The sequence below is a fragment of the Meles meles genome, chromosome 19, assembly GCF_922984935.1.
Source record: "Meles meles chromosome 19, mMelMel3.1 paternal haplotype, whole genome shotgun sequence".
NCBI lineage: Eukaryota > Metazoa > Chordata > Mammalia > Carnivora > Mustelidae > Meles > Meles meles.
Genome location: NC_060084.1, coordinates 53,975,445 through 54,119,623, shown reverse-complemented (window position 1 = coordinate 54,119,623; position 144,179 = coordinate 53,975,445). Strand labels below are relative to the sequence as shown.

Sequence of the window (144,179 nt, the reverse complement as noted above, 5' to 3'; positions counted from 1 at the left end):
ATAACTTAGATGTTCTCAACAAAAATTAACTAAAAATTAAAAATCTTAACCATACAAGTGATGGACATATTAATTAGCTAGGTTATTATCATGTCATAAAGTATACATATATACTTTATAACTTGAGCAACAGCTCAATCTGCAGGAATGGAAAACAGGATTATGGGTAAATGCCCCTGAAACTCAAGATTTAATGGCAAAAAGAAAAATTAAGGAGCTAATATATATATAATAATATATATAAATATGTAATCCTTTTTCCACATTCATCTGATTCTGGGTTTCAGGAGTTGTGAATACCAGCCCTGGAGAGGTCAAAGCAGCAGCCACTCAGAATCTGATCTCCTTTAATCTGTTCTGGTAAGGGAGGAGATCCCAGAGCCCCACCATACCTGGATACAGGCTCAGAAGGGGATTTCATCTGGTCTGGGCTATGGGAGAGCTCGTCATAGGCTCTGATCTCCTGGCCTCTGGGATAACTCCAGCTCTGTTATTCCTAAGCCTGCCCAACAGAAATTTAACTCCCAGAGTTCATATTATCTTCATCTGTTTAGTCACTTTCCTGTCTACTTCATAAACTAAAATAAAAACCAACTTAACACTATCATTTAGAATTTCTGGGACAATTATGTTAGAAACCTTTTATTTCTTTAAGCTTGATTTATTTGAGAGAAAGAGAGAGAGAGAATGAGTGTGCACAAGTGAGGGGAGGGGGAAAGGTAAAGGGAGAGGGAGAGAGAATCTCCAGCAGACTCCACACTGAACATAGGGCCCAACACGGGGCTCAATCTCATGACTCTGAGATCATGACCTGAGCTGAAACCAAGAGTCAGATGCCCAACCAACTGAGCCACCCGACATCCCAGAAAACTTTTATTCTTAACAAGAATGTAAAATAAATGCTACTACTACTGCTAAAAAAATGCTTTGGTTCATGGATGATCCATCAGGGGTGAAGTGGAAACTCACACAACACAGAAAGGGAACTGTCCCAACTGAAGCAAAGTCCCCTGTATACTGCTTCTTCCTTGCACTGACCCTACAATTCTGAATTCAACAATGTATCCATTTGCTGTAGATTAAAGGTTCCCAGATGTAGGGATCGTGACTCTTCATGTTTTTTCTAATGACCAGACGCCATGGAAACAATCAGTTTCTGTTTGCATCTCCACACTTGCTCAGTGTTCTTTACCACAGCATGAAGAACCTGCAGAAACTCCCATCTGGGTACCTAAGTCATGAACAAAGAATGTATGGGTAATAGTTATAGAAACAAATGCACACATAATTTTATTGGTAATTGATACTTAGCTGATTCCTATTTGAATGAAACCTGACTGTCTTCAAATGTACTGAATTGAAAATTGTTATCCAAAAACATAAAACATATAAAAGAAACCAAAAACACAGTAAATTAGTATTATGGTAACTATCATACAAAGGGAAGCATTGTTATGGAATTGCAAAACAAGCATAGGAAAAAAATTAACCCCCCCCAAATCCCGAATAAAACGTACACCTTTATAATGATGTTTCTACATCACCAAAAGCAAGCAAAGCAAGGGCAAAAATGAACTATTGGTACTTCATCAACATCAAAAGCTTTTGGACAGCAAAGGAAACAGTTAACAAAACCAAAAGACAACTGACTGAATGGGAGAAGACAGTCGCAAATGACATATCAGATAAAGGCCTAGTATCCAAAATCTATAAAGAACTTCTCAGACTCAACACCCAAAGAACAAATAATCCAATCAAGAAGTGGGTGGAAGACATGAACAGACATTTCTGCAAAGAAGATATCCAAATGGCCAACAGGCACATGAAAAAGTGCTCCAACATCACTCAGCATCAGAGAAATACAAATGAAAACCACAGTGAGATACCACCTCACACCAGTCAGTATGGCTAAAATTAACAAGTCAGGAAATGACAGAGGTTGGTGAGGATGCAGAGAAAAGGGGAACCCTCTTACACTGTTGGTGGGCATGCAAGCTGGTGCAACCACTCTGGAAAACAGTATGGCGTTTCCTCAAAAAGTTGAAGATAGAGCTACCCTACAACCCAGCAATTGCACAATTGGGTATTTACCCTAAAAATACAAATGTAATGATCTGAAGGGGCATGTGCACCCAAATGTTTATAGCAACAATGTCCACAACAACCAAACTACGGAGAGAACCTAGATGTTCATCAACAGATGAATGGATAAAGAAGATGTGGTTCATATATACAATGGAATACTATACAGCCATCAAAACCCACAAAATCTTGCCATTTGTAAAATGTGGATAGAACTAGGGGGTAATTAAGCTAAGCAAAATAAGTTAATCAGAGAAAAACAATTATCATATGATCCCTCTGATATGAGGAATTTGAGAGGCAGGGCAGGGGGTCATGTGGGATAAGAGGGAGAAAATGAAACAAGATGGGACCAGGGAGAGAGACAAACTATAAGAGACTCTTAATCTCAGGAAACAAACTGAGGGTTGCTGGAAGACCGGGGGGTGGGAGGTATGGGGAGGCTGGATGATGGACACTGGGGAGGGTATGTGCTATGGTGAGTGCTGTGAAATATGTAAGACTAATGATTCACAGACCTGTACCCCTGAAGCAAATAATACATTATATGTTAATAAAAAAAAAAAAAAAAGAAAAACCAAAAAAAAAGAAAGAAAGAAAAGAAAAACCAGAAGAATTTAAAATGGAAGAAAAAAAGTGATGTTTCTATAGAGCTACAATTTTAAACTGGGATTGTGCATCCATGAAAAGCAAGTATTTGAAGCACCAGTATGTGTTATATGGCAGTAAAATTGCTCAGAAAATTCATTACAATCAAAAAATGCCCAAATAAAAATTTTACGAATAAAATTTTATGAGGAATTTGTTATTAACAGAATATTCCCAGTTTTACACAGAATGCAAAGGCTGCAATTCATCCTTTAAAAGCAACAAAAGAAAACAAAAAACACCATGAGTTGTAAAATATGCTGCTCGTCACAAGTATCTAATAAACATTTAGGTATTAATTATACATTTCAAGATACATCTTGAGGAAAGTGGATGAAAATACTGATGATTACATTTATATTTATGAATAAAACATTTTAATAAATATGGGGATTTTTACTAATTATCTAACTTACTTTTTATAAAACACATGTACATTGAAGCATTTTCTATCAGAAATTTAGAATCTAGGGGCGCCTGGGTGGCTCAGTGGATTAAGCCGCTGCCTTCGGCTCAGGTCATGATCTCAGGGTCCTGGGATCGAGCCCCACATCTGCTCCGCAGGGGGCCCGCTTCCTCCTCTCTCTGCCTGCCTCTCTGCCTACTTGTGATCTCTCTCTCTGTCAAATAAATAAATAAAATCTTAAAAAAAAAAAAGAAATTTAGAATCTAAAATCGCAGCTGAATTTCAGAGGAAACTAATCAAAAACTGAAAACATATAGGACACAGTCACAAGAAATTCATATAAGTAAGACAAAACTAGAAAAATCATAGTTTTTAAGAAATATGGTAACTACTGATGTCTGTTGTGATGCAAAAATAGAACTTAAAAAATGCTTACCATAGAGTTCCTCAGAAAGATGTACAGATTTCTCTAGGCACCCAAAAGTCATAGAAAAGCATCCAGATCACACAGGTCCTCATTGGCTATGGAAGAGTCTTTGGCCCTCTCTGTGAATATGATGGAAGACCAGAGGGGCAGAAGCAGAATCTTAGAGGTATAGGAGTATGGTGAGTGTTAGACAGTATTGTCCCTCTGCGATAGCAAGGGAAATGAGTTGAAGATTCTGGGAAATTATTTCCATTCAACCAGAGCTTTCCAAACCACATTTTAAGTTTTGGCTTCCTCCTTGACCTTTGGACCTCACCTGAGGTCCATCTGCTTCATTCATTTCCACCTACCTGGTTGTACAACTACTGTCTTCCTCTACTTCACATCCCAGGACTTTTTCTTCTGCTCCAAAAAGATAAGTAGGTCTGGCTTAGATATAACAAGACCTGTTTATTTAAAAAAAAAAAAAAAAAAGGAATATGAGTTTTGCTGGAGATTCTCTAATTTGGAGTCTGGTACTGTCCTCAGTAAAAAAAGAGAGGATATTGTAGAATTCTAGAAAATGATTTCCCAAAATACTGTTATTTGCTGAGATTGAATGGAACAACTGAATGGACTAATTTTTATGGGAATTACAGGTTCTGTTAGAACACTAAGAATGACAAACGATAATAATTTTAAACATTTACTAGTCACTAGATAGCATTACAATAGTTTTTCATAAGTTAATGTGAAAAACACACACACTCAAAAATAATTTATGAGACCAAACATATTATTCTTCCTCTTTTATGAGTGTCTTTTGTCAAACATCCAGTAAATGGAAAAAACTAGGTTTTGGGGCACCTGGGTGGCTCAGTGGGTTAAAGTCTCTGCCTTCGGCTCAGGTCATGATCCCAGGGTCCTGGAATCGAGCCCCAGTCGGGCTCTCTGCTCAGCAGGGAGCCTGCTTCCTCCTCTCTCTCTGCCTGCCTCTCTGCCTACTTGAGATCTCTGTCTGTCAAATAAATAAATAAAATCTTAAAAAAAAAAAAAACAAACTAGGTTTTAACTAAGGTCATCTGACCTAGAGTTTATGTGACATGACACACGGGTCTATATACAGAGACTACCTTAAAGCAATGTTCCCTAGGGGCCAAGGGCAGGCTGTCTCAAGATGTGACACTTTGGCATGAAGTGTTTTTTGGGTTAAAGGTGACTGACATCCTGTAAACCCAAGAGAAATTTTGCTCCTCCTTTAACTATGCAGAATCTACACTGGGGGTCTTTCCCAGAATAAGGGTTGTTATCAGAGATGAATTTTATCTGGGTCACCCATCTGTGTGCCAGGCCAAATATCTAATTACCAAACATCTGTTCTTCTTATTGCTTTGCCAGAACATTCCTTTCTTCAAAGTACCAGACCATTCTTAGTCCAGGATGCCATAAATACTTTTGCCTGACTGACTTTGGGATTTCTGTGTCTGTAGGGTTCCTTTCACTTATGATATTAAATTTGATTTTTCTCCCCTTCATCTGTCTCATGTCAGTTTTGTTCTTAGTCCAGCTAGAAGGACCTTGAAGGCGACAGAAATTCTTGCTCCTTGAACGTATCAACATAAAATATATCTAATGAAACCAGCACTGACCTTGTCAGTTCAGATGAGAGGATGTCCCCTGGCACAGATAGGAACATAGAGTCTAGGCTCAAGAGATGGGAATGGAAGCCACTAGATAACAAGCAGTTAATCAACTCTATCCTCCAGATTTAAGTACCAGATGCACCTACTAAAACCTCTAAGATAAAGAAGAAAGATTATTTTTTCTGATTCAAGGTTTTTTGAGATAGAATATACCCTCTAGGGTACCAGGTGAAGTGGCACCAGAACTTATCAAGGAGCATCAGCTAACATGGTCTCATGGGTCTCCAAGCAATAGCATCCACCTTCTCCGTGATAATGAGCCAAATGGTGCCCTTGGTCTCTCCGAACAACAGAGTTTGACAAGAGGCCAAACAGGAGTTTCAGGCAAGGCTTTGCTGGAGCTTATGCTCCAGCACAGACAAAACAGTGTCTTCAGGCTGACTCCCAGAGGAGAGGTCAGGGAGGATTTTTTAAAAGAAACTTAGGTGGAAAAAGAGTGCTAAGCATATAGCGGCAGAAATGTATTAAGACCTGCATGCTTAAATATCATACTTTTTCACTTACTGCTTGTCTAATTAACATATTAAATCTCTACCCCTGGACATGATTTTGGGTATTAGAATGAGGGAAGGAATCTGAGAAATTTCAGCACTGTGGTCCATCTTGGCACAATCTGGTTTGGTCCAACCTTCTTAGTGTTCATAGTTAGCATACTTCCTCTAAATTCCTTCAACATAACCTGCTTAGGAGGCATAAAGCTTTGGCTTCCCACCAAGCCACACACCCTCCCCTTATGGAGGCAGAATGCAGCCTGCTTCCCTTTTCCAGCCTGCTTCCCTTTTCCGTTGTCTCTCCTTTCTCCTCCCCAAAAGCACCTGTTGTTAGTTAGATGAGTCCTCCGAATGTGCTTGTTTAACTATAAACTTTACCCTCCTTCTTGTTTGTCCACAAAACATGTGACTAACAGGGTGCCTGGGTGGCTCAGTGGGTTAAAGCCTCTGCCTTCGGCTGTGGTCATGATCCCAGAGTCTTGGGATTGAGCCCCGCATCAGGCTCTCTGCTCAGCAGGGAGCCTGCTTCCCTTCCTCTCTTTCTGGCTGCCTCTCTGCCTGCCTGTGATCTCTGTCTGTCAAATAAATAAATAAAATCTTTAAAAAACAAACAAACAACAACAACAAAAAACAACAAAAAAAGACATATGACTAATGTTTGACCTTCATCAACTCTTCTGTTGGTTACTGTTTCTATCTAATAAAAGTGAGACTGTGGAGTTGCTTGGGGCAGCAGTCTTTTTGACTGTTGTCCCCTGTTCCCTTTTCTCTTGCAGCTGACTTGTTCCTGCTGAATTCTCCGGTTTGCCGACTGGAAGCGGCAAGCCATGACTCGAGATCAAGAATCACATGCTCTACCAGCTTAGCCAGCCAGGCACTCCTATGAGCCAAATATTCAATGAATATGCATGTCAACTATTATCTAGCTTCTTATAAAACGTGTGCATTCAAGTTATGTTATATTTGAACTTTTGAATCTAAAGGCACACACAAATTTCACATCGATCCAACCAGAAAATAAGGACATTCAGGACAGTCCCAGGAATTTTTGTACAAAACAATTATAAATAACATAAGTTATACAGATATAAGGTAACAGACTGTACCATATGGTGGGCAATGTTCTAACTTCCTCTATAACACTCATTCAAGAATTCTATGAGGCTGGGGTGCGTGGCTGCTACATCAGTAGAGCATGCAACTCGATCTCAGGGCTGTAAGTTTGAGACCCATATTCAGTGTAGAAATTACTTAAAGAAAATCTTTTTAAAAATTCTAAGAGGTAAATAGATACATTAACTATTTTATCATCATGGATCGGAGCATACAAGTGAAATTTCAAATGATAGTGCATAACAAAAAAAAGGCATTTTGAGCTAAAATAGAGAATTACATTTTCTCATTTTAGGGAAGTTCTTAGTGCTATGATGAAATTGCTGAGTCTGCATTTTGTGGGATCATGTTGGAAACTGCGATAGGTTTGGAAATAATAAAGCTGACCACACACCACTTCTTTCCCCAGTGTTTCTGGGATTTCTGCACCAAATCTCGTTATCTGCACCACTCTTCTCATGCACTTCCAACAAATAAAACTTAAAAGATGGTTTAATATAGAGTTCTCCTATGTGCACAGATTTTCCCAGATACTCAGAAGCAGTGAAGAACAAACAGATCACTGAGGCCCTCACAGTCCAAGAGAAGTTGATTTTTTTGTTTGCTTGTATGTTTGTTGTTATGCACTCAGGATGTGATAGAAATCACTGGTGTTGAAGGAGAATTCTTAGAGGATGTAAGAGCACAACAGTATTGGACAGATGACCTTCTGAGATGAAGAGAAATGAACTTAGGCTTCTCACAATCATTTCTGAAGAGGCAGAGCTCCCCAAATCACATTTTCAGATCTCACTCCTTCCTAGGCCTTTGGGTCTCACCTCCATCATCTGCTTCATTCATCCCCACCTACCTGGGTGGATGGATGTGTTCTCCTTTCTCTTCATAACCCAGAGCTCCTTTTCTTACTCCAAAAAGATGACCAGGTCTGGCTTTGACACACGAGATCTGTTTATCAGAAAAAAAAGAAAATGAATATTGCTGGAGAATATAACTTTCAACAGACAATTTTGCTCAGTAGAGAGGACATTACAGAATTCTAGAAAATGATTTTCCAAAAGTTGTTGCCCAACAGGCCCTTTAGAACACGGGGGAATTTCCAATGTTCTCATCCTGACCTCCACTTCCAAGTACTACTGATACAATAATAAAGAATAGAAAAGGGGAGTTTAAGATGTGGGCAGTATCATTTTATGCCACTCAATGTTTAGAATTGCCACTAATCTATAGAAGTGATAGTGTTACCCCTTAAGGCAGGGGAAGCTAAAGCTGAAAAACAAACATCATGAAGATATTTCTGTACATTTACAAACTCCTTATTTCCCTTGCTGCCTGGATCTGAATTCCAGTCATGCAAAGAGGATCTTCCAAAAGACAGTCTTCAATGGAAGGAACAAAACCTTGAGTGTGGTTTGAGAAATCTGAAAGGAGTTATTCTCACCAAGGAAGCGTAGGTGTCTGTAGTTCTCTAACATCACATCCCCATACAATTTCTGCTGAGTGTGGGTCAGGCATCCCCACTCCTCCTGAGAGAATTCTATGGCCACATCCCTGAATGTCAACAGTCCCTTCCATAAATACCACAGTTACCAAGTGACTAGCCACAGTTCACAACTGTCCCTAAGATGAAAGATGTTAATATCACCAACTAGACCCCAAGACATGACCTTCACTGCTTACCCGCTTGTACCCACCAACCCATGTCCCACATTGTGCTTAACCTCTTCTTTCCCACCTTATCTTTTACTTCAGGCAAAAGAGGCCTTGTATATAGTCTCCTGTGACAGAAACAGAAACTACCCCACAAGTAGTAACAACTGCCATAATAAGCTCATGCTGGTCCCGACCACTCAGCACAGTTTGAGCTTAACCCCTGACTCACACCCGCACAGAGGGACCATAGGGTGACCCACAGAGTGACTGACACTTTTACCTCACTACAATACTAAAATCTCTGCTCACACCTCATTTACATAATGTATAAAGTATGTAAAGAACTATTTACATAAGGCACTTGTGCAACCTATGCCCACCTCTACATATGATGACAAAGGCTCCCATTTCCAAATATTCATCTTAACCCCACAGAAAAGAAACCCATTCATTCACTCTTGCTTGGGGAGTCAGGGCTTAGGAAGTTATTCCCTGTGATCTCCTCAAAGTCAAATCAGAGGTAACAGAGAAAAATAATTTGGATAATGCAACCACAAAAAGGATACCCCAAGTCTGGGAAGAACTGGAAGTGTTTGTATTGTAAGTAATTATATTTGCCAGTAGCTCCCTCTTTACCATTGTATCAGTGCACTCTATCCTACATCCATGATGAGATAAAAGAGGCTGTAAAATTGGGCTACCAATGATCCCCGACAGCCAGAGGATGTATGCTTTTTTTTCTTTGAAGATTTTATTTATTTATTTGACAGAGACAGAGATCACAAGTAGGCAGAGAGGCAGGCAGAGAGAGAGGGGGAAGTGGGCTCCCCGCTGAGCAGAGAGCCCAATGTGGGGCTCGACCCCAGGACCCTGAGATCATGACCTGAGCTGAAGGCAAAGGCTTAACCCACTGAGCCACCTAAGCATCCCAGGATGGATGCTTAATAACAACCTGAGAATGTGGGTGCCAAGGTGATAGCTTGTAGACTCCTTTTTTTTTTTTAAGATTTTATTTACTTGAGAGAGCGAGAGCAAGCAAGAGAGCGCAGGAGCCAGGGGAAGGGCACAGAAGTGACTTCCCACTGAGTGGGGAGCCTGACAGAACTGGATCCCAGGACTCTGGGATCATGGCCTGAGCCAAAGGCAGATGCTTAACTCTCTGAGCCACCCAGGTGCCCAATCTGTAGACTCCTGGAGAATGAATCTTGCTCATCCCATTGGGATAAGGAAGCCTTACACCTATGGCTATTAAAGATTATGAGCACCCCAGTGGTGAAGAAATTATTGAGAAAATAACAAGCCAATGTGTCTACTATAGACTAGTAATGTAGAAACCAGACCTCTGTTACTCTCTAGTTAGAGCAACTCAAATTCAGGAGGCAATGCCAGGGGAAGGTTGATGAACAGACTTTACTGTAATGCCAATGGCCCCTGGAAGGTCTAATACCTTTTGGTATTTGTAGATACATTCACTAGACGGACTGAGGCCTTTCCCTAAAGGACAGAAAAAACTTGTAAAGGCCTATTCAGCCAGAGCAGCCCCACCCTGGTTGAACTGCCATTTTGTTGTAAAACTTAAATTGACCTTGCCCCCTCCAGAGGAACTTACTTAAAAGCAAGTCCTGGAAACCAGTCCTAGGTAACAAAGTCCAAGTACAAGGGTGGGTCAGGCCAGGTGGAGACATTCAATCAGTGGGGGCGCATACTGTCTCCTGGCTACCAAGGTGATGGGCTAGTTTCCATGGCTAACTGTGGGGTGAATCGTAATCCAATTAGCCACCTGTGTGTGGCCATGCCCAACCACATGGCCTTTGCTCCAAAAAAGTTAGTCTGGAAAGCAGGGAGGTCGTCGTCCTCTCTGTGGGGTAGCCCCGACTGGTCTCTTTGACGGTTGGTCTGATTCTTGATGCTTGGCGCAAAATAAAGCTTTGCTTGACCTTCGCTTTCTATCAGTCTCGCTCCTTTAATCACAGACCCATTATTGGGGTACCCATTTTTGGGGGGACCTAACAGACTAACAAAGTAACAAGGGCCTCGGTAAAGGAGAAAATTCCTCAGTTTCAGTTGCCAAGGTCAATCCAGAATGACAATGGACCAGCCTTTATATCCAAAATCATTTTTGAGTTATCAAGTGGAGGTTCTACTCTGCCTGGAGCCTCAGTCTTCTGAGAAGACAGAATGGGTAAGCAGAACCCTAAAATAGACTCTGGCAAAGCTGTGCCAGGAAACAGAACACTGGTTAAAGTTACTACCAATGTCTCTCACCAGAGCTGCCCCGAAGGGCAAATTAAAATCTCAACCCATGGGATGACTTATCGGAGAGCTTAACCCCCTTGCTCAGCCTGCACAGATGGACCAAGCAGTAAGTGGCACTCATATTTACCTCATTATAATACTCCATCTTCACCAGAGGAGGAGCAGAGACCACATGTATGTAACATAAAAAGTATGTAGAGACCGGTTTCCTTAAGACACATACATGCCCTTATGCCCATTGTGACATAAGGTGACATGGCTCCCCATTCTAAACATTCATCCTAACCCTAAATGAAAGGAAGCCACTCACCTTTCCTTGGGGAGTCAAGGCTTTGGAAGTTATTCCCTATGACCTCCTTATTTGATACAAAATGTCCTTCGTGTGACAACCCTACCTGGTGTAGTTTCTAACTGAGACTCAGCAGGGAGTGAACTCACGTTCCTTCAGTTGTATTAGGAGAACTGGTTCTGGCTTAAGGGAGTTTTTTGCTTTATGCAGTAAGATGATTTTCAGCACGGTAATATGCTTGAATATATTCTCTAACTCTGAGGTAAGAGGATGGCATATGATCCACAAAACCGATATAAATACTGTGTATTTCTCCAAGATAAATTGTAAAATGAAGGCATAGACACAGGCATACACATTGTTGAGTACTGTTTTATATCATATTATATCATACATTGTTGAGTACTTTTTATATCAAACATAAATTTTGTCTATTTCTTAGATGGAGTATTTTGGTGGGTTACAATTTTACCTATCAAATTCTAATGAAAATTTCACAACAGTGCATTGGAGATCTTACTAAAATGCAGATTCTGTTCAAGAGTTCTGGGGTGGCATCCTTGTCTGCATTTCTAACAAGGCAGTAACTTATGGGCCAAGGGATAGAGTTTTGAGTTAGGAAGAGGTAGAACTCAAAGGCAAGAATTTTTGGAGGACTTGGAACTGAAGGAGTTTTATAGCAGTTACAGGTTTCATTAGTATAGCAAGAACGGCAACAATATTTTTTGAGCATTTCTAGTTACTAGATAGCATTCTAACACTTTTTCATAAGTTAATGCAAAATAATAATCTAAGAGAGAAAACATTATTATTATTTTTTAAAGATTTTATTTATTTATTTATTTGACATTGGGACACACAGCAAGTGAGGGAACACAAGCACGGAGAGTGGGAGAGGGAGAAGCAGGCTTCCTAAGGAGCAAGGAGCCCAACCCAGGCCTCTATCCCAGGACCCTGGGGTCATGACCTGAGCCAAAGGCAGATGCTTAACAACTGAGCCACCCAAGTGCCCCTATTCTTTTACTTTTATGCAAATATTTTGTCAAACATCCAGTACATAGAAGGAGTGATTGCTAACCCAACTAGAGTTGATCTCCAATGACACACAGGTTAATGTACAGAGAAGATTCTAAAGCAGTGTTCACAGCAGGTGTCAAACCTGAGAAGAGTGATTGAAACAAGAAGGGATCCACATAAAATTCATCTCCCCTGGGGCGCCTGGGTGGCTCAGTCAATTAAGCATCTGCCTTTGGCTCAGGTCATGATCCAAGGGTCCTGGGATCGAGCCCCGAATTGGGCTCCCTGCTTGATGGGAGGCCTGCTTCTCCTTCTCCCCGTCCCCACCCCCCTGCTTGTATTCCCTCTCTTGCTGTCTCTATCAAAAAAAAACCAAATAGATGGAGCACCTGGGTGGCTCAGTGGGTTAAAGCCTCTGCCTTTGGCTTAGGTCATGATCCCAGGGTCTCTGCCCGGCATCGGGCTCTCTGCCCCACAGGGAGCCTGCTTCCTCCTCTCTCTCTGCCTGCCTCTCTGCCTAGTTGTGATTTCTGTCTGTCAAATAAATAAAATATTAAAAAAACAAGGGTGGCTCAGTGGTTTAGGCCACTGCCTTCGGCTCAGGTCATGATCTCAGGGTCCTGGGATCGAGTCCCGCATCGGGCTCTCTGCTCGGCAGGGAGCCTGCTTCCCTCTCACTCTCTCTGCCTGCCTCTCTGCCTACTTGTGATCTCTGTCAAATAAATAAATAAAATCTTTAAAAATAAATAAATAAATAAAATCTTTAAAAAAATCAGTCACCCTTTTACATTTTATGCACACATCCATACATTTAAAAAGTAATTATATGACCTCAGGGTCCTGGATTCAAGCCCCACGCTGGGTGGGGAAACTGTCATGGCAATTTAAATTAAGTATTTTCAATGACATAAAATTTATGTATCTACTTGTGGAAGATGATGCTTCTTTTAGTCGTGCTATAAAGACAAATGCACAGAATGATATAGAGAAAATAGCCAGTTTCAGAGTCTAGTATTTCGCTGACAGTTTTTGTTTCATTTGTGCTATGTTATGTTTCAGAATTTTAAGACACTTGAACATGTTAATTATGTGATCCTTATTTTCTTTTTCTGAGAATACAAAAAGAGCACGTCTGTGATGTGGGTGGAGTAAAATGGAAATTTACAGGCTCAGAACCACAGTTCCCAGGAGTCAGTATCTCCAGTGCACAAAAGTGAAGCCTTCATTATCCAGCGGAACTCAGATAAGAAAGGAATTTCCAATTTAATTGTGAAGGCTTCTTCACATTTCTCAGAAAATCCACCTCACACCCGCATGAATGATAAAAGGGAAAATATTAACATTATAGAAGAGCAAGGGCAGAGAGCACCAAGCCAAGTAAACAAAATTATCAACTGTAAGGAAGCAAAGTGGTATCAGCACCTGAGACACACCGGACACATTATCACTGCTGTGTTCTTGTGGCCCCCCAAAGTAAATCAGAAGATTAATCTAATTATGAGAAAACAGTAGATTTATGCGAATTTCAAGCCACGTACAGCTCCCATATCCTGTAATGTCTAGCGTATTTTATTTATTTTTAAAGATTTTATTTGTCGGAGGGAGAGCACAGCACGGGAAGCAGCCAGGCGGGCGGCAGGCAGAGGGAGAGGCAGAGTCCCCACTGAGCAAGGAGCCAGATGTGGGATTCAATCCCAGGACCCTGGGATCATGACCTGAGCTGAAGGCAGTCGCCTAACCGAGCCACCCACGCATCCCTGTCTAGCATATTTTATTTTATTGTTATTATTATTAGCATATTTTAAATAGAGCATCTTTTTTCGAATTCTAAAGAGCAAGAGTTTGTTTCTTTTCCAAAACTTGTGAAGTCATTCTGGGCCTCATATCCAACCATTCTGTTTATTTGTGCATTTAATTAATCCCATCTACACAGAGCTCACAAGGCATCCAGATAGAATCTAAATGTGAAATGCTCTCCTTGACCGATATCCCAGATCTGACCCCTATCCAGAAGAGAAATCATGGAACCAATGCTTTCTCCTGTGAATCTGTCACAAAGGGACTATTTTCAATGTTTCTGTTAGAGAAACCGAACTGGATCCTGACGGAAGAACCAAGCGGCACTCAGAGACTTTGGAGAATCAGAGGTTTATTTAACACCAGTAGGCTCAGAGGAGGCTGTTCTCCAAAGGTCTGAGCCCCAAACACAAGCAGGGAGCATAATTTACGCCCTTCTACTGCATTCTTGGTACTTTTGGCGCGCGCACGGGAAATGGGGTAGGGAAGTAGAACCTGGAAGGACTTTGAGACAGGGGTTAGAATTCCCTTGCTGGCTTGGTCGGCCATCTTAGAGCACAGTTTTTCCCTTATCAGTTCCAGGACAGTAATCCAAAGTGACAATTGTCATCACCCTATTGAAAGCCAGATTGGAGAGAAGGGAGAAAAGCCTCTGAAATATAGGAGAGAAGTGTTCTAAAGACCTAAACTTGAGTATTACTTTTTAAAAGGTTTCGGCTCGGGTCCTGGGATCGAGTCCCACATCCGTCTCTCTGCTCAGCGGTGAGCCTGCTTCCCTCTCTCTCTCTCTGCCTGCCTCTCTGTCTACTTGTGATCTCTCTCTGTCAAATAAATAAATAAAATCTTTAAAAAAAAAAAAGGTTTTAAAATATAGGTGAAGGGGCATCTGGCTTGCTCAGTCAGTGGAGTGTGTGATTTTTAATCTTGGGGTTGAGTTCCAGCCCGACACTGGGTATGGAGATTACTTAAAAATCTTAGAAAGTATGTGAAAACACTCATGAGGCAGATATATCAGAACCAGAGGAATCAGTATTTACAATTTCTAAATGCACGTAAATCCAGGAGGAAAAGATAACATGGCTTCTGACCTGGGAAGCAAGGCTTACCTGAGAACTGGCCATTTCTTCTTTTTACCTCTTCTGGTCCTTTAGATTTCTTTCTCACAAGGCATTTGTGGAGAAATCACAGCTGCATCAGGAGAAAATGTCTTTAAAGTCACTAACAGACTTCCTGCAGACTGCTAGGCAGTGGGCTGGATTTGCAGATGTAGAAAAGGCCCAATTTCCTAATCTGTGTTAGGAGCTATTCAGAAACTATGAGCTCCTACTTAGAGACCAATCTCTGACTTTTTCTTCTGTCTTCACGGACTTCCAACCCACAGACACCCACAAATTCGTTTCCGCATAGGAACCGTGTGCTGCATGGACCTGAGCCTCCCAGACTCACATAGCAGAGACCCTGTTACCTCCCCGTGAACCAAAGCCTGCTCTCCACTCTCGTAAAACCACCTGAAGCCCGCGTGTTTAATCCTGGCCTGAGAATCACCTGGAGCCATTAATTAACACAACGCTATTGTTTTCACCCAAACCACCTGACAGAATTGGACGGGGGGTGGTAGGCACCAGCTATGATTGTTTTTGAAACTCCACACATGACCCAGATTGATATCCATGTCTTCTCCACTGGTCAGAGTTTCTGGAGACTGACACCTTCTCCCTCTTTCTACTACGCAGAGGGAGACACCCTTACAAATGGAGCATTTCCCTTATAAATGCAAATGTCTCTTTCAAAAGGAAACTTTTACTGGGTTTCAAAGTTTTTCCTTTGCTCTTTCTTTAAAATAACCAACTGAAATAATTCTTACACCAGACAGACCTATTTAGAGATGACCAATTCTGCTCTCCTTCCAGTAGGTAAATATGAGCAATATATGAGATTTTTAGTTCTCCAACATTTTCAGGGAAATTTGGTGTTACCCTTTTTTCTTTGTTTTAGCCATTCTAGAAAATATTATGTTGTTTCTCACTGGAAAATATGAAGTGGTCTTGCTATATTTGTCTTGGTGACTGGGATGAATGTGTAGGAAAGAAACTTTGTTCTTTGCATCTAGATTCTCTGGCTGGTCTAATGATCAAACTAACAAAAGATAGATTCACAGGACAAAAACAAATTTAATTTTTTATTACAGGAATCCCAAAGATATGGGGCTCAAATATAGGCAACTGATGCTTATATGCCATTCTGACCCAAGGAAGAGGAGGTAGGGATTTACAATTTCAAAAGGAGGGGAGTACATTCACAGGAGAAGGGAAATAACAGATGTTTGGAAAACAAATGTTTGCCACACCAGGCAGGTAACTCTTCCTGATATAAAAAATTATCTCTGGTATTATCTTCCTGGCAGAGGTCTCCCATCTAATTTCTTCTTGGTGTATAGATATAGATATATACACATATCTATATCTATATATATATCAGCCTCAGAAAAGACGAAAATCCTTCTGCTTGCAGCAACAGAATAAAACTGGAGGAGACATTTGTTAAAAAAGCCAAACAGAAAAAAACAAACAAACAAACAAACAGATACTGTATGAAATCACACATATGCACTGATAAGGTTTGCAGTGGTGGGGTCTGGAGCCAATGGCCAAGAAAGAATTCTTGAGAAGTCTTTGGTGCAAAAGGGTGGTTTCATTAAAGCATGGGGACAAGAGCGAGCTGCACTGGGGTTGTTAGGAGTGACTGATTACATAAGATTTTCTATCCTATGGAAGGGCCTGTGATGTTAGAGCTCCAGGAAATTGAGTCTATGGTTTCTAAAAGTTTTGCTATTGATAAAATTGCCTTTTTATTTTTTTCTTGTAAATAATTAAGACAGTTGCAAACTGATGGATACTCCAGTCCTTCATGACAGTGATCTTTATCAGTTAACCACTTGTTTTTCCATTCTTTATTCTAGGCCAGCCAGTGCCCTGAATGTGGCAATCATTTCCATTTTGTAGCTGGGGCACAGGGGGTTCCCAAATGGACCAGGTTTGGCTGCTGGCCCCTGACAAAATCCAAAGGCAGAGAAACAAGTGGTGGTGAGACAAGAAACGGATTTACTTTGGTGAGGCCAAAGGGGATATATGCAGGTGGGCAAAACTCTAATTTCCAAACATTTGCTTTTCTTATCATCCTGTGAGGTGCATTCCCTCCCTCTGAAACCGTAGATCCCTACCCCCTTCTCCTCACTCCAGAATGACTTATACATCTCATTCTGCCAAATTTCCACGTCTATGTGGTATTCCCCATAGGTATGCCATTACATTTGATTTTCTCATGTTAATCTGTCTCACATCAATTTGATCCCCCCCCGCCCCCCGCCATTTGATTCGTAGTCCAGCTAGAAGGACTCTTGAAGGAGACACAAATTCTTGCTTTCCAACATTGGTAATTAAATGTTTGTCCTGCCAACAGATGGGTCACTCAGATAAAATTTATCTCCTATAATAACTCTTTTATTTTAGAAAGAGCCCCCAACTTAGATTCCTCTATGTGGTTAAGGAACAAAAGTTTCTCTTGAGCCCACAGGATCTCAACTGCCTTCAGGTCCAAATAATCCACATGCCAAAGTGGCACATTCCGGGGCGGGGGGCCTGTCCCAACCCTTTCCAAGGCACCAAATTCAATGAGAAAGACAGAAATCAAGGCACCAAACCATACAATCTTTGCTCCCATATATCTGCTTTTGGACTTCAACAAAATATTAGCATCTACCATTAAGACACAGGAGGCACCCCAAACCTGCTCTAATCTGCTCAGAGGGAAAAGCCCAGAGTGCAGCCAGACACAGAAAATCTTCAGTAAGAGCAGATTCTGGATGGAGCTGGGAGGCAAAGGCTCCAGGCTTCCCTGCCTATGGGATGAATTATTTCCAGTTCTGTCTTCCTAAATTTGCCTTGCAGAAGCTTTGTATGATTGTATTCTACTTAAGCCAATTCCCTGCCCATTTTCTAAAATAAAATAAGCAATTTAATATAAACACTTAAGAGTTTTCTTGGGCGCCCGGGTGGCTCAGTGGGTTAAGGCTCGGCTTTTGGCTCAGGTCATGATTTCAGAGTCCTGGATCGAGGCCTGTGTCGGGCTCTCTGCTCGGCAGGGAGCCTGCTTCCCCCTCTCTCTCTGCCTGCCTCTCTGCCTACTTGTGATCTCTCTCTCTCTCTCTGTGTCAAATAAATAAATAAAATCTTTTAAAAAAATAAAAGATTTTATTTATTTATTTGACAGAGAGAGGTCACAAGTAGGCAGAGAGGCAGGCAGAGAGAGAGGGGGAAGCAGACTCCCTGCTGAGCAGAGCGCCCAATGCGGGGCTCGATCCCAGGACCCTGGGATCACGACCTGAGCTGAAGGCAGAGGATTTAACCCACTGAGCCACCCAGGCGCCCCTAAATAAAATCTTTAAAAAAAAAAAAAAGAGTTTTCTGAGATAAGTGTATTAGAAACTACTGTTGACCCTTGAAAAACATGTTTGAATTGCACCAGACCACATAAACATAGATGTTTTATAATAAATACAGTAGAGTACTCTAAATGTATTTTCCTTTTGATTTCCTTAACATTCTCTCTTACTTTAAGACTATAGTATATTTTATATACATATATACATAAAAATGTTATTAATCAATTGTTTATGTCATTGGTTAATACTTTCAGTCAATAGTAGCCTGTTAAGTTTTTGGGTGTTTGCTTCCACAGCACATATGCTGGGATTGGAAACATGCAGAGAAGATTAGCATGGCCTCCGCAGAAGGACAACATGCAAATTTGTGAAGCATTCCATATTAAAAAGAAGTTAAGTTTTTGGGGACTCAAAAGTGAGACGGATTTTTAACTACACAGTGGGGTGGGTGCCCCAAACCTCCACATCTTTAAGGGTCAACTATATCTTACTCTTAAGGTAAACAATATAAGTACTACCACTAATAATAAAAACTTTTCTTTGTAGATGGTTTTTAGGCACCTCATCAGTACTCACCAAACCACATAGAAATGAAGCCATAGTCCCCTGTAAACCATCTCTTCCTTATAGTGACCCCACAATCTTAACCACTTAACCATTTGTTGTAGACTGAAAGTCTCTGGACGGTAGGGATCATGGCTCTTCATCTCTGTTCTTCCAATGATCATATTAAATAGAAACCATCACTTTAACAGTTTGCATTTCTAAGCCTGCTCAGTGTTCATCACAGTATAAGGAATCTGACTCCTACTTCGGTGCCATGAAGGAGATTCCCTCTATCCGGAAAGAAGAGGACCCCGGATGACTCACTCCAGCTCCTCTGAGATGGAAGCAAATTCCAAATTCTGTTGTCATCCTGCCCCAGTCACCTCAGGACATTCCCCCAAATCCTAAGTCCCTGGTGCTGGAGGGAGTGTCCCCAGTAAGACCAACCAGATGCCCCCAAAGTGATATAAAGGAGAGATGCAGGCTGGGTCTGTGGCATCTTCTTCGTTGAGAACACCCTTGGACAGTTGTGATATTACCTTTCCCTGAGCAAGACACTCTTATGTAAGATGTCTCTACTCCACTAACAGTTTACACTGAGGTGTATTTTCTGAGTCCTGACCTCCCATGGCTAGGGATCTTCCCCTTTCTTGCTATGACTCAGGGCAGGGAATGTGTCCCTGAGAAGTGCTGCTTTTGATGCCTATGCTTGTTGGCATTGAACTGACCGACAGGAGCACCTCAGACAGTTGCATCGAGTCACTGGAAGAAACCTGGATGACACTGTGGTCCCATTCCAGTGTAGGCCTTTGGTTTTTTGTCTTCGTTCATCCCTCAAGCTCAAGAAAAAATTATCTCTCTTGAATTATCTGCATATCCTCAGACAGAAGTCTTGCCTTCTTTCATGAATCCCAAGTGGAGAACAGGCTGTGTGTGCAGATTCCAGGGGGGGGATCGTACCTCTGTCTTTGTGGTTGTTAGAGTGATAGGAGGGAACCCAGAGGGGAGATGATGCTCTAGTGTATCTTGACAATCCCCAAGCGGTGGATTCAGAATTTGGAGCTGCAGTACTAGTTCTCTGCAGGGGTAGGGGAGCAGCAGGCACCCTCTGCACATGGGTGGGCATTTGGGCCAGAGATGGAGGCAACTCAGATTCTCACACCAATTTGGTGCACACGCTTGTCTCCTTGGGATTCCCAGGCCCCACTGTCTGAATCAGTTAAAGGTCTGTACATTAGAAGAGCTGGAACTGCTGATTGCCATCCTGTGATGTATCCATGGGAATCTGGTCTAATTTTGCTCTAGCAGAGACAGAAAGACTCATATAGATGAGACTCCTTCCTGCATGAAGACTTTGGGGCATCCAAACTCTGTGCTGCACAGCTATGGATTAGAGATCGAAGCCCAAGAGGGAACTGGGTGGTGGTGGGGGACGGGGGGGGGGGGGAGATAATCTGTCAAATGACCTTCCAGAGAGTTGTTTTTATTTTTTTTAATATTTTATTTATTTGACAGACAGAGATCACAAGTAGGCAGAGAGGCAGGCAGAGAGGTGGGGGGTGGGGGGGGGTGGGGAGGGAAGCAGGCTCTCCACTGAGCAGAGAGCCTGATATGGGGCTCAATCCCAGCACCCTGGGATCATGACCTAAGCCGAAGGCAGAGGCTTTAACCCACTGAGCCACCCAGGCGCTCCTCCAGAGGGGTTTTGATGGACACCTTTATGTGTGTTTATGCAGGGACTGGTAATTCTGGCCAGTGTTGGGGGAAATAGAATTAACAGCAAAATCTCCCAAACCAGAGAACCTCCAGACAAACACAGAAGAGAAAGAAAACACTTAAAAAAAAAAAGATTTTATTTATTTATTTGAGGAGAGAGAGGGAAAAGCAAGTCCCCCCACCAAACAGGGAGCCCAATGCAGGGCTTGATCCCAGGACCCGAGACCATGACCCAAGCCGAAGGCAGGCACACAACCCACTGGGCCACCCAGGAGCCCCAAGAAAACACTTTTATTACAGAATAAGCATTAAACTATATTACAGTGCCTATTATAGGCAATCCACCAAATGATTTAAGACCGAAAGAAATCTCACCCTTTCATAGAGCCAAGCAGATATAACTTATGATATTCACATGCTCAAGGAAAATAAAAATTAGGCCTCAAGTAAGAGGATTTGACAGCACTTGAAATTTGGGGTGATCATCTGTGTGTTAACTGGCCTTCTACCAAGTTGAAGTAAACTCACATCTTTAGGACGGGAGTATTTCTGCACCATGGAACTTGCTCCTACTGGAGTTAGGCTCCTACCATCACGCAGAAAATCAGAGTTGGACATGCTATTCCCCTTGATCCTCACATCAAAGAGGTTGATCCCATGCAGTTGACAAAGACATTCTTAGAAGGCACCTAGCCATTGGCTAGGGTCATGATCCCAGGGTCCTGGGACCAAGCCCCGTGTCAGGCTCCCTGCTCAGTGGAGTCTGCTTCTCCCTCTCCCTCTGCACCTCCCCCTCCACTCGTGTTCTCTCAAATAAGTAAAATCTTTAAAAAAAAAAAAAAAGACATTCCTAGACCTGAAAGCTGAAAAAAGCTTTCTCAGCTTTAAAGGATTTACATACATTTCAAAGCTGTGGAGAAGGAAATTGTAAGACTGCTAAACTGAACATTCTAAGAAAAGGGAGGTGAAGGAAATCTTTTCCCTTATATTGAGCTCAGAGTATTATACTTCCTGTGCTGTACGCGTATTTGTCCCTACCACAACCAGGGCTAAGGCCCTGATCACCTAGGGCTGGTGAGCACCTAAATTCCCACAGGCACAGAATTTGCGTAGCTGGGGTGGCCTTGAGTGCACTGTGCTCCTGTGCAAGGGTCTGAGCAGAAAGGAGGGGGTAGGACTGGACAAGGCTCACCAAGGACACAGCAGGGAGACCGCTCAAGCTTGGCCGAAGGACTGTGCTGTAGACACAGACTTAGGCTGGGGCTGTGCTCTGCCTTATTCCTGTGTACCTGTAGGCAGATGGCATCATGGGGGGCTTGTCAAAGCCTAGGTTGATAGAGGACCAAGGCTGCTGTAGGAGACTCAGAGCCAGGTTTTCCGTGGCCACTTGGGAGGGTTTGTGTGCAATCTTAGCACAGGCTTTGTGGCCCCACTTCCTGAGAGGGGAGCTCTGTGTGTGTGTGTGTGTGTGTGTGTGTGTGTGTGTGTGTGCATGTATGTATGTATACATGCCTGGGTCCAGGGAACAGATATTGACTTAATTCCCCCCAGTTTTTTAAAGACTGCATTTATTTATATGACAGAGAGCAAGAGAGCACAAGTAGGCAGAGAAGCAGCCAGAGGAAGGAGCTCCCTGGCACAGGGAGCCATATAGGAAATCCATCCCAGTACCCTGGGATCATGACCAATCAACAAGCAAATTTAAAGTTAAATACATTATGGAGCCCCATGTCCCATTAACCACCACTCATCCAGATCTCGGTTGCCCTTCCTTCTCCCTCCCAAGGATTTGTGTCTATTAATCTGTTCCAGTCTTTCTCTTTCCTGATTCTCTCCACTGTTTCTCTTTTCCTGTGATTCCCGTCTCCTCCCTGTTTTCTCCCCTTTTCTCTCTTTCACTACACCTACACCTTCCAGGAACTCTTGAAACCTACTTCACCTTCCCTTACTCTTTCGCCCCAACCTTTCGGACTGTCCCCATCTCATAGATTTCGGCCTCTCTCTCCCCCACCCTCGTCCTCTCTGCTCCCCAGTTCCGTTCCCTCTGTCACACCCTCTGGCTAAGTTCTCGCACTGCTGTTTCTCTCTGGCGGTCATCCCTACCGCCTTTCCGTCCCAGCATCGTCTACCCAAAACCACCTTCTCCTTCCCACGGTCTGCGTGAAGTGCGTCGCCCTTGTCACCCCACTTCTGTTAACCGAGGGCCCTACTATTCGGCTCCCCTTCTTCCGGAGCGTCTCCCTACCCTCCACATTTCGCTCGTTTCTTTTCTCCGCTGGCGACTTGCCCTTCCGCTCTTCGGGCCTCGCTTCAAGTCCCTCCCGCATCCTCCTCATCTCGCCATCTCTTACGGACCCTCTCACTGCTCTTTCCTCCGCCATTCTCTCTCTCCGGCTCCCCCCCCCCCCCGCCCATCCCTCGTCTGGTCCGCCGCAGTCACAGCCTCCACAAGCCCCCCCCCCCCCCATCCTCGCGTGCGGGAGGGAACCTGCTCCGTCACTCCTCGCGATCTTCCGTCCTAAATCCCGCTCCTGAAAGCCCGCACCGAAGAGGTGCCCTTCCTGGGCCTCGGTCGCCTCACTACACACAGGGCTGCAGGGGAGGCGTCTCAGGAGGGCGGTGGGGTCGGCGCGAAACCAGGGCCAGGGAGAGACTCCGCGCGTCTGTGGGCCGAGCCCGGCCAGGCTGCGGCGCGAGGCGCCCACGCCCATCTCCCTGGACTCCCACGGCGCGGGTGGGAGCGGTGCCCAGGATGGCGTGAAGCATAGAGACAGCGCGGCAGGAGGCGTCTGAAGGCCCGAGGACCGGAGACCACAGGCGGAGACCGACTCCCACGGACGGAAACCGAAAGGTCCCGGGACCCCCGGGCCGGCAGCGCCGCCCGCAAGATTCTGTGTGTCTCCGCGACACGCTACTTACCGCGGTGGGAGGCGCGGGTGAAGGGACTCGAATGTGCGTGGAGACCCCAGGGGTGCAGGCCTGGGGACCGAGATTCTGACGCAGGAAACTGAAAGAACCGAAAACAGTGGAAGCGGTCCTGAGCTTTTAAGCGACCCAGTCGCGTCGGGGCCCACAGGGCTGTAAAAAACTGCGCGTGCGCGCTGGTGGAAGGGCAGGGCTGCGGCACGGCCGCAGTTGAGCGCTTCCGGCAAAGGGAAGGGTAAGCTAAGTTTCCGCCCAGTGGGAGAACTCCGCAGACCCGGACGCAGCGAACCCCGCGGAGCGCACCCCGCTATGAAAAGTGGCCAGGCCCGGCAGTTCACCGTCTGAGGGCGGGGCTTGGGTGGAGCGCTTCCGGGAACGACCCGGACACACACACAGGCCAGAACGGGGCTGCGTGGATAGGATGGGGCGGAGCTTGGAGGGGGCGCTTCCGGTAATGGGAGGAAAAAGGTTAAGATCCCTCCACAAAGAATCAAAGGAGGGCGGGGCTGAGCGGAAGCTGGGCTGAGAGCTTCCGGCACTGGGCGCAGCCCAACAAACTCCCCTGGCTGCATCTTCAGGGGTGAGGCCAGGATCCTTGGACGGCCTGTGGGTGGGGCCTGGTTTCCTCGCGCCGGCTCCCAGGACGTGTCTTTCTTTGGGGTTTCCAACCTTTTGATTTTCTGTCGCTTCCTGTGGGACAGGCATGCTGCCTAATTTAAGTGATGTCTCCAACAGTGTGAGGTCGAGCTATAGTCGTTTCGGCCACTTAGGTTGAAAGCTAACATATTTATGGTTTCTCAAGCTGAGACGGTTTTCGTTAAAAACGGTTTTGTCTTAGAGGTAGAGACGCTGCTCCTTGGAGAGGCCAACCAGACTCCGTGGTCTGGGAACCGTTCTTCGGTAGTGAGTGGATGTGGTTCTTCAGCTGGATCCAGGAACTTAGGCTGGATCCAAAATGGGCCAGGGCTTAATTTAAGCAATTTAGCTAAGTACGGAACATACCTGTCTGTAAAAGGGATGTAAACTGGAGTGTGAAATGGGAAAACCTACCAATACGAAATACTGCCATTTTTTAATCAAAATTTTCCAGCCACAGTGCTATGAAACTAGAAATCACTCATAGGGAAAATTCTGGAAAGAGCACCAATACAGGTGAAGTGATACAATCAATAAGTCAAACAAGAAATCAAGAGATCAAAATTTACACAGAAACAAATCTTTTAAAAAATCCAAAATATTTGGGATGCAGCAAAAGCACTTCTAACAGGAAAGCAATACAAGCCTACCTCAAGAAGCAAGAAAATCTCAAACAACTTACATTTGAGGGAGCTAAAAAAAAAGAACAGAGAAACCTAAAACCGACAGAAGAAAATAATAAAGATTAGAACAGAAATAAATGAAATAAAAACTAAGGAAACAATAGAACAAAATAATGAAACCAGGAGCTTGTTCTTTGAAAAGATCAACAAAACCAATAAGCCTCTAGCTGGATGTTGGGGTCTGTTATCAAAGGAACGAGACTGAGACAAAGTGAAAGTTATGCAAAGCTTTATTTTATGCCAAGCATTAGAAGTTAGACTGACCGGCCAGGAGAATGAGACTGAGACAAAGTTAAAGTTATGTGAAGCTTTATTCTATGCCAAGCATTAGAAGTCAGACTGACAGGCTAGGGCCGCCTCAGAGAGTGACCCCCTCCTGATCTCACAGGTTGCTTTTATAGGGCATAACCGCAGACCCAAGGTATGTGACTAATATTGTTAAGGCATTTACTCTCGGAATCGATACCCGGAACCATACCAGGAACTACTGGGGCGTTTATTCCCGGAATGAAGTCCATGGATGTAAACAACAATATGGCTACCAAGGCAATATGGAGTTGCTCTGGCTAAGCAGTCACTAATAGTTAAACAGGTTTTAACATTAAATTGGCCCTAACACTGGACTAATTTAAAAAAACCCTGAAACAAAAACAAAACAGTGGACTCTGGGAATGTCAGAAATGAAAGAGGAGAAATAACAACTGACACCAAAGAAATACAAACAATTTTAAGAGAATATTATGAGGGGCGCCTGGGTGGCTCAATGGGTTAAAGCCTCTGCCTTCAGCTCAGGTCATGATCTCAGGGTCCTGGGATGGAGCCTCGCATGGGGTTCTTGCTCAGCAGAGGGCCTGTTTTCCCTTCCCTCTCTGCCTGCCGCTCTTCCTACTTGTGATCTCTCTCTCTGTCAAATAAATAAAATCTTTTAAAAAAATTATGAGAAACTATGCCAACAAATTAGGCAACCTAGAAGATATGGATAGGTTCCCAGAAACATAAAATACCAAAACTGAAGCAGGAAGGAACAGAAAATTTGAATGACTAACTACTGGCAAGGAAATTAAATTAGTAATCAAACACTCCCAACAAACAAAAGTCCAAGACCAAATGGCTTCACAGGCAATATTCTGATACCAAGACACCATGGGTGGGGGTTGGGAGAAGAACTACAAGCCAATATCCTTGATGAACATAGATGCAAAAATTCTCAACAAAATACTAGCAAACCAAATCCAACAATACGTTAAAAAAATCATTCACCATGATCAAGCAGTATTCCTGGACTGCAAGCATGGTTCAATATTCACAAATCAATGTGATACATCACATTAGTAAGAGAAAGTATTAAAAACATGATTATTTCAACAGATGGAGAAAAGCATTTGACAAAGTACAATGTCTAATCATCATGAAAAACATTCAATAAAGTAGGTTTAAGGGGAACATACCTCAACATAGTAAAAGGCCTTATATGGAAAACCTATAGCTAACTCAATGGGGAAAACGGCTTTTCACCTAATGTGAGGAAAATGACAAGGATGTCCACTCTCACCACCACAGTACCAGAATTCCTAGCCAAGCAATCAGACAACAACAACCACAAAAAGTTATCCAAGTGCTAAGGAAGAAGTAAAACTTTTACTATTTGCAGATAACTTGATACTATACATAGAAAAACTGTTAAGACTCCATCAAAAAACTACCAGTACTTATAAATTCAATGAAGTTGAAGGAAATAAAATCAATATACAGAAATGTTACACTCTGATAATGAAGCAGCAGAAAGAGAAATTAAGAAAACAATCCCATTTATAATTGCACCCAAAATAATAAAATACCCAAGCATAAACTTAACAGAAGAGATGAAAGACTTCTCTGGAAACTATAAAACACTGATGAAAGAAACTAAGGACAACATTGATAGAGCAAGAAACTATAATGCTAAATGAAATAAGCTAAATGAAATAGTCAAGGAAAGACAAATGGTGTATGATTTCACTTGTATGTGGAATTTAAGAAACAAAACAAACAACCGAAGGGGAAAAAAGAAAGAGACACAAACTAGGAAAGAGACTCTTAACTATTGAGACCAAACTGATGGTTATCATAGGAGATTTGGGGGCGGGTAGGCTACACAGTGATGGAGATTAAGGAATGCACTTGTCCAGGTGAACACTGGGTGAGGTATGAAAGTGCTGAATCACTATATTGTACATCTAAAACTAATATTACACCGTATATAGCTGGAATTTAAATTTTAAAACCTTAATAGCAAAACACCACCACCAACACCTAGCACCAAACAATTTCAATTCTGTCTTTACAGGGAGAAGGGAGAAAAGAAGAAAGGAAAATTGATGCCAATCTATAAGGCAAGTAACTTTTTTTCTTTCAGCTCTTAAAATTCTGCCTGAAGGGGTGCCTGGGTGGCTCAGTGGGTTAAGCCTCTGCCTTTGGCTCAGGTCATGGTTTCAGTGTCCTGGGATTGGGCCCTACATCAGGCTCTCTGCTCAGCCGGGAGCCTGTTCCCCTCCACATCCCACCCCCCCCCCCCCGCCTCTCTGCTTACTTGTGATCTGTCAAATAAAATCTTAAAAAAAAAAAAAAATTCTCCCTGAAGACAACCAAAGAACACTGCCACATACTTAAGAAATGAGCCTGGTTCTCCTGCCCACTCTCCACTCTTCGCACTACAATTCAATAAGGGCAGAAGGATGGAAGTGTGCAAGGGTAAGAGCAAACTGGGGACAGATGGCCTCAGGGTGCCAGGTAACCTCTGAAACCTGACAGCCCACAGCAGTTGATCACTGCGCACCTACACGACCTTAGTGCCTCACCCCAAACTCTTGCTATTGAAAAGAAATCACTTTCCTTTCAGGGTTTATCCTCTGGTTGCTCCAGACTTAAGATTTCAAAGGAAGGTGAAAGGGGGGAAGAGGCTATTGAAAAGAGTGGCTATTGAAAAGAAATCACTTTCCTTTCAGGGTTTATCCTCTGGTTGCTCCAGACTTAAGATTTCAAAGGAAGGTGAAAGGGGGGAAGAGGACTTAAAAAGGAGGGTGGTGTAATTAAAAAGATGATTTTTTCCCGAAGCTATAGCCTCTACCCTAAAAGTGATCAAATCCATACTAACTTGGGAGAAAGTGTTAAAAAGAGCTCCATCTAAGACCCCAAAGGAAAACACCTACAAGAAAGTACAGGAAGGATGCCTGGGTAGTGAGTTAAAGCCTCTGCCTTCGGCTCAGGTCATGATCCCAGGGTCTTGAGATCGAGTCCCACATCGGACTCTCTGCTCCGCAGGGATCCTGCTTCCTCCTCTCTCTCTCTGCCTACTTGTGATCTCTATCAAATAAATAAATAAAATCTTAAAAAAAAAACAAGTACAGGAAGACAAAAATGTCAACTTGATTTCAAGAAGCATCTTTCCACTGGTGTGACCCAGACGCCACCACCCAGTACCTGGCCCCTGCCGTGCCCCCAGTGAAAGTTCGCAAAGGAACTATGTGGGAAGTTCCAAGTGCAGACTGTGAGGCTTCCAGCACCCAGGACTCCCAGCAGGCACTGGGTGAGATCACCACATGCCAGTGAAGGTCTGGAACTGGAAGGCTCTACAGAAGCTCCTCTGGTGGCAGAGCTGCAGTTTTCCATCCCAGCATGCTCCCTCCCTCAAGGGGCTCCCTTACCCCCCACCCCCGCCCCCGCCCCCAGCTTTTTCCCAAACATCCAGCTTCCCGCTAAACTGTTCAGGAAAGAGGCCAGCTTTCTCAGTGCCAGGCCTCAGTCCTCAGGGCTCCCACAGGTGTTGGATGTGGGCCAGCATAGCACCCTCATGTCCTCCCTGTGGTCCAGCCAACACTGGCTATCATATCACTCAAGTCCCTAATTCCCAGGGGCTTTGGTGGCTACTGGCAAGCTCTCTGAGATCCAAGTGGCTACATCCAGAATGCGTTCAATGTAGCCACCACTGGGGTGGGTGATGTGCCTTCCTGGCTCCAAGGGAGTATGAAAAGGGGACTGTGGATGGGCCCCCAAAGAGTCTCACTGTGAGAAAGGGAGAGTCCCAATATGTGGACCCGTCCCAGGTGCTGAAAAGTGGGAGCTAGCAAAGTTCCACCTGAAAGTGAGAAGTGCTGCTACCTGTGGGAGTTTTCCTCAGGATAAAAGTATAAAAAACTTAGACTAGTAACATTAACAATAAACATGTCCAGGAACTTATATGTCTTTGAATGGCACCAAAGGACCCTGCATTTTGATATGGCTGTTGTCTGTTCCTCTTATGCACAAACACATCACTAAGGCGAAAGCTGCTGCTAAAATTATAGGACTATGATCATTTCTAATGGGGAACCAATGGTAAGTGGAGAGTATTAAATTGCAGTCGACATGATAAATGTAGCCCATACATTATATTTCCATGCAGGATCCTCTGACTCTGAAGACAAAATAATTATCAGCCATTGCAAGCTGGAAGAATGGCTTCAGGAATGTGACCATCAGAACAATTTTACCACAATCAGTATTCAGAATCATTGGAAATTTCTCTCTGCTCTACCATTATCTCCTCCTTTACTTTACTGGGCGCAGGGTGAGGTCCACAGATTCATTCTCAAGCACCTGACTCTAGCCAACTTTTTAGCCCTGCTTCCTAAAGGAATCCTCCAGAGAGTGGCAGCTCTTGATTTGAAAGATTTCCTGGGTGATGTCAGATGCACACTTGTTTCCTATCTTCAGAGTGGGAAGGGGTGTGCCCATCAGCAGCACCTGTCTCTTGAGTATCTTCCAGAGTATCACAGTCATCCCCAGAAATTCCACCATGGGCAGAACTTAAAAGTGAAAGCTTCTAGGCAATTGGCTCCTTTGTTTCCTGGTGCTGGATCCTGCTGCTAATACTGGTAAATCTCTCTTTTCATGTGTATGTGACTGGCAAATGGAACAATGCAAACATCACAATGAAAAATTATTTGGGATACTGTTCTGGGGTAGGTAATAAAACCACATTATCACTACAGGTAACACCGTTATCAATTCTCTGATATTTGCTACTTGGGGGTCATGCTCTGGGCTAGTGGCTCCATGGTTTCCATCATGCATAAGCGTTAAGCAGTGGGTCAGACACATCCATACCAACAATCTCTCCCCAAGATGCTCTCCTGGGTCCAGAGTCACCCAAAGAATCCTTCTATCATTTTATACCATTTTCCACCTTCCAAGTCTGCATTGTTATTAATAATTCCAGTTGGTTGCTCTGCCTTAAGCAACAGATTTTTCCCAACTGTAGGCCTCCATTCTATGAGCCACGGCTCCAGTGTCTCCAGGCTCTGTTTTGTGTGGACAAGGAACAAAATCTCCTGATGTCATCAGAAATGTAAAGTGGGGCACCTGGCCAGCTCATTCACTAGAACGTGAGATGTTTGACTGCATGGGTTGTAAGTTCAAGTCCCACATTGGGGCTTGAGTATAACATAAAAAAAGAAATGAAACATATAAAGTTATGTTTATGCACAACATCCATTGTTTATTCACTCCTCTTCACAGAGATTTACAGTGATGACACAGTCACCTTACAAAAGATGCTGGACTGAAGTTGTGTCCAATAATAAACCATAAATACAACAATTGTAAATGGAGTTGGGATGCATGATTACTATGTAAATCCTTACATAACTGTTATTATAGTGGAGTAGTTTGAATCTATGAAATAATAAAACGTGGATCCTGACACAACCTGGATATTATGGGGATGTCTTTGAGCACAGAACTTCCAGTATGACATAAAACATTTATCCAGAAATTAACCATGGAATGTCTGGTAAAGTTCCATGGAAAAGGAACAGTATGTAAGATGGCCATTCAAGAAACTGAAGAAAATGTTCTCTGGGAAAAATGAAATAAAATGGGGTAAGTGGAAAAGGAAATCTGGTTCAGGTAATATGTGTTTGGGGCCAAGGTATGAAATTAGTACATTACAACTTTATAGAGATGACGGTTGTTGAAAGGATATTATATGGAGGGAGAGAAGCACATTTTTTTTCCTGTAAAAATATCCAGATTAAACTGTAGTGGGAAAAATGAAAGCACGAAGAGGTATGGCCAATTGCTTAAAAGACATCAGGTGAGTGAGAAACAAAAAGGCAAAAGGTCTATGATAAGGTGGCATGGGTTTTGGCAACTCTAGAGACTTTTCTGTATCACATGAAGATGACAATTCTCATGTTGGAAAGAAAGAGACCTGGAGGCACTCAGGTCCATTATGAGGAGGTAAGTGGAGTTTTTGACTAAACCTGTAGCAGCTGAGGAAGAGTCAATTAGAGGGAAAGTCAAGGAATCCTATTTATGTGCAGTTTGTGGCAGGAGGATTTCCACAAGGACAAAACAGTTGTTACTCAAGTACGGGAAAAATGATAATATAGCTATCTCTGTATTTACCTAATGAAGATGTAGTAAAATATTACGTATTCAATAATTTGAAGAGAATTAGCTTGACATAATCAATCTTGTTATACTGAGCCCTGTGGCACAAAAATAGAGCAACACTATTTTTAAGATGATAAGAGACACTCAAATTAGTTGCCACACATTAGACCACAAATCAAGATGTAATACACACACACACACTTGTACGAATGTCTGTGCAGCATGTGTATATGTGGTTAGTTGTTAGACTGTTTTTCAATTAGTTATATTACTGGAAAACTGCATATTAATAAATATAAGAACAGTACCACTTACAATGTCTATAAGGACAACCTACATTAAACTCTATTATACAGTCCGGTTGGCAATTTACTAGGTTAAAATGTCAGGAGATTATATTTCATTATTTTACTTTAATCCTAATGTTTTAACTTATGAAAAGAATTCGCTGAATAGAGTCAAACAATGTTAGACTGTAACAAGAGCAATTACCAATGTATGTTCAATGTAATAGTGATAAATTGGGATTAGATTTACCAACACGCAATAGCATGTTCTGCATTACCCACGGTCTATTTTATCTTTCTATCGTCTGTGTAAATTTTCAGTAATTCTCTACTTTACCTTTATTTAGAAGGTTTTACACTCAATATCTTCATGTTTCACCTAGGAATTAGAGCACATCTTTTAAAAACAAATTACAGTACTATTTAATGTCTTTACAATAACAAAAGGACATGAAAACAGCAATCTACTTACCTTTAGTGGAATTTTAAAAAATTGGTGATAGGTATTTAAAAACAATTTTTCAAGATACACATATAGGTCTTAAGTACAAAGCACAATAAAATAGCACGAAGTAAACACATCTATTTTGTAGTTCAAAAAAAAAGCAGATTTTCTGTCCAAAAAACCTCTTTGTTAAGCCTTCCAGTTACCACGCACCACAGTAAACAATAATGTAACATTTAACAGCATAGATCACTTTTCAAAGTGCCTCTTTGGCACTTTATAGAAATGGACCCACACAGAATAGAATATTTGACTTCACATTCCAAATGACTTCATGAACTCATTAACGTATGTTATAGGTCATTTACTAACATTAGTTCCATTGTGTGGACTCAACATTTAATAGACTTTCTTTGTGTAAAATTATCTAACATTACTTTGACCTTTCACTCCTGATGCACATGTGGGTGTTTGAGTCTCAGTTTGGGGCTATTATGAATAGCTCTGCTATATAAATGCTAGAATTCGTGCTTTGGTGACACATGCACAAATTTCTGTTGGTTACATATCGAAAGGTAAATTTCATGGTCATAGGCTTACATCTGTTCAGCTTTTATTCATACTTCCAATACTTTTCAAAATATTTTACCAATTCTCACAACCATCACCATTTGTATGAGATTCCTTATTTATGGACATTCTTCAAGATGGGCTCAAGGTAGAACAGTGTTAGTGAAGAAAACTCCCCAGGCATTTGTCATCGGTGTGTGGGTGAGAATATAGCACATCTGTCTCAACCCTCTGCTGTGAGGGTTTCACTGAGTGGGTGAATTGTTTGTTGGAAAGTTAGAGACATTAGTCTCAATAGCCCTGTATAGGACATTCCTTCTCTGCCAGTAGGTAAGGCTGATTAAATGTGATAAATTCAAAATCCTTTTCTAATCACAGTTTATTAGAATTATGTAGGCAATGTGCAATGCTCATTCTAGCAGTAAAGACGTAATAAACTTCTGGAATATCGGAGAAAATGCAAAACTGTGTCAGATTCTGCCATCTGGAGTCTCTGACAAAAGGCTGGAAGTCTCCATCTGGAAGACTCCCTTGGGGTTTGGACTCAGGTTTGTTTGTTTTTTAAGATTTATTTGAGAGAAAGAGAGAAAGACAAAGCACAAGCAGGGAGTGGGGAGGAGCAAAGGGAGAGGGAGAAGCAGACTCCTGCTGAGCAGGGAGTCCAATGCAATGCGGAGCTTGATCCCAGGACCCTGAGATCATGAACTGAGCCAAAGGCAGATGCTTAATTGACTGAGCCACCCCAGTACCCCTGGACTCAGGTTTCACATAACACAGATAAATTGCTTTTGGAAAGCAGCCACTAGCTTACTACTGAACATATGTCAAAAGTGAAGCATGACCCATTCAGGACTTGTGACTATGTGGTGTAACATTCCCATGTTGATGAGGCAACTTGAACCCTACAACCAACAAGGCAGCTGGTCAAATGGAGAAAGTATACTCAAGAATGAATCCTGACTGACACTGACATCTCAGCTCTACAGGAATGAGTCATATCTATAGCCTGATGCAGAGCCCCTGGCACCATGAGGATCTCAGTGATCCCAGGTTCCCCTCATTGTCTGACACTGGTCCACTGACAGCTCACCAAAGCTGAAACCTCACGGATTCGCTGGGCTGGATGTTTAGCCTCTATGTCAGACATACAGAAATGAGAGCAGATATGGTTGTTTTACTCAGTGGTCAGAATCCAGGATCTTAGGCTACTGCTCATGTTGGAGTCATCTGACCTGCCACTTAAAAAGCTACAGACTGAGATTAAGGGCACTAATCTTTGTGCAATACGCAGAAACAAATTACTGGCGCTACCATAATTATCTGCATTCATTCATTCAGGAGCCATGGTGGGCAAACACCTGTTCACTGAAGAAACGGACTATAATCAGGCTGTTGACCAAGCCTAGAATTTTTTTTAAACTTACTTTTTTTTATAAGTAGACTCCACAGTCAATGTGGGACTCAAACTCACAACCCCAAGATCAAGACTCACGTGCTCTACTGAGCCAGCCAGGTACACCAAACCCGTTTTGTAACTACCACTGCATCGTACCGTTGTGGGTCTTCTGTTTGGCTGACAGAAGGCTGTCATGTTTGAGAGGCCCTCATCTGTTCAAAAATTCCTTTTATTCTCTATCCTAAAGCTTGCTTGCTTCTTACATTTCCTATGAATTCTCTCTCCCATGACAACACTAAGCTCTACTGCTGTCCTGGGACTGCATCAGTCATGTGAAGAAAAGGGATACAGGAAAAGAGATTAATCAGCTGCATCTAAGAAACAGCAGGTGCCATGTTACCTCACTTTTCTCTTCAGGTAACCCTTCCAGGTTACAACAGGAGACAAGGTTACCGGGGTGAAGGCAGAATGCAGAGCGATGATGCAGGAGGCTGAGAATAGCTTTTGGGGTGGTATGCTCACAAGATGAAACTGAGAAGCACTGGAATTAGGATACTAAATCTCATGATCTGTAACTAGGATAGGAAGGCACGTGCATGCGCAATGCCCTCCCTCAACCACATTTCACAGAAAGGTCCCACACGATGTGCAACTGAGCCTTGCATGGAAGGCGCCACCACAAAGGAGCAATCTGAGACTGGCAAAGGTCAAACTTCTCCAAAGTTAGGACCCAGAAGTTCCGCCACCAAACCCAAGTAATAATCCTCACGCTACGCCAGAACCCATCCTTATACTTCTATTCTTAGCTCATACTGTGTGAAAACAAAATAATCTTCCCACTGCCACTTTAGGAAATGCATGTCTGGGTGCATGTATTTCATTTCAGGGACTGTGACACCAATAATACATAGTATTCTCTTAGAATCACAGGGACTGCACAGACCCTGCCCACAGACCTTACGTGTACAGTCAGGATATTAGAAACCTAAAGAAAACTGGTTGTCTTGTGTGAGGATAGCTTCCCTCCTTAAGGCAGGACCTCTCCTCAGGTACCTCTGCTCTTCTCGTGTGTCTTGAGAACTTTGTCCAGAATGAGGAGTTTCTGACCCTGTTCTGAAGGGAAAGATGGAAGCTTCATTCATTCAGACATTAAGAGAATTTCAATGGTGCTTCTGGAATCGTCTTCCCCTTTCCTCTGACCATCTGCCCACTTCATGCAGGATTAGAGGTGGTTCCAGAACAAAATAACCCACCAATGCATAATAAAGCAGACACTTGAACCATCCAATCCTGTGGTTCTACTCCTGTGCTTCTGATTCAGTTCTAAGAAGTTCTAAGTAAGCCACACATTATGTGGGGTGGAAGCACATGTCATTTCCAGTGTTCTGGAAAATTACCAAGGTGGTGACAAGTTTTAAGACTTTAAGTTTTAAGAATGATTTTTGGATGTACCTATAATGTCCTTTATTCCCATTTGATCATACAGCTGCCCCTGAAATTTCTAAAACTCACAGCATATCATGCTGCCTTTCTTTACTTTTTAAAGTAATTAGATACACAAAATGTGCAAATACCGTATGAAAAAGTCCTTATAAACTTCACCCCTTCACCCAGATTCCTCAGATACTTACATAATATAGCACAGTATCACGCTATGACCCAGTAAACAAATCTACATCCAAGATCAGGGAGAAAATATTCCTACCCAAAAGCTGTCACTGTGCTGGAGATTCTTGTAAAGATGATGACTAAGGAGTTGGCTACAAAACAGGTGCTTGACACTCCAATCTGTAGACCTCAACCTTCACATATGAGAAAAAGGAAGATATGCAGGTAAAGGAAGAAGAAAGAAACTCCCCAGGATTGTAATGAGCATCCGTGATACGAAGACGACTCCTCCCATCAAAAATCTGGAGGTCACCTGATGGCTCGCAATGAGTGATACTCTTCCTTTGGGGGATCCTGCATGGGAACCTGAAGTTTCACCTACACTTACCATTTCAACTGAAAACTAGTGTTCTTCACTTATGCTTACTTCCCATTAAGACACATTTGCTTCAGGGGCACCTGGGTGGTTCAGTGAGTTAAGCATCTGCCTTCAGCTAAGGTTATGATCCTGGAGTCCCAGAATTGAGCCCCACATCAGGCTCCCTGGCCAGCAGGGAGTCTGCTTCTTCCTCTCCTTCTGCTCCTCCCCCTCTTCGTGCTCGCTCCCTCTTTCTCTCTTGCAAATAAATAAAATCTTTAAGAAAAAAATATTTAATTTTAGCTTCATTAAGAGCCTTCTGAGAGCTGAATGGGGAATTCTAAAAAACACTCACAATGTAAGAATCTCTGCTGTCAAGGCACTTAAAGTCTTCATTCATCAAAAATCAGGGATGGGACTACTACCACTTTCATTCCTTCATTCTAAGGAGACCTTAGGCACACAGGGTTGAGTGATTTCACTAACTTCACTCCTTGTTTAGCAGCAGTCTGGGGACTTAAGCTTACTGGGGAGGTACCAAAGCACATGATTTAACCATTATGATATACCAAAAAGCTGGATGGCTATGTTCTTACAATAATCTAGATCTAAAAAAATAATAATAATCTAGATTGACACTTAGGTGTTTTCCTAACTTGTACTCATGTATTAGATTACTGGTATATTTACAATTTTGGCTAGAACCAGTTTCCATTTATGTGCAAAGATTTCTTTTATATGCCAATACCAGTAATGCATAAAGCTTCTGAGACCTTAACAAACTGGATACTCGGATTACCAACACAATACATCCAGAAGGTGCACCATGACCAAGCTGGACTTAAATGACTACAAGATTCAATCGGTACTAGTATGGTAACAGAGAGTCCTGTGTCTTGATGCCAGAAACAAGACAGAGTGGCACCTGTCACCAGAACTTCTGAACCACCTCATGCAATGCACAAAAGTATGGTAGATAAAATACTAATGTGCAATAACACCAAGGCTGTGGGATACAAGGTCACAGTATAAAAGTTAACTATCTTCCTAGATACCAACAAGGAACAAATGACTTGAAAATTAAAAATAAGCCATCATTCACATTAGGACCAAAACAAGAAGTTCCACCACAGACACCACTGTGGCAACACATGGAAGATCTATGATGAAGACATAACATCATTAACAGATTTTCTACCATAGGTCCAAATTCAGTAATAAAGTAAACCTCACCACGACATCTAAATGAGTAAAATGACCATATAAACTGAAGATAAATGGGCATTTCGATAGATGCCCCTGCTCCTTCGTTACCCATTGTCTCAGGAATTTTTAAATCACTTTGACTTTTAATTTTCCTGCAGAGTTTGACATGTGATTTGATTAATCTTCAAGAACTAGACTTAGTTCTCACTAGTAAGAATTCTCTCAAGTACAGTACATTGTACTACTTAAACAATTTACCACAAGTTGTATTTCTAGGGTTTTCTCCAACATGAAATCTTTGGTGATTCCTGAGGTCAAGTCATGGCACGAAGGCCATGCCATTCTTTTGTAAAGTTTCTTTGCAATATATATTCCCTTATGACTCCAAATATGAGATCATTTAATAAAAGCCTTACTACAGGCTCTACATCTATATCTTCATTCTGTGTATATTCTGGTGTCTACTCAGGCTTGAGTACTGCTTAAAGGCTTTACCACATTCATGACATGTGTAAGGTTTCTCCCCAGTATGAATTCTCTGATGAACTGTAAGGCTTGAATTCTGACTAAAGGCCTTGTCACACACGTTACATTTATATGGTTTCTCTCCAGCATGAATTCTCTTATGTTGAGTAAGATTTGAACTCCCGGAGAAGGCCTTTCCACACTCATTACATTTGTAAGGTTTTTCTCCAGTGTGAGTTCTCTCATGACCCCAAAGATGTGAACGGGTGATAAATTCCTTACCACACTGATTACATTTGTAAGGTTTCTCTCCAGAATGGATTCTTTTATGCTGAACAAGATTTGAACACTCAGAAAAGGCTTTTCCACACTCATCACATTTGTAAGGCTTCTCTCCTGTATGAATTCGCTCATGTCCCCAAAGGTGTGAACGTATCATAAAATCCTTACCACATACGTTACATTTATATGGTTTCTCTCCAGTATGGATTCTCTGATGCCTCGTGAGGTTTGAGAACCTGTTAAAGACTTTGCCACAATCATTACATTTGTAAGGTTTCTGCTCAGAATGAATTCTTTGATGAGTAGCTAAGGTTGAACAATGGCTAAAAGTCTTCCCACACTCTTTACATTTGTAAGGTTTTTCTCTTTTGGGTGTTTTCTGATGTTGTGTCTGTAATGAAGAATGTGTAAGAACCTTCCCATACTTGTTAGAAATGTTGGTTTTGACATTAGAAGGAATTTTTGGAAGGGGTGAAACTGAGGACTTTTTGGTAGACTTCTCAACTTGGTTACTTTCATGAATTTCCTCTTGGGTTTCAAATCTCTGCAGTTCAGCCAGATGTGAATGAAAGTTTACTTCAAGCCTATTGTCCAAACAGTTCCTATACTTATTTCCTGAAGAGCCTGCCTTGTTTTTTAGTGCCTTATTTGTCGTATCGTGTTTATAGTATTGAGATTTACTATTTCTTACAGAAACACTATGCTTTACAGGGAAATTATTACAGAATTTGTGATGTTGTTGGTCTTCTCTACAAGTGAGATTTTTATAATGGGATGTAGTCATTCCTTTGTAATTTTTTTCTTCACATAGCCACTGAGTCTCAAATTTGTTCCCATCTTGCTGAACTCTCAAAACGAAGTCATCAAAGTCATGACTTACGTGTCTTTTCAAAATCAACGTTTGGAATAATTCTCCATTATTAATGTTGTCTTTTGGTGGTAATTCTTTGTTCATACGTCTAGTAGAGATATCTGTAATATATAAATAGTGACAGGCTTCATATTAACTAGAGTACGAAGACAGTTTTTTTTTTTTTTTTTTTAAGATTTTACTTGTTTATTTATTTGAGAGATCACAAGTAGGCAGAGAGGCAGGCAGAGAGAGAGAGAGGAGGAAGCAGGCTCCCTGCTGAGCAGAGAGCCTGATGTGGGGCTCAATCCCAGAAATCTGGGATCATGACCTGAGCCGAAGGCAGAGGTTTTAACCCACTGAGCCACCCAGGCGCCCCGAAGATAGATATTTTATATGGAGAAGTATTACACCGGGATACCCAGGTAGCTCAGTCGGTTAGGTGTCTGCCTTCAACTCAGATTATAATCCCAGCATCCTGGGATCGAGCCCTGACTCAGGCTCCCTGCTCACTGTGGGGGCCTGCTTTTCCCTCTCCCTCTCTCTCAAATAAATAAATAAAATCACACAAAAAAGTATTACACCAAAAGCAGAATTCGTAATTACGAGACTTATCAAGTTTCTCACCATGGTGTGCAAATGTTTAGAAACACAAAAAACACAAGATTTCTCAGTAATGAAAGAGTGATTACGACGTAGTTCAAATCATTTTCAGGGAAGCCTATTTAAATGCTCTGTGATCAAAAGTTCCAGTGCCCTGAAATACAGGAATTTTCCATAGCCACCCCAAAGTCTAAAAACCTCACAGGAGGGATAGAAGTGAATCATACTTGAAAAAAAATATTAAAAAGTCAATTCTTGAGGAGCACCTGAGTGGCTCACTTGATTAAGTGGCTTGATTAAGTGGCTCCCAGGGTCCTAGGATCAAGCCCTGAATGGGGTTCCCTGCTTAGCGGAGAGCCTGCTTCTCCCTCTGCTTATGCACACTCTCCCTCTCACGCACTCTGCAAACTCTCTTTCTCTCTCAAATAAATAAAATCTTTTAGGGGTGCCTGGGTGGCTCAGTGGGTTGAAGCCTCTGCTTTCGGCTTGGGTCATGAACCCAGGGTCCTGGGATTGAGCCCCGCATCGGGCTCTCTGCTCGGCGGGGAGCCTGCTTCCCCTCCTCTCTCTGCCTACTTGTGAGTTCTGTCTGTCAAATAAATAAATAAAAAATATTAAAAAAAATTAAAAAATAAAATAAAATCTTTTAAAAAAGGGCAAATTCTTTAATACTTATTGTCTACAATATTAAAATAACATTCAAAGATATTAAAATATTCTGAATACTTCTTCCAAAAATATAACCACACCAAACAGGCATAATGCAATGTAATAATCAGTGAAATGTGATTATATACCATAATATATGTAGAAATTATGTGTTAATCATGATAAAAATGATAAACATGTTAATAACCCAAAGTGAATCCAGAAGTAATTAATAAATATGTTCATTTATAAAAACTACACAAGGTATACAAGCTTCAGAATTCTAAAGCGTTCACCCAAAAGAGAAAAATGCGCTGAATTTCAGGAGAAGCACACAATATCATACATAGAAAATATGTTGAAATCACCTATTTTGAAACATAGTTCTGACAAATATGTAATATCATAGAGATTAACAACAGGGAATTGTGATGTCAAAATGGCAAAGAAGGGAACATCAGGAGAATGCTGCAAGAGATGAACTACCAAAAATGATACAAATAAACTTTATAAGAACCCCGGAAATTAAACACAGGATTCCAGCAACAAGGTACTCTCTTAATCAAGAAAAAGGTAGCTGTTTCAACTTGCCCTGAATCTGTGCCCTGCACCTGAGTTAGGAAGTGGCCGTGAAGATGGGAGTCTGCAAGGGGTACAGGCTTCCCAAACACAGGGAATAGATGGGATCTTCAAAGAATTGTGACTGGTTATTTGCTTCTTTAATCTGCCTGCTGGCTCCCTGAAGGACTGGCTCAAAATGCTTGCCTTTCTTTGGTGTACCTCAGATCTCTACCTAGGTGGAGGTAATAACCAGGGGCCATTTGTCACAAACAAAAAAACACACATACATACATACACACATTCATTCATTCAAAGACTTCATTTATTTATTTGACAGAGAGAGACACAGCGAGAGAGGGAACACAAGCAAGGGGAGTGGAAGAGGGAGAAACAGGCTTCCCACCAAGTAGGGACCTGATGAGGGACTGGATCCCAAGACCCTGGGATCACGATCTGAGCTGAAGGCAGAAGCTTAACGACTGAGGCACAGGGACCCCGTCACAAACATTTAAAGATTAAGTCTAGTAGCCACTGTCATCTACGGCAGGGATAACAATTGGGGCAAACAATGGGCAAGTGAAAACCCCAAGGAAAACACTAGGGAGCAAGGTACACTGGGAAATAAGGCTTTGAAAATCCCCCACATATTCCAGGGACCCAAGAAGGTTGCAGGCATGTCTAGGACCAGACACATGAAAAAAGACCTGAGAAACCCCCAAGACTATACCCTCCTGCTGACCAGCAGATTCTGAGCAAGGAGAAGTGAAGGATACGGCATTGTTGTCTTAAACGTCTACCCTGTGTGCTTCATGAACTCCCCAACACACATACACACACACAAAGGTGGAAAGCTGGTATGTTTTGTGTTTGGTTCCAGCAGTTTCAGGAAGTCTGCTGAATCTCTAGCTGACCAAGAAGTGAACCAAAGGCATCAATGGCTACACGTAACAAAGAAAATACACCACACAAAATTTGTAACAACAATCATGAGACATTAAAAAAAAAACCTCGAAAGGGAGAATATTATGATTTCCAAAGTTTCAACATATTCAAAATGTCCCGTTTTTAACAAGTTACACAGCAGCCAACACAACAATAAAGCAGCACCCATACAGAAAAAGAAATATTAAATAAGTAACAAAACCTGGCCCTAAGGAAGCCCAAGTTTTGGACTTACTAAACACATATCTTAAATCAACTATTTAAGCTAAAAGGAATGATGGACAAAGAATTGAAAAGCAATCAGGAAAATACCGTATAAACGGAGAATATCAAGAAAGAGAAAGAGTAGAAAAAGAACCTAACCACATTCCGAAGCTGAAATGTAAAATAGCTGACTTGAAAAATTTCTTGAAAAGGTTCAATATCAGGTCTAGTAAGGTAGCATAAGACTCAGCAAACTGGTAGGGAGGTCAGTTGAAATTACTGTGTCTGAGGAGCACAAAGGAAAAGACCGAGTGTAAATGAAGAGAAGTCTAACAGTCCTGGAGGACATCATGTGGGCCAACATATGAACCACGGGAGCCCCAAAAAGAAAGGAGAGAAGGAGGCAGAAGGAATATTGGAAGAAATATGGTAGACAATTTCTTAAGTGTTAAGACAAGATTCTTCAAATCTAAGAACTCGGTGAACATGCAATTTAAGAAAAAATCCGAGATGCACATGCAACAAATTATGATCAATAAATGAAAGAGAAAGATATAGAGAATGTTGACAGCAAGAAGGGAGAAGCATCATGTATAATAGGACACACAATAGCTTTCAGAGCTGACTTTTCAGCCAAACCATGAAGTCCAGAGACAATGGGATAAGATATTTAAAGTGTTGACAAAGGAAAACAACAAGGGACAGCCTGCTCCTGCCCAGAGTCCCACAGGCAAAAGAGCAGCCGACGTTCCCACCATGACAGGTCACTCAGCACGTGAAATGGGATGCGAGCCGGACAGGGCCTGCAGTCAGGAGGGCGGGGAGCCCTACATCATATCTGTGTGGACTGAGCAGGGAAGGAGAGGCTAGTGAAGGAAGAAAGCCCCTTACAAAGAGCCCTTCCTGTGCTCCCCAAAGCCGAACCAGTAAGGGGCTCTAAGGGACAGAGAACAGCATGTCTGGGTCATGTTAAAGACTCTGCCCTTGTTGCTGACCAGAGCAGCAGAACCACCAACAGCGGAAACATACACAAAGAAGAGAGTGAAGGAGAGGGAGAACAAGCTCCTTTGACAGCCCAAGAGAGATCGACTATCCTTTCCCACCCCCTCTCCCACGTGGGGACAATGTCTCAGATGACATTTCAGGAAGTCACTTCCTCTCTGCCATCTGCCCCTTACTTGTTCACATCGCTGACTCCTTCCCTCTCACCTGGGTTTTGGGGCTAGTTTCACCTGTTCCTGGCATTCCAGGGCTCTCCCCTGCTCCACAGGGAGGTAACTTTCAGCTCAGAAAGAGATTCCTGCTGACATGAAAACTGGGAGATGATGTCCTGGGGTTTTCCAGCCCTTTGTCACCTGAGACCAAGGACATTCAATACAGGCGGGTCTAGAAGAACATTTCACAACTTTGTTCACGGACAACCTTATTCCTAATGCTTAAATGTTTGACATGCAAATATCCAGCTCTCTTCCCTCAACGACTAAATCAAGATTACAGGCGTAAAGCCAGGCAATGTGATAGTTTAAAAACTTTTTGACGTAAGGTCTTGTTCTTCCTCAAGTTCTAGCACCACCACGAACCTGCACGATCATCTGGGTTTAAAATACAGACACCACACTGTGAACCTTTTCAATTCTGAATCAGCAGGGCTTCAATCTCAGCCAAGCGGGGAAGGGGCGCCCAAGAAACCCCCAAGAGAAACACAAAGACATACTAGGGCAGTTCCCAACCTCTGTAGGGAAAGTAAGCCTCACCCAGGGAGACCAGGTTCCGGTAGTTCTCCACCATCACGTCCCTGTACAAGGTCCTCTGGGCAGGGTCCAGGCACTCCCACTCCTCCTGAGAGAATTCGATGGCCACATCCCTGAAGGTCAAGCGTTCCTGAATGAAAGCACATTTCACCAAGAGGCCATTAGGAAACTACTTATTTCCTAAAAATAAGAGGAGGAGAGAGGTATAAGGGTCCATTAGAAATGACTGCTTCAAGCTTTGTGCAGTGGCAGTATCATAGCCAATGAGGTTTATTTGAGGCGCGATTATTGCTAATTGAAAAATGACTGCTTCAACAGGTCCACAAAAGATCATTTTAAGCAAGTCATATATCCCTGGTTTTGATTTGTTACACTTTCCCATCACAGGATTTCCTTCAGCTAAACCCAGGATTTTAAAATATTGTGGAAGATAAAACACACAAATGCAGAAATATCAAAAAACGGTAAATTATATGCAAGTTCTAGGTAGTATGTTCTACACACAAAATGACAGCTGATTTCTATATAAGCAATAGCCTGAATAGAGTGTTCAGGGTCAACAAAGTCTACAGTAGTGTCAGTGAAAGGTATAAACTGCAAAATGGGAATCTCGTAACAATAAAAGCATCTGAAGTTCTGAACACTTCCCGTATGGTACGCATTACTCTAATGCTTTACAAGCATTAACTTGTGTAAGGACACCGCATCCCGTTAAATTAGTATTTGTTCCCATCTTACATAGGACCCAATTCTGGTACAAGTACTCTAACGAACACACTCTGGTCAAACGGAGATAGTAAGCAGCAGGGTCTGCACTTGAACCAACAGGTCAGGCTTCAGGATGGAACACATAGCACCACGCAGTGAATGAAGTAATGCATACGACAGTAAAAATCCACTGACAGAAGGTTTGCTAATAGAGAAAACTTGAAACAAGTTCAAGGCTGAAACATAAACCTGGATAAAAAGGCAATATATATAGGCGCCTGGGTGGCTCAGTTGATTGAACGACTGCCTTCGGCTCAGGTCATGATCCTGGACTTCCAGGATCGAGTCCCATATCCGGCTCCCAGCTCCTCGGGGAGTCTGCTTCTCCTTCTGACCTTCTCTTCTCTCATGCTCTCTCTCACTCATTCTCTCTCAAATAAATAAATAAAATCTTAAAAAAAAAAAAAAGTCAATATATATGCACGCACACACATGCACACACACCGTATTCCTACAGCTATTATCTCACATCCATGTTGGTGCAGAAATAAATTTAAGGCCATGGAAAACATGTCAGACATGAAATGATGTCTTTTTTACACACCATGGGCTAGTATTCACACACAGGTGTGGACACAAAATGGACACATTGAAAATAACTGAAATAAAAATACTAGTCTCTAAATGACATCTTTTTTGCATAAATTGTCATTATCATTTTTTACTCATGTGCATTTCTGATACAATAAACATGTGAAAATTGTATTAAATGTAAATGAAATTATCAATGTCATTCTATCTGGTTTGCTTACAAAAACAACCCTATAAAAACATGTTTGTTTTTTTTTAAGGTAATCTCTACTCCCAACATGGGCTCAAACTCACAATTTCTAGATCAAGGGTCCCATGATCTACCCACTGAGCCAGTCATGCACCCCCTTGCAAGGTTTTTTTTTTTTAAAAACAGTAACAAGTACTTTTGACCTTCATTAAATATATATAGAGAAATATAACAGCTGGAATCTGCATGCAGACAGAGGGGCCCAGGGAAGGCCCTGCGGTGAGCATGAGCCAACACAGCAGGAGGGACCCATCCGAGTGTGATGAGCTTGGCCACATGGAGGTGAGAATACAGAGCACTGAACAAGGAACGGAGACAGGACTTTACCTGAGAAAGAGTCATTCCTGACTCCTGGGCTTTCTTCTTCTCCCTCCTCTGGGCTTCTCTCCCAGGAAAGATGGGTCTTGAGACGTCAATCCTGAGCGTCAAATATATGCTGTTTAGAACTGAGTCAACATTCACCTGCCTATGCCACACCCCCACACATGGGAAGATCCCCCATGTGGGACACAGCCCTCTGCTGCCCATGGCCACAGTGTGGATTCAGGGACAGTAAACTGCTACATGGAGACCAGCACATGAATGTTCTGACCTCTTCCTGCAGAACTCGCTCCCCTCCTGGTGAAGCACACACAGGAGCTGCAGCACAGGGGATCGGGGCTGCACTAAGCCTCCCTTCAAGGTCACAGACCTGCCCTGATAACCCCCTTTGCAGAGAACAGCCCCCTCACCTCTCTCCAGATTAGGGGCTGCTTTCAGTCCTCATCAATGGAGGAGCTGGCCTGGGGCTCAATGCTGGATGTAGACCAGAATCACCTGGGGCCCTTTCACCACCACTGAGGCTGAGCCCCATTACACAAGAAATCTCTGGGGACTGCGCTCATGAGGAATCCACAAAATGCCTCAGCAATCCCATGGGCAGTCAGGGTGGACTACCACTCAGAGACCAGCCCAGCAGCCCACCCACCTGTGGCTCTGCTCTCTTCTGGGACCATCCCCCGTAACCAGACGCTGGAAGAGGAAGTAGCAGAGATCCACGCAGAGAGGCATGACAGGCCAGAATGTGGGTGGGGGGAGGCTGGAATGGGACACAGCAGTGTCGGAGATGGCTCCACGAGAAGGTGATATGGCAACAAACACCTGGGGAAGGAAGTCCACCCCCAGCATTTGAAGAGTCATTGAATTCTGGACAGGGACCACCCTTGGAAAGCCCTGAGGCAGTGCTGACCCTGGCCCCAAGAACAGCAAAGAAATCTGTGGGCCTCAGTCCTAGTGGGAGGAGGGGATAAGTAGGGGATCAAGTCACAGAAGTAGATTAGGAATGTCTGGCGTGGTCTTCAGACACTGTTCTCCTTCATTTCAAGTGAATTTTGGAAAACACTTAGTCTTTCACCCAGATCAGTGTTTTGTTTTGAATTCTATCATAAATGAAAACACACACAAAGAATATGCTGTGTATTTTGAAAACATGCCAGGATGGTCACCTAAACCCCAGGAAGGATGGCACTTCTCTTAACTGGGAGGTGGAGGACTGTAGGGAACACAACTGGGGAAGTTTAGGAAGTCATGTTTGGACACTGTAAGGAAACCTCGGGGTGTTTAAACCCTGAGATGCAGTGACATGAAAAGTTCCTGGGTGTAAACAGAGAAAAGAAGAGGTCCAAGACTAGCCAATGGGGTACTCCTCCAATCAGAAACAGAGAGTTGAGCAAAAATCAGCAGAGGAAACTGAAGTTAACAAATGGAGAGAAGAAAACTGAAACACATACACAGATAATAGATTTGTCAACTCTGTAATGTCTAGAAAGCCATGAAAAAAAAGTCTTCAAAAGAAAAAGGGGTGGTCACTGTTCAACTTGCTGCTTTCAGGCAGATGAAGAGAGTCAATTACCCAGAAGATTTAGAGAACTGGAGGTCATTACTGCCTCTGACAAGGGGATGGAATGGTAGATGAGAAAGTCTGTCTGAAGGTCAAGTGTCAAATGGAAGCAAGACTGCAGAGTACAGACAAGTTTTCAGTGTTCTGCATAGAAGAGTTCTACGCATCTTCTCACTATTGTGAGTAATGCTATGAACACAGATTACGAACACTTGTTCTGGTCCCTGTTTTCAACTTCTTTTTGTATATACACAAAAGTAAGTTTGGTGGATCATATGGTAATTGTTTAATATTTTAAAACTATCTTATGATGCTAAAAAATATAAAATGCACCAGCCTTATAAACAGTAATTCTTTCTCATCTGTTCAAACAAGAAAATTTAACGTTAAGTACATTGTGGAGACACAGGTCACTGTATCACAACTGAATCACCCATATCCCATTAAGCACCACTCATCCAGATCTCAGTTCCCCTTCTTTCTCCCTCCCAAGGATTTCTGTCTATTAATCTGTTCGTGTCTTTCTCTTTCTGATTCTTTCCGCTGTTTCTCCTTTCCTGTGATTCCCCTTCTCTGCCCTGTTTTCTCCCCTTTTCTCTTTCACTACACCTACACTTTCCGGGGAACTCCTGAAACCTACTTCACCTTCCCTTACTCTTTCCGCCCAACCTTTCGCACTGTTCCCATCTCCAGATTTCGGCCTCTCTCTCCCCCACCCTCGTCCTCTCTGCTCCCCAGTTCCGTTCCCTCTTTCCTGTCACACCCTCTGGCTAAGATCTCGCACTGTTGTTTCTCTCTGGCGGTCATCCCTACGGCCTCTCTGTCCCAGCATCGTCTACCCAAAACCACCTTCTCCTTCCCACGGTCTGCGTGAAGTGGGTCGCCCTTCTGTTAACCGAGGGCCCTACTATTCGGCTCCCTTCTTCCGGAGCGTCTCCCTTTCCTCCACATTTCGCTCGTTTCTTTTCTCCGCTGGCGACTTGCTCTTCCGCTCTTAGGGCCTCGCTTCAAGTCCCTCCCGCATCCTCCTCATCTCGCCATCTCTTACGGACCCTCTCACTGCTCTTTTCTCCGCCATTCTCTCTCTCCGGCTCCTCCCGCCCCCACGCCCTCGTCTGCCGCAGTCACGGCCTCCACAAGGCCCCCCCAACCTCGCGTGAGGGACCTGCTCCGTCACTCCTCGCGATCTTCCGTTCTAAATCCCGCTCCTGAGAGCCCGCACCGAAGAGGTGCCCTTCCTGGGCCTCGGTCCCTCACTGCACGCGGGGCTACAGGGGAGGCGTCTCAGGAGGGCGGTGGGGTCGGCGCGGAACCAGGGCCAGGGAGAGACTCCGCGCGTCTGTGGGCCGAGCCGGGCTAGGCTGCGGCGCGAGGCGCACACGCCCATCTCTCTGGACTCCCACGGCACGGGTGGGAGCGGTGCCCGGGACGGCGTGAAACACGGAGACAGCGCGGCAGGCGGCGTGGGGGGCGACAGGCGGGGACCGACTCCGAGGGTGGGAACCGAAAGGCCCCGGGATTCCCGGGCCGGCAGCGCCGCCCTCTGGATTCTGTGTGTCTCTCTGCGACACGCTACTTACCGCGGTGGGAGGCGCGTGTGAAGGGGCTCGAATGTGCGTGGAGACCCCAGACCTCAGGGTGTATGTCTGGGGACTGAGGTTCTGACGCAGAAATGAGCAAGTTAAAATACCTCAGGAGCCAGTTTGACCTTCTCTTCGGTCAGCCGCTTCCGGGTCGGCAAACAGCTGCGCGTGCGCGCCGGTGGACCGGCGAGACTGTTAGGGGCGCTTCTGGTAATGAGCAGGATGCAAAGTGCTGGCCGGCCGGGGTGCTCACCGCCTATGGGAGGGCTTGGGTGGGGCTTCTCCGGCTGCCTAGGGAAGGCTGTACTGGCCAGGCCTTCGCCCTGAATTCGGCGGGCGGGATGGGGTTTAGTTTTGGAGAAGCATTTCCGGCAATAAAAGGGAAACGGATATGATCTTTGGGTCCAGGGCGGGGGCAGGGCCGAATGGATCGGAAACAGCGTAGAGCTTCCGGCGACGGGCGCGCGGGAAGGGTCGCCATGTCTACGCCGTCGGAGTCGAGGCCACGACCGTTGGGCGGGGCCTGGCTAGGGCGTGGACCGAGAGATTCCGGCGTTCAGGGAGCCCAAAAGACCAGGGTCTGGAGCCTGGGAACGCAACCAGGACCTCCTGCGGGATCTGGATGGAGCCTGGTCTCCTCTGCCCTTGCTTCCACTACGTGGTTTTGGAATTTTCATCCCTGCCAATTTCTGTCGCGTCCTGTGGCGCAGGACTGCTGCCTGCCCATTTAAGCTGATGTTTTCAAAAGTTTGAGGTAAAGGTTGGAATTTTGTGGGCCCTTTGTGTTGAACGCTCACGTGGTTACATTCTATTAAAGTGAAAGTGGCGTTCCTGAAAAACCATTTTTACGACAAGGAGCAAATCTTGGCAAGGATGTGGAGAAAAAGGAATCCTCCTGCACTGTGTGCAGGAATTCAAACTGGTGCGAATGTTGTGGAAGACCGTATGGAGGTTCCTCAAGTAAAAGAACTACCTTCCAACCAGTAATGGAACTACTTCGTATTTACCCAAAGGATATAAAAAACACTAATTCAAGAGGATATATGCACCCCTATGTTTACTGTAGCGTTATTTATAATAACCAAATTATGAAGCAGTGAAGTATCAGTTGATAGAGGAATGGATAAAGAAGATATGTGTGTATACATATATATACACAACCACAATGGAGTGTTTCTCAGCCATTAAACAGTGAAATCTTGCCATGTGTAACAACAATGTTGGATCCAGAGGGTATCATGCTAATCGATGTAAGACAAATACCGTAAGATTCAGTCATATGTGGCATCTAAGAAACAAAGGAAAAAGGAACGATAAACCAATTTAGGACTTTAAACTATAGTACACACTGAAGGTTGTGAGAGGGGAGGTCCATGGGGGAGGGGAGATGGGAGAAATAGATGATGGGGATTAAGAGCACACTTATGACGAGCACTGTGTACTGTATACAATTGATGAATCATTATATGGTATTAGTATAACACTGAATGTTCACTATATTGGTATTAAAATAAAAAACTTGAGGCGCCTGGGTCGCTTAGTGGGTTCAGTGCCTGCATTTGGCTCAGGTGGTGATCCTGGAGTCCTGGGATCCAGCCCCATGTCAGGCTCCTGGCTCAGTGGGGAGTCTGCTTCCCCTTCTCCTTCTGCCTCCCCACCCCCGCAGTGTGTGTTCTTCCTCTCTCTCAAATAAATAAAAAGCAATGCAAAAAACAAACGAACAAAAATCCTCATTTAGAGATAGACATGCACATCCTGCGACAGGTGTAAAGTACTGAGTGGTCTGGGACCAGGTCCTCTGTGGGGAGGGATGTGAGGCCATGGCTGGATCCAGGGATATCTCCTGCATTAGAATGTAAGCAATTGGAGGGCGCCTGGGTGGCTCAGTGGGTTAAACCGCTGCCTTCGGCTCAGGTCATGATCTCGGGGTCCTGGGATCGAGTCCCGCATCGGGCTCTCTGCTCAGCAGGGAGCCTGCTTCCCTCTCTCTCTGCCTGCCTATCTACTTGTGATCTCTCTCTGTCAAATAAATAAATTTAAGAAAAAAAAAAAGAATGTAAGCAATTGAAGAAAGGAGTGCACCTGTCTTTGTAGGGGATGCAAACTGAAATATGAAATGCAGTACTCTACCGGTGTGAAATATGCTATTATTGGCCAGCATTTTTCAGAATGTCATTTCTATTTCTAGCCCCATTTATCATGTACTCAATCCTATGCTCATTTTTAGAGCCATTCATAGGCACAAGACCTGGTGTGTGGGAGATGGGGTTTGAGACGTGATATTTAGGTCATCGTTAACTGCTGAAAATTGTATTTTTAAATACAGATCTAACTTGAATTGTTCTTTATGTTTGTCGACGTATTCCACACTTGAGGTGACTGATAAACTCAACTTGAGGTAAACCTTTGTGACACCATAATTAATTTCTCAGTAATTTCTAAATATAACAAATTCACTTTAGCTTATTTTTTTATTTATTTTATTTATCAGAGAGAGAGGTCACAAGTAGGCAGAGAGGCAGGCAGAGAGAGAGGGAGAAACAGGCTCCTCACTAAGCAGAGAGCCTGATGCGGGGCTCGATCCCAGGACCCTGAGATCATGACCTGAGCCGAAGGCAGAGGCTTAAACCACTGAGCCACCCAGGCGCCCCTCACTTTAGTTTTTTTATGGAGATTTTTTTCTGTATTGAGAAAGTTAAGACTTGGGTACATAAAATAAAACCCGGGGCACCTGGGTGGCTCAGATGGTTAAACCTTTACCTTCGGCTTGGGTCAGGATCCCAGTGTCCTCAGATCAAGCCCCACATCAGGCTCCTGGCTTAGTGGGGAGCCTGCTTCTCCCTCTGCCTCTCCCTCTGCTCAATCTCTGTGTATCTCTCTCAAAAGAATAAAATCTTAAGGAAACATTAAAAAAAAAAAACCATTTTGGGGCAGGGGCATGAAAACGCACAATAGAAAAAGCATCTACTGTTTGGACTGTAGCACAACCCAGAGAACACATTGTTTAAAATGAAAAATTCCAGACACTTCCTAAATTCTTTTGGTACTAAGTTACCTATTAAAATTTACTTTTATCCAAAGTAATTAACATTTTCATAAAAAATTGTTAGCATTTTTGTCTTTTTAAAAAAGATTTTATTCACTTTTTTGACAGAGATCATAAATAAGTAGGCAGAGGGAGAGAGAGGAGGAAGCAGGCTCCCCAAGGAGCAGGGAGCCCAATGGGGGGCTCAATCCCAGGACCCTGGGATCATGACCTGAGCTGAAGGCAGAGGCTTTAATCCATTGAGCCACCCAAGCACCCAGCCATTTTTGTTTTTCTATTTCTAAATGTTCTGCCAGGTGTAGATTACAATCGTGCTCAAGTATATATTCTTGATTATAGACTGACGGATATTGCCTTAAAGATTATTGAAGATATAAATCAGACCTTTGGAAAATTGAGTTAATATCCACATATGTTTCTCTAAAATCTATATATGTTAAAGATGAATTCTATAGTAAGAATTGGTGAGATAAAGGCATTTTGGATAAAAAAGCTTTTAATAGACTAAATTTGTAAGGTTTCACTTCTGTATACATTATGTGGTGTTTCATAAGTTTTAAGCACTGCTTATAGCTTCTGATGTTTATAATATTTGAATTACTTAACATTTACTAAGGTTTGAGTATCATTACTTGTAAAATTCTTAAATTTATTCCAAAATTAATATTGTGGTGATCTCATAAGGATTGAATTTTGGGTGAAAATGTTGCCACATATATTTTAAGATTTCTCTAAGGTATTTATTTATGGATGTTTAATAACATTTGATTTGGTTAAATACAGTGCTCCACTATGTATAACTTTAAGATCTCCTCAGTATGAATCTCTGATTATTGAAGATTCATCCTGTCTAAAGACTTTCCAAGTTCATTACTTTTGCAGTTTCTTTGTAATACGTAGAACTATATTTTGTTATCAACAAAGAAGGGACCAAAACTTTCCTACCTTTATGCAAATGTTGGTTTTGACACTAGGCAGGATTCTTTCAGGTTGTGACACTAAGAAGTCATTTGGATAGATTTCTTTGCTTGATTACATTTACAATGTGTATCCTGTTTTAAATGTCTGCACATAACCTAGATATTACTGAAAGAGAATCCAATCCTATTACCAAATCATTCTATGCATTTGTTTCCTGCATATTAAAAAAAACATACAGTGCTGGGGATAGATGAGGACCTTCAGAAGGTAATTATGTCGATTATGCTCTATCATGTAATATTGCCTACTAGCCACGTTGCATGAAAGGGGTTTCACACATGGACTCCCATGGTTGCAAGTGACTTGTAGAACTTTCATTAAACTCTCAACAGTTGGGGAGAAGGCAATTATATCTGAAAGTCATGGATCCATTTTGTTTATGGGGAATTTTGCTCCCTGTGAAATTTATATTATCCTACATTGCAAAGCTTTCCATCATGTTATGTTCACTATGAATTAATTCTCTCTCCCATGACAACCCCAGGCTGTACAGCAGTTGTAGAACTACATCAGCCATGTGAGGAAGGATACAGGAAAAATTAATCAGGTTTGTCTAAGAAATAGCAGGTACCATGTTACCTTCTGCTCCCCACCCCCACCCCGGGCAAACCCTTCCAGAAAGGACAAACACCTACAATACTAAGAATCGGTGCTGCAAGGACAGTTAACTCCATTCCTTACAAATCTGGGGGTAGACACTACTACTTCCATTCTAAAGAGGACTGTGAAGCACAGTTTTGAGTGATTTCAGTAACTATGCATCCTGTTTAGCAGCAGACTGGGGACTTAAACCTACTGGGGGCGGTAACAAATCATATCATGTAATCAACACAATATACGGAAAAAGGTGGTTGATGAAGTTCTTTCCATAATCGAGAGCTACATTTAGCTGTTTTCATAAGCTGTCCTTGTAGTTTAGATTCTGGTAGGCTATTTATAATTCTGTCTGTGACCAGGTTCCATTTATGTGTAAAGATTTATTCTATATGGCAATACCAATTATGCATAAATCTTCTGTTTTTTTTTTTTTAAGACTTATTTAGAGGGAAAAAGAGACTGCAATGGGGAGAAGCAGAGGGAGAAGAGAGCCTTAAGCTGACTCCACACTGAGTGCAGAGCCAGATGCAGGGCTTGATCTCATAACCCTGAGACCATGACCTGAGCTGAAACCAAGAGTCAGATGCTTAACTGACTGTCCCACCAGGGCGCCCCAGCTTCTGAGATCTTAATAAACTGCAGATACTCTGATTGCTGCAAAGTACAATAGGAACCTGCCCCATGACCAAGTTGGACTTACTAACTGCAGGATTTGCTTGATATTAGTACCATAACAGAGAGTCCTTTCTTTTTATTCCAGGAACAAGACAGAGTGGCACCTGTCACTACAGCATTGAACAATTTTATGATGCCCCAAAGTATGGTAGATAAAAAAATATGATAGCAAGGCAGCAGAATACAAGGTTAATGATCACAAGTTAACTGCCTTCCTAGGTACCAGAAATAAACAAGCAAAGTAAAAATTAAAGACAAAATACTATTTACATTAGGACCAAAACAAAAGGAACCATCATAGACACTTGTGGCAATTCATGAAAGGTCTGTAATGAAGACATATCATTAACAGATTTTCAATCATGAGTCCAAAGTCCATAATCAAATAATTTCATCAAGAAACAGAAAATTAAAAGATCATATAGACTGAATAACCTGAAACAGGTTGTTTCACAGATATCCCTGCTCCTTTGACACCCTTCATCTCATGAATTTTAAAACATTTTGACTTAATTTTCCTGCAGAGTGTAACACTTGATTTAATCTTCAAAAATTAGACTTAGTTCATACTACTAGAAGTCTCTGATTGTACATTGTGAAACCTGCATAAACAGGTTAACATTGCTTAAGCAATGTACCAGCACTCATTGTATTAGTAGGGTTTTCTCGTGAAATCTTTGGTGAATCCTGAAGACAGGCCATGGCATGAAATCTGTGCTACATTCTTTGGTGAGGTTTCTTTGCAGTATGAAATCCCTTATGACTCCAAGGTGGGAATATGTAACAAAAGCCTTACCACAGGCTTTACATCTATATCTTCACTCTATGTATATTCTGGTATCTACTCAAGCTCGAACAGCGCTTAAAGGATCTGCCATATTCGTGATATTTGTAAGGTTCCTCTCTGGTATGAATTCTCTCATGACTCCAAAGGTATAAATATTTAATAAAGGTCTTACCACACACTTTATATTTGTATCTTCTCTCTATGTGTATTATGGTGTTTATTGATGCTTGAGTAGTGCTTAAAGGCTTTGCCACATTCGTGACATTTATAAGGTTTCTCCCCAGTATGAATTCTTTGGTGAACAGTGAGGCTTGCATTCTGACTAAAGGCCTTGTCACATACATTACATTTATAGGGTTTCTCCCCATCATGCACTCTCTTATGTTGAGTAAGATTTGAACTCCTGATAAAGGCTTTGCCACACTCATTACATTTGTAAGGTTTCTCTCCAGTATGAATTCTCTCATGACTCCAAAGGTATGACCGTGTGGTAAAATCCTTACCACAGTGATTACATTTGTAAGGTTTCTCTCCAGAATGGATTCTCTTATGTTGAGCAAGATTTGAACCACTAGAAAAGGCTTTGCCACACTCACTACACTTATAAGGCTTCTCTCCAGTATGAATCCGCTCATGACCCCAAAGCTGTGAAGGTATCATAAAATTCTTACCACATACATTACACCTAAATGGTTTCTCTCTAGTATGAATTCTCTTATGAATACAAAGGTGTGAACGTGTGGCAAAATCCTTGCCACACTGATTACATTTGTAAGGTTTCTGTCCAGAATGGAAATTCTTATGTTGAGCAAGATATGAACCATCAGAAAAGGCTTTGCCACACTCATTACACTTGTAAGGCTTCTCTCCTGTATGAATTCGCTTATGACCCCAGAGATGTGACCGTGTGGCAAAATCTTTACCACAGATATTACATTTGTATGTTATCTCTCTGGTATGGATTCTCTGATGCCTTGTATGGTTTGAGAACCTCTTAAAGGCTTTGCCACACTCATTACTTTTGTAAGGTTTCTGCTCAGAATGAATTCTTTGATGAGTAGCTAAGGTTGAACAATGGCTAAAAGCCTTCCCACACTCATTACATTTGTAAGGATTTTCTCTATTGAGTACTCTCTGGTGGTGTGTCCGTAATGAAGGATGCATAAGAACCTTCCCATATTTATTAAAAATTTTGGTTTTGACACTAGAAGGAATTTTCTGAAGCGAAACTGAAGTCTTTCTGGTAGACTTCCCAGCTTGATTACTTTCATGAATTTCCTCTTGGGTTTGAAATCTCTGTAGCTCAGCCAGATGTGAATGAAAGCTTAATCCAAGCCTATTGTCCAAACAGCCTCTGTACCTGCTTCCTGAAGAGCCTGCCTTGTTTTTCAGTGCCTTATTTGTCATATCATGTTTATAATATTCAGAGGTACTTCTTCCTATGGAAACATTGTGCTTTACAGGAACATGATTACAGAATTTATGGTGTTGTTGATGTTTTCTATAGGTGAGATTTTTGTAATGGGTTGCAGTGTCTTCATAACTTTTTCCTTCATAAAGCCACCGAGTCTCAAATTTGTTCACACCTTGGACCCTCCTCAAATCAAAATCATTAAACTTATGACTTATGTGTCTTTCCAAAATTAATGTTTGGAATAATTCTCCATTATTAATGTCTTCTTTTGGTGGTAATTCTTTGCTCATACATCTAGTAGAAATCTCTGTAAGATATAAAGAATCATAGGCTTCCTATTAACCAGAGTTTGAAGATAGATTTTTTTTTTTGGTGTTTCTTTTTTTTTTTAATAATTTATTTTTTTCAGCATAACAGTATTCATTGTTTTTGCACAACACCCAGTGCTCCATGCAATATGTACCCTCCCTATTACCCACCACCTGGTTCCCCCAACCTCCCACCCCCGCCCCTTCAAAACCCTCAGGTTGTTTTTCAGAGTCCATAGTCTCTTATGGTTCGCCTCCCCTTCCAATTTTTTTTTATAAACATATAATGTATTTTTATCCCCAGGGGTACAGGTCTGTGAATCGCCAGGTTTACATACTTCACAGAGCTCATGATAGCACATACCCTCCCCAATGTCCATAACCCCCTGCCCCTCTCCCAACCCCACCTCCCCCCAGCAACCCCCAGTCTGTTTTGTGAGATTAAGAATCATTTATGGTTTGTCTCCCTCCCAATCCCATCTTGTTTCATTTATTCTTCTCCTATCCCCCTAAACCCCCATGTTGCATCTCCATGTCCTCATATCAGGGAGATCATATGATAGTTGTCTTTCTCCGACTGACTTATTTCACTAAGCATGATACCCTCTAGTTCCATCCACGTTGTCACAAATGGCAAGATTTCATTTCTTTTGATGGCTGCATAGTATTCCATTGTGTATATATACACAGAAGATAGATTATTTTTTAATAAAAAATATTACACACCAAAAAACCCTCATAATTACAGAGCTATTACATTTGTCAAGCATGGTATGCAAATTAACAGAAATGCAAAGGACATAAAATTTCTCACTAAAGAAAGACTGATTACATGCAGTTCAAATTATTTTCAGGGACGCCTACTTATAAATGTTCTGTGATCAAAAATTATGACAGCCCTGAAAACTTAGGAATTCTCTACAGGTACCCCAAAGATCATAGCACCCTAGGGGAGGCAGAAAGGTAGCTCTTATTTAAAAGAAAAAATACACATCAAATTCAATTATAGAATACTTATTGTATACAACATTAAAATAAAGCTTTAAGAATAACAAAATATTTTTTTGAATACTTGCTATAAAACTGCATCCATACAGAACAGGTATACTGCAATGGTAATAATCTGTGTCCTCTACTTCTATTCCATAATATATGCTACAATTATCTATTAACAATGAAAAAACAAACATTTTAGTAACCCCAAATTCAGCAATTAAAGAATATGTACATTTGTAAGAAATATATAGACATTAGAATTTTTAAAAATTCACCCATAAGAAAAAAAGAAAGAGGTTGTATTTCAGAAGTACACAATATCATAAATGGAAAATATGCTGAAATCACCCATTTTGAAATAGAAGTTCTGATAAATATGTAATATAGAGAGTAACAATGGGGCTCTGTGACATGGAAATGGCAAAGATGTAAGTTCAAATGTACATCCTTTTATAAAGGTGAAGATGAACTACCAAAAAACTGTCAGAATATAAGAGCCCTGGAAATTAAACACAGGATTCCAGCAACAAGGTATACCCTTAATCAAGAAAAAGTAGCTGTTTTAATTTGCCCTGACTCTGTGCCCTGCACCCCAGCTAGGAAGTAGCCTTAAAGATTGGAGTCTGTAAGGGATACAGGCTTCCCAAACACAGGGAAGAGATGGGATCTTCAAGGAATTGTGACCCGTTGTTGGTTTCTTTAATCTTTCTGCTGGCTCCCTGAAGGACTGGTTCAAAACACTTGCCTTTCTTTGGCGTACCTCATGTCTCTACCTAGGTGGATGTAATAACCAGGGGCCATTTGTCACAAACATTTAAAGGTTAAGTCTAGTAGCCACTGCCACCTAGGGCAGAGATAACAACTGTGCAGCAACAATGGGCAAACAGAAAATCCTGAGAAAAACACTGGGGAGTGAGGTACACTGGGAAATAAGGCTTTGAAAATCCCCCACATATTCCAGGGACCCAAGAAGGTTGCAGGCATGCCCAGGACCAGACACATGAAAAAAGACCTGAGAAGCCCCCAAGACTATACTTCCTGCTGACCAGCAGATTCTGAACAAGCAGAAGTGAAGGATACGACATTGTTGTCTTAAACGTCTACCCTGTGTGCTTCATGAACTCCCCAACACACATACACACACACAAAGGTGGAAAGCTGTTATGTTTTGTGTTTGGTTCCAGCAGTTTCAGGAAGTCTGCTGAATCTCTAGCTGACCAAGAAGTGAACCAAAGGCATCAATGGCTACACATAACAAAGAAAATATACCACACAAAATTTGTAACAGCAATCACAAGAGACATTAAAAAGAAAAAAAAAAAACCAAAACCCTTTGATGGGAGAATATTAGGATTTCCAAAGTCTCAGCATATTCAAAATGTCCCATTTTAACAAGAAGTTACATAGGAGCCAACACAACAATAAAGCAGGACCCATACAGAAAAAGAAATATTAAATACGTAACAAAACCTGGCCCTAAGGAAGCTCAAGTTTTGGACTTACTAAACACATACCTTAAATCAACTATTTAAGCTAAAAGGAATGATGGACAAAAAACTGAAAAGCAATCAAGAAAATACTGTATAAATAAACAGAGAATATCAATAAAGAGAAAGAAAGTGGAAAAAGAACCTAACCACATTCTGAAGCTGAAATGTAAAATAGCTGACTTGAAAAATTTCACAGAAAGGTTCAATATCAGGTCTAATAAGGTGGCATAGGACTCAGCAAACTGGTAGGGAGGTCAGTTGAAATTACCGTGTCTGAGGAGCACAAAGGAAAAGACCGAGTGTAAATGAAGAGAAGTCTAACAGTCCTGGAGGACATCATGTGGGCCAACATATGAACCACACCACGGGAGCCCCAAAAAGAAAGGAGAGAAGGAGGCAGAAGGAATATTGGAAGAAATATGGTAGACAATTTCTTTTTTTTTTTCTTTAAAGATTTTTATTCATTTATTTGACAGAGATCACAAGTAGGCAGAGAGGCAGGCAGAGAGAGGAAGGGGAGCAGGCTCCCTGCTGAGCAGAGAGCCCGATGCGGGGCTCAATCCCAGGACCCGGGAATCATGACCTGAGTCGAAGGCAGAGGCTTTAACCCACTGAGTCACCAAGGTGCCCCAGTAGACAACTTCTTAAATGTTAAGAGACAAGACTACAAATCCAAGAACTCAGTGAACATGCAATTAAGAAAAACTGCAACAGAGATGCACGTGCAACAAATCATGATTAATACATGGAAAGGCAAAGGTAAAAAAGACTTTTGAAAGCAGGGAGAAGTATCACGTATAAAGGACACACAATAACTTTCAGAGCTGATTTTTCAGCCAAACCATGAAGTCCAGAGACAATGGGATAAGATGTTTAAAATGTCGACAGAGGGGCACCTGGGTGGCTCAGTCGTTAAGCGTCTGCCTTCGGCTCAGGTCATGATCCTAGGGTCGTGGGATGGGGCCCTGCATTCGGCTCCCTGCTCACCGGGAAGCCTACTTCTCCCTCTCCCACTTCCCCTGCTTGTGTTTCCTCTCTCGCTGTCTCTTTGTCAAATAAATAAATAAAATCTTTAAAAAAATAAAAAATAAAATGTTGACAGATGGGGGGTGAGGGGGGGCTCAACCAATTACAACTTCCAAGATAAACAAAAGGTGAGGAAGTTCCTTACAACCAAACCACCACAACAAGAAATAAGAAGGAAGGCTTTCCCCCCCTCCCGTTCCCCCCAAGAACAGACATTTCTTCATTCATTCTCTGAGGCCAGCATTATTCTGATACGAAATCAAAGACATCACATGAAAAGAAATGATAGATCAGTATCACTAATATAGATACAAATATCTTCAATAAAATAGTGCCAATTACATACACAGCATATTAAAATGACACAACATAAATTAGTGGGACTTAATTCCAAGAATTCAAGGGTTGACAATTAAACAAGTAAACATCAATATAATAACCCAGATTAAGAATAAAAAGAAAAAAAGAAAAACCTGCATAATCATCTCATTGTTTACAAAGTATTTGAAAACATCCAGAACTCTCATGTTAAAAACACCAGCATACTGGAGGAGGAGTCAAGATGGCGGAGAAGTAGCAGCCTGAGACTACATCAGGTAGTAGGAGATCAGCTCGATAGCTTATCTAAACATTGCAAACACCTACAAATCCAACGGGAGAGCGAAGTGAAGAAGAACAGCAACTCTAGAAACAGAAAATCAACCACTTTCTGAAAGGTAGGACTGGCGGAGAAGTGAATCTAAAACGACGGGAAGATAGACCGCAGGGGGAGGGGCCGGCTCCCAGCAAGCGGCGGAGGAACGGAGCACAAAATCAGGACTTTTAAAAGTCTGTTCCACTGAGGGACATTGCTCCAGAGGCTAAACCAGGGTGAAGCCCATGCGGGGTCAGTGTGGCCCGAGGTCCCGCAGGGTCACAGAAGGATCGGGGGTGTTGGAGTGTCGCAGAGCTCGCAGGTATTAGAACGGAGAAGCCGGCTGCAGAGACAGAGCCGAGGACTGAACTCTCAGCTCGGGGTTACCTTGAACTGGTCGCGGCTGGGTGAGTTCGGAGCGCGGCTAGAGGCTGGGGATACGGGAGTGATTGGGTGCTGTCCTCTGGGGGCGCACTGAGGAGTGGGGCCCCAGGCTCTCGGCTCCTCTGGGCCGGAGACTAGGAGGCCGCCGATTTCATTCCCGTCCTCCGGAACTCTACGGAAAGCGTTCAGGGAACAGAAGCTCCCAAAAGCGAACCCGAGCCGATTACTTAGTCCAGCCACCAGTAAGGGCTGTGCAATCCCGCCTCGGGCAAAGACACTTGAGAGTCACTACAACAGGCCCCTCCCCCAGAAGATCAACAAAATATCCAGCCAGGACGAAGTTCATCTATCAAAGAAAGTAGATTCAATTCCTAAGTCAGCAGAGCAATTCCAGAGGAGGAGAAAGCAAAGCACGGAACTCATGGCTTTCTCCCCATGATTCTTTAGTCTTGCGGCTACTTCAATTTTTTTTTTCTTTTTTCAATTTTTTTTTCTTTTTTCTTTTTTCTTCTTCTGCTAAATTTTTTAAAACTTTTACCCTTTTCTTTTTCAACGTTTTTTGACTAGTTTATCTAAATATATATATTTTTTCTTTCTTTTTTATATTTTTTCTTTATTTGTTTTATTTTTAAAATTTTTTTCTTTTTTTTTTTTCCAGAACCTGTTTTTATCCCCTTTCTCCCCCCCACAATTAGGGGTCTCTTCTGATTTGGTTACAGCGCATTTTTCTGGGGTCTTTGCCACCCTTTTAGTAGTTTATTTGCTCCTTCATATCCTCTTGTCTGGACAAAATGACAAGGCGGAAAAAATCACCACAAACAAAAGAACGAGACAGTACCGAAGGCTAGGGACCTAACCAACACAGACATTGGTAATATGTCAGATCAAGAGTTCAGAATGACGATTCTGAACATTCTAGCCGGGCTCGAAAAAGGCATGGAAGATATTAGAGAAACCCTCTCTGGAGATATTAAAGCCCTTTCTGGAGAAATTAAAGAACTAAAATCTAACCAAGTTGAAATCAAAAAAGCTATTAATGAGGTGCAATCAAAAATGAAGGCTCTCACTGCTAGGATAAATGAGGCAGAAGAAAGAATTAGTGATATAGAAGACCAAATGACAGAGAATAAAGAAGCCGAACAAAAGAGGGACAAACAGCTACTGGACCATGAGGGGAGAATTCGAGATATAAGTGACACCATAAGACGAAACAACATTAGAATAATTGGGATTCCAGAAGAAGAAGAAACAGAGGGGAGCAGAAGGTCTATTGGAGAGAATCATTGGAGAGAATTTCCCTAATATGGCAAAGGGAACAAGCATCAAAATCCAGGAGATGCAGAGAACCCCCCTCAAAGTCAACAAGAATAGGTCCACACCCCGTCACCTAATAGTAAAATTTACAAGTCTTAGTGACAAAGAGAAAATCCTGAAAGCAGCCCGAGAAAAGAAGTCTGTAACATACAATGGTAAAAATATTAGATTGGCAGCAGACTTATCCACAGAGACCTGGCAGGCCAGGAAGAGCTGGTATGATATATTCAGAGCACTCAACGAGAAAAACATGCAGCCAAGAATACTCTATCCAGCTAGGCTATCATTGAAAATAGAAGGAGAGATAAAAAGCTTCCAGGACAAACAAAAACGGAAAGAATTTGCAAACACCAAACCAGCTCTACAGGAAATATTGAAAGGGGTCCTCTAAGCAAAGAGAGAGCCTAAAAGTAGTAGATCAGAAAGGTACAGAGACAATATACAGTAACAGTCACCTTACAGGCTAATAATGGCACTAAATTCATATCTCTCAATAGTTACCCTGAATGTTAATGGGCTAAATGCCCCAATCAAAAGACACAGGGTATCAGAATGGATAAAAAAACAAAACCTATCAGTATGTTGCCTACAGGAAACTCATTTTAGACGTGAAGACACCTCCAGATTTAAAGTGAGGGGGTGGAAAACAATTTACCATGCTAATGGGCATCAGAAGAGAGCTGGGGTGGCAATCTTTATATCAGATCAATTAGATTTCAAGCCAAAGACTATAATAAGAGATGAGGAAGGACACTATATCCTACTCAAAGGGTCTGTCCAACAAGAAGATCTAACAATTTTAAATATCTATGCCCCTAACGTGGGAGCAGCCAACTATATCAACCAATTAATAACAAATCAAAGAAACACATCAATAATAATACAATAATAGTAGGGGACTTGAACACTCCCCTCACTGAAATGGACAGATCATCCAAGCAAAAGATCAACAAGGAAATAAAGGCCTGAAATGACACACTGGACCAGATGGACATCACAGATATATTCAGAACATTTCATCCCAAAGCAACAGAATACACATTCTTCTCTAGTGCAAATGGAACCTTCTCCAGAATAGATCACATCCTGGGTCACAAATCAGGTCTCAATCGGTATCAAAAGATTAGGATTATTCCCTGCATATTTTCAGACCACAATGCTCTGAAGCTAGAACTCAATCGCAAGAGGAAAGCTGGAAAGAACCCAAATACATGGAGACTAAACAGCATCCTTCTAAAGAATGAATGGGTTAACCAGGAAATTAAAGAAGAATTGAAAAAATTCATGGAAACAAATGATAATGAAAACACAACAGTTCAAAATCTGTGGGACACAGCAAAGGCAGTCCTGAGAGGAAAATATATAGCGGTACAAGCCTTTCTCAAGAAACAAGAAAGGTCTCAAGTACACAACCTAACCCTACGCGTAAAGGAGCTGGAGAAAGAACAAGAAAGAAACCCTAAACCCAGCAGGAGAAGAGAAATCATAAAGATCAGAGCAGAAATCAATGAAATAGAAACCAAAAAGACAATAGAAAAAATCAATGAAACTAGGAGCTGGTTCTTTGAAAGAATCAATAAGATTGATAAACCCCTGGCCAGACTCATCAAAAAGAAAAGAGAAAGGACCCAAATAAATAAAATCATGAGTGAAAGAGGAGAGATCACAACTAACACCAAAGAAATACAGACAATTATAAGAACATACTATGAGCAACTCTACGCCAACAAATTGGACAATCTGGAAGAAATGGATGCATTCCTAGAGACATATAAACTACCACAACTGAACCAGGAAGAAATAGAAAACCTGAACAGGCCCATAAGCAGTAAGGAGATTGAAACAGTCATCAAAAATCTCCAAACAAACAAAAGCCCAGGGCCAGACGGCTTCCCAGGGGAATTCTACCAAACATTTAAAGAAGAACTCATTCCTATTCTCCTGAAACTGTTCCAAAAAATAGAAATGGAAGGAAAACTTCCAAACTCATTTTATGAGGCCAGCATCACCTTGATCCCAAAACCAGACAAGGATCCCACCAAAAAAGAGAACTACAGACCAATATCCTTGATGAACACAGACGCAAAAATTCTCGCCAAAATACTAGCCAATAGGATTCAACAGTACATTAAAAGGATTATTCACCACGATCAAGTGGGATTTATTCCAGGGCTGCAGGGTTGGTTCAACATCCGCAAATCAATCAATGTGATACAACACATTAATAAAAGAAAGAACAAGAACCATATGATACTCTCAATAGATGCTGGAAAAGCATTTGACAAAGTACAGCATCCCTTCCTGATCAAAACTCTTCAAAGTGTAGGGATAGAGGGCACATACCTCAATATTATCAAAGCCATCTATGAAAAACCCACCGCAAATATCATTCTCAATGGAGAAAACCTGAAAGCTTTTCCGCTAAGGTCAGGAACACGGCAGGGATGTCCATTATCACCACTGCTATTCAACATAGTACTAGAAGTCCTAGCCTCAGCAATCAGACAACAAAAAGAAATTAAAGGCATCCAAATTGGTAAAGAAGAAGTCAAACTATCACTCTTCGCAGATGATATGATACTATATGTGGAAAACCCAAAAGACTCCACTCCAAAACTGCTAGAACTTGTACAAGAATTCAGTAAAGTGTCAGGATATAAAATCAATGCCCAGAAATCAGTTGCATTTCTGTACACCAACAACAAGACAGAAGAAAGAAAAATTAAGGAGTCAATTTCCCATTTACAATTGTACCCAAAACTATAAGATACCTAGGAATAAACCTAACCAAAGAGGCTAAGAATCTATACACAGAAAATTATAAAGTACTCATGAAAGAAATTGAGGAAGACACAAAGAAATGGAAAAACGTTCCATGCTCCTGGATTGGAAGAATAAATATTGTGAAAATGTCTATGCTACCTAAAGCAATCTACACATTTAATGCAATCCCTATCAAAATACCATCCATTTTTTTCAAAGAAATGGAACAAATAATCCTAAAATTTATATGGAACCAGAAAAGACCTCGAATAGCCAAAGGAATATTGAAAAAGAAAGCCAAAGTTGGTGGCATCACAATTCCGGACTTCAAGCTCTATTACAAAGCTGTCATCATCAAGACAGCATGGTACTGGCACAAAAACAGACACATAGATCAGTGGAACAGAATAGAGAGCCCAGAAATCGACCCTCAACTCTATGGTCAACTCATCTTCGACAAAGCAGGAAAGAATGTCCAATGGAAAAAAGACAGCCTCTTCAATAAATGGTGCTGGGAAAATTGGACAGCCACATGCAGAAAAATGAAATTGGACCACTTCCTTACACCACACACGAAAATAGACTCCAAATGGATGAAGGACCTCAATGTGAGAAAGGAATCCATCAAAATCCTTGAGGAGAACGCAGGCAGCAACCTCTTCGACCTCAGCCGTAGCAACATCTTCCTAGGAACAACGGCAAAGGCAAGGGAAGCAAGGGCAAAAATGAACTATTGGGATTTCATCAAGATCAAAAGCTTTTGCACAGCAAAGGAAACAGTTAACAAAACCAAAAGACAACTGACAGAATGGGAGAAGATATTTGCAAACGACATATCAGATAAAGGGCTAGTATCCAAAATCTATAAGGAACTTAGCAAACTCAACACCCAAAGAACAAACAATCCAATCAAGAAATGGGCAGAGGACATGAACAGACATTTCTGCAAAGAAGACATCCAGATGGCCAACAGACACATGAAAAAGTGCTCCACGTCACTCGGCATCAGGGAAATACAAATCAAAACCACAATGAGATATCACCTCACACCAGTCAGAATGGCTAAAATTAACAAGTCAGGAAATGACAGATGCTGGAGAGGATGTGGAGAAAGGGGAACCCTCCTCCACTGTTGGTGGGAATGCAAGCTGGTACAACCACTCTGGAAAACAGCATGGAGGTTCCTCAAAATGTTGAAAATAGAACTACCCTATGACCCAGCAATTGCACTACTGGGTATTTACCCTAAAGACACAAACATAGTGATCCGAAGGGGCACGTGTACCCGAATGTTTATAGCAGCAATGTCTACAATAGCCAAACTATGGAAAGAACCTAGATGTCCATCAACAGATGAATGGATAAAGAAGAGGTGGTATATATACACAATGGAATACTATGCAGCCATCAAAAGAAATGAAATCTTGCCATTTGCGACGACGTGGATGGAACAAGAGGGTATCATGCTTAGTGAAATAAGTCAATCGGAGAAAGACAACTATCATATGATCTCCCTGATATGAGGACATGGAGAAGCCACATGGGGGGTTGGGGTATAGGAGAAGAATAAATGAAACAAGATGGGATTGGGAGGGAGACAAACCATAAATGACTCTTAATCTCACAAAACAAACTGGAGGTTGCTGGGGGGAGGTGGGATTGGGAGAGGGGGAAGGGGCTATGGACATTGGGGAGGGTATGTGCTATCATGAGTGCTGTGAAGTGTGTAAACCTGGCGATTCACAGACCTGTACCCCTGGGGATAAAAATACATTATATGTTTATTAAAAAAAAAAAAAATTTGGAAGGGGAGGCGAATCACAAGAGACTATGGACTCTGAAAAACAACCTGAGGGTTTTGAAGGGTCAGGGGTGGGAGGTTGGGGAAACAGGTGGTGGGTAATGGGGAGGGCACGTTTTGCATGGAGCACTGGGTGTTGTGCAAAAACAATGAATACTGTTACATTGAAAAAATAAATAAAATGGAGAAAAAAAAAACAAAAACACCAGTATACTTAAAACAGAAGTGAACTTCCTCAACTTCTTAAAGGTTTATCATAGGGAAGCTCTATTTTTAAAAGAGCTTCCCTATGACCCTGCAATTGCACTACTGGGTATTTACCCCAAAGATTCAGATGTAGTGAAAAGAAGGGCCATCTGTACCCCAATGTTTATAGCAGCAATGGCCACAGTCGCCAAACTGTGGAAAGAACCAAGATGCCCTTCAACGGATGAATGGATAAGGAAGATGTGGTCCATACACACTATGGAGTATTATGCCTCCATCAGAAAGGATGAATACTCAACTTTTGTAGCAACATGGACGGGACTGGAAGAGATTATGCTGAGTGAAATAAGTCAAGCAGAGAGAGTCAATTATCATATGGTTTCACTTATTTGGGGAGCATAACAAATAACATGGAGGACATAGGGAGATGGAGAGGAGATGGGAGTTGAGGGAAATTGGAAGGGGAGGTGAATATGAGAGACTATGGACTCTGAAAAACAACCTGAGGGTTTTGAAGGGGCGGTGGGTGGGAGATTGGGGGAGCCAGGTGGTGGGTATTAAGGAGGGCACATATTGCATGGAGCATTGGGTGTGGTGCAAAAACAATGAATTCTGTTATGCTGAAAATAAATTAAAAAAAAAGTTATCACTGAAAAGAAATTTTTAAAAAAAGGTTATCATAAAAAACCCATAGCTAATAACATAGTCAACAGTTACAGAGTAATACTTTCCCCCTAAGATAAGGAGTAAGTGACGGATACTGACTTTTATCAAAGCTATCCAACACTGTACTTCAAATTTTACCAGGACCAATAAGATAATAAAGAAAAGAAATTTTAAAAATACATACTGGGGAAGAAAAGGGACAATAATCTCTATGTGCCGATGACATAATCCTATGTATAAAAAATTCCATAACATACACAGACACAGGGAACCTCAGTGGCTCAGTCAGTTAAGCCTCTGCCTTCAGCTCAGGTCATGATCCCATGGTCCTGGAATCCAGCCTTACACTGGGCTCCCTGCTCAGAGGAGAGCCTGCTTCTCCCTCTCCCTTCCTGTTCCCCTGCTTGTGCGCTCTCTCTGTCAAATGAATAAATAAAATCTTAAAAAAAAAAAATACACACACACAACCTACTCTAACAATGTGCCCTAATGATGTCAGGAAGGTGGCAGGACAGAGCATCAACACATGAAAGCAGTTGTGCTTTATACACTATAATGAACAATCTGGGAAGGGAATGTTAAAAATATTCCTTATATAATGAAACATCCAAGAAATAAAATACCTAGAAAAAATCTTAACCCAGGAGGTCCAAGACCTGTAGACTGAAGCTTATAAAATGCTGAAAGAAAGTAAACACTGAAATAAATAGAAAAGACATTCCATATTCATGGGTTGGAAGATTTCATATTTTTAAGGATGGTAACATTCACCAAAGTGGTCTAGATATTCTATAGACGCACTATGAAAATTCTAGAAACCGGGGTGCCTGGGTGGCTCAGTGGGTTAAAACCTCTGTCTTCCACTCAGGTCATGATCCCAGGTCCTGGGATCGAGCCCCGCATTGGGCTCTCTGCTCAGCAGGGAGCCCGCTTCCTCCTCTCTCTCTGCCTGCCTCTCTGCCTACTTGTGACTGCAAAGGGCTCTGAAGAGTCCAGACAATACTGAAAAAGAAGAAATCTGAAGAATAAACAGAGGCAGATTGCAGACTGGTAGTTTCAGGGACTGGAGACGAGGAAAATGTGGAGAAACTGATGAATGGGTAATGGACAGTAATGTGGAGTGATGGGAATGTTGTGCAATTAGGCAGAGGTGGTAGTTGGACAACTGGTACTGCTCACTTCAAAATGGTTAATTTTATGTCATGTGAATTCCAGTTTGATTAAAACTTCGTTTTTAAATAACGAAAACTGCGAGCAATTAATTTTACAATAGATTTAAAAAATAGATATTTTCTGATTTTAGTATGTTAAGAATTTGAAGCTAAGTCTGTTTCTATTATGTAGAAATACTAGTTTCTCTTAGACTGGCTTTCTCTAATTACCTGAAATTCTATCACTGAATCTCTCAACGTAGTTTCACACACGAAACAGGCAGGAGGTGATGGTGTTACTGCCACATGTACTTGTAAACATAGAGTTATTATGAATAAATAAAAATTAACGTCCAGTTGCCCAAAATTAATAAATCCCGACTTCACAAAGATTATCAAGAGACTATATGTTATATATAACCTTAGAGCAAGGAATAACTTCTAAGGCAGCATTATCAGTAGCATTTAACGGCAGAAAGTCTATTTGCTAGTACCAAAAGATGCGTGTGCTGAGGTGATCACCGTAAGAAAAATAACAGCCAGAGAACTACAGAACACCTGAAAACATAAACTTAGATTTTAGCTATTAGTGTAGCATACCAAGAGTTACACGGTAATCTAGACACAGAAATGATTTAACTGATTTGAAATTATTTAAATTTGAAATGATTTAAATCCGAATTGAACTTTAAAACATCTGTATAAAATTCATATAAAACCTAGCAAATTATACTTAGAAAACTTAAGATATACTATAGAAAACCCAAAATATCTTACAAAACAAATTACGAATGAATTTCTCTGTATTTCTGAGGTAAACACAGACACTTCATAACAAAAGCATAGTCTCAAGATATCCATATGCCCAATTTTAAAAACCCAAATTCATTCAAATTAGAAAGGTTATTTGTCAATCAGCAGGTACTAACTCAAGCAAAACAGTTATAGAGAGGATAACTATGATCACATTTTCACCAAATTCCAGAGGTTATATAGATTTTTAGACAAAGCCTCTTCCTCCATATCACTCAGCACTCAGGAAGGAAATCTTGTAAAATACACGAAAAAACATTCATTCCCTGATCAAACAATTTCCTAATAAGACAAAGAACACTGAATGAGTGTCATCAAAAACACACAGCCAGGGGCGCCTGGGTGGCTCAGGTGGTTAGGCAACTGCCTCCAGCTGGGGTCATGATCCTGGAAAGCCAGCACTGAGTTCCCATTGGGCTCCCCGCTGAGCAGGGAGTTGCCTTCTCCCTCTGACCCTCCCCACTCTCAGGCTCTCTCTTTCGCTCTTTTTCAAATAAGTAAATAAAATCTTTAAAAATAACAAAATTAAAAAATTTGTTCATGCCAAATCAGGGGGGATAATCCTTCGTGTACTCCAACAACACTGCCACCATGTCCTCGAGAGACACTTCTGTGACACACCAAGAACTGGAAGGACAACTGGAGCCACAAGCCAGGCTCTCACGCTACACTCCACATCAGCATTCTGGAACATGCTGACCACTCTACTCAGGTGCTTCAGGGCCCATGTCTCTACTTAGCAGGATGACTCTGTGACATGTAAATAACTGATCTCCATCCAGATTGTTCGTTCACCCAGTAAAACTCCTCGTGGGAGAGTTCACAAGTTGTCCAGCACCTAAAGGCTGGGTTATCACAGCAGAAAATGAGGATAAAATTCCAGACACTGAGGAACTATATTTCAAAGCCAAGAAAATTTCGGAGGCAAAAACCAAACAAATGCAGGAGACCAGGAAATCAGCCACAGTCAAGGGCTTCCCACATGCCCAGACTAAGGAGATGTTTCACGAGGGAGACACACAAAAGAAGGAAATTAAGGAAGGGGGTCTGATTTTGCGGAATGCTCAAACATGTCCTGGGGTCTGCCTACAGACTCTGGACTGAGGGCCCAGAGCCTGAGATACAGTCCCTTTGAAGGACTGGGAATCAAAGGTTTTCCCTGTCCTCTCTCTACGCAGCACTGCCGAACAGCAATGTCAAAACACCCCCCTCTATTACCGGTACACGTGTCCCTGCAGGGTGAAAGTGGAAAGGAGGATATGGAGGACATGTTGGAGGCACGAACAGCCAGAGGGCTTTGGACAGCCCATGCTCCTGCCCAGAGTCCCACAGGCAAAAGAGCAACTGACGTTCCCACCATGACGGGTCACTCAGCATGTGAAACAGGATGCGAGCCGGACAGGGCCCGCAGTCAGGATGGGGAGGGAGCCCTACATCATATCTGTGTGGACTGAGCAGGGAAGAAGAGGCTAAGGAAGGAAGAAAGCCCCTTACAAAGAGCCCTTCCTGTGCTCCCCAAGGTTGAACCAGTAAGGAGCTCTAAGGGACAGAGAACAGCATGTCTGGGTCATATTAAAGACTCTGCCCTTGTCGCTGACCAGAGCAGCAGAACCACCAACAGCAGAAACATACACATACGAAGAAGAGAGTGAAGGAGAGGGAGAACAAGCTCCTTTGACCCCCCCAAGAGAGATCAAGTCTCCTTTTCCACCCCCTCTCCCACGTGGGGACAATGTCCCAAATGACATTTCAGGAAGTCGTCTCCTCTTTGCCATCTGCCCCTTACTTGTGTTCACATCGCTGACTCCTTCCCTCTCACCTGGGTTTTGGGGCTAGTTTCACCTGTTTCTGGTATTCCAGGGCTCTCCCCTGCTCCACAGGGAAGTAACTTTCAGCTCAGAGAGAGATTCCTGCTGACATGAAAACTGGGAGAAGATGTCCTGGGGTTTTCCAGCCCTTTGTCACCTGAGACCAAGGACATTCATTATAGGTGGGTCTAGAAGAACATTTCACAACTTTGTTCACGGACAACCTTATTCCTAATGCTTAAATGTTTGACATGCAAATATCCAGCTCTCTTCCCTCAACGACTGAATCAAGATTACAGGCATAAAGCCAGGCAATGTGATAGTTTAAAAAATTTTTGACGTAAGGTCTTGTTCTTCCTCAAGTTCTAGCACCACCACGAACCTGCACGATCATCTGGGTTTAAAATACAGACACCACACTGTGAACCTTTTCAATTCTGAATCAGCAGGGCTTCAATCTCAGCCAAGCGGGGAAGAGGCGCCCAAGAAACCCCCAAGAGAAACACAAAGACATACTAGGGCTGTTCCCAACCTCTGTAGGGAAAGTAAGCCTCACCCAGGGAGACCAGGTTCCGGTAGTTCTCCACCATCACGTCCCTGTACAAGGTCCTCTGGGCAGGGTCCAGGCACTCCCACTCCTCCTGAGAGAATTCGATGGCCACATCCCTGAAGGTCAACCGTTCCTGAAGTGAAAGTACATTTCACCAAGAGGCCATCAGAAGAGTACTTATCTCACGAAAATCAAAGAGGCAGAACAGTCAGTGAGAATTGAATAATCAGATAAATACATTAAAGATCATTTTGAGGGGCGCCTGGGTGGCTCAGTGGGTTGAAGCCTCTGCCTTCGGCTCAGGTCATGATCCCAGGGTCCTGGGATCCAGCCCCGCATCGGGCTCTCTGCTCAGCAGGGAGCCTGTTTCCCTTCCTCTCTCTCTGGCTGCCTCTCTGCCTACATGTGATCTCTGTCTGTCAAATAAATAAATAAAAAATCTTAAAAAAAAAAAAAAAAGATCATTTTGAGCAAGTCCTATATTCCCAGTATTGATTTGTTACACTTTTCCACCAGGGAATTTCTATCAGCTAAACTACCGAATTTTATAATATTACGCCAGATAAAATACACAAATGAAAAAAATCAACAAATGGTAGACTATATGTAAGTTCTAAATAGAGTGTTGTATACACCGCTGTATGACAGCTAATTTCTGCATGAGCTAGACTATGCACAATGTCTTCCAGGATGACCAAATGCACAGGAGTGTCAGTGAAAGGTGAAAACTGGAAAAATGGAAAGCTGATGATAACCGAACCAACTAAAAGTTTTGAACACTCCCCATATGGCTGGTATTACCCTCATGCTTTACAAGTGTTAACGTGTTTAAAAACATAGCACCCCACTAAGTTAGTACTTGTTTCCCTCTTACACAGGACCCAACTCCGTCACACTCTAAGTAATGTGCCTCTGGTCAGACAGGTACTACTCAGCACAGCCTGCACCTGAACCAAGTGGTCAGACTTTGGGACAGACCCCGTAACAACCAGACAGTAAAGTAATGGATACAAGAGTAAAAGTCTGCTGACAGAGGGTTTGCTAATGGAGGAAACCTGTAACAAGTTTAAGGCTGAAACATAAGCCTGGATAAAAGGTAAATATGGAAGCATGCACACACACATGCATAAACATACAATTAGTGTTCTTACTGCTCTTAGCGTATTCGTGTAGTGGTGTAGAAAAAACTTAAGGCCATGAAAAATTTCAAACATACTTTCAAAGTTAAAATAAAAGGTTTTTATGAAATGACATCTTTTTTATACACTACAGACTCCTGCCCATAAACATGTGTGCACATGTGAACACACACACTGAAAGTAACTGAAATCAAGGTTGGAGTCTCTAAATGACATGTTTTTAGAATAAATCTTTGTTATCTCTCAGTTTTTGCTCATGTGCATTTCAGTGCATTTCAGTAAATAAAATCGTCAATGCTACTCTATTTAGCCTGCTTACAAAAAACAACCCTGCAAGAAATTTTTTCTGAAATAACATTTAACTTCGATCTCCATTAAATACATACACGAAAGTGTCTGAGCTGGAATCTGCATGCAGACCGAGGGGCTGAGGGAAGGCCCTGCGGTGAGCATGAGCCAACACAGCAGGAGGGACCCATCCGAGTGTGATGAGCTTGGCCACATGGAGGTGAGGACACAGAGCACTGAACAATGAATGGAGACCGGACTTTACCTGAGAAAGAGTCATTCCTGACTCCTGGGCTTTCTTCTTCTCCCTCCTCTGGGCTTCTCTCCCAGGAAAGATGGGTCTTGAGACATCAATCCTGAGCGTCAAATATATGCTGTTTAGAACTGAGTCAACATTCACCTGCCTATGCCACACCCCCACACATGGGAAGATCCCCCATGTGGGACACAGCCCTCTGCTGTCCACGGCCACAGTGTGGATTCAGGGACAGTAAACTGCTACATGGAGACCAGCATGTGAGTGTTCTGTGTCGCGGCCAGCGCGACAAATCAACCAGGAACATGAGGGTAAGAGGATGGTGAAAACAAGAAGTCCAGAGACAAAGAGATGGGGGCAGGAGGGACACTGAAGAGGATGTCCAACAGTGCCAAGTTTATTAGGGGCATTATGGCCATATATATAGTAGTTCTACAATAAGAGAAGCAATACATCCGTGTCTAGTTAAGCAACCAGAAGTACCCGTAACCAGTTCCCATAATCAATCTCATAAATGATTACACACAGACTTCAGGACACCAAAAGGCTGGAGCTAAGACATTGTTTCAATATTGATTCAAGAAGTAACAACAATCCTGAGAGTAATTTACAAGTTTGTGCTGGGACAGCAAGGACCAGTTAAGGATTTACAACCCCGTCTGAATTGTGTTCAAAGCTAACTGCATGTGGGAAGTCATGTAGGCGAGCGCACAACACATAGCACAGACCCTTTCTCAGTGCAACTCAACTCCATTATCTTCTGTCTTTGATCAGCCAGTTAGACAATAGAGGAGACACAAGTCAGGGCCTGGTTTGGTTCTCTGGACCCTTATCACGGCCTCCCACAGTTCTGACCTCTTCCTGCAGAACTCGCTCCCCTCCTGGTGAAGCACACACAGGAGCTGCAGCACAGGGGATCGGGGCTGCACTAAGCCTCCCTTCAAGGTCACAGACCTGCCCTGATAACCCCCTTTGCAGAGAACAGCCCCCTCACCTCTCTCCAGATTAGGGGCTGCTTTCAGTCCTCATCAATGGAGGAGCCGGCCTGGGGCTCAATGCTGGATGTAGACCAGAATCACCTGGGGCCCTTTCACCACCACTGAGGCTGAGCCCCATTACACAAGAAATCTCTGGGGACTGCGCTCATGAGGAATCCACAAAATGCCTCAGCAATCCCATGGGCAGTCAGGGTGGAACACCACTCAGAGACCTGCCCAGAAGCTCACCCACCTATGGCTCTGCTCTCTTCTGGGACCATCCCCGGTAACCAGACGGTGGAAGAGGAAGTAGCAGAGATCCACGCAGAGAGGCATGACAGGCCAGAGTGCAGGTGGGGGGAGGCTGGAATGGGACACGGCAGTGTTGGAGATGGCCCCACGAGAAGGTGATATGGCAACAAACACCTGGGGAAGGAAGTCCACCCCCAGCATTTGAAGAGTCAGAGAATTCTAGACAGAGGGACCACCCTTGGAAAGCCCTGAAGCAGTGCTGACCCTGGCCCCAAGAACAGCAGGATATCTGTGAGCCTCAATCCCAGTGAGGAAGGAGGGGACAAGCAGGGGATCAGGTCACAGAAGCAGATCAGGAATGTTTGGCCGTCGTCTTCAGACACTGTTCTCCTTCATCTCAAGTGAGTTTTGGAAACCATGTAATCTCTCACCCATACGGTCTTTGGTTTTTGCTTTTTTTTTTTTTTTTTCACTCTTTGAGAGAAAACACACACGAATAGCAGGATATGCTGTGTATTTTGAAAGCAGTATGGTCACCTAAGCTCCAGGAAGAAGGCACTGCTCTTAACTGGGAGGTGGAGGACTTCAGGGAACACAATTGGGGGAGTTCAGGAGGTTATGTTTGGGCACTGTATGGTGGAGAGGTCTCAGCAGAAATGTCAAGGAGACAGGCAGTGAAGAAAATCTACAGTCAGGGCAGAAGTCTGAGATGGAGTGTGAATCTGGGATACTGCTGTTTTTTTGTTTGTTTGTTTTAAGATTTTATTCATTCATTTGTCAAAGAGAGAGAGCGCACAAGCAGGGAGAGTGCCAGGCAGAGCACACAGAGGGAGAAGCAGGCTCACTGCTGAACTAAGAGCCGGAAGAAGGATGTGATCCCCTGGACCCTAGGATCATGACCTGAGCCAAAGGCAGCCTGCTTAACCAACTGAGCCACCCAGGTGTCCCACCCCTGGGTATTTAAAGCCACGAGACATGGTGACATGGAAAGTCACTGGGTGTAGAGAAAAGGTCCATGACTGTCTTGTGGGGTGCTCATCCAATCAGAGAGCAGGGAGCTGAGGAAGACTTAGAGAGGAAGTGAATCAGCTGAAAAGTGGAAAGGGCTGAGAGAAGAAAATTGAAACACACAGAGGAGAGATAAGATTTGTCAACAGCAAGATGTCCTGAAAGCATGAAAAAACATGTTTAAAGGAGTGTTCACTGTTTAACATGATGCTGATGAGACAGATAAAGACAGATAAAGTGAATTAACTTAGGAAATGTAAATAGGAATGTACTTAGGAAATGTAAAAATACCTGATCACTTTCCTGTTTACAATTTCTCTGGGTATGTACCCACCAGTGGATTTGTGGATTATCTGATAATTTTATATTTACTTTTTAAAAGAAATCACTAACTTTTCTTTTGATAGGGAATACAATGTTTACAGTCCTTGGGGCAGGGCATAAAACTTTCAGTTTCACCACCTTCTTTCCAGGCCTTGTTCTTTTCTGAGCCGTACACTTTTTTTTTTTTTTTTTTTGAGTATAGTCACACAAGTGGGTATGCAGTAGTATCACTCTGTGGTTCTGATGTGCAAGTTCCCTAACGATTAGGATCACTGAGCATGTCTGCATGAGCTTAGTGGCCATCCATCTGTGTATCTTCTCCGAAGAAATGTCTATTATGGTCTTTTGCCTACTTTTTAGCATTTACCTATTTTTCTTTTGTTGTCTTGCTTTCCACTGTCATATCCAGGAGTCTGGATTTTTTTCATGAAGGTGATGGGAAGCCAGTGGAGAATTTAATGCCAGGGACTGACATGATAGGACTTCAGATTTACTCTCTGTAAAATTTATTCTCTGGCTAAGCCTAGGCCTTGCCTCTTTCCTCACAGTAATTTTCACTGTTGTTGGGCTAAGACCAACTTAATCTTCTAATTACAACTGGTAAAACCCTCCACACAGAAAAATGCCACACAGACTCACGTGCAAAATTTCAATCACTTTAGGGATCATGGTCATTCCAATTTCCTGCTCTTGTCCTTCATCTCCATGCTGCAGCTGTGTTCACTGAGGCCAGGAAGGAAACCTTTTCACAAGTTACCTTGAGAACCTCTGAGTTCAGTGAGAATTACATGTAACTGGATTTCAAAAGGGTGCCCTAATGAAACATGGGGCAGTTTGTCTTTATCCTGATCATGTCAACTCCATTTCAAAAATTCAAGGATCAGAATGTCTGGCTGTCTCAGTAGGTACAGCATGGGACTTGATCTTGGCTTGAGAGATCAAGCCCCACGTTGGGTGTGGAGTTCATTTAAATAAGTAAGTTAAGTAAGTAAATAAATATAAATAAAGGGCACTCCGTAAGAAAAAAAATTGTAACATTAAAAAAAGAAAAATTCCAAGATCATCCAAAACATGCCTGAGCAAAAGAAACTTCTTTCGTGGTTTTAATCAATGGAGAAATATTTTATTTTATTATTTTTTAAAGATTGAATTTATTTATTTGAGAGAGAGAACAAGCAAGAAGGGGAAGGGAGAGAGAGAGAGAGAGAAACAGACTCCCTGCTGAGCAGGGAGCCCAGTATTTGCGGCTGGACCAGGATCCCAGGATCATGACCTGAGCTGAACCCCAATGCCCACCTGATAGAGCCACCCAGGCACTCCATCAATGAGGAAATATTTTAAACATATAAAATGATAAACACAGAGATTTGGTACTGAATACTTCGAAAGAGAGTCAGCTGCGGAAGTAAGCTGAGCATATTACCTCACCACGAATAGATGAATTCTACTGGAACAAAGTTCAGAGTCAATCCAGCCCCACCTTCTATATGTTCATACAAAGGACCTGAGGGACCTGAAGGGAACATCTGTTTTGGAGCTGAGAGCTCACTAAACAAAGCACATCAAGGAAGAAGAGACACCAGTGTATGTTAGACTAACTTACTAGTTTCTGACTATTAAGATCATGGGCACCCTTATCAGACATGCACTGAAATAGTCCAAAGTTATTTACTAACTACTAAAAATGTTCCTGTAACTGCCCCTCAAAACAATGTATTACTTAAACTATAACCCCTGGAAGATTTTACTAGTTAAAATCTTTTAGCTATGGCCTTAGGAAAAACACATTTAGATATGGCCTTAGGAAAAACATATACTGGCACAGAGCCCTAGCTGGGGCTGGATCTCACAACCCTGAGATCATGACCTGTGTTGATACCAAGTGTTAAAAGCTTAACTGATTAAGCCACCCAGGCAACCTTTGGGTCAAAGCTTTTAACATAATACAACTATCTAACATTTAGAAAGAATCATAAGAGCTGGTTTAAGATGTCACCGTTATTGCAGAAGTTAATGGTTATTTACAGAATAGTAGATGTTCAATACGCTGACATTTACCTCAATCTGACTTACAAAATGAATTAAATGTAAGCGATGGAGAAAGAAAAAGCAAATCCATTTCAAAGAAAAACACTTTTAATACTGTTCAAAAAGCATCATGAAAGGATCGATTCAGGAATTTCTAGTTCCAGTCCATCTCCCCATGTGATCCCAAGATAAGAGGGTGATGCATAACTGACACAGGTCTCTCCCCTCTATCTGGCTGCTCAAGGGTTGCAAACGCAAGGTATATTACGATGCTAATAATTATTAAATGCACGAGCCTTATAAACAGTTGATATTCTTTCTCAATCGTTCGATTCAAACAGGCAAATTTAAAGTTAAATACATTATGGAGCCCCCATGTCCCATTAACCACCACTCATCCAGATCTGGGTGCCCCCTCCTGTTCCCTCCCAAGGATTTCTGTCTATTAATCTGTTCGTGTCTTTCTCTTTCCCGCTTCTCTCCACTGTTTCTCTTTTCCTGATTCCCCTGTTTTCTCCCCTTTTCTCTTTCACTACACCTACACCTTCCAGGAACTCTTGAAACCTACCTCACCTTCCCTTACTCTTTGGCCCAATCTTCCGGGCTGTTCCCATCTCCAGATTTCGGCCTCTCTCTCCCCCACCCTCGTCCTCTCTGCTCCCCAGTTCCGTTCCCTCTTTCCTGTCACACCCTCTGGCTAAGCTCTCGCACTGTTGTTTCTCTCTGGCGGTCATCCCTACCGCCTCTCTGTCCCAGCATCGTCTACCCAAAACCACCTTCTCCTTCCCACGGTCTGCGTGAAGTGCATCGCCCTTGTCACCCCACTTCTGTTAACCGAGGGCCCTACTATTCGGCTCCCCTTCTTCCGGAGCGCCTCCCTTTCCTCAACATTTCGCTCGTTTCTTTTCTCCGCTGGCGACTTGCCCTTGCGCTCTTAGGGCCTCGCTTCAAGTCCCTCCCGCATCCTCCTCATCTCGCCATCTCTTACGGACCCTCTCACTGCTCTTTCCTCCGCCATTCTCTCTCTCCGGCTCCTCCCGCCCCCACGCCCTCGTCTGCCGCAGTCACGGCCTCCACAAGGCCCCCCATCCTGGCGTGAAGGACCTGCTCCGTCACTCCCTGCGAGCTTCCGTCCGGGAATTTCCCGCTCCTGAAAAGCCCGCACTGAAAAGGTCTCGCTCCCCTCACTGCACGCGGGGCTGCACGGGGTCGTCTCAGGAGGGCGGCGCGCGATACCAGGGCCAGAGAGAGGCTCCGCGCGTCTGTGGGCCGAACCAGGCCAGGCTGCGGCGCGAGGCGCACAAGCCCATCTCCCTGGACTCCCACGGCGCGGGTGGGAGCGGTGCCCCGGGACGGCGTGAAGCACGGAGACAGCGCGGAAGGCGGCGTCTGAAGGCCCGAGGGCCGGAGACCACAGGCGGGGACCGACTCCAACGATGGGAACCGAAAGGCACCGGGACCCCGGGCCGGCAGCGCCGCCCGCAGGATTCTGTGTGTCTCCGCGACACGCTACTTACCGCGGTGGGAGGCGCGGGTGAAGGGACTCGAATGTGCGTGGAGACCCCAGACCTCAGGGGTGACGGCCCTTCACAGAACTCTGTGTCAGAGTTCTGACACAGAAATGAGCAAGTTAAAAGCCCTCAGAGGCCCATTTGACGTTCGCTCCCTGACAGCCGCCTCCGGGTCGGTAAAAAACTGCGCCTGCGCGCTGGTGGAGCCGCGGGACTGGGCAGGGCCTGAAGGTAGTGCTTCCGGTAATGGGAGGCGTGCGAACAGTGGCCTGGCTCTGAGGCGCACAGCGTGTGGGCGGGGCTGGAGCGAGTCCTGGATATTGCGCTTCCGGCAACGAGGGGAACTCACGCCCAGCCAGACCTGGGCCCTAAACCCGGGGAGCAGGATGGGGTGGAGCTATAGAGGAGCGCTTCCGGTAATGGGAGAGAAACTGAAATGGCCGGTGAAGCGAAGATGTCGGAAGGGCGGGGCCAGGCGTAAACTGGGCGGAGAACTTCCGGCACGGCGAGTCCTGAGGTTTGCCCTAGGTAGGATTTCCGGAGAGAGACCGGAATTGCTCAGCGAGCTCTGCAGGGTCTGGCGTCCTCGTGCTTTTTGTTGTTGTTTTTTTGTTTTTTGTGGGTTTTTTTTGAATTTTTAAACTTTTCTACTTATTTTGTGTCCAGTGGGACGGGACTATTTCCTGCCAATTTAAGTTTATGTTTGAGCAGTGAGGTAAAGGTTGGAGTTGTGCGGGACATGTGTGTTGAAAATTAACATGGTTACATTTTTTTTTTTAAATATTTTATTTATTTGACAGAGAGAAATCACAACTAGGCAGAGAGGCAGGCAGAGAGAGAGGGGGAAGCAGGCTCCCCGCGGAGCAGAGAGCCGGACGTGGGGCTCGATCCCAGGACCCTGGGATCATGACCCGAGCCGAAGGCAGAGGCTTTAACCCACTGAGGCACCCAGGCGCCCCAACATGGTTACATTTTAAGAGTGAAAGTGGCTTTCCTCAGAAACTGAGAGCAAGAAACAACGTCTGGCAAGGGTGTGGAGAAAAAGGAACCCTCCTGTACCGTCTGTGGGAATGCAAACTGGTTCAGACCAGACTGTAGAAGACAGTATGGATTTACTCCAAATGTTAAAAGTAGAACTACCTTACTACCCGGTCATTGAACTAGTGGGTATTTACCCAAAGAATAGATAAACACCAATTCAAGTGGGTATATGCACCCATATGTTTACTGTAGCGTTACTTACAATAGCCAAATTATGGAAACAAATGTCCATCAACTGATGAATGGATGAGAAGATACTATATATATACACACACAATGGAATATTATTCAGCCATAAAATAGAGTGAAATCTTGCCATTTGCAACAACATGGATGGAGCTAGATGGTATAATGCTAAGTGAAATAAGTCTTTTTTCTCCAAGTCTTTGCCAACACTCATTGTTTCTTGTGTTGTTGATTTTAGACATTCTTAGTGGTGTGAGGCGATCTCATTGTACATTTGATTTGCATTTCCCTGATAGTAAGTGATGATGAACATCTTTTCATGTATCTCTTGACCATCTGGATGGCTTCTGCCAACTTCACTTTACTTTTATCCAAAGTAACTAATGTGTTTTCATTAAAAAATTATTTTATATTTTAGCACTTAGCTCCTTTTCTGTTTCATTTTGTATAAAAAGACTTTTAAGATTTTATTTATTTATTTCACATTGAGAGATCACAGTAGGCAGAGAGGCAGGCAGAGAGAGAGAGAGAGGGAAGCAGGCTCCCTGCCAAGCAGAGAGCCCGATGCGGGACTCGATCCCAGGACCCCGAGATCATGACCTGAGCTGAAGGCAGCGGCTTAAACCACTGAGCCACCCAGGCGCCCCAAAAGACTTTTAATATATTAAATTTGTAAGGTTTCACTGCAATATACATTATATGGCATTTCATAAGCTTTAAAGTAATGCTTAGAGTCTTGATGTTCATTACATTTGAATTCTTTAGCACTTACTAAAATTTGAATAATATTACCCACAAACTCCTTAAGTTTTCACTCCAAAATTAACATTGTGATGATCCCACAAAGATTGAATTTTGGGTGATAATGTTGCCATGTATATTACATTTTAAGATTTCTCTGAGGTAGTTATTTACTGATGTTTAGTAATGTTTTACACTTGCTTAAATATAGTGCCCATTCAGTATAATTTTAAGATCTCCCCACTATGAATGTCTGACTAGTGAAAATTCATCTGAAAGACTTTGCAAGTTCATTAATTTTGCAGTTTTCCCCCCAATAACTGTGATGTTTTGTTATCAATAAAGGATGGCTCAAAACTTTCCTACCTTTGCACATGTTGGTTTTGACACTAGGCAGAATTCTTTCAGGTTGTGACAGTAAGGATCCACTTTGACAGATTTCTTTACTTGATTATGTTCATAATGTACATCTTTGGTTTTAAGTGTAAGTCACTTAGATATAGCTGAAAAAAGAATCCAATCATATTATCAAATAATTCCATGAGTTTGTTTCCTACACATTAAAAAAATAGTTTGGTGGATACATTTGGGGATCTTGCAGAAGGTAGATTATATAGATTATGCTGTACTACGTAATATTGTCAACCATACATGTTGGTTTCAGCATGGATTCCAATGTTCACAAGCAAAGTTTCATCAAACTCTGGAAGTTGTAGAACTTCCATCAAACAGTTGTGGAGAAGCCAATTATATGTGAAAGTCATGCACCTATTTTGTTTATGGAGAATTTTGTTGCTTATAAAATTTACAAGTCAGCAAAATTAACACATTCATGGGTGAAAAAGAGAATTTCCTCAATCACAGGAAGACTTTGATTGTCTCCCTATTATACCATTATAAAAAGGATGCAAATTATTAAAGATTAAAGATTTCAAAATCATTAGATTTCAAATTTTATTTTATTTTTTTATTTTTTTTTAAAGATTTCAAATTTTAAAAAACACAAACTTAGGTGAATTAAGAATTAAACTTGGCATCACCCACTGAGCCACCCAGGCGCCCCGATCTTTTGTATTTCTATGATATCTGTTGTAATGATTCCTCTTTCATGTGATTGAGTCTTCTTTTTTTTTTTTCCCAGTGTAGCTCAAGTTCTGTCAATTATGTTTAGCTGTTCAAAAAGCTAGTCTTGGAGGGCCTGAGTGACTCAGTGTGTTAAGGCCTCTGCCTTCGACTTGGGTCATGATCTCAGGGTCCTGGATCGGGCCCCACATTGGGCTCTCTGCTTGGCAGGGAGCCTTCCCCCTCTCTGCCTGCCTCTCTGCTTACTTGTGATCTCTGTCAAATAAATAAATAAAACCTTAAAAAATAATAATAAAGAGGACAAGCCAACAAGAAGATAAAACACATATAAATATTTGTGCATCCAGAGCTTATCTCAACATTGCAAACACCTACAAATTCAACAGGAGATTGAAGAGAAGAAGAACAGCATTTCTAGAAACAGAAAATCAACCACTTTCTGAAAGGTAGGACTGGCGGAGAAGTAAATCCAAAATGACGAGAAGATTGCCCATGGGGGAGGGGCCGGCTCCCAGCAAGCAGTGGAGCAACGGAGCACAAAATCAGGACTTTTAAAAGTCTGTTCCACTGAGGGACATTGCTCCAGAGGCTAAACCAGGGTGAAGCCCATGCGGGGTCAGTGTGGCCCCAGGTCCCCCAGGGTCACAGAAGATTGGGGGTGTCAGAGTGTCACAGAGCTTGCAGGTATTAGAACGGAGAAGCTGGCTACAGAGACAGAGCCGAGGACTGAACTCTCAGCTCAGGGTTACCTTGAACCAGTCACAGGCTGGGTGAGCTCGGAGCACGGCTGGAGACTGGGGATACGGGAGTGATTGGGTGCTGTTCTCTGGGGGTGCACTGAGGAGTGGGGCCCCGGGCTCTTGGCTCCTCTGGGCCGGAGACTGGGAGGCTGCCATTTTCATTCCCGTCCTCCGGAACTCTACGGAAAGAGTTCAGGGAACAGAAGCTCCCAAAAGCGAACCCGAGCGGATTACTTAGTCTGGCCCCCAGTAAGGGTGGTGCAATTCTGCCTCTGCAAAGATATTTGAGAGTCACTATAACAGGCCCCTCCCCCAGAATATCAACAAAATATCCAGCCAGGACGAAGTTCATCTATCAAGGAAAGCAGGTTCAATACATAGGACAGCAGCGGAATTCCAGAGGAGGAGAAAGCAAAGCACGGAGCTCAGGGCTTTCTCCCCATGATTTTTTAGTCTTGCAATTAATTCAATTTTTTTTAAATTTTTTTTCTTTCTTTTTTCTTCTTTGGCTAACTTTTTTTAAACTTTTACCCTTTTCTTTTTTAACGTTTTTGACTAGTTTATCTAAAATATATATATTTTCTTCCTTTTTTATATTTTTTTCTTTATTTGTTTTCTTTTTTTAAATTTTTTTTTTCCTGAACCTCTTTTTATCCCCTTCCTCACACCCACAATTTGGGGTCTCTTCTGATTCGGATACAGTGCATTTTTCTGGGGTCTTTGCCACTCTTTTAAATTTATTTATTTTTTCAGCGTAACAGTATTCATTGATTTTGCACAACACCCAGTGCTACATACAATACGTGCCCTCCCTATTACCCACCACCTGGTTTCCTCAACCTCCCACCCCCGCCCCTTCAAAACCCTCAGGTTGTTTTTCAGAGTCCATAGCCTCTTATGGTTCGCCTTCCCTTCCAATTTCCCTCAACTTCCTTCACCTCTCCATCTCCCAATGTTTTGCCACCCCTTTAGTATTTTATTTGATCCTTAATAACCTCTTATCTGGACAAAATGACAAGGAGGAAAAAATCACCACAAACAAAAGAACAAGAGGCAGTACCAAAGGCTAGGGACCTTATCAACACAGACATTGGTAATATGTCAGATCAAGAGTTCAGAATGACGATTCTGAACATTCTAGCCAGGCTTGAAAAAGGCATGGAAGATATTAGAGAAACACTCTCTGGAGATATAAAAGCCCTGTCTGGAGAAATTAAAGAACTAAAATCTAACCAAGTTGAAATCAAAAAAGCTATTAATGAGGTACAATAAAAAAATGGAGACTCCCACTGCTAGGATAAATGAGGCAGAAGAAAGTATTAGTGATATAGAAGACCAAATGACAGAGAATACAGAAGCTGAGAAAAAGAGGGACAAACAGCTACTGGACCACGAGGGGAGAATTCAAGAGATAAGTGACACCATAAGATGAAACATTAGAATAATTGGGATTCCAGAAGAAGAAGAAAGAGAGAGGGGAGCAGAAGGTCTATTGGAGAGAATTATTGGAGAGAATTTTCCTAATATGGCAAAGGGAACAAGCATCAAAATCCAGGAGGTGCAGAGAACCCCCCTCAAAGTCAACAAGAATAGGTCCACACCCCGTCACCCAATAGTAAAATTTACAAGTCTTAGTGACAAAGAGAAAATCCTGAAAGCAGCCCGGGGAAAGAAGTCTGTAACATACAATGGTAAAAATATTAGATTGGCAGCAGACTTATCCACAGAGACCTGGCAGGCCAGGAAGAGCTGGCACGATATATTTAGAGCATTAAACGAGAAAAACATGCAGCCAAGAATAGTATATCCACCTAGGCTTTCATTGAAAATAGAAGGAGAGATAAAAAGCTTCCAGGACAAACAAAAACTGAAGGAATTTGCAAACACCAAACCAGCTCTACAGGAAATATTGAAAGGGGTCCTCTAAGCAAAGAGAGAGCCTAAAAGTAGTAGATCAGAAAGGTACGGAGACAATATACAGTAACAGTCACCTTACAGGCAATATAATGGCACTAAATTCATATCTCTCAATAGTTACCCTGAATGTTAATGGGATAAATGCCCAAATCAAAAGACACAGCGTATCAGACTGGATAAAAAAACAAAATCCATCTATATGCTACCTACAAGAAACTCATTTTAGACAGGAAGACACCTCCAGATTTAAAGTGAGGGGGTGGAAAACAATTTACCATGCTAATGGGCATCAGAAGAAAGCTGGGATGGCAATCCTTATATCAGATCAATTAGATTTTCAGCCAAGGCTATAATAAGAGATGAGGAAGGACACTATATCCTACTCAAAGGGTCTGTCCAACAAGAAGATCTAACAATTTTAAATATCTATGCCCCTAACATGGGAGCAGCCAACCATATCAACCAATTAATAACAAAATCAAAGAAACACATCAATAATAATACAATAATAGTAGGGGACTTGAACACTCCCCTCACTGAAATGGACAGATCATCCAAGCAAAAGATCAACAAGGAAATAAAGGCCTTAAATGACACACTGGACCAGATGGACATCACAGATCTATTCAGAACATTTCATCCCAAAGCAACAGAATACACATTCTTCTCTAGTGCACATGGAACATTCTCCAGAATAGATCACATCCTGGGTCACAAATCAGGTCTCAACCGGTATCAAAAGATTAGGATCATTCCCTGCATATTTTCAGACCACAACGCTCTGAAGCTAGAACTCAATCACAAGAGGAAAGCTGGAAAGAACCCAAATACATGGACACTAAACAGCATCCTTCTAAAGAATGAATGGGTCAACCAGGAAATTAAAGAAGAATTGAAAAAATTCATGGAAACAAATGATGATGAAAACACAACAGTTCAAAATCTGTGGGATACAGAAAAGACAGTCCTGAGAGGAGAATATATAGCGGTACAAGCCTTTCTCAAGAAACAAGAAAGGTCTCAAGAACACAACCTAACCCTACACCTGAAGGAGCTGGAGAAAGAACAAGAAAGAAACCCTAAACCCAGCAGGAGAAGAGAAATCATAAAGATCAGAGCAGAAATCAATGAAACAGAACCCCCCCCCCAAAAAAAATAGACAAAATCAATGAAACTAGGAGTTGGTTCTTTGAAAGAATCAATAAGATTGATAAACCCCTGGCCAGACTTATCAAAAAGAAAAGAGAAAGGACCCAAATAAATAAAATCATGAATGAAAGAGGAGAGATCACAACTAACACCAAAGAAATACAGACAATTATAAGAACATACTATGAGCAACTCTACGCCAACAAATTTGACAATCTGGAAGAAATGGATGTAATCCTAGAGACATATAAACTACCGCAACTGAACCAGGAAGAAATAGAAAACCTGAACAGGCCCATAACCAGTAAGGAGATTGAAACAGTCATCAAATGTCTCCAAACAAACAAAAGCCCAGGGCCCGATGGCTTCCCAGGGGAATTCTACCAAACATTTAAAGAAGAACTCATTCCTATTCTCCTGAAACTGTTCCAAAAAATAGAAATGGAAGGAAAACTTCCAAACTCATTTTATGAGGCCAGCATCACCTTGATCCCAAAACCAGACAAGGATCCCACCAAAAAAGAGAACTACAGACCAATATCCTTGATGAACACAGACGCAAAAATTCTCGCCAAAATACTACCCAATAAGATTCAACAGTACATTAAAAGGATTATTCACCACGACCAAGTGGGATTTATTCCGGGGCTGCAAGTTTGGTTCAACTTCCGCAAATCAATCAATGTGATACAACACATTAATAAAAGGAAGAACAAGAACCATGTGATACTCTCAATAGATGCTGGAAAAGCATTTGACAAAGTACAGCATCCCTTCCTGATCAAAACTCTTCAAAGTGTAGGGATAGAGGGCACATACCTCAATATTATCAAAGCCATCTATGAAAAACCCACCGCAAATATCATTCTCAATGGAGAAAAACTGAAAGCTTTTCCATTAAGGTCAGGAACCCAGCAGGGATGTCTGTTATCACCACTGCTATTCAACATAGTACTAGAAGTCCTAGCCTCAGCAATCAGACAACAAAAAGAAATTAAAGGCCTCCAAATCAGCAAAGAAGAAGTCAAACTATCACTCTTCACCGATGATATGATACTATATGTGGAAAACCCAAAAGACTCCACTCCAAAACTGCTAGAACTTGTACAGGAATTCAGTAAAGTGTCAGGATATAAAATCAATGCCCAGAAATCAGTTGCATTTCTGTACACCAACAACAAGACAGAAGAAAGAGAAATTAAGGAGTGAATCCCATTTACAATTGCACCCAAAACTATAAGATACCTAGGAATAAACCTAACCAAAGAGGCTATAAATCTATATGCAGAAAATTATAAAGTACTCATGAAAGAAATTGAGGAAGACACAAAGAAATGGAAAAATGTTCCATGCTCCTGGATTGGAAGAATAAATATTGTGAAAATGTCCATGCTACCTAAAGCAGTCTACACATTTAATGCAATCCCTATCAAAATCCCATCCATTTTTTTCAAAGAAATGGAACAAATAATCCTAAAATTTATATGGAAACAGAAAAGACCTCAAATAGCCAAAGGAATATTGAAAAAGAAAGCCAACATTGGTGGCATCACAATTCCGGACTTCAAACTCTATTACAAAGCTGTCATCATCAAGACAGCATGGTACTGGCACAAAATCAGACACATAGATCAATGGAACAGAATAGAGAGCCCAGAAATCGACCCTCAACTCTATGGTCAACTCATCTTCGACAAAGCAGGAAAGAATGTCCAATGGAAAAAAGACAGCCTCTTCAATAAATGGTGCTGGGAAAATTGGACAGCCACATGCAGAAAAATGAAATTGGACCACTTCCTTATACCACACACGAAAATAGACTCAGAATGGATGAAGGACCTCAATGTGAGAAAGGAATCCATCAAAATCCTTGAGGAGAATGCAGGCAGCAACCTCTTAGCCGCAGCAACATCTTCCTAGGAACATCGGCAAAGGCAAGGGAAGCAAGGGCAAAAATGAACTATTGGGATTTCATCAAGATCAAAAGCTTTTGCACAGCAAAGGAAATAGTTAACAAAACCAAAAGACAACTGACAGAATGGGAGAAGATATTTGCAAACGACATATCAGATAAAGGGCTAGTGTCCAAAATCTATAAGGAACTTAGCAAACTCAACACCCAAAGAACAAACAATCCAATCAAGAAATGGTCAGATGGGGGGGCGCCTGGGTGGCTCAGTGGGTTAAGCCGCTGCCTTCAGCTCAGGTCATGGTCTCGGGGTCCTGGGATCAAGTCCCACATCGGGTTCTCTGCTCAGCGGAGAGCCTGCTTTCCTTCCTCTCTCTCTTCCTGCCTCTCTTGTGATTTCTCTCTGTCAAATAAATAAATCTTTAAAAAAAAAAAAAAAAAAAAAAAAAAAAAAAAAAAGAAATGGTCAGATGGGGCACCTGGGTGGCTCAGTGGGTTAAAGCCTCTGCCTTCGGCTCAGGTCAATGATCCCAGGGTCCTGGGAACGAGCACCACATTGGGCGCTCTGCTCCATGGGAGCCTGCTTCCTCCTCTCTCTGCCTGCCTCTCTGCCTAGTTGTGATTTCTCTCTGTCAAATAAATAAAATATTAAAAAAAAAGAAATGGGAGAGGACATGAACAGACATTTCTGCAAAGAAGACATCCAGATGGCCAACAGACACATGACGAAGTGCTCCATGTCACTCGGCATCAGGGAAATACAAATCAAAACCACAATGAGATATCACCTCACACCAGTCAGAATGGCTAAAATTAACAAGTGAGGAAATGACAGATGCTGGCGAGGATGCGGAGAAAGGGGTATCCTCCTACACTTTTGGTGGGAATGCAAGCTGGTGCAGCCACTCTGGAAAACAGCTTGGAGGTTCCTCAAAATGTTGAAACTAGAACTACCCTATGACCCAGCAATTGCACTACTGGGTATTTGCCCTAAAGATACAAACATAGTGATCTAAAGGGGTACATGCACCTGAATGTTTATAGCAGCAATGTCTACAATAGCCAAACTATGGAAAGAACCTAGATGTCCATCAACAGATGACTGGATAAAGAAGACGTGGTATATATACACAATGGAATACTATGCAGACATCAAAAGAAATGAAATCTTGCCATTTGTGACGAAGTGGATGGAACTAGAGGGTATCATGCTTAGTGAAATAAGTCAATCAGAGAAGGACAAATATCATATGATTTCCCTGATATGAGGACGTGGAGATGCAACATGGGGGATTAGTGGGATAGGAGAAGAATAAATGAAACAAGAGGGGATTGGGAGGGAGACAAACCATAAGTGACTCTTAATCTCACAAAACAAACTGGGGGTTGCTGGTGCGAGGTGGGGTTGGGAGAGGGGGAGGGTTGTTATGGACATTGGGGAGGGTGTGTGCTATGGCGAGTGCTGTGAAGTGTGTAAAGCTGGTGATTCACAGACCTGTACCCCTGGGGATAAAAATACATTATATGTTTATAAAAAAATAAGAAATAAATAAAAAATTTAAAAAATAAAAAAATATTTGTGCACCCAACACCAGAGCATTTTTTTCCCATAGGAGCATTTAAATACATAAAACAGTTAATTACAAAAATAAAGGAGCTAATTGATAATACGATTTTAGTACGGGACTTTAACACCCCGCTTACATCAATGGACAGAAAACCTAGACAGAAAGCCAACATGGAAACAGTGGCTTTGTATAACACACTGTAACAGATGGACTTAACAGATGTATTCAGAACATTCCATCCTAAAATGGCAAATACACATTCTTTTCAAGTGCACACAGAACATTCTCCAGAATAGGTCATATATTGGCCCATAAAACAGCCTCAACAAATTTAAGATCAAATTCATACCATGCATATTTTCTGACCACAATGCTATTAAACAAAGTCAACCATAAGAAAAACTGTGGGAAGATGACAAATACACAGACGTTAAACAACATGTTGCTAAACAATGAATGGATCAACCAGGAACTAAAAGAAAAATATTTTTAAAGTATATGGAAATAAATGAAAATGAAAATACAATGTTCCCAAATCTATGAGATACAGCAAAAGTGGTTTTAAGTGGAGAGTTTATAGAAATACAGCTTAAAATATTTTATTTATTTATTTGACAGAGAGAGACAGAGAGGGAGAAGCAGGCTTCCCATTGAGCAGGGAGTCTGATGTGGGCTTGATCCCAGGACCCTGGGATCATGACCTGAGCCAAAGCAGACGCTTAATGACTGAGCCACTCAGGTGCCCCAGAAATAGTCTGTAGAAATACAGAAATACAGGAGTACCTCAAGAAGCAAAAAAAAAATGAAATACAAACAACCTAATATTACACCTAAAGGAGCTAGAAAAAGAAAAACAAAACCTAAAACCAGCAGAAGAAAGGAAATAGTAAAAATTAGGGCAGAAATAAATGATACAGAAACTGAAACAAAACAAGATAATAGGACAGATCAATGAGACCAGGAGTGGTTCTGTGAGAAAAATCAATGAAACTGATAAGCCTAAAAAAAAATTGATAAACCTCTAGCCAGACTTACCAAGAAGAGAAAGGACTCAAATAAATAAAATGACAAATGAGAGGGAGAAATAACAGCCAACACCACAGAAATACAATTATAAGTGAATGTTATGAAATATTATATGCCAATAAACTGAACAACTTAGAAGAAATGGATAAATTCCTAGAATATAAACTTCCACAACTGGAGAAAGGAATAAATAAAAAGTGAACAGACTGATAACCAGCAAAAAAACTTAATCCGTAATCAAAAAACTCCCAACAAATGAAAGTCCAGGCCAGATGGCTTCACAGGTGAATTCTACCAAACATTTAAAGAAGAGTTAATACCTACTCTTCTCAAAGTTAAAAAAAAAAAAAAAGAATGAAAGGAAAAGGAAGGAAAACTTCCAAACTCAATTTATGAGGCCAGTATTATTATGGTACCAAAACCAGATAAGGACACCACAAAAAAAGAGAACTACAGGCCAATATCCCTGATGAACATAGATGCAAAAAAATCTTAATAAATACTAACAAACCAAATTCAAAGAATCATACACCATGATCAAGCAGAATTTACTCCTGGATTGCAAGGGTGGTTCAATATTTGCAAATCAATGTGATACATCACATCAATAAGGGAAAGGTAAGAACCATTGATGTAAATGGGGTGTTAAAGTCCTGTACTATAATCGTGTTATCAAAAGTTCCTTTATTTTTATAATTAACTGTTTTATGTATTTAAATACTCCTATGTTTTGTGATGAAATTGCTCTGGAGTTAGTGATAGGTTTTACAAAATTGTGAAGTCACAAAAAGCCATTTAATTGTACACTTTTAAGGTATCAACTTTATGACATATGAATTATATAAATAATAAAATGAACAAATATCTAATATATTTACATTAAATTCAGGAAAACGTTCTGACAGATTGTCTCTGGCCTCAAGACCTTGGAGATATAGGGCCCAATCTCCACTGCAGTACTAGTGATGAAGATAGCAATTATAATGGCAGGAAAAGAAGAGATTTTACATATTTTTGAGGTGAAATGAGCATATTTTTAACCAAAATTCAGTGTAACTTTCAGGGAAGCACTTAGGTCTCCTGCCTTCACATTTCAAGATGTCTGTCAGTTCATCTTGCATCACTGCAGTTATTACTGAACTAAAGATACAAAGGGCCCTCTTTTTGTACACTCATAAAGCACTTACTTTGTACCTCTCATTTTTATGTTGTACAAGTTTCAAAACAACCCTTTTGTCACACAGCCTCCAGGTTTTTTTTTTTGTTTGTTTGTTTGTTTGTTTTACTAAAGGGATGAAATGTAAATTAAATATGTAAACTTAATTTAAAAGGTGTGGAGGGAAAAGTGGTAAGGAAAAATTTTACAAGAAAATTAAAGTGAATTTCTAACACAGTTGAAAAAGAACCATAAACCATGAGGCTTGTTAGTGTATTCTCAAATTTATATTTTTCTAGCCTTTGAAAAATTTCTCTCCTAGTAAAATCCTTAAATCATTATTTGTTGTCTGATAAAACTTCTACACATCAATTTTCATGAAACTACCACAAAAAATCACAATTTATCTAAACAGTATTTCACACTTCCAATAACATATTGTATAAAGAACCCTACCTGTGTATTAGCATGAGGAAAAATAGTCTTTCCCAACCAAGGAGTGAGACACTTCAAAAGTAAACGTTCAGTGTTGAATTATTCTAACTTCATTTTTTTAAAAGATTTTATTTATTTATTTGACAGACAAAGATCACAAGTAGGCAGAGAGGCAGGCGGGGGGTGGGTGGGGGAGAAGCAGGCTCCCTGCTGAGCAGAGAGCCTGATGCAGGGCTTGATCCCAGGACCCTGGGACCATAACCCGAGCTGAAGGCAGAAGCTTTAACCCACTGAGCCACCCAGGCGCCTCATCTAACTTCATTTTTAAAAATTTGATTATTAACAGCCTTTAAGTCTCCCATCCCTCCTCCCATTCTACCTCAAACATATATAGGCTGATGAGAAAGGCTGTGTACTTTTTCTTTGGCACTGGTGGAAAGTTTAGGCCACATTCAGTAGCCTCTCCTCATCTCCACCATAAGAGCCCCATACCAACAAATCTGGATAAGAGGGTCCTTAACATATTACCCATGACTTAGATAGTAGTTTTACATCTATTATATGCCACTCATGCTGTCACTCAAATTTATATTATATTGGATTATAATTTCAGTGTTCTTGTTCTTCCAGTAAATTCTGGACATGAATGAACATCACCTAATGAAGTTTGCCCTTTTATCTTATTAAACACTTCCAAGAGATCTTTGTGGTGACATGAAAGGATTATAATTAAAGTATAATACCAACAGATTTCAAACCTCAAGATGGAAATCACTGATAGTAATTTGGCCTTTTCAAGAAACCTGAAATAAACTATTTAATAAAATGAAGGTACAGGACCTTTCCACAGGCATCCTTTTAACTTTAACAGCCATTATAGGTATTATTAATTTTTAATCAATTATGAATTATTAAATTTATTTAGAATTAAATTGAATAATCTTTCAGAAGAACTTAAGAGACCATTTTCTCTACTATGAATTATATGTAGCCAATTGTGAGAAATGGTTAAACAACTTAGCACATTCATTACAGTTTTAAGGCTTCTCTACAATATAAATTCTTTGGTAAATCTTGAGTTCAGATCATTGTCTAAAGGTCTTGCCACTTTCAATACATTTGTATCTTTTCTCTCTGATGTGAATTCTCTCATGACCCCTAAGGTAAACATTTGAACATCTGATAAAAGTTTAACACATTTATTACATTTATAAGGTTTCTCTCCAATAGGAGATATTACATATGCTTGATCTTTGGATAAAAGCCTGGCCATACCCATTACATTTTTGTGGTTTCTTTCAAAGATGCATATTCTGGTGTCTACTTAACTGTGAGTCCTGGTTACAGGCTTTGCCAAATACATGACTTTTATATGGTTTCTGTTCAGTATGGATTCTTTGATGTTGAGTAAGTCTTGAAAACACATTAAAGGTTTTGCTACACACATGACATTTGTGAGGTTTCTCTTCACTACAAATTCTCTGGGAATCCCCAGTGCTTGATCTTTGGATAAAAGCATTTCCACATATATCAGGTTTACAGTGTTTCTTTTCAGTATGCATTTTCTGATGTCAAGTAAGATTTGCAAATTGGGTAAAGGCCTTGTCACATTCATTACATTTGCAAGGCTTCTCCCCAGTATGAATTCTTTGATGTCGGGTAAGGCTTGAACACACATTAAAGGCTTTGCCACACTCATTACACTTATAAGGCTTCTATGCAGTATGAATTATCTGATGTATGACAAGGTTAGAGGACTGGTTAAAGGCTTTGCCACATTCCTTACATTTGTAAGGCTTTTCTCCACTATGAATTCTCTTATGTTGAGTAAGGCTTGAACGCTCCATGAAGGCTTTGCCACACTCATTACATTTGTAAGTTTTCTTTCTCTCTGAACTCTCTGATGAATTATAAGATTTGAATGTTGACTACAGACCTTGTCACATGCATTACATTTATATGGTTTCTCTCCAGTATGGATTCTCTTGTGTTTAGTGAGGTGTGAGGTCCGGTTAAAGGATTGGTCACACTGATTACATTTGTAAGGTCTCTTCCCAGAAAGAATTCTCTGATGATTGGTGAGATTTGAGCTTCCTCTAAAAGTCTTCCCACATTAATTACATTTATAAGGTTTTTCTCCAGTATGAATTCTCCTATGTCGAGTAAGGCTTGAATCCTCAGAAAAGACTTTGCCACACTCATTACATTTGTAAGGTTTCTCTCCAGTACGAATTTTCTGATGCTGTGCAAGATTTGAATTTTGCCTACAGCCCTTGCCACATAAATTACACTTATATGGTTTTTCACTGGTATGGATTCTCTGATGCCTAGTCAGTTTTGCAAACTGGGAAAAGGCTTTGCCACACTCATTACATTTGTAAGGCCTCTGCCCAAAATGAATTCTCTGATGACTAGTGAGGTCTCAGCTTTCTCTAAAAGCCTTGTAAGGCTTTTCACTAATAGGTGTTTTTTCATGTATAAGTAATGAAGGAAGTATAAAAAGTTTCCCAGATTTATTACAAATATTTGTATCGATGCTAGGAGGAATTCTTTGAAGTGGTGAAGCAGAACTACTGTTGATCAAATCCTCAACTTGATTACATTCATAAATTTTCTCTTCAGTTTGAAACTTCTGGAAGTCAGCCAGATGTGACTAAAACTTTATTAATCCAATCCCATTTTCAAAACATTTTATACACTTATTTCCTGCACAGGTTATGTTTTTAGTTTTACAAATACCTTTTATATGACTTCTCATGCTTGTAATATTGATAAGTACTTTTGCTTAAAGAAACACTCTGCTTTAGAGGGAAATCATTCCAGGGTTTTGTGTAGGTGCTGATCTCTTCTACCACTGAAATTTTGGTTGTGGGCTGTGTTACTTCTTTGTAATTTGTTTCATCATATGTATACTGACTTTCAAACTCATGCATATTTTGCAGGACTTCTCTGAAACCCAAGTCTTTTATGTCATTTCTTTTGTGTCTTTCCAACATCAATGTCTGGAATAATTCCTCTTTGTTAATATCCTATTTTGGTGATGATTCCTTAATCATACTTCTAACAGAGATATCTGAAAGATACAAAGAACCATAGATTCCCTATTAATAGAGTTATAAAGTGAATATTTTACCTTGAAAACATAATATTAGGTCAAAAGTAATGCTTATATAGCTATAAAACTTTTCAACCACAGTATGCAAATATTTAGGAACAAAGGGAATTGGATTCCTCAATAAAGGAAGGGTGTTTACATGCAGATAAAATTATTTTCAGGAAAGCCCAGTTCTAATACCCTATGAGCAAACCACTCAGGGTATGGACATAAGCCCTAAACCAAGTGGTATTTTTCCATTGCCACCCCAAAGAACTCACCAATTGGCATGGACATTAGGGTGTTTTGTATTTGAAGGAAAGCAATATTATATTAATGCATATATGCATATCTAATTATATAAGTACAATCATAAAGGCTAAAGCAGAGGACTATAGACCAAAATGGTAAATACTATCTTAAAAAACCTTTCTAACAAAAAATGGCAATCACAATTACAAAATAAAAGTAGCACTGAGAAAATGAGAAGAACTTGATAAAACACCATTGTAAGAATAACAAAATGCTGTTCTGAAGTTCTATAATAAAACCCTCTATATTCATGCAGAATAGGCATTTCACAACATTAACCATTGGTGCATGACAGTCATAATACACAAAAAAATTTAAAAACCATTATCTATAAATCACAATACAATGAATAAACATTTTAGAAACCCACAGTAAATCCAGAAGATAAATAAGATGTCAAAACAATTAAAAACCATTATAATCTGTGGCATTCTAAAGACTCCTTCCTTCAAAACAAAGGACAGGGCTCCTACTCCAGAAGGAATATATAATATGAACATTGAAACCTATGTTAAGAACCACTGACTTGGGGTGCCTGGGTGGCTCAGTGTGTTAAAGTCTCTGCCTTCACCCGGGTCATGATCCCAGGGTCATGGGATCAAGCTCCGCATCAGGCTCTCTGCTCGGCAGGGACCCCATCTCCCCCTCTCTGCCTGCCTCTCTGCCTACTTGTCATCTCTGTCTGTCAAATAAATAAAATCTTAAAAAAGAAAAAAGAACCACTGACTTTTTAAATATCTGGTGCAGGTAAATACATAATATTTTAAGATGAAGAATTTGGGAAGGCAATCAGAAATCAGAATTATGATTTCATACCTGCAGTTAACTACCAACCAACAGAGCTATTTCCAAACAGTGAAGCAGCCTTTAATAATGTGATTCTGCAGTCACAGAACACATGTACTGCGGAGTATGTGCTTTGAAATTTTACTCAGGCAGAAAACACTGTGATGAAACAAATCACAAAATGAATACAAATACAATATACTGTAAGCAAAGGCCAATCACATAGGAGGAGGTCAAGAAATATTAGGAAAGAAAGGTAAATTTCCAGTCCTTGCTATATGTTATACAACACTCAAAACCTTTCTTTCTAACAGCATTAACATATTTAAAATATTCTCAAGATTCATTATCATAATATTTCAGATAAAAACAACACGCCCATCATGTTTATGTATCCAACACTAATTCACACAGAAAAAAAAATGTGAAAGCTAAAATCTGAACCTAGGTCTGCAGGCTCAGACCACATGTCCTTGAGCACTAAACAGTTTATTACTGCCCACTCAGGAAGTGAGCACAAGGTCATAGCAAACCCCACCAGCATACAGGAAAATGCTTCAATAAAGGCACAGGAATTGAGTTGTGTTACTGATACTGTTACTGACTCATCCCACCTGGATAAGAGCACCTCAATCATCACTTCCTGAATGTGTTGATTTAAACAGTAACCAGGCATGGTGCTATCCTGAACTAGCTGTCCTCTGGAAGAGTAGGGATCTTTATACAATGTGGAACAGGTAAGGACAGGGAGCGCTGAGGAGATGTGGGTGTCCAGGGGCTCAAAATTAATCTGCTAAGGAAGAAACAGTGTTCTTCATCCAGATCCATGAATCATCTGAGAGAAGGTGGAAGAACGAAGCCTGTGCTTACAAATTTATGGGAATACAGTCGTGCTGGGACAGTAAAAATCTTTATCTTAGAAGAGGAGATGAACTGATTTAGCAAGTGACACAATACTGACCCATTCTGTTTAAATGTGCTATGGGTGGAGGGGGACGGGGGAGAATAGAAGAGATGAAGAAGCCAATTAGCATGATACAGTGGAAGGAATACAGGTTTACCTCTATTCTAACATTTGTCCTGAAATTTCTCAAATGGAATATCCAGGGCTTTCTATTTATAAGCATTTACTCAAGAGAGCCCTACATATACACATGTACAAAAGTGTTCTTAAAAGGCATCAAAAGCAAAATTCTGGACATTGCCATCAAGGGCAGAATGGATGAACTCACTCTACACAGGCAGATGCCATGAAAGTGTGTCAGTTCAACAATGGAGAGTAACATGGGTGCAAGATCATGAGTCCCTGATGGGGACGACAAAGAGTTTGTTGGATTAACATACAATGTAATGTATTATATATTTTATTTAAAAATATATGTTCTCCTTGGGATAAGTTTGTACATCTATGATTGCTGGCTTAAAGGGAATGATCATTAGATATTTTATCAACACTGCCACACTGCCTTTGAGAGACTCTGTGACACTCCAAAAAGAACAGAAAGAGAACTATAATCACTCTTCAGTCAGACTTCCCTGATACTTTCTATCTCAGCCTCCCTAGGACTTGCTGACCACCCCATTCAGTGGCTTAACTGGGCGCTTCTGTAAGTGGCAGGACAGCACTATAATACAGTAATCAAAATGTTCTCCTTCAAAAATTTTGTTACCCAATAAAACCCCTCTGTGGGTAAGTCCACCAGAAGTTGTCCATCACCTAAAAGTGGGTTATCAGAGCAGAGAAAGAGGATTATTCTAGACCCTAGGAAAACATGTTTCACACGCCAAACTGCACAGACTTAAGAAAATACAAAATCTGGATAAGCCAAGTTTTGTCTGCATTATTAGCCCAGTCAGAACGCAGGAAGGAGAATAAGGCAAGATAAGAGATGCAAAGCAAGGGAGCTCGATTTTGCAGAGTCTTTGAGAAGACAAGAGACACTCCCAATGTCAGAATCTCTCTGTCCCCTGTTCCCTCTGTTGCAGAGTCTTTGAGAAGACAAGATGCTCCCCATGTAGGACTGGATTTCAAAGAGAATTTCTCTGTCCACTGTCTGTATAGTACTGCTAACAAATCATCTCAGAACCTGCCCTATTGCCTGGTTATACTCTTGATGCATGGCAAGAGCAGGTCTGACAAAATGACCAGGAGGCCTTGAGACAGTCCCATGCAGCCTTGGGGCTCCAAGTGCCATGGAGGAGTAGCCAATGTTTTCCTATCTCTGAAACACAGGAACAGAGGATGAAATCTGGACGGGTCCTGGAGTCAGAACTATGGAGGAACTGACAGATCAGATGGAATCAGTTGGCATTAAGTATGGAGGGAGAGACCAGAGAAAAAGAGAACCCCTATGAAACAGCCCTTCTCATCCCTCTCAAAGCCAAGGGACCAAAAAGGTCACAGCAGCCAGATAAGAGTGTTGCAGGTCATGGTAAAGACTGCCATTGTCTCTGCATCAGCTGGAATGCCATGTCTGCAGAACAGAGAAATGGGGGAGAGTTCCTTTGAGTGCTCACAAGTACTTTTCTTTTCTCACAGACCTCTCCTCTCTGGGGAAAGTTTCCCAAACAATATTTGATGAAGCAGTTGCATCTCTGGCCACCTCAGCTGCTACCAGTGTTTGCATCTTCCGTATAGTCCCACCCACTTGGTTTTTTCACTATTTTCACCTTGCCCTTCACAGCCCTTGGCTCTGTCCCTTGCTCCAAAATGGAGATACTATTTCGGTCAGAGAGTCCTGCTTATAAGAAAGGAGAATTATAAGCAGGACTCTCTGACCGAAATAGTATCTCCATTTTGGAGCAAGGGACAGAGCCAAGGGCTGTGAAGGGCAAGGTGAGAGTCCTGCTTATAAGAAAGGAGAATTAGGGGCGCCTGGGTGGCTCAGTGGATTAAGCCGCTGCCTTCGGCTCAGGTCATGATCTCAGGGTCCTGGGATCGAGCCCCGCATCGGGTTCTCTGCTCCGCAGGGAGCCTGCTTCCTCCTCTCTCTCTGCCTGCCTCTCTGCCTACTTGTGATCTCTCTCTCTGTCAAATAAATAAATTAAAAAAATCTTAAAAAAAAAAAAAAAGAAAGGAGAATTATGTGCTGGGGCTTTTCTAGAACATAATCCCAGGCCCTTGTTCAGCTGAAGACAGAAGATGTTACAGATGGGTCTATACTGATTTTGTTCACTGACTGGCTTAGGAAATATTTTACCTATATAGACATCTAGCTCTCTTCTGAGAATTACCAACTCAAATGCATGGTAGTAAAACCAGGGAATCCAATATTTTAAAATTTTGCTACAAGGTTTATTATTACTCAGGTGGTAAAAGCAACACTGATCTAGCGAGGAGTGGGCAGATAATTCGAAGAAAGGAGGAGATGGACGTCCAGGTACCTCCTCATGAAGCTTTCAATTCAGAGTGGATATAGCATCAGTCCCAGTCTAGCAGGGCAGGGGGCCCCCCAAGAAATTCACTAGGGCAGATCCCGACATTTAGAGGGACATTATCCTCACCGAGGGAGAACAGGTTTCTATAGTTCTCCAACATCACATTCTTGTACAAGGCCCTCTGAGCAGGTTCCTCTGGAGAGAATTCTATGACCACATCCCTGAAGGTCAACAGCATCTGTAATGATCTTCACACAGATTATAGGAGAGAGGTATAAGGACTGATTTGGCTGTAGTGACAAATCAGTGTAAGATAATTTTGTGTTATTATACTTCTCAACCAGAGGACATAAATCCACAAAGTCACTGTGCACTCCACAATTTTGTGAACAACAAAATATACAAATAAAAAATGTATCACAAGATGGACTACATAGAAGAGCTTGATAGCACATTTGACACACCAATCGTTTCTTTGAGGAGCTACACTATGAGTAGTGTCTTTTTTTTTTAATTATTTTTATTAACATATAATGTATTATTTGCCCCAGAGGTACAGGTCTGTGAATCATCAGGTTTACACATTTCACAGCACTCACCATAGCACATACCTTCCCCAGTGTCCATAACCCCACTACCCTCTCCTGGCCCCCCTCCCCCCAGCAACCCTCAGTTTGTTTTGTGAGATTAAGAGTCTCTTATGGTTTGTCTCCCTCCCGATCCCATCTTCTTTCATTTATTCTCCTACCCTCAAAACTCCCCATGTTGCATCTCTACTTCCTCATGTCAGGGAGATCATATGATAGTTGTCTTTCCCTGATTGACTTATTTCGCTAAGCATAATACCCTCTAGTTCCATCCATGTTGTCACAAATGGCAGGATTTCATTTCTTTTGATGGCTGCATAGTATTCTGTTGTATATATATACCACATCTTCTTTATCCATTCATCTGTTGATGTTCCATCTGTTCCATAGTTTGGCTACTGTGGACATTGCTGCTCTAAACATTCGGGTGCACATGCCCCTTTGGATCACTATATTTTTATCTTTAGGGTAAATACCCAGTAGTGGAATTGCTGGGTCATAGGGTAGCTCTATTTTCAACTTTTTAAGGACCCTCCATGCTGTTTTCCAGAATGGCTGCACCAGCTTGCATTCCCACCAACAGTGTAGGAGGGTTCCCCTTCCTCCACATCTGATGAGTAGTGTCTTTAAAGATGACAAAGTTCACAGTGCCTTTTAAGAAAGTTCAAAATGCAAGAGCATGATGATGATGATTATAGTGGGAGAAACAAAAGTTTTTTAAACATTTATGATGTGCTAAATATTACTCAAATGAATAACATTAGGGAAATATCTGTGTCCACTTTATAGAGGAAGCAACTGTCACAGAAACTCTAAGAAACTAGCCTTGGGTCAGATAACTAAGAAATGGCAAACCTGGCACCTGAACCAGGTGTTTGGAATTTAGACTTGAACCTGAGAATCACACAGTTAAGTAACAGATAGTGTTGAAAGTACATTGATAGCGGGTTTCCTAAGTGAGAAAGGAAACAAGTTCAAAGTTAAAAACACAGACCTGCAGAAAATATCATTTTATATGTACACACATAGTATTGTTACTATTGTTACGAATTTTTCATGGCCTTAAATTTTTTTCTACACTAACTCATTGTAGAAAAAATTTAAGGCCATGAAAAATTCGTAAGAACAATTTCCAAAGGTTAAAATAAGTATAAAAATTACTTATGAAACAATGCATCTTTTATACACACCCACAGGTTTCTGCTCGCATACACCCATGCACACATAAACACAATTTCAGTAAAAGCAGTCCTCTCAGACAGATTTTTGTAATGAATTCTTTAATCTTTTTTTTTTTTTACTCATGTGTATTTCAGTATTTTTGGTAAAATGGACATTGAGAAACTGTACTTGTTTTTAATTAGGTTGTTGTCAACATTACTCTGTAAAAGCCTAGATAAAAAAACACAAAAAATAGAAAACTTTACCTTCTCCATGAAATACCTATATGTAAATATCAAAATTTTGTCCATTTAAAAGTCCATTTAAACATAACCCAAGTGGAGTTTATCCAATAATAAACAATGCTTGAGGATTATAAAATTTATTACTATTCTATATTATTTAATAAATTAAAATAGAAAAATATGAAAGCATTAGACCTTCTAAGAAATTATTAGTTAACTAAAGGGCCACTGAGTGGCTCAGTTGGTTAAGCAACTGCCTTCTGCTCAGGTCATGATCCTGGAGTCTCGGAATTGAGTCCCATATCGGGCTCCCTGCTCAGCAGATAGTCTGTCTCTCCTGCTGACCTCTCCCCTCTCATGCTCTCTCTCATTCTCTTTCTCACTCTCCCTCTCTCTCAAATAAATAAAATCTTAAAAAAAAGAAATTATTAGTTAACTAAAAATGATGCTGAAGAAAAAATTAGAAGCATTATTAAGAAAATTGCAGTAAACATCATGATTGACAGTAAACAACAGGAACATTTCCCTAAAACTGAGACTGATACAAGGGACTATGGACAGGGCTCCTGCTCTTCACCACTGTGCACAATGCCCGGACACTGGGAACCATGTGGGATCTATGTGTCTTCATTCAGAGAATGTTTTAATGAGGATCTAAAAGAACAAATTATCTCTATGTTTACTAGCATCAAAACAACTCCAACATATCTATACAGAATATCACAATGTAACATTCACTGAAGAATTTTAACTAAAATCACCTAATGATAGGTAAATGCATTTTTATAACACACACACTTAATCTTCCACAGAATAGGCAACAGTGATTATAGAGTTGGTGAGTGATGATGGAGGGCATGACAGGGAAGGAGATGTTTACTTCTTAGTTCAAAATGTACAACACTGTTTTGAGTTTTACCTCAAAACAAAGATAATATGGCATGTGATGTTTAAAACAAAAGAAATATAACATTTTAGTGACAATTGGTGACAACAAAGACTAAGTTTTTGCTCCATTATAATGGCTGAAACATTTTTAGGTAAAACATCCGCTACACAAAAGTTCCTGAATGAGCAAGGGTCTTCATGTGATGGATATGCTGTGAGTAATGTTAAAGAACTTACTGTTGAAACAAATTATACAGTAAAACATCCTCTATCATTGATATGTTTCAGAACTTTTGATTCTAATCCAAATCATTAATATTTTAGAGCCAGAAACATGCTGATTCACTTGTTTAGCATCAAATGCTTTGTAAAATCAGGGATGCCAGGTTCTTCCCCTTCTGAGTCTTATTTTCCAGCTGTTCCTGCATATTAATATGGCACATATTAATATGTGTAGGTCATTTTTTTCTTTTTCAAATTTGTACTTAAGTTCTAGTTAGTTCACGTGTAGTGTAATATTGTTTTCAGGAGCAGAATTTAATGATTCATTACTTACATGTAACACCCCAAGCGCAACAGGACAAGTGTTCTCCTTAATGCCCATCTCCCCATCACCCACCTACCTCTCTCCGTCACCCCTATGTTTGTTCTCTACCGTTAAAAGAGTCTCTTGTGGTTTGCTTCCCTCTTTTTCCTCTTTCCTCTATGTTCATCTGTTTTGTTTCTTAAATTCCAAATATCCACGAAATCATATATTTGTCTTTCTCTGCCTGACTTATTTTACTGAATGACTTTTTTTTTTTTAAGATTGTACTTATTTATTCGACAAAGAGAGGGCAAGACAGCACAAGCAGGAGGAGCGGCAGAGGGAAGGGGAGAACCAGCTCCCCTATTCCCACAGCAAAGAACCCCATTCCAGACTCCATCCCAGGATCTTGGTATCATGACCTGAGCCGAAGGCAGAGGCTTAACCGACTGAGCCACCCAGGCGCCCCTTAATGCAGTGCTTCTTGATGCTACTCTACATGGAACTCACAGTGCATTCATATGCAACTCCTAAAACAATCCCCTTTGCCAATGGCACTGACACCAAAGCCCCACTCCCAGTTTCTGATTCACACCTGAGTATGAAACCCTCCTCCTGATGATCCCCCAACAGGATCTCTTCACAGGTTCCTGTCTCTGGGTCCTGATGAGATGGAATTTAAGTGGAGATGAAAGGTACAGAAGTAAGGCTGGGATGAGTTCGAGCAAACGTTAGGCAGGTCCCTTGAGAGTACATCACCAAGTCTAAAAAAACAGCATTTCAGGAAAGACACACAAAAGAACAACCAAGAATGTGAATTTTACTTGGCAACGAGTCATTTCTGCCTCCTCTTCCTTTCCTCTTCCTCTGGACTTGTTTCTCGGATAAGATCAGTCTTGACAAGTGGACCTTGAGTGCTGAACACAGGCTGCTTAATGCCTAGAACGCACACACCCCCTTCCTATGACAACCACGCACACAGGGAGGACCTCGACAAGTAAGACAGTCCTCGGCCGCCCGCTGCTCAGGAGGGGCTCGTGAACACAGAGACAAGCCAGTGAGGCGGTTTCTCCCCTTTTCTTCCCACCTCACTGCCCCTCTGTGAAGCCCACGCATTCTGCGGCTGCGGCGGCCCCGACCGAACGCGGCACAGAACAGAGCCCCACCTTCCCGCACCCGGGGTAGGGACAAGGCAGGACGGCGGAGCGCCTGAAGCGGTATTTCCACGAATCCAGGGGCTGGAAGCGGACACGGACGCCGCGCCCCAGAGCTACCAGGCCTGGAACGTCTCACCACAACGCCGGGTCTCACCACAACGCCGGGACTCATCGTGGCCCGAAAGGCGAGGACGGCAGTTGGAACCGCCAGAGAACCCGGGTGTGGAAGACTGGAGGCTGTAGGGCCCCGAACCACGGGTTTGAGACTGAACATTCGAAATCCACTCACCCGAGCGTTTCTGTCACTCAGCTCATTCACTTCCGGGTCTGCGGGCAACTACGCATGCGCAGGCGGGAGAGGCGGTGACAGGGGCGGGACTTGGGCAGGGCCAGGGCCTCAGGGAAGATGGCAGTTCCGTGTACAGCAGCTCTGTAATTTTGTCACCAACGATTCCAGGACAATATGCCCGGTCCTTTTGCTTTGTGTTGTTTTTGCTGTCCTATTTTTGTCCATGATTTTGCCAAACACATAAATAAGGATTATGATGTTTACCAGCATTTGCAACTTCTAGCATAAGGTGACCAAAAAGCCAATAAACTTGGAAGCTTTTGTTTTAAGCTCTGTCTGCTCTGAATTCCTGAGGCTGATCATGATGGTCTGGAAGATACCCAAAAGGCAGTGGTGCCAATGGACACCCTGCTGGCAACTGTGAACATACTAAGTGTAGGGGCCTGATTAGCCAGAGGAACTGTAAACCCCGGATATAGGGGTGGCCAGACCAGATAGCCGTATCCAATCAGTGGGGTGCGCATATAGTAACTGTGGTGAGTTGAAATCTCATTGGCCACCTGTGTGTGGGCCGGGCTCAACCACCTCTATAAAGGTTAGTCTGTGAGGCTGGGCCGGGGATAAGTAGGAGGAGTTAGAATAGCCGTTGGAGAAGTAGGAGTAGTTAGAATAGCTTTTGGAGAAGTAGGAGGAGTTAGAATGGCAGTTAGAATAGCAGTTAGAATAGCGTTAGAGTAACTGTTAAAGTAGCCTTTGGGAGCCCTTAGAGTAGCTGTTAAAGTAGCCTTTGGGAGCCGTTAGGGTAGTCATAGGAGTGATAGCGTCGGGGTCATCTGGAGCAGCGCCGCCCCCAGCCGCGGCCCCGCCACGACTGGCCTCAACGCCCCAAGCAGCAGTGCCGCCACAACCTGCCTCGCCGCCCCGAGCCGCGACCGGCCTCGCCGCCCTGAGCCGTGGCATTATTCCGGGGAGCGGCCTTGTTGGCGTGTGGCCTTGTCCAGAGCGGTCTCGTCTGGGGAGTGGCCTCGTCGACTAGCGGCCTCGTCCGGAGCGGCCTCGTCCGGAGCGGCCTTGTCCGGAGCGGCCTCATCCTGAGCGGCCTCGTCCAGAGTGGCCTCATCTGGGGAACGGCCTTGTCAGAGTGGCATCATGGGGAGCAGAGTCTGTGTCGCCGGGGTTGTCGTCCTTGCCGTCATCACCTCTTTGTCGTCAGGAGCAGCATCCTCGTCGTCGTCGCCTCACGTAAGAAATGGCCCCGACTGGTCGGTTTGATTTTCGATGCTTGGCGTGAAATAAAGCTTTGCTTGATTTTTGCTTTGCATCAGTCTCGTTCCTTTGATCACGGACCCTAACACTAAGCAAGTTTACCTCCAAAATAACTGGGGGGGAGGGGCTGCTTTAATCCAAAACCTCCACCGTATGGGGGATTCCTTTAGAAAGAATAAACAAGGAATTGACTAAATCATGTGCTTGAGAATCAGATCTATAGACCTTAACATGCATCCACCGAAGGGTATATGTAGTGGTAAAAAGTGGTAAAGAATTAAGAAATTCCCCAGGTATCCAACCACAGTCTGTGATGAGAAGATCACCCCTGTTGCCAAATTCTTAGTAGCCATTCTGTCATTTCCCACTAAATAATACTTATATTCAGAGTCCTTTCTTGAGACTGGAAGTTTAGGTTATTATTATCATGGCAACTGAAATCCTATATTCTCCACTTAGAATTTTTTCCCACACATATAAATTTACCAAGCTATATCTCCTGTTTTCACGAGATGTTCTAGGTTTATACATTCTACCCAAGGAGAACCCCTTTCCCACATGTGAGCACTTAATCACCTGGATTCTTGGTAAGCCCCCTTCCTTTACAGACCATCACTCAAACTGAAATAGAAAATACTCACCTGATTTATTTCCTGCTGTTATGGCCACCTCTGCCAAGATCACTCACTGGAGATACTCAGCTTAACTGTCAGGGCGGAGCTAGCCGTCAGTTAAATTTAAGATACTTGCAACAGCTGGAATTCTGTAGCTGGATGGAGTATACTTGCTTCTGGAGGGAAGCCCTAGGGGAGGAGATACAGAAAGACAAAATATCATTAACACCCCTCTCTCCTCATATGTCCTGGGGCTAAGGTATCCCTTAAAAAAAAAAAGTACCAGTTTTTTGCTTTTCCTTTGCCTGCAAAGAATCGATGTGCCCCATTACAAGATCTACAGTTTCACTTTTTTCCCAATCATCACTTATTTCTACCCAAACATTTCATCTCAGAGATTCAGGTATAAAGGAGACAAACTCTTCTCTATAAATGTAACCAGATTTACATTTGGGTCTCATAACCCTTTTGGGCTGGGCTATCACTTGGAGGTGTACAAACCGTGCTGGCCCAGGGTGGCCACTAAGGAAGGAAAGCCACATTCTGCCAAGGAATGGTCGGTATGGAATACAGATTTGGAAAATAGTTCCATATAATCTCCACTACTCCTCTCATCCTTTTCCTGGAAGCAGCTGAGAGAAATAATCCCTTTTTGAAGGACAGTCACATCTAATCACCAAATTGCCTTACCATGTTGGGCCAGGAGGAAGTAAAGGAAGTAAGTAGTTTTTGTGATAAAAGGCATAACATAGGTCAAGTTGTAAATGGACTGGAAAGTCTAAAAGGTGATGCAGATTCATTTTAAAGGCCAGAATGGTGTGGCCGGAGTCAACCTATATGAATGTGTCATCAGTGATGAAGCATGACAAATAAACTGGAGAGGCAGGTCAAAGGTGCAATGGAGTCATTCTGCCAGGAGTGAGCAAGAGTCTCCCAAACCATGAGACAAACACATCACCTTTCTCCTACAGCCACAAGCCTGGCATACAGTGATAGCCTCTACATCAACACAGAACCAGACTTGATCAGCACCTTGACAGTGGTCAGTGCCCTCAGAGAAAAAGTCCTTACCATGTTCTTACTAGACAACAGACTGAGGTTTATTTCTATTTTGCAGCCACAAAGAAGGTGTCCTTAATAAAACTGTCTGTAGTGCCCAACATGGAAAACTAAATCGCTAGAACATGGGCAACAACCCAAAATCCTGAGTTCTGAGCTCTGAGTGGAATGATTATACTTCTTTCAGGTTTGCATGGCTGGCTCTGAAGCCAAACAGCCACAGCAACCCAGTGGGCACCATTAGGTGTCAGCTCCTGTGACCCATCAGTGAACCAGGACAGACATTTAGAAGACACTTGGTGAATCAGAGACCCTAGACCCAGCAAGATTTGTTTCAGGCACAGGAAGGGGACATAAAGTGTCCACCAAACACAGCTCCTGACTTTTCTTGTATAGCTGAGAATTTGCTTGGGAGAGTCGGGTTTCCTTGTACTATATCCAAATAAACCAATAAATGTAAGTAAACTTTTTCTGAGTTCTGTGAGCTGCTCTAGCAAATTAATTGAATGCAAGAAAGAGGGTCATTGGAACCTCCAATCTTTAGCTGGTCAGTAAGAAGCACAAGTTGATAATGTGGGCTTACGACTGGCATCTGAAGTGAGAGACAGGGGCGGTCTTGTGGGACTGAGCCCTTAACCTATAGAATTTGATGCTGTTTCTAGGCATTAGAATTACTGAGTTGTAGGACACACTGCTCGTGTCTCAGAGAATTATTTGTTGGTGTGGGGGACTCCCCCCTAACTGCCATGATGGAATTTGGTGCTCAGACTCCTTTTTAAGGATCCATACTTAAATAGTATATATTTCCATGTGTCTGTCTTCTTTCACTCAACATTAGGGTCATGGGATTCATCCATGTTGTTGAATACAAATGAATTTCATTTGTTTTTAATACTGTAGAAGTATCTAATTCTATGGGTAAATTACAGTTGTAAGCCATACCAAACACACACACACACACCATATCAATTTGGCAGGCAAATTCTTGAGTCTTCTATACCTACTAAGTTCACCTACCCCAAAATGAAAATATTGGGCTGGGGAGGTCCAAGTTCTCTATGGGTCAGGTTTCAGTTTTAATCAGAGCTCTGTAGCAACTGAACAGCCTCTTTTAGAATCCACATCACTATTAGTTTTGTCAGCGGAGTTTTGAGTTCAAGACCCCAAGGGGGGCCTCCAGGTTGATGCTTTCTCCCTTTGCCAGAGGCTCCAAATGACAAAACCATCAGGTTTTCTTTAATCACTGGAAGAGTCAAGTGTTGCAAGTCTGCTCACATAGTTCCAACAAACCTTAATTGGAAAACAGGACTCTAATTATTTTCGGGTTTTATCAGCCATCCCTAGTGTCAGAAATGTTATATGGACAACTCAGTGCTACCAACACTTAGACTTGTTACTTGCCAACAAACAGACCATCTATAGATTGAATATTTAGATACCAGAGGGTAGAGACACTCATGCTAGCTTCCGACCTGCCCACAGGGTGGCAAATGGCAGTGGAGTGTGTCTCCTGAACACTTTGGAAATGAATTCAAGCCCCTCTGCCCAATGCACAGGAAAACCTATCACTGAGACATCAGAGGTGTAAAGAAAGGTATATTCAAGAGGCAGCCAACTGGGGCACCTGGGTGGCAGAGGGTTAAGCCTCTGCCTTTGGCTCAGGTCATGGTCTCAGGGTCCTGGGATTGAGCCCTGAATCAGTCTCTCTGCTCAACGGGAAGCCTTCTTTCCCCTTTCTCTCTGCCTGCCTCTCTGCCTACTTGTGATCTCTCTCTCTTTGGGTCAAATAAATAAATAAAATCTTAAAAAAACAAACAAACAAACAAAAAGAGGCAGCCAGACAAGGAAACAGGAGGGCAAGCCTCAAATCCACCTCCCCAAAGTGGGTAAGAACAGTTTTGTTTTGTTTTGAATAATCATAGGGGTTAATATTATATCCATAATAATGAAAAGGGCAGGGAAACATAAGACTCCTCATGAGGAAAGATGAAGCATGAATGTTGAACAAATATATATGTGACACACTGTAAGGGCCTGGTTGGCCAGAGGGAGTCATTCTGTGTTTATGTAGTGAACTTAGATTGACCCCACCCCTCCCAGAGGAACTTACTTGCAAAGCCTAAATACAAGGGCGGGTCAGGCCAGGTGAAGACATCCAATCAGTGGGGAGCACATATATCTACTAGGGTAAATTGAAATTCAATTGGCCACCTCTGTGTTACCTAGCAGTTTTTTTCTGTGTGTGGCAGACCTAGCATGACTGTGCAGTTTTCTCTGTGTATTGCAATCCCATTGGCCACCAGTGTGTGGACGGGGCTCAACCACCTCTATAAAAGCTGATCTGTGAGGCTGCAGGGATACATAGCAGGAGGAGCCATTGGGAGTAGCCTCATCAGTCTCGCTGCCTCAATCAGCTCCGCCGCCCTGAGCAGCAGCAGCAGCGCCGCCGCGAGTGGCCCCATCGCCCCGAGCAGCACCAGCTGCAGCACCAGCAGCAGCACCAGCAGCAGCAACAGCAACAGCAGCAGCGCCGCCCCAAGCAGCAGCAGCGCCGCAGCGAGTGGCCCCGCCGCCCTGAGCAGCAGCACCAGCAGCAGCAGCACCGCTGTGAGCGGCCTCGCCACTCGAGCAGTGCTGCCTCCGGGACTAGCCTCTCAGGAGCCGGCGGTGCAACCTCGTCATCGGGAGTGGCCTCACTGGGAGCACCGCTGCCCGAGCGTCATGAGCGTCGCCGGGCAGCGGCCTCACCAGCCGGGCAGCGGCCTCGCCAGGGAGCAACGCTGCCGGAGTGTCATCATCAGGAAGTGGGAGTCGTCGGGTAGTAGGAGTCGTCGGGTAGCAGGAGTCATTGGGTAAGGGAAGTAATCGGGGTGGGTGTCCTGGTCATCGTTGCCTCTTTGTAAGAGATGGCCCCGACTGGTTGATTTGATTTTCAATGCTTGGCATTGCTGGGAGCCTCGTTGGCTGAGGCCTCGTCCAGGGAGCAGCCTGTGGTACAGTGAGGGTGGGGCAGGGAGCCTCCAGGAAGGACCCCAGGCCAGGGAGGCGGTGGCCCCCAGCAAGGCTCGGGCACCTATCGGTCAGTTTAGTTTCTAATGCATGAGGCCCGGGCACCTACCGGTCAGTTTGGTTTCTAATGCATGGGGCCCGGGCATCTACCGGTCAGTTTGGTTTCTAATGCATGGGGCTCGGGCACCTACTGGTCAGTTTGGTTTCTAATGCATGGGGCCCGGGCACCTACCGGTCAGTTTGGTTTCTAATGCATGGGGCCCGGGCATCTACCGGTCAGTTTGGTTTCTAATGCATGGGGCTCGGGCACCTACCGGTCAATTTAGTTTCTAATGCATGGGTCCCGGGCACCTATCGGTCAGTTTGGTTTCTAATGCATGGGGCTCGGGCACCTACCGGTCAGTTTAGTTTCTAATGCATGGGGCCCGGGCACCTACCGGTCAGTTTGGTTTCTAATGCATGGGGCTCGGGCACCTACCGGTCAATTTAGTTTCTAATGCATGGGTCCCAGGCACCTATCGGTCAGTTTGGTTTCTAATGCATGGCACGAAATAAAGCTTTGCTTGATTTTCGCTTTGTGTCAGTCTCATTCCTTTGATCACGGACCCTAACACACACATCCCATGTTCACTTTGAGTTGGAGACTTAACATTAGAAGGAGGCAAAATTCAACCCCTGATGTCAGGAGGTTATCTTAGGACAAGAAGGGGGACAATGGAAAAGCTCTGAGAGCCAGTATAAACTGGATGGGGTCATGGTCTCATTACCCCAGGCAAGGAACACAGAGTCTTGCTTGCTCATGGGCTGGAACAGAAGTCCTGGCTTCTGCAGAGACAGCTAGTGGGATTGTTAGTGGGGTCTGAAAAGAAGCAATGGTTGATTAAGGGAAAACAGTTCCCTGAAAAAGATTTAAATTTTCTTCTAGTTTCAACCTCATTAACCCTATGGGGCATGATTTCAACTTCTCTACCTGCACCTGAGCAGATGGGAATAATCCTCTCTGACACTATGGGTCAGGGAAGTATAAGAACATACTACATCAATCCCTACTATAGATTCTGATGCAGAAAGAGCAACAAGGTATGGAATTATCACCTGCATCATCACTGTACCTTCATTCTCTCACTACATACCCTGCCCAAACCTTATCAGTTGGTTTGGGTCCTTTTTTCCAACCCTCCCATGTGAACACAGATGAGAATATTTAACATCTGTATGAGTCCGAGGCTGCAGTAAGATTGTGTTATTCCCTGAGCAGGAGCTTGGAGAATGCAAGGGCCCAGAAGAGGCTAACATGGTGGGTGGGGGATGGCCAGGGCAGTAGGGAAGGTACCCCACTTTTCATTCTTCAATGCTTTTCACCTTAAGGTCTGAGCTGGCTTCCCCTTTGCACCTCCCAGAAACTGAAGTGTGGCTTGGCTTAGAGGTTTCTTTATTCCTGCCTGTTTGCAGCCATACTTGACCCTATAGTCCTTGTCACTTAACGTCCCTTCCCACAACCATGGAAGACAGTGGCATGGCACCTGATCCAACAAATCTATACAAGTTTGAGTTCCTTCTCTCCACCAAACATGTTGAAGCTTTTGGCTAAAGCAGATGAAGTCAGGTTTTAGGCTGACAAAGACATCAGGAGGTCCAGAGGGAAAGATTGTCAGTGTGCTGTAATCAAGGTGCTAGTAAGGCACATTTTCTTTTGGTTTCTAGCAGCTACTGGCCACATGCAGCTCAATCACATTAACTTACAATGCTGATTCACCCAAATCTCTTTATCGGCTCTGGGGACTCCTTGTGCCTCCCTCCCCCACATCAGGAGAAGAATGAACACTACTTCTAGACCCTTCATCTTTCTTTCAGGGTAAGACTAAAGAACAAAGCACATTCAGGTTCTTTGTTTAATCCTACCTCCACACACAGCAACCTTCATTAACAGGTAAGACAGTGGAAGGCCCTACTCACCACCATCCTGGTCTAACACCTAGATGAGAGAATTTGCTGTTGGTCCCAGAGAGCCTTCTTTTTCCATAACCAGACCAACAAAGGGACTTTGTCCCTTTCTTTCCAAAGAGTCATGCCTCTCTTATTGCCCCATCCTTGTCACCAAGACTGCCAAGAAATGTGAAGGATGTTAGATTTTATAACTACAAGCCAAACTAAATTAGCTTGCCAGTTTCATGGCTGCTGGCAGAGTGCACGAGATTCCTGGATTGGACACAAAAGATTTTATTAATCATTTGACAACTGGAAGCAAGAACCTCAGTTCACATGCCCCTTCCTCACTCCACACCCCACAAGGGGAGGCAAAGGGGCTCAGGTAGATGCTGCATGAACAGATTTATGTCACGGCTGAGGAAACTCAGCCCAGAGCTTTTACTATTTATTACAAACAGAACTGTTCAACCTTGCCTCAGAAGGAGGTATAACCTTTATTATACTAGTCAGGAAATCAGTCTACTCCTTGGTCCAGTGAAAGACACTATCACCATCTTACAACAATCTTTGACAAGAGATTCTGGAAAAGAGCTGATACAAGACATGAAAAAAAAAAATCCTGAGAGGACCGTAGAGAAATGTGTCCTAGCAGAGTGCATTATAAAACATTTTCATAATGTCTTAGCTGCATTGGGAAAAGTCAATCACTAAACACATCACACAAAAAATTAACTCTTTTTCTTAAAAGATATTATTTATTCACTTGACAGAGAGCGAGCACAAGCAGGGGGAACAGCCAAGGGAGTGCGAGAAGTAGACTCCCACCTAAGCAGGGAGTCTGATGTGGGGCTCGATCCCAGGACTCTGGGATCATAACCTAAGCCCAAGGAAGATGCTTAACTGACTGAGCCACACAGGCACCCCCCCCAAATTAATTCTTAATGATTTGCAGATCCAAATTTTAAAGATAGATAATGAAGTTTTTTGAAGAAAACACAAAAGAATTTATCTGTGATTTTAGAATAGGAAATGATGCCTTAAACAGGACAAAGCATTCACTATGAAGGGGGAAAATCACACATTAGATTATTGTATTGAAATTAAGAGCCTCTTCTTATCAAGTGACAGACCTACTTACATAATAATTATATAATCTTTCATTTTTAGTTGCTGCTATTAATCATTATTATTACTGGGGCAGAAGCTCAGCCTGTCTTGTTCAGACTCTATTGCAATGTGCCTGTTTCACAATTGCTCTTATGGTGCTCACTCTCAGTGAGTGAATAAACGATGGGATGCTGTGCAAATGCATACATTTATTCATACTTTTGAATAAGATGAGGGGATTTTGTGGGCCTTATTCAGGCAGGGCAGAACCTGGGCACACTGTGGCCACTGCTCATGAGCAGAACGGGGCTGACAATTGGAAAACAGAGCGATTATAGCTATGGTGTTCACCAGCCACCAACTGGGATTATAAATAAGAGTAATACAAACTTGAAAGATGGAGGAGAGGAAGTAAAATGATACAAAGGTGCTCTGGGCGGCTCTGGACTCAGGAGAGTATCTGGTGGAGACAGTAGTCCTGTGAATGTGTTGGACACACTGTTTGTGCAGAACACAAACCATGGAGCTGCTGGCCCAGATTATGAGCCCCCAAAACAGGACTGCAAGGAGTAACAGCAAGGCTGCATACAATGAGTTGCTGGTTTTGTCATGATGAACTGCGGAATAGTTTCCAAAATCATTTTTGTTTGTGATCCTTTTGTCACTCAGTTTACCAGTCACATAAGTAGGAAAAATAGCATTTACCAGTATGTAGAGGACCAAACATAGAAAATGAAGAAACCAATGCACAGTAGGACTTTTACTTTACCAGTGCTCCCTGGGAGACTCTGGAGCCAGTGGTGATGGCCTGGAAGAGGCTGAAGAGGCAGGTGCTGCTAAGGGACCCACCCCTGCCCACTCTGTGCACATGGAAAAGGAGTTGACGTCTAAAGTCACTGAAGAAATGTTTCAACCCAAAATTTGCCATTGTCTATAGATATCATTCTCTTAGATTTCCTGTACCTATGGGTGTTGGGAGAAGGGTGAATATTGGAAAACTATATTTTGCAAAACTTCCCATATTGACCTGCACTTCCAAATTAATTGTAGTTGAGATGTGCAAATGAGTCTATCGGTTTCTAATGTAAATTATATATTGTTATCATGTACTTCATTTTATTTGTATTTCTTAGAAAATCTTCTCAGTTACTTTGTTTCTATATTTCTGCTTATAGCATAAATGATGCTGCGGTCCACCGGTCTGAAGACTGAGAAATAATTCTTTTGGAGTAGAAAAACTTTTCAGGGGAACAGAGAATACAGTGAGACACACGTGCTTCAAGGCCAGTCCCACCTGTGTCAGACGTCAGTATTTCCTGCTCCCTCCCTAGGAGACCCTGTCTGCCTCCAGGGATCAAAGGAAAGAAAGAACCCTCCAAACACTTGCAAAGGTCTCTTTGGAGATGATAACCACAAACTTGTCATTGTGTTTGGCAACTGACAATTGGGAAAAAAGTCTTCCGCAAATATTCCCAGGTCCCCAGGCCTGTCCTCTCACAGCAGCTACCGGTAAAGAGAAAATTGCCATTGTGCAGGGAGTTGAGATCATAGAACTACAAACCCATATTTAGTGGTCCAGCAGCTTAATCTCTCTCTCACAGGATACTAGCTGTTCTTACTGGGGTGCTGATCCCCGTCCTGGCAGCCAGAGGACTCCAGTATTTTGGAGTTCACTTTAGGGGAGCCGAGTCTGCAAACAAAGAGAGGTAGCAGATGTCTGGGTAAGTGTTCATATCGGGAAAAAACAAGGATTTTTCTGGGCTTGAACCTGGTCCAGTGCCAAAGCCACACAGGAAAGTGGAACATTTCTTTGCCTGGAGTGGAGCTAGTAAAGAGAGATGGGGGTCCTAGACCTTCACTGACCCCTGATGGCTCCTGATGGTGAATGTGGGTGCTGAATCCAAGTGATAATGAATTCTGATTTTTCATGGGAACCAATGCTTGTACTTCTAAAGTAGATCTGTAGCCAGGCTACCTTACTCTCTGTGGGTCTGCATAGACTACATTTTCAGGGTTACTAGGGGGGCTTATAATACCTCCATTTTTAGTAAGAGCTAGAAGAAGTCTACAGAATTACCGTCTTTTGCAGAAGCAGTGCATAGGAATGACAATTACCAGAAGAGAAATATTCTATCTCGGGGTGTGTGAAATGATTAGTGGAGGCATTAATTTTTTTTTCTGTTGAAAATACCCATGATCTGTTGATTTTGGTAAGATCATTTTCCATCTTTGAATTTGGGGAGGGGGCATTTAAAGAAATGGCGATGTTACAAAATGGATTTCAGATGGCAGTTAGACACAAAAGTATCTTGGGATCCATTCTCTGGTTTAAAAATCTTCTCCTATCAGGGTGCCTGGGTGGCTCAGTCAGTTAAGCATTTGCCTTTGGCTCAGGTCACTACCCAGGGTCCTGGGATTGGGCCTCAGGTCAGGCTCCCTGCTCAGTGGGGAGTCTGCTTCTCCCTCTCCCTCTGCTGCTCCCTCTGCTTGTGCTCTCTCTCTCACTTTCTCAGTCAAATAAGTAATAAAATCTTTAAAAAATATTCTCCTATCAATCATAAGCTCTTAAATTTCAATTTATAACATATAAGTGTTTTCCCATCTTAGAGATTTCATTTTATATATGTGCCCTATTTAAATATGTTTCACAAAGCTTGTCTCGGTGCCCACGTTTTTTTTCTTTGTTTGTTTGTTTGTTTTACAATTTTATTTGAGAGAGAGAGAGAATGAGTATGAGCAGGAAGGAGAGGCAGAGGGAGAGGGAAACACAGACTCCCCACTGAGCAGGGAGCCTGATGCAGGGGTTCAATCCCAGGACCCTGGGATCACAACATGAGCAGAAGGCTGACACTTAACCGACTGAGCTTCCCAGGTGCCCTGACAATGTTTTTCATAACTGCTGTTACTAAACTCTTTACTTTGTCACTTGAAATTAGTGATACTCAGTTTCTACTCTATAGTACTTCATCCCATATCGGTGTTTCAAGACCTATAGTCCAGAGCACCATTGAGTATTAAGTGATTCTTGTGATGGGTATCAGTTTGATGACATAAAGGGAAATTAGTGTTTCTGGAGTCAGTCCAATAGAAAGCCAATAGTGCATTCTTTCCATATAATTTGTTTCCAAGCAGGTCTATACACAATAGACTACCATCGGCACATCTGATTTTATGAAGATATTCAAAACTTTTTCATAGTCGGTATTAGCCTAGACAATAAGCATTTACACATACATGGAAACTGGTTACAAAAATACAAAATACCAAGTGTAAAATAATATAAAATCTTCTAAATATAGCTTGCATTTTGAAGGCATTTATTTCTTTATTTTTAAAGATTTTATTTATCTCTTTGTCAGAGAGAGAGAGAGTGTGGCATGCAGAGGGAGGAGCAGGCTCCCTGCTGAGCAAGAAGCCCAGTGCTGGACTCAGTCCCGGGACCCTGGGATCATGACCACAGTCGAAGGCAGATGCTTAACTGACTGAGGCGCCCAGGCATCTTCCCACCTGTATTTTGAAGAAGACATCTAACTAACTTTGTTAGAACAGCACCATGTGTAAAGGCTCTGCCATTATACCAGCCCAGCCAGGATCACATCTCCCCATTCCTATCAAAATGGTTTGCATTTGATAAATCATTAACCTTTCGCTGCCTCGGTGTTCCTTATCTTTTCCATGAAAATGCTAGGACTGACTCTCTCATGAAGTTGGGAGGAATCCAGGATGTCTGTAACCGTGCATTGTATGAATCATGTTCTCTAGAAAGCACTGAATATGAAACAGTCAATACTTGGAAACCTGCTGTTGTGCGATAACTAGAGGTAACTATTTGTAAGTTGGAACTGATGGAAGAGGAAAATACTGAATTCCAGCTGGTATGACACACAGAGCTCACACCTCTTGTTCTCATGCAGGGATCTCTGGCTTGGGGGATGTATATCACTCCCTGGGACCTGGCAGAAAGGCTGACAGGGATTGGGCGATAGGAATCATCCTTCTGCTACAGATAATAGTTGGAATTCTGGGGAATTTCTCTCTTCTTTACCATTATCTCTTGCTTCACTTGACAGAATGCAGGGTTAGGTCCATAGATGTGCTTCTCAAGCACCTGACTGTGGCCAATCTCTTAGTCATTTCTTCTAAAGGAATCCCCCAAACGATGGCAGATTTGGGGTTGAAATATTTCCTTAGTGATTTTGCATGCAAACTTGTTTTCTATGTGCACAGAGTGGGCAGGGATGTGGCCATGGGAACCACCTGCCTCTTGAGTGTCTTCCAGGTCATTATAATCAGTCCCAGAAGCTCCAGGTGGTCAGAGCTTAAAGTGAGAGCTCCCAGGTACCTGGGCACCTCCAGCATCCTCTGCTGGGTCCTGAACATGATGCTAAATATTACTGTTATTTTGTTTATGACTGGCACAAGAAACAACATAACCATTACAACGAAAAGTGATTATGACTACTGTTATTCCATAAGTGGTAGCCACATAGCACAGTCATTGTATGTAGCATCAATATTGTTCCATAATGGTTTCTGTTTGGGGCTCATGATCTGGGCCAGTGGCTCCATAGTTTTCATCCTGCACCAGCACAGGCGGCGGGTCCAATACATTCACAGGAATACTTTTCCCCCCAGACCCTCCCCTGAGATCACAGCCACCCGAAGCACCCTTGTCCTGGTGAGCACCTTTGTTTCCTTCTGGACTCTGTCATCCCTCTTCCACATCTGTCTGGTCATGTTTAACAACCCCAGTCTGTGGCTGAAGAACGCTTCTGTGCTACTGAATGCATGTTTTCCTACTGTCAGTCCCTACATCCTCATGAATCATGACTCCAGAATGTCCAGCCTCTGCTTTCCTTGCAAAGGAACACAAAATCACTTAAGCTGATCATAAATGTGTAAGTTATATGTTTATTCAAATGGTTATTTATTTACCATCCCCTCCAGGTATAAGCACAGCTATAAAACAGTCACAGGGCAAGAGCAGCAAACACGAATGACTGAGCTTCTGCTCCTCAGTAAACATTACCATGAACGGCAACTGTAAATGAAATAGAATTGCATTAACATTCATGTAATTGATATTTATGGTGTTTGCAGTGGAGGAGTTCAGGTTCTGTGTGGTGATTACAGGAGTGGTTCTGGAAACAATATGCAGAGTCTAAAGAAGTCATTAACTTTCAAGTATGCCTGGGTGGTTCAGTCAGTTAAGCATCTGCCTTCAGCCCAGGTCATGATGCCAGGGTTCTGGGATCAAGCACCACATCAGGCTCCCTACTCAGTGGGGACCCTGCTTCTTGCTGTCCCTCTGCTTCTGCCGCTGCTTGTGCTCTCTCTCTCTGACAAATCAATCAATCAATCAATCAAATCTTTAACAACAACAAGAAGAAGGATACAACTCTCGATCTCATACAATAAATTTTTCAGACATTCAGTGCTATTAGGATTGTAGGGAGAGTGCTGTACAAAAGGAGCACCAGTTGAGATGGTTATTTTGAGAATCCTTAAACCAAAGAGCAGCAAGTGAGACCGGAGGGTAAATTCAGTTTCAGAGAGTACAGCCATTGAGGGATATAATGGATCGTACATTGCATCCATAGAGAGACTCTATAGTCATTTGATTTATTTATTTGACAGACAGAGATCACAAATAGGCAGAGAGGCAGACAGAGAGAGAGAGGAGGAAGCAGGCTCCCTGCGGAGCAGAGAGCCCAATGCGGGGCTCGATCCCAGGACCCTGAGATCATGACCTGAGCCAAAGGCAGCGGCTTAATCCACTGAGCCACTCAGGCGCCCCTCTATAGTCATTTGAAATAAGATGTTGTGGAGGGAGATGAGTATATGTAAAACGTTTCTATTAGAAGTGGCCGTCAGACAAATGAGATCACAAATCAGTTTCTTTTTTAAGATTTTATTTACTTATTTGAGAGAGAGAGAGCACAAGCAGGGAGGAACGGCAGAGGGGGAGGGAGAAGCAGGCTCCCCACGGAGCAGAAAGCTCAATGCAGGACTCACCCAGGACCCTGGGATCATGATCCGAGCTGAAGGCAGACGCTTAACCAACTGAGCCACCCAGATGCCCCCACAAAGTAGTTTTTTTTGCAGTTTTTAAAAAGATACTGTGTAAAGTGTTGCTTATTAAAAATGGTGAGGAGGGACACCTGGGTGGCTCAGTTCATTAAGCGGCTGCCTTCAGCTCAGGTCGTGATCCCAGGGTCCTGGGTTTGAGTCCTACATCCGGCTCCTGGCTCAGCAGAGAGCTTTCTTCTCCCTCCGACTCTGCCTGCTGCTCTTCCTGCTTGTACTCTCCCTCTCTGTTAAATGAATAAATAAAATCTTTTTAAAAATTCTTTTAAAAAATGGTGAGGATGAGGAGAAAGGGGAACCCTCTTACACAGCTTGTGGGAATGCAAGCTGGGGCAGCCATCTGGAAAATAATATAGAGGTTCCTCAAAAAGCTAAAATTAGAGCTACCCTACAACCCAGCAATTGCACTACTGGGTATTGACACAAAGGATACAAACACAGTGATCCAAAGGGGCACCTTAGCAAGAGTAGTGTGTCTGTATTTAACACACTAATGGTTGTATTCAGGATTATGATTATCAATTTATATAGTGATCTTCATTACACCAGTTATAAGTTCTTTGTTTTTTTTAGTCATAAATTTAGTTTTTATTTTAGAAATAATTAATGTTACCCCTTTCAAACTGGTGCCTGTACATTCAGTATAATTAATTTTTTTCAGTATAATTAAAATTTTTTAAAGATTTAATTTATTTGACAGGGAGAGTGCACAAGCAGGGGGAGTGGCAGGCAAAGGGAAAGGGAGAAGCAGGCAGGCTCCCCCCAGAGCAAGGAGTCCAATGGGGGACTTGATCCCAGGACCCCGGGATCATGACCTGAGCCAAAGGCAGATGCCTAACCCACTGAGCCACCTAGGCTCCCCACTTGATCTGTATTTTTAAAAGTATTGACATCAGATGCACAGGTCATAAACTCACAGCTCAATGAAATTTCACAAACCAAATATATCTCTATTGAACATCTAGACTTTAAAAAATGCATAGGTGGACAAGATTGGCAGCATTCCACAGGAACCCCATACTTTTTCCCCTAAAATTTCAGCACTTCCACTAAGTAACCAATATTCTGACATCTAAGAGCACAGAAAATTTTCAGGCTGTTCTTAGTTTTACACAAAGAATACAGCATTCGGTTACTTTTACTTTTATTATTCCATGCGGTTATGTGTGAATCTGTCTATACTGACTAGCAAAGAATCAATTCAGCCATTCCTCTGTTGTCATTCACTTGAGTGGTTTTCATTTGGGAGTAATTAGGTAATACTCACATGTAAATTCTTTTCTTTTTGTGAGACATATGTGTATACTTTTGGGTGTATACTCGGTAGTGGAATTTTTTCAACCATAGACTTACATCTGTCCGGCTTTTTGGCACACTGTGAAATATTTTCCAAAAGGTTCTTTTTTAAACTAATTTTCACACCCAGCAGCAGAGTATGAGATTTCTGGTTTATCCACGTTGTGCCTTGGTATTTTCTGGCATTTTCGTTATAATATTCTTGTTGGTGTGATTGTTCCCAATAAGGATTTTGTTTGCCTTTTCTTGATATCTAAGGAAGTTGAATATCTTTTCAGATATTGACTTTGGATAACCTTTTATTTTTTTCAAAGTGTCCTTTGGTATATTTTTGCCATTTTTAAAAAATTTATTTATTTGACAGAGATCCCAAGCAGGCAGAGAGGCAGGCAGAGAGAGAGAGGAGGAAGCAGGTTCCCTGCTGAGCAGAGAGCCCAATGTGGGGACTCAATCCCAGACCCTGGGATCATGACCTGAGCCGAAGACAGAGGCTTTAACCCACTGAGCCACCCAGGTGCCCCTATTTTTGCCATTTTTGTTGTGCCCTGTTTCTAGTTGGCTTATGGTGGTTCTTTGTATGTGCTGTGTAAAATTATCTTTTCATGGTGTGTTCTCTGTCTCATGACGATCTCATGAAGACCAGCTCTGAACTTTATTAATACTTGTCATTTCCCATTACATTGTGGTTTTCGTTCAGTGTCAGAAATATTTTCGCATACTAAGAACACAGATGATCTCCTTTGTTTCCTTCTTTAATTATGTCACTCATTATGTCATTATGTAGAAATCCATTCAGAATCACTCTGTAGGGGCGCCTGGGTGGCTCAGTGGATTAAGCCGCTGCCTTCGGCTCAGGTCATGATCTCAGGGTCCTGGGATCGAGCCCCGCATCGGGCTCTCTGCTCCGCAGGGAGCCTGCTTCCTCCTCTCTCTCTCTCTGCCTGCCTCTCTACCTACTTGTGATCTCTCTCTCTGTCAAATAAATAAATAAAATCTTAAAAAAAAAAAGAATCACTCTGTAGTTATGTAGTTAGAAACAGATACTCTTTTGCAGTAAGACTAATAAAATTCAATTTATTTAGAAAATGCTGTCTGTCTTGTGGCTCCTTATCTTTTCTCTCACCAGATAACAGCAGATGTTCACTAGAACTGACATTTTTTGGCGAATGTTTGTGATGATTCTGCCCAACTCTCCCTGCCTCCTGATGCCATCAGCAATCCCCCGTACCACACATCAAAGTCGTGGTGCCTGAAATCTTTAACAGGCCTTTTTGTTCAAAGGACTCATTTTTCTCATATAGGAAGGAAGAGGATTCTTTGGCTTTCTTATTCATGTGTTCACTGGACTAACACTTTTAACTTCCTTCAAGAACTTGAACTTTGCATTCACAACTCGGCTAAGCATTCGGCACAAAAGACCTAGCTTTGGGCCTGTCGACTTTTGACACGCCTTCCTCCCTAAACTTAATCATGTCTAGCTTCTGATTCAAAGCAAGAGGCATAGGACTCTTCCTTTCACTTCAACACTTGGAGTCCATTATAGGGTTACTAATACTTTTGTGTCTCAGGGAGTACGGAGGTCTGGGGAGGGCAAGGGAGAGAGGAAACAGTTGGCTGGGGCAGGCCTCTGAACACACAGGGCATTTATCAATTAAGTTTGCCATCTTACATGGGTGTGCTTTTTGGCACCCCAGAACAATGAACAATAGTGACATCAAAGATCACTGGTCACCCTCACAAAGATAATAATGAAAAAGTTCAAACCATTGTGAGGATAACCAAAATATAACACAGGGTCACAAAGTGAGCAAATACTGTTGAAAAAATGGCACCGGTAGACTTGCTCAATGCAGGGTCACCCCAAACCTTCAACTTGAGTTAAAAAAAATACGCAGTATCTGTGAAGTCTAACAAAACAGGTATGCCTGTATTTCATTTTGTATTTCCAACATAAGAAACTGTCATATACTTAGCAGCCCGTATAGTCTCACAGCTCGATAGTCAGGAGTTTCGCAGGCTTGTCTGTGTACTCTGCTTAGGACCCCACAAATCAGAAAGCAGAGGGCAGCTGACATGGGCTCTTCTCTCTTACACTAGACAAGAATTCTGGTCCCGGGGTCCTTCAGTTGTTGGCAGAAATCCTTTCCTCCTCATGGTTTCCATGTGACCTTCATCACCTGTCTCCAAAGACAGCCACAGCATGGGAAGAACCCCTCAGGTCTCCCGCAGGCCTCTCAACTCTAACTTACCCCTTGGTCTAAGACCTCCTGTGGTTACACTGGGCCCACTCAGATAATCCTTATTTTAAGGTCACTTTATTACCTACACCCGTAACCTTAGTGACATCTGCAATGTCCCTCTTGCAAGGCAACATAACATAAAACGCACAGTAACAATAGTGGGTAGAGATATAGATCACATTATGAGACCAGTGATTTTTCTCCATGAAAACCTATTTTTTAAAAGATTTTATTTATTTATTTATTTATTTATTTGACAGAGAGGGATCACAAGTAGGCAGAGAGGCAGGCAGAGAAGGGGGGGAAGCACGCTCCCTGCTGAGCAGAGAGCCCGATGTGGGACTCGATCCCAGGACCCTGAGATCATGACCTGAACCGAAGGCAGAGGCTTAACCCACTGAGCCCCACAGGCGCCTGAAAACCCATTTTTAAATAAATTTCAGTGTATCTATAAAATAGTGCAACTTTACCTCTTCAGTCATTTCTAATAAGGTGAAAAAAACCCAAAGGAAAAAGAATACTTAGAAACTCAAATTTTGTCTTGCTCTGTTTCATATTTTAATAAAACACGTATTACACCTTAGCAATACTGGAGCAAAGGGATCTTCATTGTTAAGTACGAGGTCCTAAAGGTCTTCAGGACAAGTACATGGGTGACATCAGATAAGGGACAGTCTGGCACCATTTTCCATCACTGAGTACCAGACACTAGTTAAAGGTCCTCTTGTCCAACCCGCCATAGTCATACCCTTTGCCTCGCATCTTAAAAGAACAAGATGACACTGGCAAGCAGTACACCCTAAATCCTGGACGGAGTTCCCCCCTACATATTCACCTTTATGCTTACGTTTTTTTCCCTTGTGAGTTGAAATTAGACTCTTTTCAAGCTTAAGTTGTGAGTCAAATGTAAATGAAGGAATAAATGAATGGGAGAGTGAATAATTCATTGAATTCTTCTTTTTTAAAAGATTTTATTTAGTGATTTGACAGACAGAGATCACAAGCAGGCAGAGAGGCAGGCAGAGAGGGAGGAGAAAGCATGCTCCCCACTGAGCAGAGAGCCCGATGCAGAACTCCATCCCAGGACCCTGGGATCATGACCTGAGCCAAAGGCACAGGCTTTAAGCCACTGAGCCACCCAGGTGCCCCATCATTGAATTATTCTTGAAATAATTCATGAATAATTCATTATGAATGAATTAATCCAACCTGCTCCCCCATGATTTCCATCATCCCAGGCTCCATCCTTCCCCTCCCTTCTCCTTTCCCCACTCCCTCTTGCTTGACCTTTCCCAACCCCTAAAACTCTGTAGGACCCCCCCACCACCACCCAACCCTTCACAACTCCTATATCATCTCTCTCTCTCAAAAAAAAATTTAAAAAAGGGCACCTGGGTGGCTCAATCAGTTAAGCATCTGCCTTCAGTTCAGGTCATGCTCCCAATGTCCTGGGATCGAGTCCCACATCAGGTTCCCTGCTCAGCAGGGAGACTGCTTCTCCTTCTGCCTCTCCCCATGCTTGTCCACACTCCCTCTCTAAAATAAATTTTTAAAAATCTTTTTAAAAATCTTAAAAAAAACCCCAAACTCCTATTATCGTGCACTTTCTGACCTCGAATCTCCACAGCTCCTACTCCACTGCATTCCGGGAACCACAGACGAGGACTGCCTGGGTGGCTCAGTCAACTGGCAGTCAGCTCTTGATTCTGGCTCAGGTCATGGTCTCAGGGTCCTGGGAAAGAGGCCCGCATGGGGCTCCGAGCTCAGCAGGGAGTCTGCTTGTGGATTCTCTCTCCACCCCTGCCCCCAATCCACCTCCCCTGACTACCCTTCACCCCTGCTTAGGCTTGTGAATCAGCCCCAGCACTAGCAAGCCCTACTGATGAAGCCCCTTCAACCATCGTATTTTTTAATGTTTTTAAAAGATTTTATTTATTTATTTGACAGAGAGAGAGCACAAGCAGGGGGAGCTGCAGAGGGAGAGGGAGAGGGAGAAGCAGGTTCCCCGCTGAGAAGAGAGCCCAATGCAGGACTCGATCCCAGGACCCTGAGACCATGACCTGCACTGAAGGCAGTGGCTTAACCCACTGAGCCACCCAAGCACCCCCCCCACCATAATTTTTTTTTTAAGGAATGTAAGTCTGCTTGAGTGTGTTGATATGCATGTGTGTCAATTTATGGTTGTAAATCTGTGGAAGTGTGTGTGTAGGGGCTGTCATTATGGCTCTAATCCCCAATTTGTAAACTGGGGAACTGGATATGGAATAGTGCCAAATAATGGACTTGTTTCTTAGGAAAAAATCCCGAAGGATTAATTGCGGAGGTCCCTGTTACCATTAGTAGTCTTGAACTGAGGTGTTATCAACTTATGTCACAGTGAAGAGAATTGTACAGTCAGTCTTGATGAACCCCCAATCTTAGTGTTTTTCTCTGTAACAGACACTTAAAATCTCTAACAATCTCTCCATGGATATTGTTCTGTTTAGATGTACTAGAACTTTCATCAGACTTCTTCTATGGAACAAGAAAACTCTCAGATCACCTAAACTACCAAATTAATTGACACTGACTTCTGGGAAAAAAAAACAATGTTTTCTTATATAAACGATTGTCATTATGTTGTTTTTAAAAACCACACTGCTTTAAAAATTCTTCTAAGGGACGTTGTCTGGGTTACATTCTCAACTCAGCACTGGAATGACAGAACAGAGCAGTGGTCTGGAAATTAGTTCAGGCTCACTTTGGGATGAATGACTACTCAGGGAAGGAGAGAATCCAGTGAGACACCGAAGCCTCACTGGCGGCGGTCCCACATGTGTCAGAACTCAGTATTTCCTGCTCCCTCCCTGTGAAGCCCTGTCTGCCTCCACAGATCAAGGAGATAATGACTAGAAACCCATCAAACCTGTTGTTGTTTTTGGTAAGTAGCACTGGGAGGAAAAAAAAAGATTTTCCACAAATATTCTCAATTCCTCAAGGCTGTCCTCTCACTGTGGCCACAGGTGAAAAGAGAATTCTGCAGGGAGATGAGCTCACAGAACTGCAAGCCCATATCCGGTGGTCAGGATGCGTCTCTCTCCGTCACACGAAAGCTGGTAGTTGTCACCAGCACCCTGAGTCCACCATCCTGGCAGCTGGAGGGAGTCAAGTGAGTATTTTCTATTTCAATCTGAGAGGCAGAGTCGGCAAGTGCAGTGGGGTATCAGGAGTCTTGGAAAGTGATTGTGTCAGAAAAGAGATTCTTCTGGTCCAGTGCCAAAGTCACGTGGGAAGGAGGAATAATTCGGAGGCATGAGCTAAGTTATTCAAGGGAGATGGGTTTCTAGACCTACATCAACCCCTGATGGCCCATGATATGATTCAGTGTAATCCCAACTGACTGTTAGCATGTAATCCAAGTGATAAGGACACCTGACTTTAAAGTGCTTAAGGACTGTCATACTAAAATCAATCAGCCTGCCTTCCAGGAATCATAGACTACATTTTTGGGATTCGTATCAGTGTGACTGTAAGACCTTCATGCTTGGAATAAGGATTGGGAAAAATCCACAGGATTCCTCTGAACCTGTGCAGAAACAGTGCATCCAAATCCCAATTGCTAGACTAGAAATGATTTCTCTCCTTCTGGAGGTCTGAATTGCTTATGGAGACAAATGCTGTTTCCTACTGAATACGTCCTTGGTCTATCGATTTTGGCCAAACTGCTTTCCATCTTCGAATTAAGGGGAGGGCTATTAAGAGCACAGAAACATTACAAAATAGGTTTTGGATAGCAACTGTTACCCAGGAAAGATCTTGTGATCTGGTTTAAAACTATTTTCATATTAACGGCAAACTCTACAATTTCTTTTTGACTCTACAATTTCAATTTATAAAATGCACATATTTTCAAGCTTAGAAATTATTTTGAATATGTCTTGTGTTTTGATTTTTCACTCATTTTATTGCTCCTAATTTCTCTTAAGTGAAAGTGATGTTAAACAGATTAGCTTAAGATTTGAAAGTAGTAGTATCGAGTTCCTGTTCTACACTAATTTAACACATATTGGCATTTTAAGTCTCACAGTTTAGGGCACGACACGGCATTCAGTGATTCCTATGGTAGGTGTCATAAAAGCAAACTAGTGGTTCAGTTGCCAGGACACTATAAAGCTAACAGAGTACTCTTCAGACACAATCTGTCATGGAGCAGGTCCTTAGAATTTTACTATAATCCACGAGTCTACATTGTACGGAGATATTTAAGTATTAATTCCTTATAAGTGGTCAATACAATAAATCTTTAAACATAAATGCAAACCTGTTGGGAAAAAATAGCTACTCATCTTAATTAAATTACAAGGCGTGAGAATGTCTAAATATACCTCTGTATTTTGAAGACGACATCTAATTAGCTTTGTTAGAACACCATTGTGCTTAAAGGCATTGCCAGTCTGCCAGACCAGTCAGGTTCAAATCTCCCCATTCCTGTAAAAACAATTTGAATTTGCCAATCACTGAGCGTTCTCTGCCTCAGTGCTCCTTCTCTTTTCCATGAAAACACTGACTCTCATTACTTTATGAGGACTACAGGATATACTACATACGTGGCCTTTATAGCAATGATCTAGCTTATGTAAAAGCCTCTTTAAGGGTTACAAATTCAGCCCTGGGAAACTTGTTGAAAGCAAATGTTCTAAGGAATTGTTTCCAAATGGGAACTACAGTAAGTGGAGAACATTGGATTTTAGCTGACATGACACATGTGCCTCACGCCTCCTGTTCCCATGCAGGAATCTGGCTCAGAAGAAGAATTTCACTCTCTGGGATTTTACAGAATGACCACCAGGCATTTGGCCTTGGGAATGACCTTTTTATTACAAACTACAGTTGGACTGCTGGGGAATTTATTTTTTTTTTATCATTATCTCTTGCTTTATCTGACGAGATACAAGCTTAGGGCCACAGATTTGATTCTCAAACACCTGACTGTAGCCAACCTCTTGGTTATTTTTTCTAAAGGAGTTCCTCAAAAAATGGCCGCTTTTGGGTTGAAATATTTCCTTGATGCTCTGGGATGTCAACTTGTTTTCTATGTTCCCAGAGTGGGCACGGATATGGTCATTGACACCACCTGCCTCTTGACTCTCTTCCAGGTGATCATGATCAGTCCTGGGGACTCCAGGTGGGCGGGGCTTAAAATAAGAGCTTCCAGGTACCTGGGCACCTCCAGCATCCTCTGCTGGGTCTTGACTGTGATGCGATGTGTTTTGATTCCTTTTTATATGACTGACAAAAGGAACAACACAAACATCATAGTGAAAGCAGATCATGACTACCGAGCTTCTGCTCTTCAATAAACATCCACAGCGACTGTAACAGAAACGTGGTGTATTTGCCAAGTTAATGTGCAGTAGCTCCTCCTTGTCCAAGGTCTCCCTCTCTAGTGCGTTCCCTGCAGTCGACCACAGCCCACGAGCAGACCATCCTCCTTCAGATTTATTGTCAGAAGGTCGACAGCAGCCACGTGCTCCATCCCAAGCCTACCTCATTCACCACACTTCTCACCCAAGTTTACCGTTCCACATTGGCATCATGAGGGTGCGGACAACACAAGAAGATATTTTGAGGGAGGGAGAGAGACAGGGACCACTTGCACACTTTCATTACAGTACATTGTTATCATTGTTTATTTTGCTATTATTTATTGCCTTGAATTTCTTACCATGCCTGATTCATAAGTTAAAATTTATCACGCGTATAATGTATAGAAAAGATATAGTATATATACTTTCAGTCCTAGCTGCAGTTTCAAGCATCCACTGCAGGTCTTGGAATGCATCTCCTGTGGATAAGGGGAGACAATTGTATATTTATATGAATATGTGTTTTATACATATGTATTTTATATGTATATGGAATTGCACATTTATATGTGTATGTACTTTATACATGTCTTTATATGTATATGTGATTGTATATTTATATGTATATTGTTATACATATGTATTTTATATGTATATGTAATCGCACATTTATATGTGTGGTTTACACATGTGTATTTTATATGTACATGTGATTGCATATTTATATGTGCGTGTATTTTACACACATGTATTTTATATGTATATGTGATTGGATATTTATATGTATATGTGTTTTCCCATCAAATAATGCTGGATAATTGCCCATTTGGGAATATTAAAATACTTCTTATTCCAATTGTGAACTGTTTTTTCTTTAAATTCTTTTTTATCTGACATTTCTCTCACTAGGTAGTCAGGGCCAGGGTCCCCAATAAGAAAACAGGGAGGTAGGGCAGCTAAGACAAAACCACACTAGCATCTTGTTTTACAGCTCAGGCAAGACCACAGTAGCATTCTGTGTAGCAGCATCTACAGAAGTAACTTTGGCCAAAACATTTTGGAACAAAACAATTAACCGTCAAACACTGGTCGCCATCACAAGTTGAGGCCCTTAGTTTCCAGAGGGCAGCCCAAAAGACCATCAACACAGGAACAAGGACCCAGCACTAGATGGGGGCATGGTCAGAGCCCTGACGGGCACTCCTCAGCAGCCAGTCGACGACGGTCCACTCTCTTGTTCAGTTCAGGATGCTCAAGAGAGTTCTGCAAAAGAGCTTATAAACACTCCTGGATTTGAAGGCCAAAACAACAACCCTGTCGGGTCCCCTTCCTCTCTGGGAGCTTTGTACCATCGCTCAAGAAACTTTGCCTTGCTGCCCACCACTCTTCCTCTGGTCGAACTCTTCGTTCTAAGCAGCATGAACCCACTAAGAACCACGGGTACTAACGGAACAAAAATCCTGCAACACTGATTAATTTGGAAGTGTAGGTGACTTGGAAAATTTTGAGCAACACCATTTATGAATACTGACCTTCCTCCCCACCTCCAGGAGGGATAAAAATCTAAACGGAACAATATCCATGAAAGGTAGAAATGGGAACGTATTTCTTACAAAGAAAAGCACTGGAATCAGATGGTTACATGGACAGATTCTAGAAGCCTGGGATAAGCAACGCTGTTTACTCATTTAAATACCTTGGGGTGGCCACCACACTTTTCTATACCTATTTGTTGCTGAATGCGCAGTAATCCCCTGTGATTGCTTTTGTAATTAAGAAACATAAAAGGAGTTCAAATTAATCTTAATTTTCCCCTAAAAAGTAAACAAATACACCATTTGATGTCCACTGTCAAGTAGTCCTCATATCCAAGGCGGAGATTAGAAGCGTAAGGGTAGACAAGCTTTATCGCACACACACGCAAACACATTTGCACATAAACGACACTTGTGTAGGCACAACTTATGTTCGGATATGACCATATACCCCCATGTCTCACACACTCTCGTGTATTCCTCCATAATGCCCACCGAATACATGCACCCTCACTGCACCCACCCTCATTCACATTCACAAAACAATAATCGTGCAATCAACGTGCAAGTGTGTGTCTTGAGAGTAAGGGCATGTACGGGAAAGGAGGGTGTGTTATAAGGTATTGGTTCATGAGATTAAGGGAGGCTGAGAAATCCCAAATCTGTAGTTGGTACTCCAGAGACGCTCCCTGTCCAAGTCTGAATGCAGGAGAAAACCTATGTCCTGGTTCAAAGACAGGCAAAGAGGACAAATTCTCCTTTACTCGATGTCTTTGTTCCAGTCAGACCTTCAAGGACTTGGAGGAGGCCAACCCACACCGGGGGAGGCAATGTGCTTTAGCGTGCTGACTCAAATGTGAATCTCGTCCACAAAGACCTTCAGAGACACACACAGGATGACATTTAAGGAAGTATGGGGGCACCCCATGCCCCAGGCAGGCTGACACATAAAGCCAAGCATGGCACCATTGAACGAGACAGCTGTCTTGCCACTCAGACAGAGAGCCACGGGGCCATGGGGTGGGGCGGGCAGAGAGGAGGAGGCTGGGTCTCGGACAATGTCCCAGAATCCCTGTCATGTCTGAACTACAACCTCTAGGCATTCTACTACATGAGATGATCAACCCTTGACGTGTCTTAGTCATCATTTTCCAGGTACTCTTTCCTCCTCCAACCTTAACTCCCTGTGCTCCTGACCAACCCCTGCCTCGGGTTGGATCAACTTGCTAGAGCTGCTCACTGGCTCAGGAAAACAGTTTATTTGCACGAGATTAGCGGTTTATGAGAGGAGGCTAGAACTCACGAACAGCCAGGTGGAAGAGGGGCCCAGGGCCAGGTATGGACAACAGGCGCGCAGCTTCACTGTCCTCACCACGCCTGGGAAGCTGCCCAAGTCCTGGGAACGTTAGGATTCTGGTGAAGCCAAGGCAAGCCCCTCCCCTACCTTGAGGCAGATGGGTCCAAATGCTCAAGCACGATTCTTTGAGAAGACGTTTGAATTACCCTTTCTAGCCTCAGCAATAGGAATAGGAGTGCGGGGCGGGCTTGTGACAGCAGACAGGCCACTTAATACACCTCAGTGCTCCTGCTCTCCTAGATCAAAGCACCATCTTCTTCCGATAGCAAGCCTTCCTCTGGTTGGAAGTTTTTCTTTGTTGCAGATTTCTGTAAAAGTTGATTCTGACCATGTAGATCCCGTTGTCTGGGTGCGTGAGTATCACTCTGTACGGTACGTACATGTGTGTGTGTTGCTTCTTACATGGCCACCGACCGTAGAGGGTGGTGCGCCTCTTTCTGCCGTCTCTCCTTGCCCTCTGTATAGGGCGCTGGCTTCAGAGTTCACCCGGGAAGCTCCCCAGTTGGCAAACCAACAGCTGATGCGTCCTCTCTCTTTCCATGCACCTGCACGTCTACACTGGGAAGCAGGGCTGTGAGGAAGATGGAATGACCTAAAGTGTGTAAAACCCTTAGTTCAGCTCCCAGCATGGACCAAGCGCTAGCACCAAGAAGGATGCGCTAATGTCCTTAAATGAATACGGTGTTCAGGCATACTATGGAAAAGAAATCAAGCATCACACTTCGGTTTTAAATAATTTTTCACATGGAAAAATAAACTTTCTTTAAATATAGAAAGGGGAACAAAGATCTTTCAAATGTATTCACTACAAGGTTGGTCCAAAAGGCCAGCTGGGTCACAGAAGAAAAGAGTATCAAATACCGGAAAGTTCACTGCAAACACAAACCGCACGCCAGGTGGGACTTTGAGCTGAGATTTGCCAGCGGGTTTTCCTAGTACTTGTCTCTCCATCACCTGCCTCAAAAACACCGAGGGCACTAACACAGATCACAGGTTCCTGGGTCAACGTACCGAGAATTTCTCTTGCAGAACCTGAATTTCCCACTTATCAGAGCATCACTGGTGATAGCAGGGCTCACGTTTCCAGCTGCTCTTGACTTTCTCCAACACGCTGAGCAGGCCCAGGGACAGCAGAGCCTGGGGACTCGCTGACACTTGGAAGCTAATGGCTGTATCATACTGTTATTCTATAGTCCTGATGGGGCCCCTGGAGGTGTTAATTCTGTTTCCAAGAAAGCCTCATTAAAGCAACCTGGGGAGTCCCAAGTTGAAGAACCAAGTTGAAGATTTCCCTCTATCTTTTCCTGGGTTTGGGGCCCCCGACCGGGAGGAAGCCCAGACAGTCCTATTACACTACCTGTTCGGGACACGACCCTGGCAAGACAGAGAAGCTCTCCTGAGACAGAATCTCACAGACGGATTGGGGACATTTGGTTTGTTCCTGTCTCCTCCAGTGAAATCCCACTCAAGGGAATGTGAAAGTTGAAATGAAACGGTGACACTTATGTCCAGGGGTTTTCAAGTGGAGCCAGGAGGGCATTCAGGAGGCGAGCCTGATGCCCGCCCTCACCTGGTGGAACCATGAACTTTGAAGGGTCCCGCCCACAGACATCTCAGGACACGGCACAACACACCTTCGAGTTCTTACAATAACAGACTTTAGCCACCGGTGACATGAAGCCAAGATTCGTTTGCTGCCATCAACACCAACCAAAATTCTTTGTAAGCAACATACTCGAGCCTTCCCTCTAGTCCTCAGAAACCCTGACTTCTCCCTCGTGAGACACTGTCTGCATTGCCACCCCATCTCTGCAGCCTGCGTTGCAATTCTCCGATTCCAGATCAAAGCTTTTGCTTAAGTACAGTCTCCTGACAATTTTAGGTTGACAAGTGCCATTTGCCCTTTTCGATTCAGGACAGAATTTTCCCTAAAACTCATTCATGCAGCGTTCTCTTCGTGCCCTACCTCCAGTTTCCTCCACTTTGCTGCATGTCACAAATAACCGCGAAAGGGGGCTCCTGGGTGGCTCACTCAGTTAAGCATCAGACTCCTGATTTCAGCTCAGCTCACCTTCTTAGGGTCGCGGGATCGGGCATGGCATAAGGCTCCACGCTCAATGGGGAATCTGCTTGGAATTCTCTCTCTCTCTCCCTCTGCCCCCCACCCCTGTATCTCTTTCTCACCCTCCAATAAAATCTTCAAAAATCCCCAAATAACCACAGAGGGTTTGACACCCAACATCCACGCAGGTAAGGATACAGTTTCCACCTCCTGTGTCTACGGTCACACGGAGCCCTTCTGACACTTTGGCAACAACCCCCACCCCAACACCACCACCAACAAGCAAGTCTCCAGCACCAGCTGTGTGTCCAGGAATTCAACTCAGTTCGGCCACTGTCTACCCCAAGACACACCAGGTCCCACGAGACCACCCCTGCAACACACACACACACACACACACACACACACACACACACACACACACACTTTTTGGGTGCATCTGCCATCCAGGCTTCTGGGCAACCAGCTATACATCAGAGGTTCCAACAACCCCCTCCTTGAGTTCGATTAATCTGCTAGAGCAGCTCACAGAACTCAGGGAAACACCTCACGTTTATCAGTCTGTTAAAGGACTGGGGTGTGTCACTGTCCCGGTGTGGATGTGTTCGGCAGCTGGAAAGGTCTCCAAATGTCCCGCTTCTGGGATCTCAGGGAGGCTTCCTCTCCTGGGCATGACTGACCATTGGCTCCGTTTCCAGCCCCTCCCCTCCCTGGAGAAGAGGCCTGGGGGCGGGTCTGAGAGTCCTGGTGACCAGCCCCACCCAGGAGCCCACCCACAGTCGCCTCTTTGGCATAAGAGATGCTCCCAGCGCCCTTATCATTTAAGAAATGGCAGGGATTTTGGAGCTCTGTGTCAGGAAGCCGGGGCAGAGACCTATACGTACGTTTTTTCTATCATCTCATGCCACGTTTCAAACCCAAACCCAACCAATGAATGTCCCTGGGGGGCAGGAGCCGGTGGTTACGGTATTTAAAGCTCACCAGGTGGTTCTGATGTACAGACTGAGAACCAGTCTATTTTCACGCTTACCACACTTGAACCTGCATATGAAACACCTGGAATTATCATGAAGAACCCCAGATACTGCTTCAAGCTGGCATGTGCTTAAGAGTCTGTATGTCTTGGGGCGCCTGGGTGGCTCAGTGGGTTAAGCCGCTGCCTTCAGCTCAGGTCATGATCTCGGGGTCCTGGGATCGAGTCCCGCATCGGGCTCTCTGCTCAGCAGGGAGCCTGCTTCCCTCTCTCTCTCTCTGCCTGCCTCTCTGCCTACTTGTGATCTGTGTCTGTCAAATAAATAAATAAAAAAAAAAAGAGTCTGTATGTCGTAACAGTTACAGGTCCTTGGATTTGACTGTAGGAACCTCCTCTTTACTCAGATAGAACTGGATGAAGAAAAATAAATTGACCCGACGTGATAAGGAAGAATAAAAAAGCTGTGATACATGTTCTCTCTCATAGATTTTTACTCCTCCTGAAAGAACGCAGTTGACTGTAAGACTGCAATGGGTTTTTAATACCAAAATATAAACGTTAAAAGAATAGCCCCATTCCCCAAGGCAAAGAGAATTCCCACGGAAACGCTGCCTCAATGTGGAATATTCTACCCCCAGGAGGGCCGCTGTTCCAGGGGTGCAGAGCTTCTCCACAATCCTCTGCCAGTCACCCAGGACTTTGTCATTTACCCACCGGGCATAGACGAATTTCATAGCTTTCTACTGACACTAGGGTGTGACATGGCTTCCCCCAGTTGACTCAGTTTCTTAAACAAGATCTGATTCACAAAGGACTATGCATGACAATTTCATAAGCTCCATTTTAAATACAACTTAAATTTACCAAATTTAAAGGAGGTGTCTGCCTGGTGTCACCTGGACCCCCAGCATGGGCGCAGGTGTCTGACTCACAGGACACAGAAAAGAGGTGCTACAGCCTCTCTCCCCATCAGGGGACACTGGGCCTCCCTCAGGCATTCTCCTCTTTGGGGAGGGGACTAGAAGGTCCTCTTCCTGGGACCCCGAGAACCTGTCTCTCTGACGCCTCTAAGATGTGAGGACTCTGACCGGCCAGGGGCAGACTTCTCTGCAGGGAGTCGGGGGCAGTTGACAACTTGGAGCTCGGCCCTCTGGTGGCCCATCTCCTGCCCCATCCTTGCCCCTGCTGGCCTGGAACGTGCCTGGGTGGTAGAGTTTAGGGACGGCACAGGTCTGGCCTGAGCTCACACCAGCAGAGATAGATGGGGCCCGAGGATCAAACCCGGCACCAGGGCTCTTGTCTTCCCGGTCACTTGGGGTATCTGGATCCAAGAGAAGTGCACTGGGTCAACAGACAGCTTGGGGGTTTAGAAGAGGCTGGATCTTGCTCTCTTTGGAGGGTTCTGGCAAGTCTGGAGAGCGACCTGGGGAGAGATTTTACCCAGGGCCTGGGTGCTGAGCTTGAGTTCTGGCCACATTTCCCTACAACAGTCTGCGGGTGGGACCTCGAGGCCACCGGACGATGCTTGGCCTGTGCCTGAGCCAATGTCTTCCTGGCAGGCCAGGGAACATCCGAGGAGAAAAGACCAGGCCTTCTGGCTGTGGACTTGGTGATGAGAGGCGCGTCCTGGCAGGAGCGCTTTAGAGCTCGGCAGACCGAATCCACCCCACGTCTTCGGGCTGGCTCACCAGCACGCATTTCCTGGGCTTCACTGAGAGGCAGTGTAGACCGCTGGCCAGGTGTCATGAAGGGGAGCTGACCTGCGGGGACCGGGCCCAGGACAGATCGTCTTGTATTTGTTTGGATGGGCAGTGGCCTGGTGGGGCGCTGTGGGAGAAGGAACCTCACATCACACACCTCGGAATGTCACCCATACTGCACACAGGTGTGCGGGAGTGTCAGGGTGTGTGACAACTGTCCACTGGGACTCCACACAGGACTGACGCACTCAGCCACGTCACCACAGCATAGAACTGCAGAGTGGGAACGGCAGCCATCCTTTTGAAGGGTGATCTGGGTGTATTCACAAAATTTTGCAAGATGCCTCATCTTGATCTAGGATCACAGAAGGCATCTGACAGATCCCTTCACCTGGGCCCAGAAACACCTCCACAAGCATCTGCCGGCCGACTTGCACGAAATAGAAAAAAGACGTATTTCAAAGAAAGAAAGTGGAATATGAAAAACACGTAGGACACCCACGCAGGTCCTCTAGGCCGGCCCGGGGTTGACTGTAATCCCACGCACCCGAGAACGAAGCGAAACGCAGACGAAGACACAGAGCAGGGAGGCAGGAGGGAGACTCACCCTCAGGTGGGGGCCCACGTCCACAGGTTCCTTCCATGAGCCCTGCTGCTTCTGCCACGGTCTCACGGGTGGTCTCCGCGGCAATGCCTTCCTCTTCTGCTCTTCCTGCCTGCAGAAAAATCATGTGAACTGTCTAGCCTCCCCGACCTTCCTACCCACACAGTGACCACACCAGGAACACTCCTAGAGTCCAGACATCGCTCCTGTTTTGGGGTGGGGGCTCCACAGTCCGAGAATCATTGCGAGCCTGTGGTTCCTCACCTCTGTCTTGGTTCCTTCCTGCTGCTGGTCCTGTGGAAGGACCCTGGGACCTGTAAGTCCTGAGGTCTCCTGGGTTCCAGGTTCTCATTCTTATTGGAGCCTAAGGCCTGGGGGGCAAGAGCCCTTGCCCAGCACTTCATGGGGCACCTCCAGCTGCTGGCTAGGTGCCCGAAGGCCCCGCAGTTCTTGCATTTCACCTGCAGAGGGAGGGAGCGAGGGTTCAGCAAGTCAGCAGAAATCGGGGTGGCTTTCACAGGTTTGTGTCAGGGCAGAGATTTGGAGTTGGAAGAGGACACAGGCCCAGTGCCCATAGCCAGGAAATTCAGGATGTTATGGCCCCACTCGGAGCCCATTTTATGATGTCCACGAACTGGATTGAGCATTGTGGACACCAACCTGAATGTGCTGCTAAGTGGGGAATAAGGCTGCTCCTCAGGGGATCTGAAAGGGCCAATCCCCCAGGCTAGGACATCAGAAACAGGCCAGGCTGGGATAAATCAGAAGCCCCGAGTTACAGACACACAGGTGTCAGTGTTTAAACTCATCTGTGGGGGCCATGCAGATCCTCTGGTTCTTGAAACATTCAAGCCGCCACTTACCCCAGTTTTCTTTTCTGGGGAGGGATTCCTTTGCCCCACTGGTCCCCTCTGTGGCTTCCTCACGTTCTGAGCTATAGGGGGTCTTGGGGGCCGCTGGTATATGCAATCCCCTGACATATTCCTGGGCTTCTGGCCTTTCTCCCTCGGGGATGGATCGTCAGACTCCCTACTCACAAGAAAAGGACCAGAAAAGAAATCATGTAGACACAGAGACAGAAGTCCCTCATACCCCTACTTCTCTGCCAGGACTCGGTGGGGGACTCATGATCACCAAGTGACACCCGCAGGGATAGGGTCTCTGGTGAACTGATGTCCGTTCTGTGTCATGTTATGATGTTTTCCCATCATTACTTACTCCCAGGATAGGACACTGCCAATAGGAAAAGGCTACCTGGTCTATAAATGGTGAACTTAGATTTGCAACCTGAAAACCAGTACAGGTTCTCCCTGAAAACATTGGGTGTGACTCAGGCCTGTGACATGGGTTTCCCTCCAGCCGCTCCCTCCAAGCATCAGGTGTCTTCTCATATTTATCAAAACCAATAAGGAGGCCAACAGCTAGTGATTCATTCCCTACGGATTTCCGGAAAAGTCCGTTTTCACTGAACAACATCTTACGGAGAAAACCCACCACTTCCTCGGACAAAGGCTTGGGGGGATTTGACGTGACGCTGATAAACACCTGTGACTCTTCATACGTGACCCCCATCACCATCACCATGACAATATGGCCGTTGTCAGCAGAGGCGTCACAAAGCCGCACAGGGACACGCACCCAAGGTTGCTGTGCCAGCTCACAGACGTGCAAGGCTCTCAAAGAAGAGCCCAGGTGACGGTGAGGGTCACACAAGTCAGAAGTTTCCTGGCATGTTTGGGCACAAGTCTACAGCCCACACCAGCACCCCAGAGGGAATCCCCGTACCCCCTCCCCAGGCCTTGCCCAAGATACCCCGACATTTGCCCCACCTCTCCTCTTGGTCTCCGTGTCTCCGTGGAGCTGTGAAAGGCCAGCCTCCCGAAGGCTGACATTTCTTACTGGAGACACAGCGGGCACTAGGGTCCTCTCCTGGCATCAGAGGAAACCGTAGCATTACCTCCACGGCAGCAACAATGACCCATTTCTCTGTCATCAAGTCAAGCTGATAGAAAAGAGGGTCAGGATACAGTCAGAGTTCTGCGCACAGGAGGATGCCTTGTCTCATGTAAGATAACTAAACAAACTCCCAATTTCATGCGCTCTTGAATGCAAAGCTACTCAGAAGAAAGGCTCTTTCCTCTAATTCAGCTGTGGGTTTGCCGATGACCTCCACCAGGGGGCGCTGCGGGAGCAGGGAACGCTGGTGGTCCCCAGGTGGGAGAACTCTGCCTTGTGATTTGATTACTATATGATTACTGTGAGTCCCTGCAACTGGCCAGTGCCCACAAAGCCACGTGGCTAACCACGGGCTTTCAGCCCGGGCAATGGACATCAGCACTTGACTGGGAGGCCAGCTCGTTCCTCCACATGTCACCTGCCCAACCTCTCCCACACTTACATCTCTCTGCGGAATCCCAAGGTGCTTTAAGAAATCTTTCCCCTGTCCCATTGAGAGCTGGGTGGGGTCCATCAGGGTTGGTCCGTCCCAGGGACTGTGTTGCCCTGTGGGAGATGGAAAATGAAACCACTGAACTCTGCACATCCCTGGACCCTCACCCCCGCCAAGGCACAAGACAGCCAGCTCCCACCTCTAGCCCGCCGCTGTCTCCCCTTACCTTTTCTTCAAATTACACCTCCATAGTCTTCTACTAGAAATACAGTACCAATTTGAATGAGAAATAATGAGAAATTTTAAAAATTTCTCCACTAGACTTACCTGACTTAACTAGACTTTATATATACATAAAGTACAGATTCCATATTTAGGGACCTTATACTGTATACCACAAAACACTTGGAAAAAGTGATCATGTAATTGGGTTCAAAAAGAAAATTCAATATATTAGAAAACTGGATCTTACACTCTATAGTTCCCCTTTGTCATAACTAAATAAAAGTAAATATAACTACACTATTTAACATCTTTATAAGATTAAGTATGTTCAAACTATTCACTACATTTCCAGAAATTCTGAAATCAAATTCCTTAAAATAAAAAATGATATTCAAATGGAAATTATGCAGAAGGAAACAAGAGATAAAGCACTTTATGCCAAAACTGAGGAGCAGGGCAAAACCTGGTTCAGGGAGAAATTCCTTAGTCTAACGGCCATATTATATACAAACATAAAATTTATAGGAAGTGTTCATCTTAAGATATTATGGGGGGGAGAAAGTGGAGCAGGAAGACAAAAGATCACAAAATGAGGGGCACCAGGGTGGCTCAGTTGGTTAAGTGTCGGCCATTGGCTCAGATCTATGATCCCAGAGTCCCGGGATCAAGCCCTGAGTCAAGTTCCCTGCTCGATGAGGAGCCTGCTTCTCCCTCTCCCTGCCCCCTCCAACTCATGCTCTCTTTTGCACTCTCTCTCTCAAATAAATAAATAAAATCTTTTTTTTAAGGAAGAAAAAAGTGAAATTAGTTAATCAAAACTCAGTGGGAGTACCTGGCTGGTTCAGTCAGTAGAGCATGCAACTCTTGATCTCAGGTGATGAATTCAAGCCCCACGTTGGGGCAGAGATTGCATACCTACATACACACATACACAGGATCTAACAGCAAAATAGAGTGTAATAGGAAAAAGTATTATTTCTTTGAAAACAGCAATAGAACATATTCCACAGGCTGCCATAAAAAGATGATAAAATTTATCATAACAGATTATATTCGAAGAAATGCTGTATCTAATCTTGGCACAAACATATTTTAAAATCTAGTATAAAGTACACTTTCCTCTTTGATTTTTTTTAAGTAAACTCTGTATCCAGCATGGGACTAGAACTCCCCACATGAAGATGAAGAGTCACATACTCTACTGACTGAGGGTGCCAGGCGCCCCCATCAAATTTCAAATGACCAAAATTGAGTAATGAGGAAGCACTTCCCAAGGACAAATTAAGGTAGAATAATTCATGTCTCTCCATTGGACTGGGCATTTCATTGCTGAGGTGCTGCTGTTTCATTTATGGGTTCATGATCTGGGTTCAGAATTTCAACCAGCTCCAAACAAGTTCTCACGAACACATTAGCATAAAAGATAAATTAATAAATCACTTACACTTTTTAAAAGCCCTGGGTCTGGGTGATCAGTATCTGCAATGATCTAAAAGTTAAAATTTTTCTAAAAATTAACATTTTTTAAGGTTTTTGAATCAGGCCCTTCCCAAAGAAATTCTATTAAACAACAAACAAATCTTTATTTCAACACCTAAAATGTCTCCCTCTCCCTATTTTCTTCTATTTTTGTGAGGGGTAAACAGAGGTCCCAAATAGTCATGGAAACTAACCTGTGGTTTTGTATCTGTTGGTGGCCTCTCGGATATGTGAGTGCTGGGCCAACCCCACTAGAGGCAGAGGAGATTCTGGGATGACTGAGAAGGCCAGTCTTCTGCTGGGCTTTTATACAGCTCAGAATCCCCAGGAAATCCTTTCCCGCTAATCCAATCAGCCTAATCTAATCTTGTGAGAGCTCATCCTTGTGTGTGAGCTAATCTTTGCCTGCTTGCCCAGGCCTGGAAAGGATTTGCTTTATTGGAAGAAATGTTTTATTGTTTACACGCTCAGCACTTTCATTGTATCTCATGTGTCTGTATCTGAAACGATATACTGTAATTTGCTCTTTGCAATTCCCAGGGATTTTTTTAAAAAGATACACATATAACTATATATTTTTTTAACACTATACACAATGCTGGAAATGTTCATGCACACACTGCCAGTGAGAGAGGTTGTGCAGGCGTGAGGGCATGGGTTATGTGGGAAATCTATGAACCTCTGCTCAATATTATTGTGAGCCAAAAACTGCCCCAGAGAATAATATCTATTTTTAAAAAGTATTTACAAGTATGCCAACATACTGGCTGATTCATTCTACGTCTTGCTACGGACAGGCTAACTTAGTCTCCCCAAGGCAAGGAGTTCACTGGCAATCAGGGGTTTGAAAACTGAAATGAAGAATGGTTGTGGTGGGTTGGGGGGGGAAGAATTGTTCTGTTTATCCATAGAATCAGAGCCCACCTCAGATGCTGAGAATGCCAGCAGGGCCAGGGCCAGGGCCAGATTCCGTCAGAGCACAGACAGGTTGCTGGTCTCCAACCCCCAGGAGACCTGGAAGCCAGCAGGTATCCCGGGCCTGGGCAAGGAGGAGAAGCTTTGCCATGTAGAAGGATCCCTGGAGGATTTGGGTATGAGCATGGAGGGGATGAAGAAGGAGATGGGTGGAGATCCGGAGAGTGCTCTAGAGGGCGTTCCCTGGGCAGGGTCTGCATTCAGGTGGGTTTCTCCACCCACCCACTTCCAGCTCTCTCCTAGGTCTGGGGAAAACTAAGGCTCTTCTGCACTTGGAGTCCTTCTGCCCGTGGTTAGGGAGGGGTGTCACGGGGAGAGGGGGTTACCTATGACTGCAACTCTCAAAACTCAGGTATGATTTCTAAGATAATCTCATCTGAAGACAAAGCTCAGAGAACGAGGAGGAGAAAGAGAAGGGGTAGGAGTAGGGAATGACTGGCTTTTGGGTAAATGTCCCATCCTAGATGGAATGCTGTGTTCTCTCTTCCTCTACAAACACTATATTTTTAGGCCTTGAAAACCTTTACTTCTCTACCTCTGATGTTCCTGCCTAATGTTTTCCCACCCTGGGTTTTTTTATTATTATTTGTTAAATTTCTTTTCAGTGTTCCAGAATTCATTGTTTGTGCACCACACCCAGTGCTCCATGCAATACACGCCCTCCTTTTTTTTTTAAAAAGATTTTATTTATTTATTTGACAGAGAGAGAGAGATCACAAGTAGGCAGAGAGGCAGGCAGAGAGAGAGGAGGAAGCAGGCTCCCCGCGGAGCAGAGAGCCTGATGCGGGGCTCAATCCCAGGACCCTGAGATCATGACCTGAGCCGAAGGCAGCCAGTGGCTTAATCCACTGAGCCACCCAGGCGCCCCAATACATGCCCTCCTTAATACCCACCACCAGGCTCACCCAAACCTCTACCTCCTCCCCTCCAAAACCCTCCGTTTGTTTCTCAGAGCCTCAGTCTCTCATGGTTCATCTCCCCTCCAATTCCCCCCAACTCACTTCTCCTCTCCATCTCCCCATGTCCTCTGTGTTATTCCTTATGTTCCACAAGTAAGTGAGACCATGTGATAATTGACTCTCTCTGCTTGACTTATTTCACTCAGCATAATCTCTTCCAGTCCTATCCATGTTGATACAAAAGTTGGGTATTCATCCTTTCTGATGGAGGCATAATACTCCGTTGTATATATGGACCACATCTTCCTTATCCATTCGTCTGTTGAAGGGCATCTTGGCTCTTTCCACAGTTTGGTGACTGTGGCCAATGGCCAAAATTAACAGGACAGGAAACAATGAGTGTTGGAGAGGATATGGAGAAAGGGGAATCCTCTTACACTGTTGGTGGGAATGCAAGTTGGTGCAGCCACTTTGCAAAACAGGTGGAGATTCCTTAAGAAATTAAAAATAGGGGCGCCTGGGTGGCTCCATGGGATAAAGCTTCTGCCTTCGGCTCAGGTCATAATCCCAGGGTCCTGGGATGGAGCCCCACATTGGGCTCTCTGCTCAGCAGGGAGCCTGCTTCCCTTCCTCTCTCTCTGCCTGCCTCTCTGCCTAATTGTGATCTTTGTCTGTCAAATAAATAAATAAAATCTTAAAAGAAAAAATAAATTAAAAATAGAGCAACCCCATGACCCTCCAATTGCACTACTGGGTATTTATCCCAAAGATACAGACATAGTAAAAAAAAAAAGGGGGGCCATCCGTACCCCAATGTTCATAGCAGCAATGGCCTAATGAGGTTTTTTTATTCGTTTATTTGTTTATTTACAGCATAACAGTGTTCATTGTTTTGGCATCATACCCAGTGCTCCATGCAGTACGTGCCCTCCCTATTACCCACCACCTGGTTCCTCAACCTCCCACCCCCCACCCCCCCCCACCCCGCCGCCCCTTCAAATCCCTCTGGTTGTTTTTCAGAGTCCATAGTCTCTCATGGTTCATCTCCCCTTCCA

General features: G+C 42.9%; 5 protein-coding genes, 1 non-coding gene and 4 pseudogenes across 10 annotated transcripts; 5 read left to right on the top strand and 5 right to left on the bottom strand.

Moving 5' to 3' along the window:
• Positions 1–3,899: 3,899 nt before the first annotated feature.
• LOC123930577 lies at positions 3,900–14,979 on the bottom strand (annotated as a pseudogene).
• Positions 14,980–18,579: 3,600 nt separating this feature from the next.
• LOC123931929 lies at positions 18,580–18,686 on the top strand. Its single transcript, XR_006816350.1, has one exon. It is a non-coding gene; the product is annotated as a U6 spliceosomal RNA (small nuclear RNA).
• A 10,569-nt stretch (positions 18,687–29,255) lies between these two features.
• On the top strand, positions 29,256–30,402 carry LOC123930576 (annotated as a pseudogene).
• On the bottom strand, positions 30,295–48,722 carry LOC123931306 (zinc finger protein 677-like). Of its 3 annotated transcripts, XM_045988277.1 has the most exons (5): positions 48,404–48,722; positions 45,272–45,362; positions 43,399–43,525; positions 38,717–38,808; positions 30,295–35,030 (listed from the first exon to the last, which is right to left on the bottom strand). In XM_045988277.1, the coding sequence occupies exons 2-5, from the start codon at positions 45,284–45,286 to the stop codon at positions 34,887–34,889; spliced, it is 378 nt and encodes a 125-aa protein (XP_045844233.1). In that variant the 5' UTR covers positions 45,287–45,362; positions 48,404–48,722; the 3' UTR covers positions 30,295–34,886. The 3 variants fall into 3 exon arrangements, with proteins under 3 accessions (XP_045844233.1, XP_045844232.1, XP_045844234.1); XM_045988276.1 differs by lacking the exon at positions 30,295–35,030 and having other exon boundaries at positions 36,084–38,808; XM_045988278.1 differs by lacking the exons at positions 30,295–35,030; positions 38,717–38,808 and adding an exon at positions 42,853–42,999.
• Positions 43,630–43,827, top strand: LOC123931986 (annotated as a pseudogene).
• A 4,856-nt stretch (positions 48,723–53,578) lies between the features above and the next one.
• LOC123931301 (zinc finger protein 320-like) lies at positions 53,579–79,873 on the bottom strand. 3 transcript variants are annotated; one of them, XR_006816250.1, is made up of 5 exons: positions 79,607–79,873; positions 73,510–73,600; positions 71,824–71,950; positions 71,279–71,424; positions 69,943–70,304 (listed from the first exon to the last, which is right to left on the bottom strand). XR_006816250.1 is itself a non-coding variant. In XM_045988255.1 (4 exons), exons 2-4 carry the CDS (start codon positions 73,522–73,524, stop codon positions 54,021–54,023), a joined length of 153 nt encoding a protein of 50 aa, XP_045844211.1. In that variant the 5' UTR covers positions 73,525–73,600; positions 79,607–79,873; the 3' UTR covers positions 53,579–54,020. The 3 variants fall into 3 exon arrangements, 2 of the variants coding, with proteins under 2 accessions (XP_045844211.1, XP_045844210.1); XM_045988255.1 differs by lacking the exons at positions 69,943–70,304; positions 71,279–71,424 and adding an exon at positions 53,579–54,031; XM_045988254.1 differs by lacking the exons at positions 69,943–70,304; positions 71,279–71,424 and adding an exon at positions 54,596–56,213.
• Positions 79,874–94,122: 14,249 nt separating this feature from the next.
• On the bottom strand, positions 94,123–105,934 carry LOC123930575 (annotated as a pseudogene).
• Positions 105,935–113,091: 7,157 nt separating this feature from the next.
• Positions 113,092–114,886, bottom strand: LOC123930574 (vomeronasal type-1 receptor 4-like). Its single transcript, XM_045986785.1, has 3 exons — positions 114,723–114,886; positions 114,349–114,556; positions 113,092–113,121 (listed from the first exon to the last, which is right to left on the bottom strand). Exons 1-3 carry the CDS (start codon positions 114,884–114,886, stop codon positions 113,092–113,094), a joined length of 402 nt encoding a protein of 133 aa, XP_045842741.1.
• Positions 114,887–117,835: 2,949 nt separating this feature from the next.
• LOC123930573 (vomeronasal type-1 receptor 4-like) lies at positions 117,836–118,846 on the top strand. The gene has a single exon (XM_045986784.1). It carries the CDS (start codon positions 117,836–117,838, stop codon positions 118,844–118,846), a length of 1,011 nt encoding a protein of 336 aa, XP_045842740.1.
• Positions 118,847–128,398: 9,552 nt separating this feature from the next.
• LOC123930571 (vomeronasal type-1 receptor 4-like) lies at positions 128,399–128,920 on the top strand. The gene has a single exon (XM_045986783.1). The coding sequence runs from the start codon at positions 128,399–128,401 to the stop codon at positions 128,918–128,920; it is 522 nt and encodes a 173-aa protein (XP_045842739.1).
• Positions 128,921–144,179: the final 15,259 nt, after the last annotated feature.

What these genes read in the sequence shown, in the direction of transcription:
- LOC123931306 (XM_045988276.1), bottom strand. An exon ending in CCGGAACCTGGTCTCCCTGG is followed by an intron (nt 38,809 to 43,398) that starts GTGAGGCTTACT and finishes TATATATTACAG; the next exon opens with ATATCTCTACTAGACGTATG.
- LOC123931301 (XM_045988254.1), bottom strand. An exon ending in CCGGAACCTGGTCTCCCTGG is followed by an intron (nt 56,214 to 71,823) that starts GTGAGGCTTACT and finishes TATATCTTACAG; the next exon opens with AGATTTCTACTAGATGTATG.
- LOC123930574 (XM_045986785.1), bottom strand. Translation starts at nt 114,886, where the DNA reads ATGGCAAATTTTGGGTTGAAACATTTCTTCAGTGACTTTAGACGTCAA. An exon ending in TCCCAGGGAGCACTGGTAAA is followed by an intron (nt 114,557 to 114,722) that starts GTAAAAGTCCTA and finishes TGACAAAACCAG; the next exon opens with CAACTCATTGTATGCAGCCT. An exon ending in TCCTCTCCTCCATCTTTCAA is followed by an intron (nt 113,122 to 114,348) that starts GTTTGTATTACT and finishes TGTCCAATCCAG; the next exon opens with GAATCTCGTGCACTCTGCCA.
- LOC123930573 (XM_045986784.1), top strand. Translation starts at nt 117,836, where the DNA reads ATGACACACAGAGCTCACACCTCTTGTTCTCATGCAGGGATCTCTGGC.
- LOC123930571 (XM_045986783.1), top strand. Translation starts at nt 128,399, where the DNA reads ATGACCACCAGGCATTTGGCCTTGGGAATGACCTTTTTATTACAAACT.